This window comes from Panicum virgatum, chromosome 3N (genome assembly GCF_016808335.1).
Source record: "Panicum virgatum strain AP13 chromosome 3N, P.virgatum_v5, whole genome shotgun sequence".
Lineage (NCBI taxonomy): Eukaryota > Viridiplantae > Streptophyta > Magnoliopsida > Poales > Poaceae > Panicum > Panicum virgatum.
The window spans coordinates 51,253,910-51,386,780 of record NC_053147.1 but is presented as its reverse complement, the minus strand read 5'-3'; the positions used below and the strand labels follow the sequence as shown (position 1 = coordinate 51,386,780).

The 132,871-nt window shown below is 45.0% G+C and overlaps 4 protein-coding genes and 1 pseudogene across 6 annotated transcripts; all 5 read right to left on the bottom strand.

Annotated features, from left to right (window-relative positions):
• Window positions 1-5,404: 5,404 nt before the first annotated feature.
• Window positions 5,405-6,174, bottom strand: LOC120663337. Its single transcript, XM_039942142.1, has one exon. The coding sequence runs from the start codon at window positions 6,049-6,051 to the stop codon at window positions 5,737-5,739; it is 315 nt and encodes a 104-aa protein (XP_039798076.1). The 5' UTR covers window positions 6,052-6,174; the 3' UTR covers window positions 5,405-5,736.
• A 7,103-nt stretch (window positions 6,175-13,277) lies between these two features.
• LOC120667868 lies at window positions 13,278-41,726 on the bottom strand (annotated as a pseudogene).
• Window positions 41,727-44,880: 3,154 nt separating this feature from the next.
• On the bottom strand, window positions 44,881-46,218 carry LOC120667867 (putative cyclin-dependent kinase F-2). Its single transcript, XM_039947857.1, has one exon. The coding sequence runs from the start codon at window positions 46,216-46,218 to the stop codon at window positions 44,881-44,883; it is 1,338 nt and encodes a 445-aa protein (XP_039803791.1).
• A 2,961-nt stretch (window positions 46,219-49,179) lies between these two features.
• Window positions 49,180-60,552, bottom strand: LOC120666134 (nuclear pore complex protein NUP1-like). 3 transcript variants are annotated; one of them, XM_039945922.1, is made up of 8 exons: window positions 60,085-60,552; window positions 59,665-59,738; window positions 59,120-59,238; window positions 58,132-58,300; window positions 57,571-57,840; window positions 53,994-54,077; window positions 51,544-52,292; window positions 49,180-51,149 (listed from the first exon to the last, which is right to left on the bottom strand). In XM_039945922.1, exons 1-8 carry the CDS (start codon window positions 60,464-60,466, stop codon window positions 49,661-49,663), a joined length of 3,336 nt encoding a protein of 1,111 aa, XP_039801856.1. In that variant the 5' UTR covers window positions 60,467-60,552; the 3' UTR covers window positions 49,180-49,660. The 3 variants fall into 3 exon arrangements, with proteins under 3 accessions (XP_039801856.1, XP_039801857.1, XP_039801858.1); XM_039945923.1 differs by having other exon boundaries at window positions 59,665-59,714; window positions 60,085-60,551; XM_039945924.1 differs by lacking the exon at window positions 53,994-54,077.
• Window positions 60,553-91,184: 30,632 nt separating this feature from the next.
• LOC120667866 lies at window positions 91,185-92,255 on the bottom strand. The gene is made up of 2 exons (XM_039947856.1): window positions 91,829-92,255; window positions 91,185-91,357 (listed from the first exon to the last, which is right to left on the bottom strand). The coding sequence occupies exons 1-2, from the start codon at window positions 92,253-92,255 to the stop codon at window positions 91,185-91,187; spliced, it is 600 nt and encodes a 199-aa protein (XP_039803790.1).
• Between the last annotated feature and the right edge of the window lie 40,616 nt (window positions 92,256-132,871).

Here is a 132,871-nt window from a genome sequence, read left to right as displayed (position 1 = left end):
ACACCATCGATCAAGCTATGTTTCCAATCCGTAACTTATATCACGCACTTTGGCTCACTCCTCTCTGTAGTAGAAATATCGCATATAAGTATCTCCCTCATAACCAACAATTCTTAGTTTACATTAGGGGCCCGCTTGGATTATTTCTATGGGTCGGATCGATGATCCAATGGATCGAACCGCACCACCCCCGTCCTTAAATCTTTTAGAAGTGCAAAAGGTACTTTAGGAAATTAGAATAGAACCACGAATCAATATTGTTTAGTTTTTGGAGCCGATACAAAAATTGGATTTGTTTGACATCTTCACTTAACCAAATTCAGTTCCACTCTAATAACTTCACAATAGAGCAGCTTATGATGGCAGTAGGTCAAGTAAGGCGCAGGTAAAGAAATGTCTACCGCGACAATACCCAAAACTCCAAACCTTACTAGTGAAGCCTATAGCTGGTAGAATTTGTACCCGTACCTGTACCGACCTGGTGCCCGTGAGTTTCGGTATCTGATAAATTTCATGCACCGACTCAATTCATGATAGTACAAAGAACATCTCATCCTGGATAAACAAGTATAGATCGAATATTTTTTTAGCAAAGTATAGATTTAATCTAACACTCGTACAAGTCAATGCAAATCATTTGTGAAATGGAGATGCTTTATGTTAAAAAAGAAATTAAATTTTTTATGGTTGTTTTCATATGTTAGAAAAAAATTAGTACAAATTTGATCATAGAAATGGAATTCTGCATAAAAGCTAATCCTAAAAAATTCATAATGTATCTTTATAGCATATGGCATCATATTATAAATCATCTTGAAAAATTTTATGTTAAAAATCCACTTGTACGCGGAGAAATAAAATAGAGAAATCTCAGTTGGGATAGATTGGACCAATTGAAATACTTTGAGGAAGTGAATTGAGCCTAAATTTTGTCCAGGAGTTAAGCGGACAAAGTGAACTCCTGGGGGGTGAGTAAAATAGGCATTTTCCTTTTAGAGCCTATTTGGAACAGAGGAACGCAAAACACAAAAATGGGGAAAATGTAGAAAAGGAATAGAATTGTGATTGTAAAACGGAGGATAGTAAAAATAAGGAAGAGAAGGTGTTTGGAATGCAGGGATTGATGATAACAAACTTCACTCTTTGGTGGGTCCCATAAGAGGTAAAGGCTGATTTTGGATGGTAAAAAAACCAGCTGATTTTGGCTGTTTCAATAGTGTTTTGTAAGAGAAAATAAATTAGAATAAGCTAAAATAAACAGAAAGTAAACAAACCTGAACAGTTGAAACTTTTTCTAGCCATGACGCATTGGTGATGAATATCCCAACCAGTCTCGTTGACCCGCTATGAAAGACCCATTATCAGTCCAATACGTGAATACAAACAGGTCAACTCTTGATTTCATTCCTTTTTTTTGTGTGCTCCAAATGGCGAGGCCACCGATTGCGCATTCAAGCTCCACTCGGCACGTGATTTCCCACCGGGTGCTAAGACGGGCGTGTGGTTGGGTGTGTGCGTGCGTATGATGTGAGTGCCTCAGTATGGTGCGTTTTGAGACCACTACCGGAAACTTTCAAATTGCCGTGGAAGACTTTGCTGTGAGTTTCCTCTTGGGCACACGACAAAAGAGCCATTTGCCGAGTGCAGGAAAACAAACACTCGGCAAAATATGAGCACACGGCAAAGAATGTATTTGTCGTCTGCCACAAGGGAAAGCACACGGCAAAACAAAAATTTTACCAAGTGTTTTTTTGTTTGCCGTGTGTCTGAGCCCTAGCACACGGCAAAGTTTTTTTTAAAAAAAGTGGTTCCACACTCCCAACTTTTTTAGACATACACATATTGTATATGGTACTTTATATTAATATCTGGTATTTTTTAGTCTATTTGCTATATTTAGTCATTTAATTTCATTAAACAATTTGAACTGCAAATGATTTGAATAACAGAGTAAAATCCATCGAAAAATCATATTTATGTTATTGAGTCCAATCTGAAGCCGTATCCATGAAATGGGAGGCAATATCGAACATCTTTTTCCCGAACCATGACCGAGAACATGAATCTGAATCATTTTAAAATTCTATAAATAACATGTGAAGTCTAAAAATCATAAAATTTGTCATGGTATCATAATTTCATGTGCTGAGTCTATTGTAAAAAATTGGAAAGGTTTCACACAAGTTTGATGTATGCTCTTTATAGATTGAAACATATTCGGAGAAGATCCATAGAGTCGAGAAGGAATCGTTCAGATTTTGAGTCAAAGTGACGGCCGAATTAGGTTTTCAGTTTACAACTTTTTGTTTATGCAATACACAACTTAGATTACTTAATGCCAAATTTTGATAATTTTTCGGATCCGTTTCTTAATTTTATTTTTTTTTGCAGTTAAACCATATCATTTGATATACATTTAAATTGAGCTATAACTACATGAAATAATAGTTTTTTTCAAAGAATCATAAAACATGAATTGTTTAGTGTCTTTTGCAAAGTATTTTTAATGTTCATTCAATCAATTTTTATAATAATTTTTTTTGAAATCGAATTAGTTCATAAAATAGTTTTTTTTTAAATATGTGTTTGCCGTGTGCCTCTAGAGGGACACGACAAAAAAAACTCTTCGCCGTGTGTGCTGGATCTAGACACACGGCAAAAATTCTCCATTTGTTCGGATAAGACCGGCACCTTATCTCTCTCCCTCCCTCATCTCTCTCTCGCACTCTCTCCCTCCCTCATCTCTCCCGCACACACTCTCTCTCTCCCTCCCGGTGGTGGCCACCAGCACCGGCCGGCCCCGGCAACGGCACGACCTCAAGCGCCAGCTGGCGGCGGCCACCAGCGACATCGGCGGCGCTCGACAGGTATCACCTTACCTGGAAAAAGAAATACTGGAAAAAATACTGTTAATGGTGTTTGAGAAAAAAACACACTCCTCCTGCGTCATTTGAGAAAAAAAATACTGGAAAAAGAAAGAGGAACCATTAAATTAATCAAGGCAACTATTCTTTCCAGTGTGTCCGAAGAATGGAATGGTGTTCAGTAATAAATACTATTCACAAGCCTTGGACTGATATAAGGTGAATGATTTACTAAGGAACTAATCAAGAACCATACCTCTCTGTTTAACAAGAGCTGCTTGAATACTTGAGTAATGCAACTGTTGTTTTCCAAAAAAGAAATTCCAAACACCTGGACTCAAAAACAATGTTTCAGGTGGTGCTAGGTGCATTGGTGCAAGACGGTTGGTACGGCTCTACCTAGCTACAAGCAAGTCTATGCTGCTGTACTTTCAGCACATTAGTGTGAAAATAGAAGGAAATAGGGAAAAACACATATGAAAACAAAATAATAGAAAAAACTAGGGAAACACCTAGAGAAAGATAAGCGATCCTACTTTGCCTAACATCGTAACTCCAGTTTGTTTTAACACTGCTCCAGAATGCATTTCACACTGATTTGTCGCAGCCTTGTTATTACATTGAATGCTAACAGAAACTCTATTGTTAAGTTTATTAAATTTCTCACAGGCATGAATGCATGACCACAAGAAAAAGAAACACCTATCACATTTCATTATTGCAATCTTCCTATTTTTTTTGGTTTATCCACTAGCAAAGTTGGTGTTTTTGCCAATTTCATCAACCTAACAAAAACCTCCGAAGCAACCAACCCTACATCAAATCTACTCCAGCTTCCAAGCAGTCGATTGATACCTGCAAATGTTCTGTTCGGGAATTTTCATCAATACCCCCACTCGAAATAGAATAATGTTCCAATCTTCGGTTACGCAGATCACAGAAATAGAAATGGAACCCTGTTTCCGTTGTTTAAAGTAGAATCAGCACATTAAAATTTCTTAATTGTATGGATCATTGAAAACAGGCTAATGAAGTTCAGATAACAAGATGGAGATGCTATGACTAGATCAAATCAAAGAATCTAAAAAGCTGACCTAATTGAACCAAGGATACATTTATTTTAAATTTAACATATATTTCAGCAGTTATGATTTTTTCAGTTCTTTTATGAAAGACATTAACAACAAATTAGGGTAAACTTAAGAAAAGTATCTCAAGAATGGAAAACTATCATAAAAACTACTTCAATATATCGCAAAGCTGCACATTGAAAAACAAAAACAATAGGGCCCAAAACTACACTTGCATTGTTATACTGTATTGCAAATTATCCATCCGGCATGGATGCTATGGAAGCATAGAAATGATTGTGTTTTTGACAGGGCTTCACCTAGTGTTACATCTAGTGTTGCAATTAGCCAGAGAGGAAGCAGATCTCTGGGGTCTAGCTGGTACTGGAGGTTTCACTTAACTAGAGATAGGTTCAGTATAACAGTTTATGAGTTGTGTTGTATGTCTAAAACTATCTTCTTCATAATGCAATGATGTGCTGATCTCTTGAGGATTCAAGAAAAAAAAACACCTTATTGCAAAAATTCACATTTTTGTCATTTCATATCCCCATACTACATATTTAAGGGCATGTACAATGGTTCAGAAAACTGCCGTCTGTAAGTGCATAGAATGTCGCACATAGACAACTAAATAGACAATTCGTACAATGCACGGTCTATTAGTCCATCTATAAACTATTGAATTCATGCATGAACATATAAATCATGGTGATCAACCATAAAATTGATCTCTGTACACCACTGTGTTGCATCTATGACCATATTGTAAAGTGGCAAAAATTTTAAAAATATCTATCCTATTCTCGTCTCTCTCTCGAACTCTCCTGTTCTCTATCGAGTGCAAGCCTCCATGGCAGATCTGGCCCAGGGGCTGACGGCTGGCATTACGACCTGCTGTTGGGCAAGCGGGTGAGCTGCTAATGGTGCGGCAGGGCAGCGGCGGCAAGCGGCCGTGCTACAGGGCTGTGTGATGCAACGGCCAGTCGTCGGCGGGCGGTGCGGCACGACGCGGGGGCCGGAGAGGGAGACACATTGCAAGTATTTTGATTCCTTCCAAATTGCTAGTTTGTTTTTTTGCACCAAACATCTGCTGCCGCACTGGATCGAGAGAAGCCGTCGCTCCATGAAGACGAGGCGTACAACAGGGCTCTCACCGGCGATATGGCTTCGTGCCACGAGCCCGAGCCGTCGTCTCACCAGGCGACGGCATCACCCGTTTCCTCATTTAATCAGCTTTGATAAACGTGATTAACCGCATATAGACGACTCATTTATTAGCATTGTACATGCCCTAAGCAGTTGAATGACAATAAACGTTTAGTTTTCCAATATGACGCAAAAACGGGAAACTCTATGAAGCGTAGCTTTGTGAGATTAATGTCAATAAAAGTGTAATCCGGCAGCAGTTTTCTAAAATGTAGCGTGGTTTTGTGAAATTTACTGAAGCTTGTATATGAAAATAAATAATAGATGAAGTGTAATCCAACTTATATTGGACCAATCATTGAAGAATCACCACAAAAGCATTGAAAAACAAGGCTACATATTTGTCTATTACTTCCCCTTCGTGTTTTCTTCACTACATTCTCAGATTCTCAGGCACCTTTCCTTTCTTAAACAGATCCTAAGAAAAGATAACAAATATTTGTTCCTCTCGCATTAACCAATCGACAAGCGCAATCAAACGAGAACAAAATCACCCAAACACCATACGTTCCCCCAAAATCATCCATCACCTGCTCTCCTACCAGCCAAATCCGCGCATATCCTGAAACAACCTCACCCCCGAAAGCAAGCACTCACCAGGCCTCGACGATGACGCGCTTCCCTTCCGCCGCCGCATCGCCTCCATCCTCCTCCGCCGGCGCCGGCGCCGCCTCCTCTGCCACCTTCTTGCCCCTCTTCCTCCCCTTCGGCTCGGCGGCCGCCGTCACCGCCTCGTCCTTCTTGGCCCTCTTCCTCCCCTTCTGCTCGGCAACCGCTGCCTCCTCTTCCTTCTTCCTGGCCGGCACCGCCTTCGCCGGAGCAGCCTCCGCGCCCCGCTTCCCAGCGGCCGCCATGCTCCGCGTCTTCCGCGGGGAACCCACCGCCGGGGACTTGCGTTTGGGAGGCATCAATCCGCTGGGGTGGGTGGGTCGGCCCTGGCTCGACTCCCCGTGGATTCGCACTCGTTGTCGCTGGGGAATCGCGCTGCGGTAGTGGGAGGGGAGCGACGAGAGGAACACAAAGATATTATAGCGGCGGAATGGGAGGAGGCGCGAGAGCCGAGCAGTTTCCCGCCAATTGGAGGTTATGGGCCTTCTCCCGTCGGTCCAACACACACACCTCATGGGATGGCTTCTCCGTCGCATGGCCTGTAACAAACAGTTGATGAGAAGGCCGGCATTGCTAATCCAGCCCACTTCATGGTGGTTGTCCCTGGCCATCAAGTAGTTCATCGTGATAGAATGACATTTGAAGCTATTATTGAAGTATTTGCTCAGACTAGTGGCTATGCACACGTGTTTAAAACTAGTTCTATATCAACTCTATGGAGGTAGATAATATACTCCATGGTGTAAGAGTTCCGCCAAGTAGATAGATAAGAATATATATCACGTATTAGTCAGCACCCAATGGACAAATCACAAAAATAAAGTTAACAATAACAATAGTTCAACAAAAATATTATATTAGATCCACCATAAGAATATATCTTAATTTATTATTAATTGATACAGGAATTTAAAATATGGCCTAATTGATGCAACACCACCATGCAAGACTCGAAAAAATGTGGAAAGCTCCTCCATCCATATTTCTCCCTCAACCTCTAGGTACACCAAAACCGTCTATGTTAGCCCACCTGAACATGTATCAATATTCACAAATAAGACATCATCAGAAACAAATATTTATAGTTGCATGATGCTTATAGCAAAAAAGATATTTTATCAGTGAACATGGAGGGGTAAATACCTGTTGTCTCTAGCAATTTTATAAGATTGTCTGCAAATGAATTCATGTGGTGGGTCATAAGACATAGCTAGCAGCACGCCTCTGATATACTTGTCCCTTTCACTGATGATCCCATCGTACTTTGCAGCCAGCTCGTGAATTTCATGAAGAGCGTCTCTTGAAAATTTTTGAAACCAGCACACACTCTTGGGAGATAAAGTTCCACCCATTCAGCAACAATAGTTGCTGATGCACGAACTCACTACTGGCAGCACACTATGCTGAGACACCAATTTCACTGAATCTGTGGAGATCAGCCTACCAAACTAAATAGAAAAAAAATTGAGATTTATAATTAAAAGAGCAGATTCAGGAGGTAAATAGGGAAAAAACTACCAGGTATATAGAAACTACCAGAGCTGATACCTTTATTATGAGTTCAAAAATGTATAGCTACAAACGTAAAAGAATGAAACACAACCTTGTATGTTGTACACAACTTTTGCTTTATTCATCAGTGTAGAAAGGTAGAGATTGGGGAAACACTGCACACTCTATGTGGGGGGGTGACCTTTCATATATATAGCCGAGATGGTTTGATGTACAAGTAAGAGTCTACAAGACTTGGAGTACGAGACAAGTCAGCTAGTCTACAAGACTTGAAGTACAAGACAAGTCAGCTATACATATCTCTAATACCCTCCCGTAGTCGAAGCGGGAGGATCCCGGACGCAAAGACTGGACCTAAAATCAGTGAACAACTGTACAGGCAAGCCTTTCATCATGATGTATGCGAACTGATGTGAAGATGGAACATGGAGCACCCGAACCTGTCCCAAAGACACCTTGTCGCGGACAAAGTGGATATCAATCTCTATATGTTTCGTTCAACAATGATGAACAGGATTAGCCATCATATACACAGCACTGGCGTTGTCGCAGTAAACGATCGTCGCTGAAGACAAGGGCGCATGGAGCTCCTGAAGGAGCTGACGGAGCCAACAAGACTCAGCCACAGCATGTGCAACAGCACGGTACTCAGCCTCTACGCTAGAGCGGGAAACTGTGGTTTGGCGTTTGGATGACCAAGACACCAGATTGTCGCCGAGGAAGATGCAGTACTCTGAAGTAGACCGTCGGGAATCAGCACAGCCAGCCCAATCCACATCAGAGTAAGCTGTGAGGCGATCAACTGGTCCAGTGCTGATGTGAAGACTAGTAGATAGTGTACCCTTCACGTAGCATAAGATCCGCTTGATCATCGCAAGATGAGACTCGCGGGGATCATGCATGAAGAGGCACACCTGCTGGACAACGTAGGCGATGTCGGGGCGAGTCAGTGTGAGATACTGAAGGGCACCGGTGAGACTCCGGTACTGCGAAGCATCCTCAACAGGATCGCCGTCTGTGGCAGATAGCTTGGCTCGAGTGTCAACAGGTGTCGCTGTAGAGTGACACTCAGCCATGCCAGCACGCTGAAGAAGATCCACTGCATACTGTCGCTGAGACAAAAAGAGGCCATAAGTAGAACGAGTGAAAGAGATCCCGAGGAAGTGATGAAGGTCCCCTAGATCTATCATGGCGAACTCCGAGTGCAAGCGCTCGGTGATGCGGTGAAGTAGATCAGCCGAGGATGCCGTGAGGATGATGTCATCAACGTAGAGTAGCAGGTAGGCGACGTGACCGCCCTCTTTGTAGACAAAGAGAGAGGTGTCCGTGACTGAGGCGACGAAGCCCAGGGTGCGGATGTAGCTGGCGAAGTGCTGGTACCATGCCCGAGGGGCCTGCTTGAGTCCATACAAGGACTTCTGCAGCAAGCAGACGTGATCTGGCGTAGTTGGGTCGACAAAACCAGGCGGCTGCTGGCAGTAGACCGTCTCCTCCAGATGGCCATGAAGAAAAGAATTCTTCACGTCGAGCTGATGGATGGGCCAGGAGTGAGAGACGGCGAGGCTGAGGACGACCCGCATCATGGCCGGTTTGACAACCGGACTAAAGGTCTCGTCGTAGTCGATGCCGTGCTACTGCCAGAACCCGTGAACAACCCACCGGCCTTGTGTCGAGCGAGGGAGCCGTCGGAGTGGTACTTGTGCTTGAAGATCCACTTGTCGGAGATGACATTAGTGCGAGGCGGTCGAGGAACAAGCTGCCAGGTGCCATTGTCGATGAGCTCCTTGTACTCGTCAACCATCACAGCGTGCCAATTTGGGTCGGCTAGGGCGCTGCGATAGTTAGCCGGGAGGGGGGAGGCGGTAGTCGATGAAGTCGCCGAGAAACTCAGCCGGTCCGGTGGTGGCGGAAGTGAGCCCGTCTGAGCTCGAGTCACCGGACGGGACGAAGCTGGCGGCACCGTGACCTGTGGCGGCCCTGTGGAGGGTTGCGCATGGGGTATCGGAGACGGAGCCGGAGACGTAATGAGCCGGGGCGGAGTCGGCGGTACCGGCCCATGGAAGTGCGCTGGAGGATGCCGAACGTAGACGCGAAGGGGGCAGCAAAGACCGCCTGCAGTAGCCGGCTGGTGGCCGGCCGTGGAGCGCGGTGCTTCGGTCGGTGCCGATGGGGAACCGACAGGGGCCGGCTGAGGCGCCCCGAGGGCCGCAGCGGACCGAGGGGGCGCCGGTGGAGCACCAGCAGGTGCCATCGGGGCGTGACGGAGCAGACCATGCCAAATAATGGCGGGGTCCAGGTCGGTCAGGTCCGGCTGGCTCGTGGAAGCAGACCGCGTTCGCTCAACGTCCGAGGACGGAGCTGGCACGGGAGGACGACCCTGCACAAGGAAGTCAAGTGATTCCGGAGGCAGCTTCGCAGCCGCAAACGGAAAATTAGTTTCATCAAACATGACGTGCCGAGAGATGATCACCCTACGAGTGGAGAGATCGAGACACCGGTAACCCTTCTGGGAAGAGGGGTAACCGATGAGCACGCAGGCTGATGAACGAGGAGCCAATTTGTGGGATGTCGTGGCACTTAGGTTAGGATAGCACAGACAGCCGAAGACACGAAGTGTGGAGTAATCTGGCATCTTGTGATATAGCCGATGATAGGGAATGTCATTGTTGATGGACGTGGAGAGGCGCCGGTTGAGCAGAACGACGGCGGTTGTCAAAGCTTCTGCCCAATAGGTGGGAGGCATGTTGGCATGGATCAGGAGGGTGCCAACTGTATTGTTCAAGGTGCGCAGCATGCGTTTGGCCTTGCCATTCTGAGTGGAGGTGTAAGGACACGAGGTGCGGAGTAGGATGCCACGTGCAGCGAGGAACGTAGCAGTGGCATTGTTGACGAACTCTGTGCCGTTATCTGCCGAAAGCATCGAATAGGTAGGCTAAACTGAGTGTGAGCGTAAGCAACAAAATTGGTAATATGAGTATGAACCTCTGATTTCTGCCTAAGAGGGAACGTCCAACAGTAGTGACTGAAATCATCGACTATCACAAGATAATATTTAAAGCCAGAAATACTAAGCACTGGAGATGTCCAAACATCACAATGAACGAGTTCAAAAGGGGCTGAAGTGCTAGACGATGAACTGGTAAAAGGCAATCTAAAGTGTTTGCCAAGCTGGCAAGCATGACAAAGACCACGAGTAGTATGTTTACATGAAATAGCTGATATCTTATTAAGCGAAGCTATGGCGGCGGGCGCAGGGTGACCGAGACGTGAGTGTGCTAGACGATGAACTGGTAAAAGGCAATCTAAAGTGTTTGCCAAGCTGGCAAGCATGACAAAGACCACGAGTAGTATGTTTACATGAAATAGCTGATATCTTATTAAGCGAAGCTATGGCGGCGGGCGCAGGGTGACCGAGACGTGAGTGCCACAGGGAGGCGGAGGCAGCGGCGAGATGACAGGCTGCTGGGGGTGAAGCGGAGGGGATGGTGTAGAGATCCCCATCACTATTGCAGTGAAGAATCACGGTCCTGGTCTTCGGGTCCTTGACAGAAAAGCCAAAAGCATCAAACTCAATAGAACATTTATTGTCGCGGGTGAGTTGACGAATAGATAGCAAGTTACGAACAAGATGCGGAGCGACAAGAACATTATTGAGTTGAAAAGTATGATCAGCTATGGATAGGGTAGAAGTGCCACGACTACAAATTGGTATGGAAGAACCATTGCCGACAGTAATGTAGGACGGCGAATGGGGAAGGCAGGAGAGAAGGATACCGTCATTGGAGGACACGTGCGATGTCGCTCCGGTGTCGAGCACCCATGGGTTGGCACCCTGAAGATCCATCTGGTTTAGGGCGGCGATTAGACCCGCCTGGTCCCAGCCACCTGGCGCAGGGTAGCTAGTGGGCGCAGGCCTAGGGGACGAGACTTGCGGCGGCACGAAGGCAGTATGTGCCTGTGGAAGGGGCGCCGTGGGAGGGCGCCACTACTGCTGTGGGCCCTAGGCCCACGGGTTGAAGCAAACCCATGGGCCAGTGGGCTGGACTCTAGGGCGCAGTCCCCCCTGGGAACCCTAGCCCGACTGCTGCTGCTGTTTGCGACCGCCGCCACCATTGTTGCCGCCGCCACCGTTGTTGCCATTGCCGCCTCTGCCCTTGCCCTTGCCCTTGCCACCGCCGCGGGGATGAGAAGTCGGCGAAGATGATGAGCGGCAGGATGTAGAGGTACAGGCCGCCGTCGTGGAGGCAGTGAGGACGGTGTTGGAGGAGACCTTTCTGTCGTTGGCGAGGCGGAGTTCCTTCAGGCGGAGCATGTTGACCGCCTCGGTGAAGGATGGCAGGGGCCTCGTGTTGGCGATGATGTCGGCGGTGTTGGTGAGGCGCGAGTTGAGGCCGTTCAGTAGATTGAGCACCAGCTGGCGATCGAGGATGGCGTGGCCGACGTCGCGAAGGCCATCGGCAGTCTACTTCAGCTGCAAAACGTAGACCTCAATGGTGAGGTCACCTTGGGCCAAGGAGGCGAACTCCTGGTTCAGGATGACGGCGCGTGGCTCCTGGTTTGCCTGGAACAGATCGCGGATGGCCGTGTAGAGGGCATGAGTGGTCTGATCCGGCGCCATGGCAAGGTCAAGGACGCGTTCGGAGATGGAGCCGTACATCCAGCTACGCACACAAGCATCCGGCTGATTCCAGGTAGGATTAGTCGGATGGGACGCGATGGTGCCGTCGATGTGACGTAGAAGGCCAAACTTGACGCACATGGCGGTGAAGAAGGCGTTCCACTTGTTGTATTTCGGCAGCCGAAGGTCGAGCTCGATGGGGACGTGGGTCTTGACGTTGACGGTGGCGTACGGGTTGATGAAGACCGGGTAGACGGAGTCAAAGGTGCCGGGCATCATGCCGATGCCGGAGCTAGGGCTGGACGCCGATGAGGTGGAGGAGTCCGTCAACATGGCGCTGGATCAAAAGATCGGCGCCGAGGGGGAGGCGGCGGCGCGGCCTGGGGGCGGTGCGGCCAGAGGGTAGAACGGCTAGAGAAGTGGCGTGACCTGGGGCGGCGCGGCCAGAAGGGCGGCGCGACTAGGGGCGGCACAACCAGGGAGGGCTGCGCGACCGGGTGTGGCGGTGGATGTGCGGGCCGAGTGGTGGCGCACGGGAATTAGGTCAGCGGAAGGTTTGGGAGCCAGGAAGTTAGGGCCCGGACTCGTGATACCATGTAGAAAGGTAAAGATTGGGGAAACACCGCACACCCTATGTGGGGGGTGACCTTTCATATATATAGCCGAGACGGCTTGATGTACAAGTAAGAGTCTACAAGACTTGGAGTACAAGACAAGTCAGCTAGTCTACAATACTTGGAGTACAAGACAAGTCAGCTATACATATCTCTAATAATCAGAGCTGCTATCACTGGCAAAAGGCACAAAAATGATGAAAATTCTGCAATCATAAGCACACCCTCTCTGTTTTGTTTAGCTCAGCTTCCATAGCCTGGAGCTCTTTCCCCTTTTTCTTCAGATCCTAGACGTAGATATTGATGGATGTATAAGGTGAGGAATCATCAGCATATAAAATAATCAGATAAACAATCAAAGCTAACTTGGCATACAAACAGTACAGTGTTGACTTGCTTAAGCTATCTTGACAAGAAATTCAAAACAAAATCATAATGAAGAGTGCATGTACCCACATAGAGCAACTGTACAATGGGTTCTCAAAACTTCCATTTAGTGCAACTGTACAAGGGTCCAGATTCAAGGAGATTGAAGTACCTTTGTTGAATCAAGAGGAATATCTACATTGTAGAAATCAGCTGGTTCATGCCATAGAGGTGAGCCGAGAATTGGTGGCTGGTGGAACACTTCCTCCCTGCAGAATCGGGGAGATATAGAGTTACAAAAAATGACTCCAAATTAGAAGTCTCTGAGCAAGTGAACTCAGTAACCATATTATTTTCCTAGTACATATAACTAACCTGCTACTAAGCATTAAGTAGAACAATCAACGTATCTATACTATAAAGGATGAAAAGCATGTGAAATTTCCAAACAAAGAAGCACAAAGAAAGTGACCTCTCCAGCACCCAGGAAGAGGAAAGTATGCTCTGCCAATATTCCACCAAGTAACTTTTGCGCTACAATAAGCCCAGCAAGAACCACGGAAGCAGTTCCCTGCAATTTATAAACAATATAAATTGAAGATGGTACTTTAGAATAATCCAGCTTGCATTTAATCATATTGTGCCGACATTACACAGTAAAATACATTGCAAGCATCAAATAACAACCTGAATATCATCAATGAATACAAGGTGAGTTGTGCCATATCTTGCAAGGCGCTCAAAGGCATTATGATTGGCAAAATCCTCAAACTGTGTGATAGAAAAAAACATGTAATAGGTTTCAGCTTTCAAACTTTAGGCCATTTGCCAAATGATTTAGATACAAATGTACATGTAAAGTGTACACAAAAAGGCTTAGTTTTACACTAAAACTGGGTACACGCAATGATCTATGAGGTGCATTATCTCTCCTTCAAATATCATATGCCTTCCTCTTGGCCTTTTCTCAAAGTTTAATTTGCCATTTGGTGCAACATGCTTTTAATTTGAGCAGCATATATTCAGACTACATATGGAGTAACAAGACTTCACAATCTACCATCACAACTCAGTTTCCCTCACTGCTTGATGATTGAATAATTCAGATAAAGGAATAAAAAAATCTTTTCCATATTGCAATGAACCCTAAATTGGTTTTTTACAAGATGATATCCCGCAAAATATTTCTTTCGCCCAGAATTAAAGCAAAGAAAAAATTCTTCAAGCACAGGAATTAGTAGTACCGCTACATCAATTTTTTGCCTAAAACATCTTGAGCACGATAGTAACCTGAAGGATAAGAGTAATATAGGTGTCAGCAGATGCATCTTCTGACAGCCAGCTCAACATCCTATTTCATAAGTTAAAAACCCCACCCATTAGCATAGACAGCTTCTAACATTGTTATGGCAGCTAGTTTGACATTCAAAATTATGCACCTCATAAAATTAAATAGAGACTCTAGATGGCCAGGCAAATGACGACAGCAAAAAAAATCCTCTTTAAAAAAATCAGAAGAGCTTTCTTCTACAAGTGTGCATTGTGTTCCTTTTGCAGCAACCTTATCTTTACCTGGTTAGCCAGCAAAACTACTGCACTCAAAATCCTATTTCATAAGTTAAAAGCCAAGAGAATGTCCTGCTTAATTTCATAAAGTCAAGAATCAGAGGGTACCAAATGAAATGAGTTAAACTAACAAGAGAATATCTTGGTCAACAAATTTCAAGAAAAGAAACTCAGAATGACAATATTTCAAAATATTAATAAGCACTATGCGGCCTGAGCAAACAAATCCTACAATTGTAGGCATAATTCCAAGGCAAGCCATGGCAGTGAAGTTTAAGGTCACGAATGGAGTCCAAGGCAAGCTAGCTTCTTACAAACCAAACAAATCTCATCACAGACATTAGTACCCATGGCTGGAACACCCTGTCGAAAAGATGTGAGTAAAGTAGTACCAAGCATCAAGGGAAACTGAATTGCGTGCATTATGCAACATGGATACAATGTTTTTTTAAATGCCTAACTCACGTATGAGTACATAAGCCTTAGTTACTTCAAATGCCTAAGCAAATTTGTAACCGGTTCTATGCTCTAAGTAGGTACCACATGTTATCATCTAAACTGAATACAAATTAAATTGATTCTTTTGCCAACTGACCTATCAGAGAATAAATGCATGATGAATGTAAAACAAGTTATCATCAATTAGCAGGGAACAAGCATGAAACGATAAACTCAATGCAACCTCTTTAGTGATCAACTTAAATAGCTTACCTTTTGAATCAATCAGGGTGCCAGACTCGCAAGGCCTCTTCAGTTGCATATGTTGGTAACTTTGGTTGGGATAAAAAATATATGTGCCATCCAGGATGATGGCGATGAATGCCTCTGCAATGTAGGGCCTAAGAGAAGTGGAGCACAATGAATGCCTATGCAATGTAGGGCCTAAGAGAAGTGGAGCACTTGAACACTAAACAGACCACAACAACATAATGAAAGAGGCATCAGCAATAATTGCCTCAGTCCACCACCACCACAAAAGATCAACACAATTATTTGAAAATAAAAATGTACTATAAACACTGCAGCATTGCCAGGAGCATTACCAAAACAAAGGGAAATCAGTCTACATAATCCTTTTCAAAAAATCAGAAAGCAGTACCTGGTAGTTCTTTGGAGCCGTTCGGATGAGAGTTGCGGAGGCATTGGCAGATTCATCTTCTTCAACCTCGCCTTCAGCTGCAAATATGCCACATTATTCAGCTCCTTCATATTTCGGAGGTGCTACTGGATATGATTGTCGTGTTATGTTAGGATACTATTCATACAACTCAATGAGAAGATAATCTACCAGACAGACTACTCCACTTTTTGAAAAACAAAATGACTCCAATAACTTATCAGATGAGTGTATAAAAGACCTGAAACAATGTCTTAGACTGACAAACAAGAGATAAGATGCCTCAAGCAGCTCGCGCTTAACACTCAAGTCAGGAAATCTCAGGTTTATCATTGGATAAACAATTGCTCCTAGATCTGGCTATAATTGCCATCACCAATCAAAACCAAAGGAACAATGACTGTACCTGACAGGAGAGAACAAGATGGAAATCGAGATAACATTTGCCATTAAAAAACCTATTTGGGTCTCTCTAATCTTTGGTGGAAAGGTAGCACCACCAATATATTATTGACCATGTTAATGGTGTTCTACAGTTGTCTTATAGCAGTCATCCTTAAACAGAGAAGACTTGCAATCAATCAAGGAATTGGCATAACATCGACATAATCAAGGCTGTAGGCTGTTCGTAAATTGCAGAGAAAGTAAAGACATCACAAACAATATACCTCTTGAAGTGCACGATGGCGAGCTTGATAGTCTCCTAGCCAGAGGTCTCCTTGTAGTTCTTCTCGAGGAATTCTCTCATGGAGTTGGAGTTCCTCCCCGTGGCGTTGGCCTTCCAGATAGAAAAGGTACCGGATGGGTCGGTCTGGTACAGGGCCGGCTTGTCGGTGTAGGGGTCAAAGCCGACGATGAGGGTGGAGAGGCTGAAGGGGCGGACTGCACCACTCTGTGTGTACTTCTGCTGCAGGCCGGCGATGTAGCGGGTGATGTATTGGACGGTGATCGGGTCCTCGACGGTGAGTCGGTGGTTCTGGCACTCGACCCGCGCATGGTTGATGAGCACGCCTGGGGAGGTGAAGCGATTCGGGCGGGGGAGGATTGCGTTTGAGTGTGGGGATCGCGAGATCTAGTGGGAGGATCGATCTGAGAGGGAGGGAGGGTAAGCTACCTGGAGTCCTGGAGCTTGGGGGTGGACTTCTTCTCGACGCTGAGGACGACGGTGTCGGTGCCGCGGACGCCGACGGCGGCGCTACCCTTGCGGACGGCCTCGAGGGCCGGGCGTACTCGACCTGGAAGAGGTGGCCGTCGGGGGAGAAGACGGTGATCGCGCGGTCGTATAGACGAAATTCCTTGCTAGCAAGGCGCTAACCAGCGATGCTTGTGCCGCACTCACCCTGTCTGGATCGCCGGTGGTGAGTCGGCGTCGCAGGGTGCCACGTCGGGGGAGGCAGCGTCGCGGGTGGGGGAGCACGTCGTGACGGACAGAGGAAAGATCGAGGGGAGGCGGCGTCGCGGGTGCGGTCAGGGGGGAGGCGGCGTCGCGCCTGGGTCACCGGTGGTGAGTCGGCGTCGGATCGGGGGAGGCGACATCGCGTGTGCGGCAGAGGAGGCGACGTCGCGTGTGCGACGGAGGAAAGAAATCACAAATATGGAAAGATAATTGCTGGGCGCGCTAATCACCAAATTTATACCGTGGGTATAGGCGGGCGGGTATGGAAGAGGGCGCTGTGACAAAAAATTGAAGTTTTTGACAGAAACATTTTGGTTAGTGCTGTTTTTTGGTTTTGTCAAGCAGCTAGCCCTTACATGTGGGCCTTAAAGAGATGTTTTGTGAGAGGTATGGATAGGTTAACTCTGGTGAGAATTGTTCTCAATTCTTTTATCCTTTATAGTATAGAATACATTGCCAATTTCATCAACCTAACAAAAACCTCCTAAGCAATCAACCCTACATCAAATCTATTCCAGCTTCCAAGCAGTCGATTGATCCCTGCAAATGTTCTGTTCGGGAATTTTCATCAATACCCCCACTCGAAATAGAATAATGTTCCAATCTTCTGTTACACAGATCACAGAAATAGAAATGGAACCCTGTTTCCGTTGTTTAAAATAGAATCAACACATTAAAATTTCTGAATCGTATGGATCATGGAAAACAGGCTAATGAAGTTCATATAACTAGATGGAGATGCTATGACTAGATCAAATCAAAGAATCTAAAAAGCTGACCTAATTGAACCAAGGATACATTTATTTAAATTTAACATATATTTCAGCAGTTATGATTTTTTCAGATCTTTTTTGAAAGACATTAACAACAAATTAGGGTAAACTTTAGAAAAGTATCTCAAGAATGGAAAACTATTATAAAAACTACTTCAATATATCGCAAAGCTGCACATTGAAAAACAAAAACTGTAGGGCCTAAAACTACACTTGCATTGTTATACTGTATTGCAAATTATCCATCCCGCATGGATGCTATGAAAGCATAGAAATGATTGTGTTTTTGACAGGGCTTCACCTAGTGTTACATCTTGTGTTGCAATTAGTCAGAACGGAAGCAGATCTCTGGGGTCTAGCTGCTACTGGAGGTTTCACTTAACTAGAGATAGGTTCAGTATAACAGTTTATGAGGTGTGTTGTATGTCTAAATCTATCTTCTCCATAATGATGTGCTGATCTCTTGAGGATTCAAGAAAAAAATAATACCTTACTGCAAAAGTTCACATTTTTGTCATTTCATATCCCCATACTGCATATTTAAGCAGTTGAATGAAAATAATCATTTAGTTTTCCAATATGATGCAAAAATGGGAAACTCTATGAAGCGTAGCTTTGTGAGATTAATGTCAATATAAGTGTAATCCGGCAGCAGTTTTCTATAATGTGTCACTACTACAGAATAGGCCATTGTTCCAGGCCATTTGTCCCGGCAGTCTTTGGGCTCGGGACAATAGGTGGCTTTTGTCCCGGGTCCAACGGCTAGCCGGGCCAGCGGGGGGGGGGGGACAGGGGCCTTTTGTCCCGGTTGGATCCAACCGGGACAAAAGGCCCGCGTACCCTTTTGTCCCGGTTGGAACCACCAACCAGGACAAAAGGCCCCCCTTTTGTCCCGGTTGGTGTCTCCAACCGGGACAAAAGGCCTTGGCCCCCTTATCCCCTTCCCTCTCCCCCCGCCCGAGCCATTCAACTCACTTGTTTCTTGCTGTTCTCGGCTCGGGAGAGAGGAGTTCTTGCTCATTTCTTCACTACATTTGTGAAGATCTTTGATTCCCCGTCCATCCATCGGTGCTAAAGGTTTGGGGCTTGTTTTTCTCTTCTTCCTTGGCTTGTATAGCTCATTTCATGCTTTAGAAATAGAGAAAATGTGTAGCTAGCTCCTTTCTTGGATATTTAGCTAGATTGAATATGTAGGTGTGATTTTCTTTTAGATTTAGGTGAGTATGTGGATAGTAGAAATTTTTAGATTGAATGTAGACACTTCATGTGATGTACTTGTATACATGACCATATTGTGGATAGTTGATTTTTGTATTCATGAATGAATTAATGAAATGAGTATATTAGAATTTTTTGTATTATGAATGGATTATTTTGACACTCTAGTGATGTATTTATTCAGGCTCACATTGAAACCATCTAGAAGCTAAAAAAATATTTATTTCGAAACAAGTATACGTTGTTAATCTCCATCCAACGGTGATGGCACTACCTTTCGGGAATACACGATGCGCTATAAGCACGTCGCGAATCGGTTGGTCGCATCACCAGCACTTCCGATTGATAAGAAGACAGCATTTGACGCAGTCAGCATGGCCGTTGTTGTACTGAGAGCATATCAACGAGCATGCTGCCTGTGCCAAGTGCTGTGCCTATTAATCGTAAATGTTGGTGCTGCGACTGGCCGATTGGTGACATCCTTGTACCGCACCGTGTCCCCCGAAAGGCAGTGTCATCACCGCAGGGTTGAGGTTACTGACATATACATTTTCAGAAATAAAGGTTTATTTTTCTTCTAGAGGGTTTCTGGATATTGAAAAGAGTGTACTCCTGGAACTGAAGGGTGTCAAAATAATTAGAAGTTATAGAGATTTCTTTTAATTAATTAGAGATTTCTTGAGGATTAATGATACATTTCGTCTTTTTTTTGATTTCATTGTTATTTGCAAGAGTTATTAATCTGATCATTGTAATTGTAATAGTAAATAATTTTTACATTGTAATGGTAAGAATTTATAATTTTGTGGAAAATAAAGGTATTTTTCAGTAAAATATAGCTTCAGCAGCTGGAGAGAGTGGCGCCGGTGGGGGTGATCGTTGTCCTTCTTGAGAGAAGGGCATAACTCGAGTAGGTCGTCGGTCCAAAAAACCTAGTGCTTTTCATAGGGCAGTGCTCCGTTATTTGGAAAAAGAATATAGAGAATGCATGGCAAGGGGCGAGGAACCTCCGTTTGATCTTGAGGATTTATTGCGGCATTACGGTTCGTCACCACCAAACTCGGAGGTTTCAGCTCCGCCATCTTCTTCTGCGCCAGCAAGAAATCCGTTAGAGCATTCTGCGTTCCAATGCAAGGACGGTTGAAAACCTATGTGTTGTTGACCGAATTTTTAAGTTTCATGTATAGTACTCCTTGTTAAGTTCTGTAATGGATTAAGTACTCCTTTTAATTAATCAAGATGTATGATGGATATTGCATATCTTTTAATTATTTATGTTATGTTACATTTAGTTTAATTTAGGCTTGATATATTTTATTTATTCGATACGTGTAAAGAATTCAAATCGATTTATTTAAAATGCAGATGGACCAGCAATGGATGTACAATGCTGACCGACGTTCGAAAGAATTCATTGATGGCCTGCATTATTTTTTGTCTGTGGCTGAGGCAAACAAGCAGAATGGTTTTATGTGCTGCCCGTGTGTTCATTGCAACAATAACAAGGATTACTCATCTTCAAGAATCCTACACAGCCACATTTTCGCAAATGGTTTCATGGAGAAGTATGTTTGTTGGACGAAGCACGGAGAACAGGGGGTTACCATGGAAGACAATGAAGAAGAAGATTTTGACGACCACTTTCCCGGGAATGCTGGAATCGGTGCATTCGATGACGATATTCCCATGGAAGAGCCCGAAGTAGATGTAGCAAAAAATGATCCCAGCGATGATCTGGGACAGGCATTGCACAATGTGCAGGCAGACTGTGAGAGTGAAACGAAGAGATTGAAGTTCCAGAAGTTGTTAGAGGACCACCATAAGTTGTTGTACCCAGATTGTCAAAATGGATTGAAGAAACTTGGCACCACCTTGGAGTTGCTGCAATGGAAGGCGACAAATGGTGTATCCGACAAGGGATTTGGTGAATTACTCAAACTTGTTAAAATAATGCTTCCTAAGGACAATGAATTGCCTGCCACAACGTATGAAGCCAAACAACTTGTTTGCCCTTTAGGACTGGAAGTGCAAAAGATACATGCATGCCCCAATGACTGCATCCTCTACCGAGGCGAGTACGAGAATTTGAATGCATGTCCCGTATGCAGTCCATTGCGTTACAAGATTAGAAAAGATGATCCTGGAGATGTCGAGGGGGAGCCTCCCCGGAAGAGAGTTCCTGCGAAGGTCATGTGGTATTCGCCTATAATACCACGTTTGAAGCGTCTGTTTAGAAATAAAGATAATGCTAAGTTGATGCGATGGCACAAAGAGGAACGCAAGAAAGACTCGATGTTGAGACACCCCGCTGATGGGTCGCAGTGGAGAAAAATAGATAGAACGTACCCTGAATTTGATTTGGATGCGAGAAACATAAGGTTCGATTTGAGTACGGATGGCATGAATCCTTTTGGTGAGATGAGCAGTGGTCATAGCACTTGGCCTGTGACTCTTTGTCTGTACAATCTTCCACCATGGCTCTGCATGAAACGAAAGTTCATCATGATGCCAGTGCTTATCCCGGGTCCAAAGCAGCCCGGAAATGACATTGATGTGTACCTAAGACCATTGGTCGAAGAACTCTTATTGCTCTGGGGCGATGAAGGTGTACGGATGTGGGATGAATACAAACAGGAAAACTTCAACCTACGAGCATTGCTGTTCGTAACGATCAATGACTGGTCTACTCTTAGTAACTTGTCAGGACATTCGAACAAGGGATACGAAGCTTGCACACACTGTTTATATGATACCGATAATATATGGTTGACTCACTGTAAGAAGGTTGTATACATGGGTCATCGTCGGTTTCTTCCCATCAGGCATGCGGTACGAAAGAAGGGCAAGCATTTCAAAGGCCAAGCGGACCACCGAACAAAACCGATGCACCGTAGTGGTAAAGACGTCTTTAACATGGTAAAAGATCTAGAAGTTATTTTTGGAAAGGGATCTGGTAGCCAACCTATTCCGAACGAAAACGGAATGGCGCCCATGTGGAAGAAGAAATCTATATTTTGGGAGCTACCATATTGGGAAGTCTTAGATGTTCGTCATGCAATTGATGTGATGCACCTCACGAAGAATTTTTGCGTCAACCTGATAGCATTCTTGGGAGTGTACGGAAAGACAAAAGATACAGTAGAAGCACGTCAAGAATTGTAATGTATGGAAGAACGAGATGCCTTACATCCACAACAGCGAGATAATGGACGACAATACTTAAGTCCTGCCAGCTATACTCTTAGCAAGGAAGAGAAAGAAACCATGTGTTGACTGCTTGAGCAGTATAAAGGTTCCATCTGGATACTCATCCAATATAAAAGGAATCTTAATGGCAGAGAAGAAATTTACAAATCTCAAGTCCCATGACAGCCATGTGCTTATGACCGAACTTCTTCCGGTTGTGCTGCGGGGGATTCTGCCTGATAACGTCCGGTTAACCATCGTGAAGATATGTGCCTTCCTCAACGCAGTTTCTCAGAAGATAATTGACCCGGAGAATTTGATAAAGCTGCAAAACGATGTGGTGCAATGTCTTGTTGGCTTTGAGCTGATATTTCCACCATCTTTCTTCAACATCATGACACATCTTCTAGTGCACCTTGTCAAAGAGATTGATATCCTTGGACCAGTATTTCTACACAACATGTTCCCATTCGAAAGGTTCATGGGCATACTCAATAAATGTGTTCGTAATAGAGCTCGTCCAGAAGGAAGCATCGCCAGTGTCTACGGAACTGAGGAGGTCATTGACTTTTGTGTTGACTTTATTGATGACCTTAAACCGATTGGAGTCCCCGAATCACGATATGAGGGGAGACTAACTGGAAAGGGTACATTAGGAAAGAAATCTTATGTTTGCACAGATGATTTCTCATTCAAGAAAGTGCATTATACGGTTCTTCAACAATCATCCTTGGTTGACCCATTTATCAAGGAACACAAGAAAATTCTGCTCTCCAATTTCTCGGAAAAGTCTGAGGCATGGATTACACGTGAGCACATGAACACTTTCTGCAGCTGGTTGCGGAAGCATCTAATGCATAACATGGATATAAGTGAACAACTATTTTTATTGGCTAGGGGACCATCTTGGAATATCTTAACATACCAAGGGTACGAGATAAATGGAAACACATTTTATACGATAGCCCAAGATAAAAAGAGTACCAACCAAAACAGTGGTGTTTGTATGGATGCCACGGACAATAATGGAAAAAAAGATACATATTACGGCTACATTGAAGAGATATGGGAGCTGGATTACGGTCTCAATTTCAAGGTGCCTCTATTTCGTTGCCAATGGGTTAAGCTATCTGGAGGAGGGGTAACAAAAGATGAGTATGGGATGACAATAGTTGATCTCAACAATCTTGGGTATAGAGACGAGCCATTTGTCCTAGCCCAGGATGTCGCTCAAGTTTTCTACATTGAGGACATGTCCAGCAAGCCAAAGAAGGGGATAAATAAGCAAAAGGATCAGCCTAAGCGACACATAGTTCTATCAGAAAAGAGAAACATCGTTGGAGTGGAGGACAAGACAGACTTGTCCGAAGAATATAATAATTTTGTTGCCATTCCACCTTTTGAAGTAAATGCTGATCCATGCATCCTGCTAGCCAATCATGATGCTCCATACTTGCGCCGTGATCTTAATCAAGGGACATTTGTGAAGAGAAAGTCTGTTACCGCTAATCCTTCATGTACTTGAATCATTTTATATTATTGTATAAAAACATAATCACAATTCGAATACTTTTATTATATATGTACTGTACAATTATACTTTATGTGTTATATATATTATTTTATATATTTTTCACTTAATTACCAGACTCAATTATAATTTTCATTCAACAATGGATTACTCAACTAATTTTATTTATTTCATGAAATTACATTCACATTAACACACTATACTCTCTCACTAACACACACAATCTCACTAACACAAACTATCTCTCAAACTCACACACTACTCATTAATATCATGAAATTGCTTAATTTTATCTAAAATTCACTTTTTAAACGTTAATATCAAGATAGAATCCACTTTCTGTCGAAAAGCAACAGTTTGAAAAAAATTGTTCACCTAATATATTTTTGCATGGTCAAAATAACAAATATGATTTCAAAAAAGTTAGATATTTCATTGACCCAATCAATTGAATGAAAATTAATTATTTTTGTTGCATGTATCAAGTTTATATAGAGATAAGAAATTTTGTTCCATAATTTTTGGAATGATAATTTTATTAATTGAATTAACAAATGAAAGCCAATTTTAAAAGAGAAGTAAAAAGAAACAAAAATAAACATAAGATTAGGCGGGAACGAGGGAAAACGGGCAACTTTTGTCCCGGGTGATAGATCCACCCGGGACTAAAGGTGGGCCGCGGGCCGGCAATTTTCCCGGCCCGCCCAAAAACACCTTTTGTCCCGGGTGAAGCCACGACCCGGGACAAAAGGGGGGGGCCTTTTGTCCCGGGTGATGCCACGACCCGGGACAAAAGGCCCCCCATATATTTCCTTTCTCCTTCGCCCTTCCCCCTAACACTTGGTTTCTCATCTGCGCCTGGTGCCGCCGCCGTCCCCTGCTCCCCCCACCGCGCGAGCCCAACGTCCCCGAGCACCGCCGCCGTCGACGTCGCCGCCCAGAGCCCTGCCGCGCGAGCCCAACGTCCCCGAGTGCCATTGTCCCTGCGAGCGCCGCCGCCGTCGACGTCTGGCATCCCGGCCTGGACCCCGCCGCGCGAGCCCAATGTCCCTGAGCGCCGCCGACCTCACGCCGCCGCCCAGAGCCCCGCGTCCTCCGGCTCGCCCCGCCGTCGCCTGGGCGCGCCCTCACCGTACGTGCGCCACGCGCTGCCCTGGCCCTGCCACTGCAGCGCCCAGCCGGCGCCGCTGGCCGGCGCCGCCCTAACCCTTATGTGTTTTATTTGTTTAAATTTGAAAATATGGATTATTTGTTTAGAAATTATGTTGTAAAATATATATTATTTGTTAATTTGTTTAATTTTGATGACAAATAGGGTGTTAATTACTTTTGAAATTATATTATTTAGAGTTCATGTTATTTAGAGTGAAATCATAATTTGTTGTTTAGAGTGAAATCATAATTTGTTGTGTAAATAAAGGTATATTTACAAATTTTTAAATGTATGAATGTGTATGTATGTATGTGTAAAGTGAGTTTAAATTTCTTTTAAATATTTCATGTATATTTCTTGAATTACTTAGAGAATATTTATTGACTTCATCCATGGATCGTTACTTAGTGAAAAAAACCGTCTAGAATATTTCATATATAGATGATTTCAAGTTTATTTCTTGAATTACTTAGAGAATATTACTCGACCTCGTCCATCGATCGGTACTTAGTGAAAAAACCATCTAGAATATTTCACAGTTGATACTTAGTGAAATTATAGATAGAATATTTCGTGTATATTTTTTGAATTACTTAGAGAATATTTCTCGACCTCATCCATCAATCGATACTTAGTGAAATTATCGATAGAATATTTCTTTTATATTTCTTGAATTACTTAGAGAATATTTCTCGACCTCATCCATCGATCGGTACTTAGTGAAAAAACCGTCTAGGATATTTCATATATAGAATATTTCAAGTTTATTTCTTGAATTACTTAGAGAATATTACTCGACCTCGTCCATCGATCGGTACTTAGTCAAATGCTCGCAAATATGTGGATTATTTAGAGAATTTTTTTAAGAGTTTTATTTGTATTAATATTTTAGTTACGATGGACCCGCGACACACAGACGCGGAAGACGAACAGTTCCTGTTGAATATGATTGGCGAAGGTCAAGGAGATGTCCCTGAACAAGCTGATGATGGCAGCAATACCGACATATATTTGAATATGTCCGGTGATGGAATTGAGCCACCATCTATTCAGGATGACGCTGCTGCTGAACAAAGTGCTAATGTACATATCACAACTATACTTATTTGTAGTGACAATCATATTTTCATCTGAATCTATATGAATACTATGAATGTTTTTTTATAGCCGTCTGGGTCATCATCGTAGCAGAAAAAGACAAAGCGAGGCCCAACAAAAAAACTGGAAGGGCGGTTCATTATAACGGAAGTTGATCTAGATGGCGAACCGATCGCTCCAGAAGCTACCACCAAAAAATTCATAAGACAATCCGGATGTATTGTCAGGGACCACATCCCGATCAGCTTCAGGCTCTGGAAAGCTTCCAATCTAAGCGAGGAACGGGGTGCGGTACCTGAAAGAGAAAAAGAATGGTGCTGGCGGGAGCTTAAGAAAAACTTCACGGTTCCAGCTGAATCCGAAGAGATATGCAAGCGCTGGACCCTGAGTAAGATGGCCGAACAGCTGCAATCATTCAAGAAAATTTTGACGAAGAAATATATCAAGACCGGGACCACACCCGTATTTACCGGCGAGCTCGAAAAGCTCAGGGGTCACTGGGATGCATTTGTGGAATACAAGTCTTCAGAGCTTGGGCTTCAGAAGGTGCAGAAGGCCAAAGACAACGCTTCGAAGAAAGTGTACCATCACACTCTAGGCCAAGGAGGCTACAAGCTTGCAATACCCAAATGGGAGAAGATGGAGCAGGATCTGCTTGACAGAGGCATCCAACCTGCGACCATGAACTGGCCTGAAAGGTCAAGGACCTAGTTTTATGGTCACGGGGGAAGCTTGGACCCTTTGACTGGTGACTGCATCTATGGGCTAAACATCCAGCGAGCAGCCCAGAGACTACAGGAGGCCATACAAGCAGTGGCCGAGGGAACATTCCAGCCGGATAGAGAGAGGGACGAGCTGACTTACGCCCTTGGGAATCCAGAGCATCCGGGACGCACAAGAGGCAAAGGCGTGGTTCCGTGGAAGTATGGGTTTAGGGATTACATTGAATCATATAGAAGCCGGCAAAGAAGAAAGAATGATGAGCGGGAGCACTTGCGAAGGCTAGAGGAACGGCTCATGTCACACAATCAAAGACTGGAGGAAGAGGTTCAACGCCAAGTGGCCATAGAAATGAGCCAGCAACAGCAAGCGCAAACGGTGCCTCCAGAGCCTAATGTCGCAGCCGATCACCTGTCTCAGCGGAAAAGCAGCTGCGCTTCCACAGACGTCGCAGTCGCCGAGCCAACGAGGATCCAGGCCGCAGTTGAAGCGTCGGCCCCGCAGCAATTTCCAATGGATGAGATCAACCAGCGGATACCTTGTGACCTGCAGACTGCCGTTAAGAACTTAATGTTCACTGTTGCATACGGTACCGCCATGCCAACCCAACCAGGCGACGTGTACCACGGGCAGCAAATTCCGCCTGGATACACAAGAGTTGGCGTGGAGCAGGTGTGCCAGGGTTGGGAGACGCTCGAGCTTGATATTCCTGGTGGCGATGGGGAGAGGACACTAGCAGAAGCCATTCATGGCTACATCCTATGGGATAACCGCTACATTGTCCTAAAGTCGGATGATCAAACACCAAGATCGGCATCTCAGCATGCCTCTCCAAGACCGGCATCTCCGCAAAACTCCCCAAGGGCAGCACTGTCTCGGCAAGGTTCACCGGCACATTCTCCATCACCATCATCTCATGCGCCGATGAACACTCAAGCGTCACCATCGCCTCCATGGTCACCCCCTCCGCCGCCGGCAAAGAAGCAGAAACGGCCGCCGGCAAAGAAGGTAGCTGCACCGGCTAAGGAGCCTCCAAAGAAGAAGAAAAAGGAGAAAAAAACCAAGGAGGCTCCTATTAAACCCTAGGACATGAGCCTTGAAGAATGCGATCGGATAACTCAAGAAAGAGTTAAAGAGCACTTCAAGCCGAAGCCGAAGCCGGAGCCCGAGAAAGTGATAAATCCGATAGATTTGAAATTTTTTAAGGGAATGTGCGAAGCAAATAAGAGAAAATTCATTCCGAGAGACCCCCCCTTCAGACTATGAACGCACAATTATCAAAACTACTGAGAAAAAGAAGAGACAATCAAAGTCGTCGTCGTCCGACGTTCCACAGCTCGGAGCCCAAAAGAAACAATCAATAGAGCCTCTCGTAGTGGGACAGATGACGCAAGAACAAGACTTTGTTACATTTTTGAAAGAATCAAACCTGACGGCGGCTCAGATTGCAGGGGGAGAAGATATTCCAAAGGCCGATGTGGTCGTCAAATGGACGTTTGAGATCGGCAAAACTCTTGTACCCCCCGAAGTAGTGTCTGTGCTTCCAACGCAAATATATAAGCTGCACCAGCACTACGTGCGTGCGATGGCCGATTGCATCTTCATGCAGGGCGCAAAGATTAAAGATGACAATTTCTTACGGGGGAAGACCATTATATGGATAAACTGGGAAGAAATTTACCAACTATTCCATTAGGAGGCCCTCGACATCTCTATGGTCGGCTTGTGGGTTCTGTAAGTATTTTACTCTCCTTACGTATTGTTTTGCATGATCTCAACATACTGATCTCTTGATTTATTCGATATCATGTAGAATGGAGATACAAACTTGCAGGAGAAAGGGATACTCTCACCTCGGCTTCATCGACCCAATTACTTGTAATTGGAGGATTCTACGCGACAATGCCGATGAGCTATTCCAAAACTTGTTCAAGTACATAAGCGTTCATCACAACAAGCAAATGATATTGTTTCCTTACAACTTTGCGTGAGTGATTCCTTCCGTCTAACTCTTTCTATTCTGTAATCGAATTGTTTAAACCTTAACTACCAAGAACTACCTCCGTATAATCTTGCAGTGAACACTGGGTCCTAATTGTCATAATTCCCGAGAAGAGCCTACTCGTTGTTATGGACTCATTGAGGAGACCTCCAGAACAATACGAAAATCTTCTTAACATGATGAAAAAGTAATTCTACCACTACTCCGTCGGTGACCGATAATTTGAATCACTTTGTTACTTGACTATAATTGTTCTAATCATGCACAGGATTTGGAAAGAATTCGCTAAAAATCATCCAGGCAAATTTGACAAGGAATTGAAGATCAAGACAGATTTTGCGGTACGCACTTGGATGATTCGTTGCACGATTCATTAGTTTTATTGTATATTCATGTAAATACCTGATAATTTCTTCTCTCTTAAAGTGTATGAGGCAGAAACAAGGCACTAATTTATGCGCATATTATGTATGAGAGAACATCCATGGTCTGGTAGGTCATCCAAAGGGCTGGATAGATTGGGAGGAGGAAGTAAGTAAAAAACTTGTTAATATTTGAACTCGTATTTTAATTAGTCGAAATTAATTATCCCCTTTTCCATAGGTCGAGGAGATGCGTGATAAACTCATACCGGAGGAAAAGATTATGACGATTCAAGAACAATTCTCCGGATTTATTGTTGAGCAAGTCCTCGATCCAAAAGACGAATTCTACTATGATGAAATATCTAATATTGACAATCGCAGCAAATATGACAATATATGCGTATATATGTAATTAAGAATGAATATACCTATGTAATTAAGAACGAATATACCTATGCAAATATGATGGAGTATGTATGTATTATATATATATGTGTATATATATATTTATATAATATTGGTCCTAGACATTTTCATATGTAAAGGAATTCACATGTATAGATATGTGTATACATATATATATAAGTGAATTAATTTATATATGAAAACTATCTAGGATAAATATTATATAAGTAACTATATATATATGTATAAATTAGTGGAGATCATACACACTGAATTCCAATACATAAGTTTAATTGAAATGCAAAAGTATAACTGAAATAGAAAAAGTATTGAGAAAAGGAAAACATGAAAAAAATACCTTTTGTCCCGGTTGGTAACACCAACCGGGACAAAAGGGTGCGCCAGCCATGTGGACGCTGGCAGCACCTTTTGTCCCGGTTGGTGTTACCAACCAGGACAAAAGGTCCTCTTTTGTCCCGGTTGCCAGACCCGGGACAAAAGGGCACCCCCTTTTGTCCTGGACTGGCGTTCCCGGTTGGGAAACCGGGACAACAGGGGTTTCCCAACCGGGACAAATCACGTTTTTGTAGTAGTGTGTCGTGGTTTTGTTAAAGTTAGTAAAGCTTGTATATGAAAATAAATAATAGATGAAGTGTAATCCAACTTATATTGGACCAATCATTGAAGAATCACCACAAAAGCAATGAAAAATAAGGCCACATATTTTTGGCTATAGCCATTTCATTCAGCGGTAATAGTATATATCTGTAAATTTTTCGGTTGGGTGTACATCATTGAAAATTCGTAAAACAATAAAAAAAATCCACACATGGTGGCTTCTCCATCGCATGGGCATGGCCTGTAACAAACAGTTGATGAGAAGGCCGGCATTGCTAATCCAGCCCACTAGAAGGTAAGTTTGACTTTTTTTTTCCTTCACTCTCGAGAAAACGAGATCAAAATTTCAATGTGGAAATAAATAATATACATTTGAAATGTTTAAGTTTAAAATAGTAAAAATAAAAAGCATAGCTCATGAAAAGGAGAAAAGCCAATGTTACATGCTCAATTATCCATCTAGAAAGGGAAAGGCGTAGGTAGGCCTGATTTCATTGTATATATTTTAAATATAATAGTGGTAGTTGATATAGAGAAAGATATATAGAGTATGAATAAGTGCGGGAGAACTTGATATAGAGGAGAGAATCTCGATGACCAGGACGAAATATTTTTTTAGAGGATGAATTTAGAGTATGATGAGTGCGGCCAGCCTTAGGCAGGGAGAAAGGTAGAAGAGAACTAGCAGAGTTCGATCGAATGAGATCTCACAACTCATCTTGTGCACACATACATATACATATATTTGGTAACCAGATCTAGGTTCCTAGCCACTACAGAGAGAAACCACACTTAACTAGCAAATGAGCCACCAGCCAACTTGACTGCTTTATGGATCTTTTATTGTTGTACTCAAACATGAAGAATTACGAAGGATAGGCAAGGATATCACCATCTGCCGCCTACATCTCTAAACCATGAGGTATCACCGCATCCAGCAATACTTGACTAATATACACTACTAGAATCTCAATAATACCCGACCAGTTTTAATACAGTTGGCCATTAACATGTACAGTCGGGAAAGCAAATAGCCAAGAGTATACCGTCGGCTATTTCCTCTCGGCCATCCTTGGTCGGGCATTCGACCAATGGCTGACGGGATGTCGGCCACTGAGTTCCCAACGGGGAAAAACCCAACGGTATACTGTTGGCTATTTTATGACAAGACAAATAGGTATACCAACAATCATTTCATTTCATGATGGTTTCAATACTCTCGGCCATTTCGTCCACATTTTTTAAAAAAAATTCTGAACCTTTTAATTTCATATATTACTTATTTTATTTGTTTTGAAGTTTGATTTGAGACATTCTGTCGTGGCATTCAATTGTTGAGGAATGTTGAGTACTCTATCCTGCTTGTGATGAGTGAATTGTCAACCGTGCGCTTGGTCTTTGGATTGCAGGTACACGGGCGTCAAGTGTCGACGGAGAGCTGCCGTGGAGGTGATGTGGCCGATGGACCGTGTGGTGGACGGCGGTGAAGTGCAACCGGGACCGGAGCTCGGGTCGGGTGGCAGCTGTGGAGTCCACTCCTGGATAGAGGGCGCAAGCGGCGACGGAAGGCGGGTTTCTTGGTTTGCACCACAAAACCAAGGAGGCGGACGGCGGTTGAAGACGCAAAGTCGTGGAGGCACGGGCGTCGGTCTCGGGACTGACGGAGGCGACGCGCGTCGACGGCGTCTGGGGCCTCGCTGCGGGCGAGGAGGTGACGGGCGTCAGGCGGCGTCTAGGGCTGTCAGAAGGCCGAGGCGGGAACGACGTCTAGGGCCACAGCGTGGAGGCGGGAATCTTCCCGCGCGTGGAATTTTGGCGGTTTTCTCAAAACCAGCCACCTATCCGGGTTTCGCGGACCCCCCCCCAAAACCGCGAACCGGATCTTCATCGACATGGCAGGCATCGCGGAGAAGGCTTCGAGTCAAAGAAAGAAACTCCGCCGTCGGATGAGATCGTGTACACATTTCCAGTTTTGCCCCTACGAGCGTTTTAGTGTCTAGTTTGAGTCGAGGGTATTTTGGACCCCTGCGTGGTCACCTTAAATACCCCTCACCCTCTCCTCTCTCTTTTTCGCGTCAGCCACAGAGAAACCGCACCTCCTCCCTTTCCCTGGCGCCCTCCTCCTTCTTCTCCTTCCTCTCTTCCTCCCTCTCCTCTCTAGGGATTAGAGGTATGGATTTTTGAGTTTTTGTACTGAGATTGATCGGGAAAGGAGGCCCAATCCTCCTTGTGCCCTCCGGGGTTTTGAATTCAATTCAATCTCGTACGTTTTGTGCTTTGTTTTGGATGAATTCGATTTTCCTTCGACGAGTCTTGAGCACGAGATGACGAGTGATTTTCTGATGATCGAGTGACTCTTTTGTAGTGATTCTAATACATCAAACCTAGTACTAATCCCCCTGGAATCACGAGTTCACTCGAATCGAAGTTCTTGGCGTTCTAAAGAAAACCCCCGTTTTTGCTCGAAATTCTTCGATTCCTCCCAAACCATGGAGTGATTCGTCGATTCCTTCTGTGGACATGTTAACAAGTCCATTGTGATCATGCCTGCAAAATTTGAGCTCCTTTGGACTTGATTTGACCCTCCAATCATCAAAGATTCCAAAGGTCGCGGTCTGAAAAGCGTTTCTGGACTCTGTTCTTCCTAGCATCGGATGAACCGACGCTTTGAAGTTGTCCGCGTCGGTTCAACCGGTGAGTAGGCTGTTCTGTGTTAGGGTTTTGGCGTTTTCACTCGTTACACTGACGTGTAGAAATTTCTGAGCATCGGTTTAACCGGTGTTTAGTGTGATTCATTTTGCAGTGTCTCTGGACAACTGTACCGGTGTTCGAATTTTCGTTACGTCGGTTTAACCGGTGCCTGGAATCTCAAGTTTGTGGTCTCTCTGGATAACTGCACCGGCGTTAGTGTTTGATTTTGCCGGATCACCCGGTGTGTAACACCGGTTGAACCGATGCAGTTCAAACCCATCCGTCAGATCTACCGGTGCTCACTTCTTGACTGCTGCCGGCTCTGTTCGTCGGTTGAACCGACGCCTTTCAAACTCAAGCGTCGGATTAATCGGTGAGTCATACCGTGCTATTTCTCACACTGCTTTTCGGTGATTGCTTCCGCGTTGGATCTTGTTTGTTCCTAGGGCTTTCTTGTGTTGGTGTAGCTCCTCCATAGCTACTTCACACTGTGCCTAGAACTCTAGGGTTGGGTGTGTACTTCGGGACTAAGCCGATCTTTCTGTTTGCAAGAATTTTTAATCGGCTCTCATTCACCCCCCTCTGGTCGCCCCTTCGGCCCCTCAATTGTCACGCTCCTGCGTACATTCTGGACATAGGGGAATAGAATGTTAAAATAATATAACACTGCAGGAATAAACTTCTCTGCTGCATTTGATAAGGTGTAACTTTCATACAATCAAACGTATTCTCTTGTTAAGTGAAAGAAACAGTACACAAGTCGGTAAGTACATTTGCCAGATAATAGTTATACAAAATCTACAGAGATAAACACAAATCTATAATTTAAGCTGCTCCTTCTATATATGAATTGTTGAATCCTTTGTGCTTTTATCCGATCTCCATTTGGGACAGACTAATCTGGATTCGTAGGGAAGTAACAATATCAGATTAGACCTCAAACTGATCTGCAGAGAGAATGAAGTAATTGGAATAAGAGATACTGGGAGAAGAGGTAGAAAAAATATTGAATTAGATTATAATAATATGCATACGAAAGGTGCTCTCACCATTCAAGATAAACATACCCATGTCCCATCTATATAACATGACGCAAGCACCTAGATCTCAAACGCCCTTGTCTCCCATATGTATCTATGCATGTCGCTCCTCTCGAACGAGACATCCGGCCGACCGGGCTGCATCAGCAGACTAGTAGTTAATGAGGAAAGTGATGCAGATCAGACTCCCGATTCCTGACGCAGTGAGTCTAGAATTGGACACCTGCAGTTGCAGTGAAAGCGGTGGACGTCGTCCTCCTTGCAACGATGGCGCCGGCCAGTGCCCACTACAACGATACTGCTGGGTCGATCTTCAACTTGCACGAGCGGCGGCGGCGGCAGCCAGATCTGTAATCGTAGCTCGGTTGTTTGTCTTGCGCGGTGGCTTTCAGATCTGTCGTGTGTTAATAACTGAGAGAGGGTCAGTGGTAACCACCACATTTTATCCTCGACGTGGACAGTGGGCTTATCCTGGAGTCTCGCTACCTAGTTACCAACGGGATACAGGGAACTGTCGGCCAATTCTAACCATTGTCGACCGTATTTATTATAACCGTTGGTTACCTATGGAAACAGTTGGCCATTTTATCAAATTTCCAAGGGTACTTTGTTGCACAGTCGGCCAATACCAAACTGTCGGCAAATAATAGTGTTCCCAAGGGGTGCTCGGCAAATTCATAGAACTCTCGCCTAAAGTTAGGATTCAGTAGTGATAGACCGCATGCTTACATTAATAAGCAATACTCTAGTATCCCACGGGCAGCCCCAACCCTTCGAATCATAGATATTGCGCTAGAACAAATATTCGGAACCGATGTTGTAGCACTAGATTTACTCATCTAATCATGCAAGGTATATGATACTAGCATAAACTAATTAATAGATATTGAAAGGACCGGTGGCGCGCTCTAGCCTAAGAGGGGGAGGGGGTGAATTAGCCAAACTAAAAACTTAGACCTATGGCTCCAACTATTTGCACAATATTAAACTAAAATATGCTATCTAGATGTGCAACTATGGTTGTTCTAATGTGAAACCCCTATCCCAAAAGAGTTTAGCAACCTATAGCCTTTCCTATCAAGAAACTACTCTATGAAAGTAAAGGCACACAAATTGCTAGTATGAAATGCGGAAGCTTAAAGAGCGGTATAGGAGAAAGCAAACTCTCGACGCGGGTGTTTATCCCGTGATTCGGTTAGCCACAAAGGCACACCTACATCCACGTTGTTGTAGCACTCACTAAGAGTATTTCTACTCGGCCACCAAGTCTCTTCCGTGAACACAATCACGGTCACCTTGGCCCCGGGTTCCACTAAGGAGCTTCTCCACAAAGGATGGGGGTCTCCACGTCCGCCGCACAAAGTTGTCGTCGACGCTTCACACCAAGTCGGAGGGTCGATGACGTGCCGGCGAGCCTTCAAAGCTCCAAGGTGCCGGCGCACCGAAATCTTCTTTTAGGTTCACTTAAGAACCACAGCACAAAGGCTCAAGGCCTTGCATTCTCACTCACTAAGAGCTAATCCTTTACACAACACTCTCAAAGTGTGCTAAGGGCTAAGGATATGATCACTATGCTCTTGTATGGCCTCACAACACTCAACTAGCCGTTGGCCTCTTTCTCTCCTGCTGACGTCATTACACCGGTGCCTTGCTCCGATGCATCACCGGTTCAACCGGTGCTAAAGGATCTCCTGGGCGCTTGACATCGTCTCTGGAACATAGTATGCCCAATGCACCGATGCCTATCGTGATGCCGTCGGTTCAACCGGTGCCTTACATGACCTTCACTTGAGCTTCAGAGACGCTCAGACTTGCATCAAACACCAGGGCGTCGGATCTTCCGACAACCATCGGATGCACCGATGCTTAGGCATCGGTTCTTCCGGTGCTACTGATTCCTGCAGAACTCGTCCAATTCAGCGTTTCTTTGAGTTCTTTCTTCGTGTTTTGCTTTGCATGGCCTTTTTACTTTGTATCGGGGATCTAGAAATGTTCTCTTAACAAAACCATTAGTCTCATTGATTGCGTTGTCATTCGATCACCAAAATCACTTGAAATGGCATAAATGGTGCCATGTTCGTTACAATCTCCCCTTTTTTGGTGATTGATGACAACACAATCAAAGCAAGCATAATATTTGCAAAAATTGACAAATTTAACCGCTTGATACCAATTGAAACCACTTACACTTGCTTGGATGCTTGCCATCATCCAATGATGACTTGGCCTCCCCCTAAAACCATGATTCCCCCTTTGATTCTCCCCTTTTTCGCTACTTCTCCCTCATGACTTTGATTCACTTGGCATGTCTCCTTCTTTGGAATATACTTTTCCTTCTTAGGAAAACATCTCTCCCCCTTTGTTGGAAAACATGCCTTGCTTTGATCCATATTTCTCCCCCTTCGGAATCAAATCACCTAAAAGATCTTGCACCTAAAAGGTCTTGCAAAGCAATATAGCTCAAGAGAAGATTAGTAGCCTAGGGATGTTAGTTCCATGACTCATGATCCAATGATATGATATCAATGAAGATACCAATTTAAAAAATCACTACGATGGATCACAAAATCACGAAACTAGCATGACATGAGCTAAGCTCTCCATAAGTATGTGCACAAAATGATAATGTGAAAATCAAGTGCACAACTAGATATTATAACTAGAGAGCTTAGATCATATCCTGCACGGAGGTAGCTCTAAAATAAATAGAATATGACAAGAATACCAATTGAATGAATTTAGAACCTTGCATACCTCCGGGGGAAATTTGTTTACCTTGCATGTATCAATTTGAAAGTGACTTGCAAATGATACCAAATGAAGTTGAATACCAATTGAAAGTCTTTGAGGTCAAAGATACTTGATACACCAAGGTTAAGCAAATGTATGAGCACATAGCCTATGAACTTAGATATGAGCATATATGAGCATTTAAGTTCAATAGAGCATGGCTCAATATGCATGAAAGCACAATTTATCTAATCACTCTTATAGAGTTGTTTGTTCACATTGATCGTGAGAAACATTCTATTGGAGTGTTAACTCCATCGTGAGACTACAAAAGATAAACTTGGAAACATGTTAGTCTCAAAATCACAAACCATAGGATGAACTCCCCCTAAATGTGTGCATTTAGTGTTTGAATCACCAAGCAAATGTATGCACATTGATTTTGACACAATTAGGAAGTTTACCCTATAGCTTGTGTTCATGGGACACATATGAAATACATACCTCATGAGATGCATGTACCATGAAGGGTAACCTTGTGTAGCTTTCTACACACTTATCAAACCATGTAGATTGCTCATGGGTTAGAATCATGACACAAGCAACCCACCATATATAGCACTAGGAGATGCAATGTATGCAAACAACATAGCAAAAAAGCAATGGAGCTACATGATACTTGAATTGAAATCTAGCTACCATTACCTTATGGAGGACTTGGGCAACAAAACTCCAAGTTGTGAGCTTAGCTTCTTTGGCTTGAACCTTCACTTCAACTTGTAAGCTAAGCATCCAAATCCCCCGAAGCCATTCTTGGGCTTCAAGTCTCCTTTGGAACCCACACCACTTGAGACCGCTTCATATTGGTGATGATGTCCTTGGGCACCCAAATGGAGTGGTTCCAAATCCTTTCCTTCTTCCCAACCTTGTGAGCAACCACCTTGCCATTGGTCTTCTTTTTGATCACATAGGAGGTGATATTGCTCTTGTTCCTCCGGTTGGGCTTGGTGTAGATGAGAGAACTCTTGATTGTAAGCTTCTTCTTGTTCTTCTCATCCGAAAGCTTTTTCCTTGTTTGAGGACATTTGTTGGATTTGTGGCCTTCTTTGTGGCACTTTGAGCAAGTCACGGTGGACCCCTTCTCAAGCTTCTTCACCATGTTTTCACGGTTATCTTGAGAAGGTTGGACATTTCTCTCTATGTCTTTGCCTTTCAATCTATACAAGTCCTTCATGAGCCTTTCCACTTTTTGCTTGAGCTCATCATTCTCCTTGGCAATGAGATCATCACATGATTCTACAACAACATTCTCATTGCATTTCTCATTGCAAGGGTTAGAGCAAGAATCATTAATTAAATCAATGCAAGAAGTTGAAGCATCTACCCTAGAGATAGGAATTGCAAAAGGGATAGTTTGCTTCATTTCCAAAGAGTCATTAGTATCATTAATGCTCTCAAATTTTAATTTGAGCTCTTCATGCTCCTTGCTAAGCAATTTGAATTTGCACATTAAATCTTCAAAATTTGTAGCAAAAGAAGCATTTAGATCTTTGAGAGCACTAAGGTTTTTAATTTCTTTTGATTGTTTCTTAATGACTTTTTGGTGCTCATGAACAAGGACAAGAAGTTCATCAATTGAAGGAGAGTCGGAGTCATCATCACTTACATCGCTAACCATACCTTTGGTCATAAAGAAGTGTTGGATGATGATCCCATGCGGGTGGTGAATTTCATGTTTGATTCATCACTTGAACTTGCACTTGATTCTTCACCACCGCTAACCCATTCACCAAATATGGCAAATGATTCATGATTGGGCTTCTTCTCCTTCTGTTGCTTGTTCTTCTTGAACTTCTTCTCAAGCTTCATAAGTTGATGGTGAGGCTCACCTTTGAGGAAGACCACATACCCCATGGAGTTGATTTCCTTCAAGCATTTGTTCATCTTCTTTACTTGCTTGTAAAGTTAGGGGTTCATTGGCTCTTGATTATCACTTGAGGAGCTTTGGCATGCCTCCTCTTCTTCCTCTTCACTTGAGCTACCTTTGATGGTCATCTTCTTCAACTTTTTGACTTGCTTGCATTCAAGTGCACTATGTGTTGGTGAAGAAGGTGGCGCTCTTGGCTTGATATCATGACGTAGCTCACGGGCGATCACCTTGTTGAGGACTTGATTTGGTGTCATTGTGTTGATATCTTTCTCATATAGAATTGTGGTCACCAAATCATAGTCCGGCCTTCGGAGTGAGTGAAGAATCTTACGAATAAGTTCCAAATCTTCAATTTTCTTCACATCTAAAGAGTTAATCTCATTCACAAGAATATTCAACCGTGAGTACATAGTTTCGGCATTTTCATGATCAAGTTGGTTGAAGCTATTAAGTTTATCAATGAGAACATGATATCTTTCATTTGCAACATCTTTTGTGCCTTCATGGTTCTCACTAATAGTTTTCCATAAAACTTTAGTATTTTCGCAAGCAAACACACGGTTGAACACATTTTCTTTTGGTTCACTTAAGAACCACATCACAAAGGCTCAAGGCCTTGCAATCTCACTCACTAAGAGCTAATCCTTTACACAACACTCTCAAAGTATGCTAAGGGCTAAGGATATGATCACTATGCTCTTGTATGGCTTGGAGGTGTTCATGAGTATGTGTGGGAAGTCCAGTAACTCCAGCAATCTTCAAATGACCGGGGGATGCCATATATATAGGCCTCCAAGTCGTGGAGCCGTTGCTCCAACGGTCAGCAAAAATCTGCGTACCATCGGATGAACCGATGCCTCTGCCTGGGGTAGCGTCGGTTCATCCGGTCACTCTCAGACCCGAAGTAGCCGTTGAGCTTCTGACGCACTGTCTGCGACCCCACCGGTTTAACCGATGACATGGCGTCGGTTCAACTGGCCACTCACAGCACTCAACTAGCTGTTGGCCTCTTTCTCTCCTGCTGACGTCATTACACCGGTGCTTTGCTCCGATGCATCACCGGTTCAACCGGTGCTGAAGGCTCTTCTCCTGGGCACTTGACATCGTCTCTGGAACATAGTATACCCAATGCACCGATGACTGTCGTGATGCCGTCGGTTCAACCGGTGCCTCACATGATCTTCACTTGAGCTTCAGAGACGCTCAGACTTGCATCAAACACCAGGGCGTCAGATCTTCCGACAACCATCGGATGCACCGATGCTTAGGCATAGGTTCTTCCGGTGCTACTGATTTCTGTAGAACTCGTCCAATTCAGTGTTTCTTTGAGTTCTTTCTTCGTGTTTTGCTTTGCATGGCCTTTTTACTTTATCCCTGGGATCTAGAAATGTTCTCTTAACAAAACCATTAGTCCCATTGATTGCGTTGTCATTCGATCACCAAAATCACTCGAAATGGCATAAATGGTGCCATGTTCGTTACAGATATACGTCTGACTAAGGAGAATATGAGCCATGCATAAGTAAAGATAAAGAAGCTAACTCTATTGGAGATATTCCAGTGTTACAAAGAGAGAACAAAGTACTAAAGCAAGAGAGAAGTGAAAATGAGTAACTGTTGTGTGTCTCTAAATGGAGCCTCCCTCTCATATTTATAGCATTTTTGTAGGTTAGTTGTGGCCCGTAAATTAGCTTAGTGCCGGTGTAGTACTGCCTTTGACAGCAACCAGGAGTCGCTACGCGTCGGCCCGAGGTGAGCAGCCTCACCTCATATTCGGCCGACCAAAGTCAGTGTGGTTGGTAGTTGGACCATCTTGTCTACCGTGCCCAAACAACTTTATATCGGTGTGATTATCTTTGTGGGCCCTTTGATCCATGAAACTTGAGGTAGCGATGCATAATTTGTCGGGGTTTTTGCCTCTTGCCACCTTGAGCGTGTTTTCTGTATAAATCTGATCGATTCCCTATATGCCACTACTAAAATCTAGGGGATATCTGGAAAAATATTATTCTGAACTAAAATGTGCGCAAGAAATGTTAGCACTCCTTTAGAGTGTATTCTACTTTATTTTCTGATGATATTGATGGGTGATTTTGGTAATTAACGACAGTCTACAGGTGCACAACCAGTGCGAGGCAGAGAAGCTGTCCTGGAGCTTGACCCTATATATATAATTGTGGCTGGGGCAAGGAGGCTTTGCTAATTTTATGCATTTCAGCATGAGGGAATAATGGCTTCAGTAGAATGTATATATAATTTGAAAATGGCTAAGCTTCAACTACCCGTAGATATAGAAACTATAACTTGGATTTTGGTATATACCTACCAAGTTATAATTGCAGGTACATCCTAAAGTTCGTTTTGTGATGTACCACCCTCCAAAATAATGTGTAAACTGTCCAAGTTCAGTGAGCTTGCACATTTAGGCTTTGTTCGGTTGCAAGGGGATCGAAGAGGATTAGAGACGATTGAAGAGGATTAGATGGATTGTGTTGACACAGAATCGCGCCAACACACTCGAATGTGCTAGAACGCGCGAACGATTGTCAAAACGATCAACACTCGCGAAACCCTGGGCGGACCGGTCTGACCGGTACCGCCGACCGGTCTGACCGGTGCAAGCAGGGACTCGCTGTAAACCTAGAACAGCGAGCTCGGGAGGGACCCCGTCGGAGCTCGTGATCGTAGGGTTGTTCTGAGGTCGGCAGGCCACTCAGAACATCTTCAAACGCCGCCGGGACGAAGGAAGAAAGCAATCTAGGGTTGGAAAAGGCTAGGGTTTGAGAGATAAAATTAATGCGATTTTTGTATTGATTCGATTGGGAATCACCTCAATCGGCCTTAGCCTTTATATTTATAGGCCGGGGAAGACGTACCCCTTCACGAGTAGGATTACATGAGGACTCTTTACAAAAAACCTAATTCCACTCGGACTGTACAGACCTGACCGGTCCTAGACTGCCGGCCGACCGTAGACTGGCCGGCCCGACCGGTTAGACCGGTCGGCCTCAGTAGATGCCAAATTTGGCTGTCAACATATGCTCCCCCTGCTTTTTGGTGAGTTTCACAAGCCAAAAAGTAAGAACTATCCTGATGTACATGTTTTACACAGAGCATACAAGTCTAAAAACAAAACTAATGGGCGATATACAATATCGGCCGTCTTTGTCTTCATGCACTTTGCCATATGCTAGGATAAAATTTCTTCAAGTATCTCCCATTGATAGCTCTAGGTAGACGCTCACCTTGCACCGTCTCCATCATATATGAATTACCGGAGATAACCTTGAAAATCTTGTAGGGACCCTCCCAACTTGGCGACCATTTGCCGAACTTGCTGCTTTTCATCCCAAGAGGCAAAATTGTCTTCCAAACTAGATCTCCAACCTGAAAAGACTTAAGTTTTACCTTCTTGTTGTAGGCTCTAGCCACCCGAAGCTTGTCCTTCTCAATTTCCTTCAAAGCTTTCAAACGCTTGTCGGTCACCTCATCAATATTATCCATCATCATATCATGATAATCAACAGCGGAGAGGTCATTTTGTTTTGCTAATCTATATGCGTCCAGATTCACCTCAACGGGTAAAACGGCCTCTTGACCATACACAAGCTCAAAAGGAGTAACCTTAGTAGCACCATGTCTAAATATACGGTAAGCCCATAATGCTTCGGATAATACTTCATGCCACCTCCTAGGATTTTCTTCTATCTTCTTCTTGACAAGTTTGATCAAAGTTTTATTACTAGACTCGGCCTGCCCATTGGCCTGAGCATAGTATGGAGATGAATTGAGCAATTTAATCTTGTAAGATTTGGCAAAGGCACGCACCTCTTTTGATATAAATGAAGTACCTTGATCCATTGTCAAAGTTTGTGGAATGCCGTATCTATGAATAATATGATCAGTAATAAACTCAATTACCTCTTTATGCGTCATATTCTTCAAAGGAACCGCTTCAGTCGATTTAGTGAAATAATCCGTAGCAACCAATACGAAGCGATGCCCCTTTGAAGATGGAGGATTAATTTGTCCAATGAAATCCAACCCCCAACCTCGGAACGGCCATGGTTTGATAATAGGATGCATCAACGCAGCAGGCACCAATTGCAAATCACCAAACCGCTGACATTCTTCACATCCTTTATAATACTTGAAACAATCAGATAGCATGGTGGGCCAATAAAAATCAGCTCTTCTAAGTAACCACTTCATCTTAGGAGCCGATTGATGAGTACCACAAATACCTTCATGAACCTCACCCATAGCAACCCGGGCCTGATCCAAGTCTAAACATTTGAGAAGCAAATCTTCGGCAGTTCGACGATAAAGTTCATCGTCAATTAAAACATACTTGAAAGACAAACGCCGAATATTTCTCTCTGCGCCACGACCAGGATCTCTTAAAACATAATGGCTTCAGTAGAATGTATATATAATTTGAAAATGGCTAAGCTTCAACTACCCGTAGATATAGAAACTATAACTTGGATTTTGGTATATACCTACCAAGTTATAATTGCAGGTACATCCTAAAGTTCGTTTTGTGATGTACCACCCTCCAAAATAATGTGTAAACTGTCCAAGTTCAGTGAGCTTGCACATTTAGGCTTTGTTCGGTTGCAAGGGGATCGAAGAGGATTAGAGACGATTGAAGAGGATTAGATGGATTGAATCACCAACAAGTTGTAAGGAAAAGCAATTTTGTTTCCGGAGGACATCCCTCATTTTTGTAAGGAAAAGCATGGCAAACAGAAATTTAGCTTATCCCATTTCAAGAAAAATGTCCATTTTTTTGTAGGATTTAATTGTGTAGATAGAAACTCTTCCCTACTTCAGTTAAACATGCATTCTGCAGGACGAAATTTGCTGAAGGTGTAAAGATGGCTTAGTTTGGTACGTGTAAAGTTTGAAACCGAAGTAGGGCAACAGTGTCCAGCATTGAAGAAATAAAGGGGATCTTCAAAACGGCAATACATTTTTCTGCACTGCACAGTGCATATAAAGGCAGCATGTGAGCTTGTACAATTTGGTACGGCTATAGGAACGTTGGTGAAATTTGTGGCTGGAACTGGAAGAGTACCCTCAGTTTCATTTGAAAATCAATCTAGCGGGCAGCAACAATTTCGGCTGATATTCGATTCAAATGTGCAATGGAAAAGCCGGCCTTTTAAATTTCCACTGAAAATCAAACCAATAATGTTAGTTCAATTTTTTAGGTAAATTAAAAAATAATGTGGAAACTATTCAAGGCGTCGTCAGCTACCCTTCGTCGCCCTATATAGACAGGCCAAACCTCACTCTCGAGTCTCGTCTTCTTCACAACATCGATCAGGCTACCAATGCTATATCGCATTCAAACGCCATGGTGAGCTCCGACCACCAGATGAGCCTCCACATCCTCCTGCTGCCGTTCCCTGTCCAGGGCCACATCAACCCGCTGTTCCAGTTCGGCAAGCGCCTCGCCTCCCACAGGGGCGTCCGGTGCACCCTCGCGGCGATCCGCTTCGTGGCTAGCTCCACCACGCCGGCCCCCGGTGCGTAGCAGCTCCTCCGTCCACGTCGCGGTCTTCTCCGACGGCTGCGACGGCGGCGGCCCCGGCGGGCCCTACTTCGAGCGGCTCGCGTCCGCGGGTTCCGAGACGCTGGACGCGCTCCTCGTCTCGGAGGCGCGCGGCGGAGCACGGCCGCCCCGTGCACGTCGTGGTGTACGACGCGTACGTTCCTGCCGTGGGCGCAGCGCGTGGCGCGGCGTTCCTCACGCAGACTTGCGCGTGGCGCAGAAGCAGATAAGAGTGAGGTGTGGCCGGGCTCTATATAGTATATATAGACGAATATATATGTATAGATGAAGCCTTTGAAGAGTTTCCACTCTTTCAATTTTTTCGAAAGGGGCAGCACCCAAATTTCATTACCTTTTGGTAATGAAATTCCCAAGTGGTTCTGGTTCTTACTCCACGTGGAGTAAAAAGGACATCACAGACAGAGGTACTGACAACAACAAAGGGCTGCCGAAAGGGGTGCAAAACGTAAAGTAATAACAGCACAACAGGGCGAGAGGGGGTGAAACTAGTTGGGTTGAAAACGGTCGGGATAACCCCGTTATCGTTTTCACTTTTACATTTTAATACGAAAACGATATCAAAAACTGAATAGTCGAACACGGAAACGAATACGGATTTACGGAATATCGAAAACGAACCAATTCGAACGGATATGTGTCGAAAACGAATAGTCTACAGAAAGCAAATTGGAAACACACCGACCCGTACGATACACAATCATTCAACAAACCAGACATGAGTAAATGAAAACAATAGACAAATAACAATAACACAAGTAATTGTAAACTATGTTAATAATTCACAACCTCACAAACAAGTTCACAACCACACATAGTAGTTCAGGTCATAGTATTAGTATCACTTCACATGATAGCTGATCAGAGAGTATCAAAGGTCATGCTGTACGCTGTTTAGCATTTACATGATCAAGTTCAACAGAGCCTTCGGCCTAAGCAATCCTAGCGCCCGTCCGACACATGCCACGACATGCGACCACACCGTCGTGGCCATGGCAGCGCCGGCCTTCGAAACAGCGGGAGCAGCAGCAGGGATGAAGACAGGATCATCGTCAACGTTGTCGGTGAACCACCGGCACCGGAGTGCGGCCGCCGCAGTCAGTCGCTTCTTGGGATCACAGGTCAGGAGCCCTTGGAGCACCTCGAATCCGCCCTTGGAAAGAAGCTCCTCCGGGAACAGGCCGCGGAGCCTGTTGCGGTGCCCCACCCGTCGCTGCCGCGCCCTCCACCGCTGCACCTCGTCGGCCAGCTCCGGGCTGGGCTTCAGTGACTGCCACGCCCTCTTGCCCGGCAGGCCGAGCACTTCGAAGATCCGGCAGAGCTGGCCCTTCATGTCGTCGTCCTCTACCCCTGGGAACAGCAAGTCATCGGCGATGAGGTCCGCCATGACGCAGCCGAGTGACCACGAGTCCACGAGCGTGTCGTGGTCCGGGTTCTCCAGCAACGCCTCCGGCGCCATGTAAGCTATCGTCCCGATCACCTGGTACGGTGGGTCCTGCTCGCCCACGTACTTGGCTCCCCCGAAATTGCAGATCTTCAGGGCGCCGCCGTCACCGACGAGGATGTTCAGGGGCTTGATGTCCCGGTGCACGATCCCGTGCCTGTGCATCGCTTCGGCGCCGGCGAGCAGCTGCCGCATCATGCGGCGCACGTTGGCCTCCGGGAACGGCCCGTCCCGCCCCATGACGTCGCAGAGGGTCGTCGGCCCGACGAAGTCCATGACGAGGGAGTAGTCCCTCGTGCCCGGCGCGCGCGCCACGCCGTGGAGGCCGACGTGCGAGGGCTCGCCCTGGCAGGCCGCCATGAAGCAGGCCTCCCGCAGGAGGTCGCAGACGCCGTCGTCTTGGTCGTCGTCGTCGCTGCTCTTTATTAGAGACTTCACGGCGACGACCTGGCCCGTGGCGCGGTGGCGCGCCTTTGCGACGACGCCGAAGCCGCCCTCGCCGAGCCGGCAGACCTCCTCGTACCGGCAGGCGCTGCCCATGAGCCGCTTCCGCCGACCGGTCCTCGGCCTCCCCTCGGCGGCCGTCGCGGCGACGTCGTCGATCATGGCGGAGATGGCGGCAGCGCGCCTGGCGATGATGGGTGTCCCCGCGTCGCGAAGCTCCTCGATCATGTCGCAGACGGCCGCGAGCCGGTCGCCGACGGCGCTCGTCTCCCTCGCGGCGACAAGCTCGGCACCGGCGGAGCCGACTTCTTCCGCGGTGGCGGTGGACTTAGCGGGCGCAACGGCGTACATGTTGGCAGCAGATGCTGGAGAAACTGGAGCGTGTTTGGAGAAGATGGATCGATTAGAGAGGGATCTCTCTCGGACGTTTTATATCGAGGAAGATCGTCCATCCATGCTGCTGAGATCAACAGCATATACAGTTCGGATCGGAGTCGGAAAACCGTATCGGACTTGCGTCAATTTCCGACGCCCCTTTTTTTCTTTAAAAATATACTTCGAGTAGCAGGTTGACATCGTCCATCCATGTTGGCATGTTGCCACATGCCACTTCCTCCCTCGCTGTTCCTGTTTAAGCTCCCTTCCTAGGCTACACCAAAACGACGCTATTTTCAGGATCGCGTATAAACACTTGGGCGCTGTTTGGTTCCTTTCAATTTGAGAAACTGAAATCTACTAGGCTATTTGGTTTAGAATTTGAAATCCCACCACTTTCCATAGTTTAGATATAAGTCTATCCTAAATTTATAGGGTGAGACATGGAAATTAATTCTATACACCATCGATCAAGCTATGTTTCCATTCCGTAACTTATATCACACACTTTGGCTCACTCCTCTCTGTAGTAGAAATATCGCATATAAGTATCTCCCTCATAACCAACAATTCTTAGTTTACATTAGGGGCCCGCTTGGATTATTTCTATGGGTCGGATCGATGATCCAATGGATCGAACCGCACCACCCCCGTCCTTAAATCTTTTAGAAGTGCAAAAGGTACTTTAGGATTTTTTTTTTTGACGGTCACCGGGGGGGAGAGAATCCCCACCTGAATAATTTTACTTTAGGAAATTAGAATAGAACCACGAATCAATATTGTTTAGTTTTTGGAGCCGATACAAAAATTGGATTTGTTTGACATCTTCACTTAACCAAATTCAGTTCCACTCTAATAACTTCACAATAGAGCAGCTTATGATGGCAGTAGGTCAAGTAAGGCGCAGGTAAAGAAATGTCTACCGCGACAATACCCAAAACTCCAAACCTTACTAGTGAAGCCTATAGCTGGTAGAATTTGTACCCGTACCTGTACCGACCTGGTGCCCGTGAGTTTCGGTATCTGATAAATTTCATGCACCGACTCAATTCATGATAGTACAAAGAACATCTCATCCTGGATAAACAAGTATAGATCGAATATTTTTTTAGCAAAGTATAGATTGAATCTAACACTCGTACAAGTCAATGCAAATCATTTGTGAAATGGAGATGCTTTATGTTAAAAAAGAAATTAATTTTTTATGGTTGTTTTCATATGTTAGAAAAAATTAGTACAAATTGGATCATAGAAATGGAATTCTGCATAAAAGCTAATCCTAAAAAATTCATAATGTATCTTTATAGCATATGGCATCATATTATAAATCATCTTGAAATATTTTATGTTAAAAATCCACTTGTACGCGGAGAAATAAAATAGAGAAATCTCAGTTGGGATAGATTGGACCAATTGAAATACTTTGAGGAAGTGAATTGAGCCTAAATTTTGTCCAGGAGTTAAGCGGACAAAGTGAACTCCTGGGGGATGAGTAAAATAGGCATTTTCCTTTTAGAGCCTATTTGGAACAGAGGAACGCAAAACACAAAAATGGGGAAAATGTAGAAAAGGAATAGAATTGTGATTGTAAAACGGAGGATAGTAAAAATATGGAAGAGAAGGTGTTTGGAATGCAGGGATTGATGATAACAAACTTGCACTCTTTGGTGGGTCCCATAAGAGGTAAAGGCTGATTTTGGATGGTAAAAAAACCAGCTGATTTTGGCTGTTTCAATAGTGTTTTGTAAGAGAAAATAAATTAGAATAAGCTAAAATAAACATAAAGTAAACAAACCTGAACAGTTGAAACTTTTTCTAGCCATGACGCATTGGTGATGAATATCCCAACCAGTCTCGTTGACCCGCTATGAAATACCCATTATCAGTCCAATACGTGAATACAAACAGGTCAACTCTTGATTTCATTCCTTTTTTTTTTGTGCTCCAAATGGCGAGGCCACCGATTGCGCATTCAAGCTCCACTCGGCACGTGATTTCCCACCGGGTGCTAAGACGGGCGTGTGGTTGGGTGTGTGTGTGCGTATGGTGTTAGTGCCTCAGTATGGTGTGTTTTAAGACTACTTGAACAGCCTCATATATATTGTCCGGTTAGCGTGGGTGTCTGACCTCTTACATGATACATGATAGGCCAGCGCTCCTGGCTACTTTACAAAAACAAAAAAAAACTCTTACTCTAATCTTTAACCTCTCACCAGTTGCCCCGTCGTTCTTATCAGTTCTCTCTCCACCGTCGTTCCTCATCCAGCGAATCGAGCAGCAGCAGCGGACCATAGCAGCCGACCGGCCAAGGGCAGAACGGGGCTACAGGCAGATCAGTGGATGTGGTGGTCGAAACAAGCAAACACCGGAGCAACATATTCCAATGGTCCCGGGGGCGGTTCATATAATCAGATGGCATCGCCATCACACCACCATGGGTGAAGCGGCATAGGTGTCTGAACTGAACATGTTCTTGTGGTATTAATAAGTTCACCGTCTTTGTATAAGTCACGCAAGTTCCTCCGGCGCGCGAAGGAAAAAAGAAAACAAGAGACCGGTGTGGATTCTTATTTTTCGTGTGAAACGAGCATCTGGCTACAGAATTCCGGAGGAAAGGGGTCGGCATTTCCCTTGTTCCAAACACTTGCACTTCCTTTCCTCTGTTTTCCAATTCCTGTATTTTTACTTTGAAATTCCCCCGATCCAAACAGACCCTTAACTTACACCTCAATTTGTGCGTGGTGAAACAGAAATGATAAACCTTATGATGGGAACAAACAAATTGCCACAAGAAAAAAGTGCCGCAACACTGGCACATCATTTTGCGGAGAGATATGCCCTGAGGCGCACACGAGTATCTTCTCATCACACCATAGTAACAAATGAATGATGCAGATCACTGAATTTAACATCCTGAGCTGGCATGAGCAGTACGAATAATCTGGGAAACATTTTCTAATATCTCAATAATCTGGGAAACACAAAGCTATATTTGAACCACGAAATTCAGGACTATACCTAATCCACTGAGGTAGCGGAGCAAAAAAAAATAAAGAAAAAAGGAAAGGAAAGAAAACAAAACTATACACAGGTCAAATAGGGAAAGAGAATGAGAAGTTGAAAAGGAATGGCGTCCTTGCAGAGCATATGAATCATGTTCTGCAAAAAAAATATGGATGAATTGATAGCTGAACAGATCTAATACAGGTTTTACATGGACAAATGAATTTCATCATAGTGACCTCCACTGCTGCTACTGTGACAAAATTGTGATCAATCAAATGAAAGCTGGCTCTCATTGCATCTCAAAAAAACAAAGAGAAACAGAAAAGCCTTTCCTGCGTACTGGTTGCAATGCAGGGTGGGTGGCCACAGCTAAACTGGTTGCATGTTCTCACGACTTAGAAGTATTGGCATCTCATTTCCTTCTCTTAGCTCTGATAATTCTTCTGCCGGACTTGTCATTGCCACCACCACCAGTGCCCATTGAGAAACCACCTGTAGAAGCTTGACTCTGCTGACCAAACCCAAAAACTCCAGGTGAGGACGATGTATTGGAAGCAAACTGAGTTGCAGGAGTATTGAAAGTTGGAGTTGATGGCAAGCTGCTTGGCAAGCCAAACGATGTATTGGAAGCTAACTGAGTTGCAGGAGTACTGAAAGTTGGAGTTGATGGCGAGCTGCTTGGCAAGCCAAAAGGTGAAGTTGCCGGAAAAGTAGGGCCACCAAATGGTGTGGTGGGAGATGGATTTGGTATTGAAGGAGTCGATGAAGTGAATGAGAATACAGCGCTTGGGGTTGGACTGAAAAGTGAAGTAGCAGGGCCAGTATTTGGCATGCCAAATGAAGACGGAACAGATGTAGTCAATTGGCTGCCAAACATTGGTGATGTTGACGATGCTGAACTGGACCCAAAACCTGAGCTTGTAGCAGAAGATGGCAGAGCAGTCGCAGCCACAGAAGTAGAACCAGAACCAGTGGCCTGAGGAAATAGAGAGCTTGCGTTACTAGAACACAAAGGTGCCGAACCAACTTGTGAATCTGCAGAACTTTGCGAGCTACCATTATTTGACATCTGTGAAGACTTGAAGCTCAAATTATTCACTGAACTCTGCGTGAACAGTGAACTACTATTTGCCGAATGGCCATTCTGATTCCCAAAATGAACTGTGGGTTCAGCAGAGACAGACTTGGATATATCCTGAGCAGTTGAAGAACTTGCCATGCCATACTGCTGGGAGAAGCCAAATGGGGTACTGCTGCCTACTGCTTTGGATTTGTCCAGAGCTGCAGAACTTGCAATGCCAAACTGCTGGGAGGAACTAAAAGGGTTACTACTGCTCACTGTTTTGGATTTGTCCTGGGTTGCAGTTTCAAACTTCTGGGAGAAATTAAAAGGGGTACTGCTGCTTACTGCTTTAGATTTGTCCATAGCAGCTGATGAGCTAGCAATCCCAAAGGGTGGAGAGAATCCAAAAGGGGCACTGGAGTTTCCTGTACCAGATGATGCCAATGATGGTGACACAACAGATTGAGAAATGCTCACAAAAACATTTGAGGCCGCCGAACTACCCACACCAGTATTGGAGAAAGTAAAACTGCCTCCAGTTGAACTACTCTGTGTAGACTTTGAAGCTGTGGTGGAGATGGTAGATCCAGCAAATTGAAACGAAGCTGAGTTGGTTGATCCATTAGAAGGTTGTATAGCTGAGACATTAGAGTTTGACATACGCCTAGGGACATTGCTTAAGGATGTAGGCTTCGAATTGACAACATTAAATACAGGGTTACTTGTGAAAGATGCACCTTGCCCAGAATTCTTAGAAGGCACTGGTTTATTATCTGCATTTAATTTGTCGTCAACTTTATGCAACATTGACCCTTCTTCTTTAAGAGATTGCGAAATCCTGGAAAGACAGACAACAGTGTTAGAAATCTACTTTGCTTCATTATGCTTAAATATATTACTAGACAAGCAGCCAAAAGTAGCGTACTCCAACCTACTCCCTCTATCCCAAAAAACAAGTCATTCTAGGATTCAAAGTCCGTCCCAAAAAACAATTTGTTTTACCCCATTTAGTATGTGCATGCAACAATCAATCAGTGCCAAATATGGCTCATAAATAGGTGCAAGCAAGGTCATTTTACCTCCTTATAAATCTGTCATAGAATTCCTAGAATACAATTTTTTTTTTGGATGGAGGGAGTACATGATAGGGTCATCGCTAGAAAGTAATGCTGAGTGTGATATAAAGCTTTCCAACTGTAAATGCCATTGCACAAACCATGTGAGAATCTAACCTGATATGACTTTCCATGGAAGTAGTTGCAACCAATACTGCTGAAGATTGCTGCTTCTCAACAGGCAGTATAGGTGGAGATGCCAATGTAGGTGTTGGAGGGGCCACAGAGTGGGTACCAAGGCCAGCTTGGATGGGGAAGGTAAAACCATTTGATGGAATTGACATTTTGTTTCGGTTATTTTCACTCGGTAATACCAGATTAGGAGGATGGCTTCTCAATGAACATGTTGGAGCCTTTTCACTATCACACTTGTTTGTAGCATCAACAGTCTTTTCAGTCACTACAGCCGGTGTATCCTTAACAGATGGAGGTCCCAACTGGATATTCTGTTCTGATGCTTCTTTTTCTGGAGAAATAAGATTCCCGAAATCTACAGCATTTCCATGTTTCTGTTTGAGTTCTGACATGTTTTCCTTCTGTGCAGGAACTAATGTGTCAAGCTGCTTCAGTATATTAGCAGCCATCTCAGCTGACTGCACTGGAGCCTGACCGAAACTGTTCGCGTGAGCTTTGTCGTCTAAGCTGCCAAGAGTTGCATCACCAACTTTATCCAAACAACGACGCTTTTGAGTTCGTGCCAATTGCTTAGAACCTTCATCAAGTTGGCTTCCATGGCCTCCATGATATCTACGGTAACCTGGCCGTGTTTCCAACAGAGGTGATGTTCTGTTAAATCTTTGATGCACTCTGCACACAGGACCAGCAGATACCATCTCATTTTGGATAGCACTCTTTCTCTTCAAGACCTGTTAAGTAAAAATGCAAGACTGCTTCAGAAAAAAAGTAGGCAGGATTGCAGGACGTAAGATTCATCATTACTTCAAAAGGTCCCACAAAGTATAGTTGCATAACATTGGAAAAATCACAGGGAGGTTAAAAATTGTCCGTCTAGTTGCCCTGCTTAGGCCTCTAAAACTTAAGATTGCTTCAATTGAATGATCTCATCATTCGTGCCAGCCATGGCATGGTTCTTAAGGCGTCGCCTAGGCGTCGCCTAGGCGACGCCAAGGCGTCAAGGCGCTCAGGGAGGCCAAGGCGTCGCCGACGCCCAGCCAGAAGAGAGGAAGAGTAAGGGGAAGGAGCGACCGGGAGATGAAAGGAGGAGCAAGAAGGTTACCAGAACTAGCAAGCGACGACCTCCGCCTTCCTCATCCTCGACGGCACTGGCGCCGGCGAGATCTGGCCCCCAAGAAACTAGGGGGGTGCAAGGACTTGAAGGGGGAGCGGCTGCGGTGCTCCATTTGAGCAGCTGGAGGGGACGCCGGGGTTCGTTGCTGCACGGTTCTGCTGCGGCTGCAGTCGATGTGCAGGGGAGCGCCGGCGGAAGGGAGGAGAGGAATGCGGGGTGGGAGGGAGGAGCGGCGGCACGGCTGCGAGGGAGAAGCGGCGCTGCTGCGAGGCAGCGAGGGAGAAGCGGCGGCAGTTCTGGATGTAGGGTTACGGGGGGTGGTCATGGGTTTGTTAGTGGGCTGGGCCTTACATTCTTCTTGGGCCTTTTCTCTTTTCTTTCTTCTTTTCTCATTTCTTTTCCCCTTTATACTGCTAATATGCTGCTTTTACGTTGGTGTATGGCGTCGCCTCGCCTCGCCTAGGCGTCGCCTAGGCGTCCAGAGGAGGTAGGGCGCCACACCTCGCCTCAACGCCTTAAGAACTATGGTGCCAGCCATCTCGGAGTATCTGATTGGCAGTGCATATCTTTTTATATAGAAGTGCAGGATGTAAATATGGTAAACTTATTCAGTTCTGTTTCTTTTTACAGGAACTTTCTGCTAAAGTAATCCAAATGTAATTGTATGAATTCTACCATTTATACAAGTCAGAGTAAAGAGGAACCTACTACCATTTTAACCTACAACCATGAACACTTAATCATATAAATGAACCCTAAGCGCAATACCATCTAAGTAACCCTCCTAAAGAGCAGTATTAAACCATACGTGGTCATAAACTCTTACTACCATGGAGCAGTATTACAGTGGTTGTTTCAAAAACTATTTTAGAAGTGGAAAACAATTTTGTCCAAACACTAGCAATAATTAGCCACTATATCCGAAGTCTTCAACATGGAAGTTTGTGTCTGTTTATCCAAGCACTAAAAACTGAAAAATTAGTTGACAAAAAATCAGCTATAGGAGCATCAGATATAAATGCTCCTGAAAGTTGCTAGTGCTAGCACAGTGGTACCAAATAAAAGGGGTTGAGCATCCACACTGGATTTCAATGAATTAAAAACTTATTTTTCAAGTTTTCAAGAACAAAAAACAAATAGTATTTTGACTGAAGAACTGGTTCCAAGGTTCCATATGCAAATGATAGTGCATTACTACAACATAGAAAATTAGAAGTCTACATAAAAAAAAATTGCAAATCAACACTATAATCCTGAGACTTGTAAGAATCAACAATGAAAACGCTATAAATCAAGATTGTGCTTCAATAATAAGTACCTGCCTGCCAAAAGTATGAACACTACTCGGAGTATAATAAGGCGAAGATACAGTAGTAAATAAATCCTTCGATGAAACACCACTCTGAAACATATAATTTAAATAAGAAAAAACTGCCCACAAGCTGGTATAAAAGAAGAAAAAATAAGAAATTATTTATCTAAAGTGAAAATAGATACAATGATAAAAAGATTGAAAGTAACATAGAAGTTCTTCGTATAGTAGTTGCTATAATGCCCTCAAGCTGAGCAATTAAGGTACAATTAGGGGTGTTGACGCCTTTTACGGGCCAACACGCGCTAGGTCTCGCGGCGCGAGGTCGCGCGGCGCGAGGAGGAGCTCCTTGCAGCACCTCCTGCATGGAGCGGTCAGACCGGTCAGAGGGACCGGTCAGACCGGTCGCCGTGCAGAACGACGACGATTCGATGAACGCTCGCCCGGGAGGGACCCCGTTGGGGCAAGCACGCGTAGGGTTGCCCTAGGCTCGGCAGGCCAGCTAGGGCGTCCTCAAACGCCATGAAGACGAGAGAAGAACAGCATGTCGAGGTTGGAAAAGTAGGATAAAGAGGAAAGGTAAAGATGATAAAAGATAAATGTATTTGATTGGTTCGATTGGGTTGTATCTCAATCGGCCGTGACCCTTTATATTTATAGGGTGGGGTGGACTTATCCCGCAAGAAATCCTGTTTACAGCTCTAAATCTATTAAAAACTCTAATTATAGTCGGATTCCTCCTAAACCGGTCAGACCGGTCGGGCTCCTGCTGGATCAGCTACAGCACTTGACCGGTCAGACCGATTGATGCCAATTTTGGCTGTCAACATATGCCCCCCCCTGTTTTTTTGGGAAAGATTACTTGCCAAAAAACATTCTTCTGAACCAAAATTGTCTAAGGGCGACGATTGGCAATGCATCGCCCATATATTATTTTTCAACATGCTAAAATAGCCGAATTAAGAGAACTAGCAAATGTAACAATTTCTAGCTTAATATCAGCAAACTATTTCGGTTTTATATTCCTTAGCATGTTTAATAACAAAAGTCTTGAGACGGCCAATGCGGCAGATTATACAAATCATAGCTCCTTGGTAAAGCATAAAACTGGTAGTCATAATATGGCAGCCAAGGATTATGATCAAACCACGGATTAAACACACCTGAATATGCAGTCCATGGTGCGTGCATCGATGGGATAAATGATGAAGTCCAATAAGATGACCGATGATGCTTTCTTGATCTTGGTGGTGAACTCATTCTTCGTTTGCCTTCCAATTAATTGCTTTGTTTTTGCGCAGACATCTTCTTGTATTTATCCAGAAGCTCCTCAAAGGTCGGCTTGGTACTATTTTTTGCACCACCAAACTTTCTAGGTTCAGACCGGTCTGACGAATCGGTCAGACCGGTCCTGTCAGAACCGATATTGTTGCTCTTATCTTGCCCCCCAGCCGAACTTGAACATTGTTCGACTACATTGTTTGAATCATGATTATCATTGGGGACAATTTTACTAATTGAGCTATCCGATTGTTCTTCGACAACCGGCTTTTCTTTATCTAGTGTCAAATCTGAAATTTTATTCAATCGTCCATCTTTTTTGACATGATAGACTTGCTTGATTACCTTGTGTTTCCTTTTCTGCACAAGCCGATTTTTAGGATCAAAACAGTCATTATTTGTAGGTGATGACTTACTAATTACCGGCTCCCTATAGGTAATATAATTTGGGCACAAATATGTAGAAAGAGACAACATATATGAAATATGAAACCATGGTGCACAAGAATAAGGCAAACTGAAATCAGCACCCCATGGTATATTCATGGGAGATCCATATGATGGAAACGGCATCGATGTAGAAAAATTATTCCATTGCCGATTTTTACTATGGAACTGGCGTTTTGGAGATGATCTTGGTTGTTTGGATTTATTAAGCCAACTAGCATCTTTTGCATCTCTTTGTTTTTGAGGTTTAGCCGGAAACTCTCCAATGGGCTTCGGCTTTGCCTTTTGATGCTTGCTATGATCTTTAGCTTGAACGGTTTTCCAAACACCGATCTCAGGTTTCTTTGACTTAATCATCTTAGGTTTTGGTTTATTTTGCAAAACCTTAAATGAGCCGGTTAGACCAATTTTAATACCGGTCAGACCGGTTGCAGTGCAACCAGAAGTTTTGCCTTTGTTTTGTTGCCCCCCGAGCGTTGAAGTACTAGATTTAGTCTCTGTACTCTTGCTAGGGGATTTTAGTTCGACAATTTCGGCTTGGGACGGCCAAATTGTATCTTTACAAGCAACATCACAAGTTGGCAAATCTTTGCAAGGATTATTAGTCGGCTTTTGAATAACCGATTTTTGAATAACAGGAATTGGATCTACACTCTTATTTCTATTGATCTGATCATCCACAAAATTAAGAAAACCACTTATGGCGCTAGCTGTGGACTTACTGTGCTTTGGTATATCGTACATCCACAACTCATTGATGACAGATATCTTCACCATGATGACGCCTTGTTCCGTTACCCGATAACAGTGAGGACGTAAAGTCTTCTTGAGTAACTCTTCAGGTAATTCTTCAAGTGCCATCATATCTCTGGAGTTTGATAGATCGGCCATGATAGCCAGATTCTCTTCTCCAGCAGAATCGCCAATTTGTGTTGACGCCTTTTACGGGCCAACACACGATCGCGCTAGGTCGCGCGGCGCGAGGAGCTCCTTGCAGCACCTCCTGCGTGGAGCGGTCAGACCGTTCAGAGGGACCGGTCAGACCGGTCGCCGTGCAGAACGACGACGATCCAACGAACGCTCGCCCGGGAGGTACTCCGTCGGGGCAAGCGCGCGTAGGATTGCCCTAGGCTCGGCAAGCCAGCTAGGGTGTCCTCAAACGCCATGGAGACGAGAGAAGAATAGCATGTCGAGGTTGGAAAAATAGGATAAAGAGGAAAGGTAAAGACGATAAAAGATAAATGTATTTGATTGGTTCGATTGGGTTGTATCTCAATCGGCCGTGACCATTTATATTTATAGGGTGGGGTGGACTTATCCCGCAAGAAATCCTGTTTACAGATCTAAATCTATTAAGAACTCTAATTACAGTCGGATTCCTCCCAGACCGGTCAGACCGGTATGCCCAACCGGTCAGACCGGTCGGGCTCCTGCCAGATCAGCTACAGCACCAGACCGGTCAGACCGCTTGGTCAGACCGGTTGATGCCAATTTTGGCTGTCAACAAGGGGTGGTAATGGATCATGGCCCTATTAGTCTCTTCACAATCCAACTTAACTCATACATATTTAGCTCAAAAATTATACAACCCCGCCCCTTTTAGGGCCTGGCCCTTAGATTATCTAGGCTAAAATTTGAGGTCCTTTACCACTCCTAGGTACAATGCAGTCGTTGGATGCTTCTTCCATTTTTGTATTTATATGAACAGGTCTATGGCAGCATATTCAAGTTGTTAAAGAAGTGAGTGAAAAGTGGATACTCTAGGGAATCGGTTGTCTGCATATGTTCACATGCTGATACTAAAAATAACTTGAGCTATCAACAATCTATTGAATAAAACAAGTAGGATAAATACCTTAAAATAAGGAGATGATGACATTTTGTAGATTGCCGATCTATTCGGAGTTGTATTGTTGCTTTCAAGACGATCAGAAATTTTGGATGTTTGCAATCTTGATCTTTGGAGAAGTGGGATTGTGGGAGGTTTAACTTTTTGTATCATACTACCTTCAATTGATGTGATAGTCATAGAGGGATCATGCAATCTAAGACGTAGAGGAGACCCTTTAGAAGATTTTGAACCCATATATGCTTTCGCAATTTCTGCTGGCGAGGCAACTTGGTCCTGTTGCAAGACATAACAGAAGTATATGAAGAACATAGTCACAGAGCAACATTATATGTACTCTATAGAAATGCTTGACCAAATTTATGATACATATAAAACAGGTGCAAGAACAGAACATTAGATCATACAAGTTATTATGTTCACTAAGATCATAAGTCTGAATTAAAAATGTTACATTCAAGATCAGATCAGAATAATAATAATAAATAAACATAATGTTTCATTAACAGAATCCAAATAATTTAATATTCAATTGAATTACTAGTTGCCACAGTTATATGTGCTTACAGAAACACTGTATGTTCTGATGGAGAAATCAACAGGTAAGCTGGGGCGTCTGGATCCATTTTCCTGCTCAGAAATAGGCATTTTCCTAATGCTACCATCTTCTGGCTTCAATGAACTTGATCCAACAGTTCTAGACCATAACAACTTGGACAAATGTTCAAATTCGCTCCTACATACATGCAGATAATCATTTGATCATTTGAGAGACAAACATACAGTTAAAATAAGGAAACCACATGCAATAGGTAAACCAAGGAACCAACATGCAAGAGTTGAAGTTAGCAGAGAGAGAAAAAAAGATCTTGAATATTATTCTATTTGAGTAAATTCTACAACAAACCAACCAATATCCTAGGTTAAGTTGCAAACCTACCACATTTTGTTCAAATTTCAGGTTGTCTACTCTTTTCACAAAACTACAACATTGTGAGTATTCCCCTTTCATGGCCAATCAGCCCCACATGTCAGAGACGGTTCATCAAATTTGACATGTGGGCTGCTGGACATGAACACGGTGCTTCTATGTGGTCCTGGCTGAAATCACAGAGTTGTAGTTTCATGAGAATGTAGCCCAAAATAGTGGTTGTGAAATGGGCACAGAATGTTTAGGTTTCTGATAACCAGCTCAAAATATTGGTAGGTTTCTAAAATTTCTTAAATATTAACGCAATCAGTTTACTAAGAGGTCGGATGCATATAGAGTAAAAAACGTAAGAGAAAAATCAGAGTAACAAAGAAGGCATGTGGTTCAGAAAAAAAAACATCTAGGACAACGTACCAACATGGTATAAATGGAAACACAAATTAGGATCTGGTAAGTGCTGAAACAGGTAAAAAGCGTTTGTCAATTTGTAACCTAAAGCAACTAGACAATTAGACTATAAGACTATATATACCATGTCCTGCTCCCATCAGCAACAATCAAGCAAAATGATAGAACCATGGTCTCTTAAGACTTAGATCCTGGACTGAAATACCAGATACTTGCCTTGTAAAAGTTTTCTGCTTCAATAATTCTTCAAGATCCATACCACGATGGTTTTCAGAATTTCTCAGCATGTCTTCTTTTTCCTTGGCAGGATTTTGAGGACCTTGAGTGCATAGATTCTGCATTCAAGCAAGCACAAAAATGGGAGTACGTTACAGAAGAAAGAAATTGAAACTAAAATAATCATCACTCAAACTAATTGAAACTAAAATAATCATCACTCAAACTAGTCAGGAAGTTACTAAAAAGAAGAACTTGAGAATTTTTTCCTTGTTTAGACAAGGAAATATCAGTTAAAAGTGCTAAACATCAATAAATTTTTCAAGAATCTCAAGAAATAAGTTATCCATGAAGCAAGGATAAAAATTTCTGGCCTGAAATAGATTCACGAGTTGATCCTGGATGAGATGTTTTGGATTGAATTAAATGAATGAAGTTAAGATTGTTTATGGCAAACTCAGCATCTAGTTGTGATAACATATAAAATGTTCCACTCAAATATACTAACATAACAAGTACAGGATGTATTTACTAAATCAGCTTACATCATTGGCGATGGCTTCAATGTTTTCTTCACCTTCTGGAAGATCATCCTCTGTACATTGCAGGGGGGAAACTTCTGTAAGTTTGTCAGCAATCAATCAAACGGAGGTACGGTAAACAATCCTCCTTAGAGAAAACTAGATTACAATAGCATCGCAAATCTACACCAATCAAACAGTACAAATTAATTCAGTTGGCACAAGAAACAGAAGTAAACACTCTAATTCCTAGTTTCCCACAGCCAGTAGCCCACATGCACAAGCGTGATTATGATCTAATGTTGATTAGAGCTAAACCAGCTATTCGTACAGTATATTATTATCTCCGGTACTAATTGCTAGGCTACAACGGCATGAAAACCGATTGAGCAGCAGAGCAAGAGCAATCGCAAGCAAGCAAAGGACGAAGATGAGGACACAAACCTAACGGTGGAGGCAGTGACGAGGGCAGCGCGTCCAGCGCCTCCCGGCGCGTCTCGGGCAACCAGACGCGCGACGGCGACTCCCCGACCAGCTCTGGCGGCGGCGAAGGGGCCGGCGCGGTGAGCTGAGGAGGAGGCGGCGGGGCCGGCGCGGTAAGCTGGGGCGGCGGCTTGCGGAATAAGGAAGGGAGAAGGCGAGAGGTGCCGGCGGCGATGATCCGGGATAACCACCCGCTGCCCGGCGAAGCCGCCGCCGCGACCGGCGAAGGAGCGGGGGCGGGGCGCGCGTAGGGAGAGGTGGCGGCAGTGCGAGAGGGAGGGCGGCGGCGGATCTTGCCGCCTGCGCCCGAGCTGCCGCCGTAGTCATAGCCCCGGGGCTCCATGTGACGGCGATGTGGGGCTAGGGTTCCGCCGGATCGCGGGACGGAGGCTTAGGGTTTAGGTGGGGAAAGAAGCGGCGAGGAAACCGCTGATTTAAATGAGGACGAGGACTCTAAAGTGGGGTTAAAGCGCAAACAATTTTCGTGGATACTTCGCCGGGAGGCGCGTGCACCCTGGGCCCCTGGCTATATTCGAATCCAAAATCAAACTTCAGCATAACTTTCCCAATTTTTTATTTTAATGGCATATAGTAGAGTGGTACATCATTATTATGGGTGTGTTTAGATTTTTTGCCGTAAATTTTTGAAAGAGAATTTTACTATTTTGAAGCACTAAATATAGTCTAATTACAAAACTTTTTTCACGGATGGATTGTAAATCGCAAGACGAATCTAATGAGCATAATTAATCTATGAGTAATTCATAATTAGCGGATAATTACTCTAGTATCACTGTTGCAAATCATGGATTAAGTAGCACTATATCCCTTAATTTGTGTAATAAAAAACAACTTAATTTGTGGTAGATTATATTTTTGGTTGACTCGTGGTAGCACTATATCCCTTAAGACAACTTAACAAACAACTTCTCTATAACTCTCTCCGTTCCAAATTATAAGTCATTCCAAGAACATTGGAGAGTCAAACCATTTTAAAGTTTGACCAAAATTATAGAGAGAAACACAAAGATTTATGACATCAAATAGGTATACTATAAAAATACAACAACAACGTAGCCTTTTTTCACAAGCAAGTTGGGGTAGGCTAGAGATGAAACCCGAAAGAAATAAGTTCAAGGTTCAGGCACATTGATAGCTAGTCTCTAAACGCTCCTATCCAAAGCTATCTCTTTAGAGATATTCCAATCCTTAAGGTCTCTCTTAACCGACTCATCCCACGTCAGTTTAGGTCTACCTCTACCCCTCTTTACATTATCGACCCGCTCAAGAACCTCATTACGTACCGGCGCCTCAGGAGGCCTTCGTTGGACATGTCCAAACCATCTCAGCCGATGCTAGGTAAGTTTCTCCTCAATTGGTGCCACTCCGACCCTATCCCGAATAACTTCGTTCCGGACTCTATCCCTCCTTGTGTGCCCGCAAAACCACCGCAACATCCGCATCTCTGCTACACTCAGTTGCTGGACATGTCGCCTTTTTGTAGGCCAACATTCAGCACCGTATAGCATCGCCGGACGAATTGCTGTCCTATAGAATTTGTCTTTTAGCTTTTGTGGCACCCTCTTGTCACAAAGGATGCCAGAAGCTTGCCGCCATTTCAACCAGCCAGCTGAAATTCTATGCCTAACATCTTCATCAATGTCGCCATCCTTTTGTAGCACTGATCCTAAATACCGAAAAGTATCCTTCTGGACCACCACTTGTCCATCATGCCTAGTCGCGCTGAAATCGCACATCATGTACTCAGTCGTGGTCCTACTAAGTCTGAACCCTTTCGACTCTAACGTGCGTCTCCACAGCTCTAACTTCCTATTAACCCCTGCTCTACTCTCGTCAACTAGCACCACATCATCAACAAAGAGCATACACCAAGGGATCTCACCTTGTATATCCCTTGTGACCTCATCCATCACTAAAGCAAATAAATAAGGGCTCAATGCTGACCCCTGGTGTAGGCCTATGTTAATAGGAAAGTCAGTGATGTTGCCATCACATGTCCGGACAAACGTCGTCGCATCCTTGTACATATCCTTAATGAGGGTAATGTACTTAGTTGGGACTTTGTGCTTCTCCAATGCCCACCACATGACATTTCTCGGTACTTTGTCATATGCCTTCTCAAGGTCAATGAAGACCATGTGCAAGTCCTTCTTCTGTTCCCTATATCTCTCCATCAATTGTCGTATTAAGAAAATCGCCTCCATGGTTGACCTTCCAGGCATGAACCCAAATTAGTTTTGGGTCACACTTGTCACTCTTCTTAGGCAATGCTCGATAACCCTCTCCCAAAGCTTCATCGTATGGCTCATCAGCTTAATCCCACGGTAGTTAGTACAACTTTGAACATCACCCTTGTTTTTGAAGATAGGTACTAATATACTTCTCCTCCATTCTTCCGGCATCTTGTTTGACCGAAAAATAAGATTAAAAAGCTTAGTTAACCATACTATTGCTCTATCTCCTAGGCATCTCCACACCTCAAAGGGGATACCATCAGGGCCCATCGATTTACCTCCCTTCGTCCTCTTCAAAGCCTCCACGATCTCTACCTCCTGAATTCTCCTCACAAAACGTCTGTTGGTATCGTCAAAAGAGTCATCTAACTCAAGGGTAGGGCCCTCACTCTCCCCATTAAACAACTTGTCGAAGTACTCTCTCCATCTATCCATGATCTCCTCATCCTTCACTAGTAGTCGATCTGTCCCATCCTTAATGCATTTGATTTGGTTGATATCCCTTGTCTTCCGCTCGCAGATCCTAGTCATCCTATAAATGTCCTTCTCCCCTTCTTTCGTGCCTAGCCGCTGATACAGGTCATCATACGCCTTACCCTTTGCTACATTCACAGCTTGCTTTGCAACCCTCTTCGCTAATTTATAGCCCTCGATGTTGGCTGCACTCTTGTCAAGGTGGAGGCGCTTGAAACACTCCTTCTTCTCCTTAATAGCCCTTTGCACCTCGTCATTCCACCACCAGGTGTCTTTCCCCTCCTGTTTGCCTCCCCTACTCACGCCAAACACCTTTGATGCCACCTTCCGAACACATGTTGCCATCTTTAGCCACATGTCATCTGCGTCTTCTCCTTCTTCCCAAGGCCCCTCACCTAGCATCCTTTCCTTAAACGCTTGTACCGCTTCCCCTCTAAGCTTCCACCACTTTGTTCTCGCAATCTTGGCACGTTTGTCCCGGTGGACACGTACCCGAAGACGAAAGTCTGCGACCACAAGCTTGTGTTGAGGGACAACACACTCCCCATGTATCACCTTACAATCTAAGCAATCACGTCTATCCTCCCTCCTAGCAAGGATAAAGTCGATCTGGCTCGAGTGTTGTCCACTACGAAACGTCACAAGATGGGATTCCCTCTTCTTAAACACGGTATTCGCTATCAACAAGTTGTAGGCTAACGCGAAGTTCAACACATCCTCCCCCTCTTGACTCCTGCTACCGTACCCAAAACCCCCGTGCACTCCCCTCGAACCCTACATTAGTCGCACTCCTTAACCTAACAAAAAAATCTAATTATACTTAATTGGTATCGTAAATGTTATTATTTTGTTGTATAAATTTGGTCAAACTTGAAAATTTTTGACTCTCTAATATTCTTGGAATGACTTATAATTTGGAACGGAGGGAGTAGATTATATTTTTGGTTGACTCGTGGTAGCACTATATCCCTTAATTTGTGTAATAAAAAAAGAAAGAAAGTACCACGATGACAACACCTCTTATAATGTTCTTAGTTCTTATGAGCTGGTCTCATAGTTCTTGCTTTTAGCTTATGAGTTGGTTGCTTCGTGAAACAATTACTTTATTCTCTCTCCATACCCTTCCTCCTTCACATCATCAAAAATCCTCTTGGAACTGTATGAGATAACTTATAAGACTGCTAATGTAATGATCGTATGTATGTGTTAATACATTGTGTACTATAAATCTTGTTGATGCATGTGATGTATGTACAAGTGAATACTATATGCAATCGTTGTAGGATGTGGGGATCCTTGATTAACAGCTGAGCTTTGAGTTAGATAGTACTTGTGCATGGGGATGCAATGTACTAAGTTGTCATTGGCTTGATGCCATAGATCTATTTGAATTCCTTTTACTCTCTATGCGAACGAAGGATTCGAAGTAGTGGATAGGTAGATATCCCAGTCAGGCATAGCTGCCTTAAGTGAACTCGATTGATTGCATGTTTATATCTTTGCGAGGCAAAGAAAACTATGCGCTCGAGTAAAGGATTCTTTGCAAGAATTTTCGCAATTTTTTGCAAATAGGCGTGATGGCCTATAACTACTCGATTTATCCTATTTCTTTCGTTTGAAAGGTTGGATATGCGAAGTAGTTAAGGGGAGATCATCCCAGTAGGCATAGTAGCCTACCTCTACTTGACTTTTTCTTTGTACCTTTTACTTTGCGTTGCAAAGAAAAGGTTAAAGCATTGAGTAGAAGGTCCTTTACAAGGATAAGAGTTAATCCTGTAGGATTACCTAGATAGGCGCGGTAGCCTACAACTATTTGGATTTACCCCAGACCTTTCCTTTGAAAGATTGGGTACTCAAAGTGGTTAGTGGGGATACACCCCAGTAGATGTGGTAGCCTACATCTATTCGACTTTCCTCGTGCCTTTTACCTTGCGGTGCAAGGAAAGGTTAAGCCATCAAGTAGAAGGTCTTTTACAAGGACAAGGGTATCCGGTAGGATTATCCTTGTAAGCGTGGTAGCCTACAACTATTCGGATTTACCCCAGACCTTTCCTTTGAAAGAATGAGTACTCGAAGTACCTCATGCCTTTTACCTTGTGGTGCACGGAAAGGTTAAGCCATCGAGTAGAAGGTTCGTTAAAAGGACAAGGGTTACCTTGGTAGACGTGGTAGCCTACAACTACTCGGATTTACCCCAAACCTTTTCTTTGAAAGATTGGATACTCGAAGTAGTTATAGAAAAAGTGTAGGTCAGATTAAGATAGTATTCGGGATAGATAATCCAGACAAAACATTTCTAGAAAAACTGCCTTTAGTACCGGGCCGGAACCCCCATTAGTACCGGGTAGCTGACCGGTACCGCTTGGCCGGTACTAAATGACACGTCATTTAGTAACTGTCATTTAGTACCGGTCAAGCTGCCCGGTACTAAAGGGTTTCTTTAGTAAATCCTTTGTGTCCAAACGTAGCTTTTCCTTTCCCGCCTCTTTTTTCATTTTCATTATCATTTTCATTCTTTTCTCATTTTCTTTCTTTTCCCTTTCCCACAACACCGGTCATCACAATCAAAAAATCACATCACAATTACAAATTTTACAATTATTCTTTTCTCATTTTCTTTCTTTTCCCTTTCCCACAACACCGGTCATCACAATAAAAAAATCACATCACAATCACAAATATTACAATCACAATCACAAATTTCAGAAGAATACATCTCACAATCACAAATTTCAGAAGATGAATACTAGAGCCAGAGCAGCTCTTATCCCCGTGCGCCGCCGGGAGGGCCGGCCGAGCCCCCGAGCACCGCCAGGAGGGCCAAGCCTCCGCATGCCGCCAGGAGGGTCGGCTTGGCCTCGCGCGCCTGCCAGCGGCCGGCCTCGCCCCGCGCGCTGCCGGGAGGCGGGCCTGGCCCCCCACGCCCTGTGCGCCTCCGGAGAGGGCCGCCGCACCCTGCGGACTGCCTGAGGAGAGGGAGGGAGGGAGGGAGAGAGAGAGAGGGTGAGAGGACTTAGCAGGAGAAAAGAGATAGAGATAAGAAGATAAGGCATGAGTGGGGGTGGATATTTAAGGACGATGGTGGCGGCGGAGAAATTTAGTACCAGCCGGTGTCTCTCACCAATACTAAATGGCGATAATATTATTTAGTACCAGTCAAAGCTACCAGCCGGTATTAAATGGCTTCTAGGGGATCTCCATGCCACCATTTAGTACCAGCTGAGGCTACAAACCGGTATTAAATGAGCTCTAATGGCACTGTGCTTCATGACCAGTACTAATGTAGCACGTTAGTACCGGCCAAAAATGCGACCGGTACTAGCGTGTTGGACCAATAATCGTTTTTCCAGTAGTGAAGGGCAGTCGACTTGCGCTGGAAATCAACTTTTATTATAATTACTTTACAAGTACAAGATATAGAGGTAACAAACTCTGTTCTTGTAACTTCGATAGAAATACTCTTAGCTAAGACCTACCACTTGTCTAGAGTGATATGCCCTGAACAATGGTTACTTTGCATAGTAAATGGGAAAATACTTGGTAAAGTTTCACCGCTTGTGAAGGTCACTAAGCTTGCGGTGAAGTGTTGGGCGCTAATGGTGAGCCAAGAGCATTACATAGTGGTCGGCACTCGAAGGTTGAGTCCTTGCCCTTTGGATGCCATCTGCATCGCTCGTGGAGGACTCGATTGAAACGCTCCTCGGTGGAAGCTGCTTTCTCTCATTGCTGGTCATGGGAAGTTTCTGTCAGTGTTTACCGCCAAGCCTGCTCAGGGATACCCTTGGCAGTAAGGTTTGTAGGTAGAGATCGACTGCTCTGGAACTCGATGGTGCAAGGATCACAAAGATTTAGACAGGTTCGGGCCGTGAGTTGTGTAATACCCTACGTCCTGTGTGGTTGTTTGTATTGCCTTAGCTGTTGATGATGTTTCGAGGGGGGCCCTGCCCGCCCTTATATATCCGGGGGGCAGGGTTACATGGAAAGTCCTAGCCGAGTACAATTATAGTCCTACTACAACACAATCGGGTAGTTTCCTTCGTACTGCAGCTAGTCCTACACCTATTCGGGTAGTTATAAGAGAGGTAAGGTACATCCATGAGCTATCCCTTATTCTAGAACATTCTATGCCTATAAGCAGTCCCGCTGCCCCAGGTCTGACAAGCCCCCGAGCTCTTCGTAGCCGAGTCCTGAACTCGTGACACAAAGATGGCTCCCAAAAAGAACAAGTCCAAGATCGAGGATGAAGCAATTGCAAATCTCTCGACGGGCTGGCGCAAAAGTAAAATGTCTCAAGCAGCTGTACAAGAATTGGAGAATATGGGTCTTCTCCAAAGTCAAACTGTAATTCAATGGCGCGCAGGCGAAGGAGAAGATTATCCCTTCGAAGGTACCCTTGAAACCGTTATCTTCCGTGATTTCGTGGAACGTGGTCTTGCCTTTCCCGTGTCTGAATTTTTCCATGCTCTTTTGCAATTTTGGGGAATCCAATTGCATCATCTGACTCCCCAATCCGTCTTGCATCTTTCTATATTCACTCATTTCTGCGAAGCTTTCCTTGGAATCCTTCCCCACTTCCATTTTTTTCAACATTTCTTCACCCTTGTACCCATTCCAAATGCTGCCAAACCCGCCGTCGTTGGGGGGTGTGAATTAGTGCTCCGTCCAGAGAGCCGAGATGAGTACTTAGCTTATGATCCAGCGGGTAAAGGAACCGAGTGGAAAAGTTTCTGGTTTCATGTCGGGAACTTTGAATCTCCGCTTCCAGAAAGAGTTGCTGGCGCCCCCCAAGACCAAGTAAACTGGTCAAGTGCTGGACCTGGTGGCAAGCAAGTCGAATGTATCCTTAGAGCCATTACGAATTTCAAAAACAAAGGAGTCACTGGTGACGATGTGGTCTTTTCCTTTGTGAGCCGTCGGGTTCAATCTCTTCAATGTCGGAAGCATCATGCCTAATGCAGACACTGCTGGGACATCAAATGAGCCGAATCTTGAAGCACCCAAGCTTAATCCTTCTGCGGCTACTAAAGGTACCCCAAGTGCTGCTGGGATTAGCAGTGGTGGAGCTGAAGGATCAAGAAATCCCGCTGTTCGAGTAGTACCCTTTCAGTCCATGCCACAGTCTACCCAAGAGGAATTGGGTAAGGAGCTCTTTGATGATCCATTGTTATCTATAGACAATGTAAAGAAGCTCACATATTGTATGTAGTGGAGCTTTAAATATACCAAGGTAAACCTTCTTCTACTGCTGTTTGCTTATGTCGAGTAGTTGGTGACATCTGATCCATCTTGCATTGCATTTATAGGAAGTTGCCAATCGGTCCTTCTTGAAATCACAGGCATTGTATAAGACTGTTGATAATCAGAATACCTTGGCTCAACAAAATGCATTAATTGTCAAATGCCTTGATGAATCCCTTGCTGCATGGAACAAGCTTTATGAAGCGAATCGAAAGCATCATCTAGAACTTTGTGACATGAAGTGGCAGATCAAGCATCAGGAGGAAGAGAAAGCCAAACTCCAGGAACAACTGCAGTCTGCTCAAGCTTGTATGTACTTGATCCTTATCTTGACAGTACTTAGTCGATGATCGGATAATCATTGAGATGTCCTTTTATCAGGTTCTTCAAGTGACCATACTCGACTAGTAGCAGCAGCTCAGGTCATTGTGGATATGGTAGATTCTGAAGAGGAGTCGTCGAGTAGTAAGTCTTTGGTAGAGCGTCTGGAAGAAGCTCCCAAGAAATTTTTCGACGTCATGATGGCCACCTCAAAGAACTATCTGTCGGTGTTTACTGCCAAGCCTGCTCAGGGATACCCTTAGCAGTAAGGTTTGTAGGTAGTGATGGACTGCTTTGGAACTCGATGTTGCAAGGAACACAAAGATTTAAACAGGTTCAGGCCGCGAGTTGCGTAATACCCTACATCTTGTGTGGTTGTTTGTATTGCCTTAGGTGTTGATGATTGTTTGGAGGGGGTCCCTGCCCGCCCTTATATATCCGGGGGGACATGATTACATGGAAAGTACTAGCCGAGTACAGTTGGAGTCCTACTACAACACAGTCGGGTAGTTTTTTTGTACTGCAACTAGTTCTATGCCTATTCAGGTAGTTACAAGAGAGGTAAGGTACATCCATAAGCTATCCCTTACTCTAGAACATTCTATGCCTATAAGCAGTCTCGCTGCCCCGGGTCTGACAAGCCCCCGAGCTCTTCGTAGCCGAGTCCTGCAGGCGTCGAGTACTTGGCTGGGCGCCTTCGAGTACTTTAAATAGTCTGCACATCCTTCAGGTTGCTTCTAGTCCTTCCTTCGGGTACGTCGAGTAGTCCTTCAAGTACTTCTGGTTGCTTCAAGGCTGTGAGGTGTTCAAGCCCTGAAATCTTGATCATATATGGTGCGTGAAGTACTCGCGCTCCATATGAAGTAGCCCCTGAGCCTTAGTTTGAATCGTAGAATTAGGCTGAGGGTCACTTCAGTCTTTTTCCTTCTTTATTTTCCAAAAAATTTGAAAAATAAATCTCTGATGCACATATCCCGCAGCCCCCGAGCCTTAAATCAAAATCCCTTATGCTGCGGGTAGCCCCCGAGCTAGTATTTGGAATTAAGGATTTAAGACATGGCATCAAATTTTATCCTTCAGATTATTTGCAGGATTCATCAGATCCGGTATCCGAAAAGACCTCTTTTTCAGGTAAAATCCCAGAAAAATGATACAATTGGATACGCCACACTGATTGCACCTGAAATAACTTCAGGAATAAAACCCGAGATGTACGGCTCTTTACTGTGTGCTCATGTGGGACGTCACTGTATGGAGAATCTGCATTATTGCATCCTTGAATGCGTCCGTGAATGCTGCAACTGTAGCGTCACGGGTTGTCCTCCAGTAGTGTCCCTTGTGGCTATAAAAGGCGGGAGAGAAACCCTTGCCAGAAACACCAACATGTAGCAGCCATGGCATATCCTTGGTGTTCTTGCTCTCGCCCTCCTAAAGTTTGTGGAGTCCTTTCCAGCAAAAGATGCTAGAAGAGAACTTGCGAGTGACAAGAAAAGTGCTCTCATTGGATCCATTCTGGACATCATGTCCTTGCACCTTCCAATGAGACAAGTTCTCTGTGGACTGGTTGCAGATATGTGTGTCGTGCTCTTGTGGTTGCCTGTTTCTGGGTGCCAGAACTGACATCTCTAGTAAGAAGACTTAATCTTGTCACAACATATTCAGGGAGAAGGAGAACTTTCTCCTCAAGATGCTACAAGAGGACTTGCGAGGCGATTACTGTAATCTGCCTCCATACTCTTGAAACTTTTCTCCCAGAATGCGAGTATCATTATTCCCTTAATGGGAATAACAAGTTTGTACTTTGTCATGGCCTCGAGCCGATCTAGCTGCAGCAGGCTTCTCAGGAAGCCAAGAAGTGTGCATGAAGACCCGAGTCACTGTAAAGTTAGTTAGGAAAAAGTACTCGAGTTGTAATATTGAGTAGTTGTACTGTGTCGAGAGCTTTTCCTTATTCTGGAATGTAATCCCAGTCGAGGGAAGAAGAGTCGAGTAGTTGACTAGGGAAGTGAGTGTTTTCTTTTTCCAGAATGTAATCATTGAAAAAAGGAATGTCTCAGAAAATCCCAATTGTACCTGATACGTTTTCTGCTGTGAGTCCTCCGAAGCAGGTACTTGATAAAGAGTAGTTGTAAGCATCTAGGCCCTCAAGGTATGTTTCGGTGATTAATGACAACCATTATTGTGACTAATGAGTTTGTGCTTAATAGATCATTATCGCTCATTTGGTCATATGTCAAAAGAGGCCCCTCAATTTCATTATCCAAAAAGGCAATCTTGGTATTCAACTCATATATATGTCAAGACTAAGGATCTTTCTAGTCCTAAGTGTCATAAGGTTGAGAAGGACACTTAGGTTAGTATAGGTTTTATAGTTTTGTAGTGATCGCACTATTAAGAGGGGTTAAGGCCAAGTTATTTGAGCATGGACATGGTCAATCAAAAATGGATGCACACTATGGTCACTCAGGTTCCTAGAAGTTCAAATAAGTGGTTCTCAACTTATATGTCAAGAATATTTGGATTTCATTCAAGACTCAAATCAGAAAAGACAAAATCAGAAAAAGTCTTTAACACCGGTTTAACCGACGCTTACAAATTTCTATACGTCGGTTAAACGAAGTCAGCAGAGTCTGGACAAGTCAATACACCGGTTAAACCGACGTGTTTGAATTTAACGTCGGTGCATTAGTCCAGAGTTGGTTTTTCCAGGGATTTCAGAAGTTGTACTCACCGGTTAAACCGACGATAGGTTTGAGTTAAACGTCGGTGCAGTTGTCCAGAGACTTGGTTTTTCAGTTGATCAGTGGACAACTACACTCACCGGTTAAACCGATGATACGTCGGTTAATCTGCCCAAGTTGTAACGGCTAGTTTTTAGAATGGGCAGTTTACATTCATCGGTTAAACCGACGCTGACTATTGGAGGTACGTCGGATTAACCGGCGCTCCGCAGTTTTCTGGCAGCTTTTCTCCAACGGCTCTATTCGTGTGAGCTGCCTATATATACCCCTCTAATGGGTCATTTTGCTACTTCTTGACACCAGGCAACATCCATACACTTATACAATAGTCAAGGGCCACCTTGAGCTTCATCTTCCATCAAATTGATCATTCAATCATTCAAGAAGCAAGGCTAAGGACTTGAGTAGAGAGAAGCTTGTGTGCATCCGTTCTTGGTGATCGGTTCTTGCTCAAGTGAAGGCCCTAGCTTGTTACTCTTGGTGATTGGCATCACCTAGGCGATCTTGGTGATCGAGGTGTTTCTCGCGGAGCTTGCCAAGGATTGTGGGAGCCCGGAGAAGAAGATTGTACGTGGCTTGATCTCCACCACGCCGGGATGGTGAACGGAGACTCTTAGTGAGCGCCCTCGTCTCGGTGACTTGGGAGGTGACAAGACTCTTTGTGAGTGTCACAACGTGGATTAGGGGTGTGTGCCAACACATCGATACCACAGGAAAAAATCCGGTCGTCTCTTGTCCACTCTCTTTATTCAAGCATTTTCTTTCATGCAATTTATTCATGTGCTTGACTTAGAGATCATAACTTAGCTCTACCTTGCTAGGCTTTACTTCTCTTTATATCTCTCTTAGCTTGTGTAGGTAGCTTAGTTATCCGGTTGGTGAATTGGTGCCTTACTAGCATTGCATAGGTTAAGGTTGCTTTATTGTGTTTTAGAAATTGAAAAAGGCCCAATTCACCCCCCTCTTGGTCCATCGATCCTTTCAGTAGTCGATACGTAGTGATCGAGTACTTTACCTTAGTGTAATTCTGATAGGATTTGCTTTCTGTAGGAGGACGTGGAACGCTTTAAGAATAGTCCTTCACCGCCAGGCATTTATTCGCCCTTTTATTCTTCCATACTTTTCGATCTTATTAACCAAGTCTTAGTATGCTTATATGAGATTTCATATAAACAGTACTGATGTCTAGGCTTTGTTGTGCAGATAAGGAAGTAGTTGGAGAAAGGAGTGACAGGGAGCTCAGCCCCACTCCAAGTACTGATACCCCAACTGGGCATCCCAAAGGTACTCGATTGGTGGCGAGGAAGCGTCGCAGCTCCTCCCAAACTACTAGTGACAGGTAACTGGCTAGTTATTTTGCAATCTAGTACTTCTCATTGTCGAATTGCAAGTTTTAATTTGTTTTTTGCTTTTTCAAGTCCGGCGGCTAAAATGCCACGGACGTCAGCATCTGGGGATGATACTGTGGTGGGACAGTTCGTCCCTTCCACCACATTGAACTCTTCTAAGGGGACCGGGACTACTCTTTCAGCGAGTAGTTCCAATGTAAATAAAGCCAGCGATGCGAGTAAGCAGGCCATAGTTGTGAAGCCTGCCCGCAAATTTGGCATCAAGGGGCTTGCCTTGAAAAGAGCTCCTACGTAAGTTCCTTGAAACTTATAATTGTAGGATTTCCCTTGACATCGAATAGTTGATAACTATTTTGTCTTTTCAGTGACACAGTTGATACCAAATCGGCGATGGAGAAGCCTCCGAGTACTCCTGATATGAGTGCTCGTGAGACAGAAGACATGGTGAATTCCATGTTTCGGGATTCTCTGTTGCCGGATACCGAGAGGAGTGAAGAGAAGCTCCCAAAGGATGATGGAAGCTGTAAGCTTCCAGAGGAAGAGGATGATGGCGAGAAGCTTCCCGAGGGAGGCAATGATAAGCTGCCAGAAGAGACCCCTGCAGGTAAACTTGTGCCATATTGTAAGAAAAACTATCTTTTCTCTGCTCTTAATTTGATTAAGTAGCATGTTGTTCCTTTAGATTCCCAAAATACGGGGAATACTGTAGGGAAGATTGTAGATGTGCCCAAGAGAGCTGTATCTGAAGTGCAGGAGAGTACTTCCCAGGTCTCATCGGGAAGTGACTTGCTGCGAGAGAAGGTGGAGCTTGCTTTCAAGCTGCTAGAGGTAAGTAGTCGAATACTCCGAATACTTTAGTATGGATCGAGTAGTATACTCATCTTTTTATTTTTGCAGGAAGCACTAGGGCGGGAGGCTGGCCAAGCTTGGGATGATACAGAGCTAAATGCTCTGAGAGAGAGAGGGTGAAGACACTCTCGTCCGAGAAAGCTGCTCTCGAGGGGAAGCTTAAGAAGCTATCCCAATCCAAGAAAGGTTAGTCTTTAGCATATACTATGCGTTCGACTAGTTAATCTGCTTGGTGTTTATAAGGTCTTCTCTTTAATTCGAGTACACATCTTGTACAAAATCCTTAGAGATTCAGGAAAGCTTGGTATTGGATCTAAAGGTTCTTATGTACCGTAATGCAGATGAAATTGAAAAGCTCAAGAAGATCAAGGCGGATTCAGACCAGGAGATGGTAGGAGCCATGAAGCAGCTGAAGGAGCTATCTGAGTCCCGAGACTCGATGCAGCGAGAGCTTGTCGCACTGCAGGAAGTCAGGGATGCTGCTCAGGAAATAGCCGAGGCTATGGATATCCCAGGAGGGAACGAAGACGAACTGCTCTCGCTGGCGGGGAAACTTCATAAAGTACCCGAGGCCTTTGAAAGGTATGTCTCCACAACCACCCGTCAGTACGTGGGTCACGTGCTCGGGTTGGTGAAACTTACTGGCTGACCACTCGTTTGGACACACTGGGGAAGGGAGCCAAAGCTGATTGTACGGATGAACAATTCCATCAATATATAGAAGAAACTTCCGTGGTGGCCAACCAAATAGTGGAATCCCTGAACAAGCCTGATTCTCCTTGAACTTTTGGATGTAATATTTGTATTGGCGTGAGGGCCACAAGTACTTTGGAACAAATGTTGAATATTTGTGTAATGTCAAGTACTTTGTTTAATTGTATGATCCTTTGATGTGTCGAGTAGTTATACTCGAAGGTCCTGAGTGTTGGCAGCATCGCGCCTACTCAGTTATAATAGTAGATACACGAAGTTGTATCCGTAGGTGCTTTAGGAGGCAAAGTATTCTCGAATGGGATCGAGTTTTATGTGGTTCTGAATTAGAACTCTAGTGCTGACCGGTTAGGATTGAATCCCGCAGGATTAACCAAGTGGGAAAAGCACTATAAAAATGTTTGAAAAGCCGTAGCTTAGAGCAGATTTTCCTTTATAAAGGAAATGCTTTGTTGGAGCGGAGCTCATATGGACTTTGTTGTCCAATCGGGGGGAGACCTCTTATAGAGTATTTGGATAGTAAGGAGCTTTAAGATGTTCCTTGATAGATAGGTGATCAGGAGGCTCTTGTCAACCTATTTTAGAGTATCAAGAATTTATTCATACTCCTTGAGGGATTTTCGTAGTTGACCAGTTAGGATGGACCTTGCTTGGTCACCCAGATAGTATACAACTGTTGTGAAAATATCCTGGGCTACTCGATCTTATCAAGTAGAATGTCCTATACATGGACTGGATTGATTTCTAGAATAGAACTGTTAGGATTGAACTCCGTCGAGTTAACCAAGACGTATATATTCTAGAAATATCCCAAACTTACTCGAGCGGGGTGAGTAAGGTGTCCTACCAGAGGACTCGGAGTAACTCTTAGGGCAAGTCAACCCCGTCGAGTTGCCTAAGACGAAAATGCCAAAAGAGTATCCAGAACCTACTCGAGCCAGCGAGTAGGGTGTCCTTTTAACCAAGGACTGGAGCAATCCTTAAGACAGAACTGTTTGGTACGAACCCCGTCTGGTTGCCCAAGACGTAAATGTCGAAAAGATATCCCAAAAACTACTCGAGCCAGCGAGTAGGGTGTCCTTTTAACCAAGGACTGGAGTAATCCTTAAGACAGAACTGTTAGATATGAACCCCATCGTGTTGCCCAAGACGTAAATGTCGAGAGGATATCCAAAACCTACTCGAGCCAGCGAGTAGGGTGTCCCCTAACCAAGGATAGGAGTAAATCTTCGGACAAGTCTGTGAGGTACGTATCCCGTTGGGTTGCCCAAGACGAAAATGTCAGAAGAGCACTCAAGGGTAAACCATAAAAACTACTCGATAGCTGCTCTAGTGCTGAGCATAACTTTCGAGGTGGAGTATTGGTCGTATGAGCGAAAGCCAAGTAGTCAATTTTCGTCCTCAGGTTCCTGAACTTCGGAGATGCGAACCATGAGGATTTCACGGCAAAGATCTTGAATCTTTTGGTCTTGTTTGCTTGAGGACGGGTCTAAAGGGGTGCTCTACTGGAAGGTTGGATCCGTTGGTTGTGAGCCAGAAGTATTGAGATCTTGTGTCTTCCTTAGGTGCTGTCAGACCCGGGACAGCGGGACTGCTCACAGGCGTAGAATGTTCTAGAGTACGGGATAGCTCATGGATGTACCTTACCTCTTTTGTAACTACCCGAATAGGCGTAGTACTAGCTGCAGTACAAGGAAACTACCCGGTCGTGTTGTAGAAGGACTCCAACTGTACTCGGCTAGGATTTTCCATGTAATTCTGTCCCCCCGGATATATAAGGGCGGGCAGGGACCTCCTCAAAATACATCTACATCTAAGGCAATACAAACCACCACACATGACGTAGGGTATTACGCAACTCGCGGCCCGAACCTATCTAAATCTTTGTGTTCCTTGCACCATTCTTTTGCGAGTAATTGTTATTTTGTTCCTAGTTTGAGTCAAAACATTCTGTCTCCTTCATGTTTGATGAAGGATGGTTATTCTTTTGCGAGTGAAAACAATGGTCGTGCTATCTCTAAGAATAATATGTTTGTGGCTTTTGCGTCCATTGTGAATGGGCTATTTGTTTTAAATCTTGATGATTCACCTATCTGTAATATTAATGCTAAAAGGCCTCGGCTTGCTGATTTGAATCCTACCTACATGTGGCATTGTCATCTCGGTCATATAAGCGAGAATCTCATGAAGAATCTCCATTCGGATGGATTTCTAACTTCGTTTGATTTTGAGTCATACGAGACATGTGAAGCTTGTTTGCTAGGTAAGATGACCAAGACGCCATTCACAGGTTTTCCAGAGAGAGCATCGGACTTACTGAAACTCATACATACTGATGCATGTGGACCAATGAGCTCGATTGCTAGAGGTGGATTCCAATACTTCATAACTTTCACTGATGACTTGAGTAGATATGGCTATGTCTACTTGATGAAGCATAAGTATGAAACTTTTGAAAAATTCAAAGAATTTCAGAGTGAAGTTGAAAATCAGTGTGGCAAGAAAATTAAAGCTTTACGATCTGATCGTGGAGGTGAATATCTGAGCCATGAGTTTAGCAATCATCTAAAGAGTTGCGGAATTGTTCCACAACTTACGCCGCCTGGAACACCTCAGAGAAACGGTGTGTCTGAGTGACGTAATCAAACTCTGTTGGACATGGTTCGATCAATGATGAGCCAGTCGAACCTACCGTTATCGTTTTGGGGTTATGCTCTAGAAACAGCAGCTTTCACATTAAATAGGGTGCCATCAAAATCCGTAGATAAGACACCATATGAGATATGGACTGGCAAGACTCCCAGTTTGTCTTTTCTAAAGATTTGGGGTTGTGAAGCATATGTCAAACGACTCCAGTCTGACAAGCTGCACCCAAATCGGATAAGTGCATATTCGTGGGATACCCAAAGGAGACCTTAGGGTATTACTTGTACAATCGATCTGAGGGCAAAGTGTTTGTTGCTCGGAAGGGAGTTTTCCTAGAGAAAGAGTCTCTCAAAGGAGAGAAAAGTGGAAGAACGGTGCAACTCAAAGAAGTTCGAGATGAGCCAATAGGACAAGACTCTACAAGTGACACTAATTAGCTGAACAAGTTAAGATGTCTATGGCAACAGAAGCACCTCCGCAACCACGAAGGTCAGCAAGGCTCCGCACAGCGCGGGAATTATTATTGTTAGACAATGATGAGCCTGCAACATATGCAGAGGTGATGGCAGACCCTGACTCTGAGAAATGGCAAGATGCCATGAAATCTGAAATAGAATCCATGAAGGAAAATCAAGTTTGGAACTCGATAGACCCGCCTGATGGTGTGAGAACAATCGAGTGCAAATGGATCTATAAGAAGAAGAAAGATATAGATGGAAATGTTCACATCTATAAAGCTTGACTTGTCGCAAATGGTTTTCGACAAGTTCAAGGAGTTGACTACGACGAGACTTTCTAGCCCGTGGCGATGCTTAAATCTGTTCGGATTATTCTAGCTATTGCTGCATATTTCGATTATGAAATATGGTAGATGGATGTCAAAACAGCTTTCCTTAATGGAAATCTGACTGAGGACGTGTATATGATGCACCCCGAGGGTTTTGTCGATCCGACCAATGCTGGAAAGATATGCAAGCTTCAAAAATCCATTTATGGATTAAAGCAAGCATCTCGAAATTGGAATATTCATTTTGATGAAGTAGTCAAAGGGTTTGGCTTCATTAAAAACGAAGAAGAAGATTGATTTCTAATCCTGTATGTAGATGACATACTGCTGATTGGAAATAATATTCCTATGCTTGAATCCGTAAAGACTTCACTAAAAATTGTTTTTCGATGAAGGATTTAGGAGAAGCAGCATACATACTGGGCATCAAGATCTATAGAGATAGATCAAAGAGGCTTATAGGATTAAGCCAAGATACTTACATTGACAAAGTGTTGAAGCGGTTCAACATGGAAGAGGCAAAGAAAGGGTTATTGCCTATGTCACATGGCATACATCTTAGCGAGACTCAGTGTCCTATGACGCCTGATGAGCGAGAGCGCATGAACAAAGTTCCATATGCCTCGGCAATTGGATCTATCATGCATGCAATGATAAGTACACGCCCAGATGTTTCTTATGCTCTAAGTGTTACGAGCAGGTACCAGTCAGATCCAGGTGAGAGACACTGGACAGCTGTGAAAAACATCCTCAAGTACTTGAGAAGAACTAAGGATGTGTTCCTAGTCTATGGAGGTGCGGAAGAGCTCGTTGTAACGGGTTACACCGACGCTAGCTTCCAAACTGACAAAGATGATTCAAAGTCCCAATCAGGTTACGTGTTCACAATAAATGGTGTGAAATCAAGATATGCAAAATATACACGGACCTGAACATTTTAGATCCGTTGACAAAACCCCTTCCACAGCCCAAGCATGAGAGGCACACAAGATCAATGGGTATTAGATACATTCTATATTGACTCTAGTGCAAGTGGGAGACTGTTGGAAATATGCCCTAGAGGCAATCATATTTCCTTGTATTCATGGTTAATAAAGTGTACCTTGAATATTCATGGATGACAACTTGTATTGATTAATGCTTATGTGAAGTATTTGTGAAACTCTATACTTGTATGAATATTCTAAAATGTTCCTAGTCGGAGTTCATGTGAGGACACACATGAATATTAGACTAGCACATGTATTAGTTGATTGACTACGTTTCACAAGTCATGGACATGGGGATGTCAAACTAATAATGTGGGCTCATGTGAGACATGAGACTGAACTGACCCAACACGAGATGATGACTTCTCATTACACAATTGTTGTCGGTCGAAACCCACCAGCGAGCAGCGACAGGCAACACGAAGAGCCGGGAGGTCGCCGGGGCGCTGGCAGGCACTGCTCCCTCATCGACGGCCCACAATTCCAGCAACGCGCCGCGGCTTGTGAAGACGCAGGGCGTGCCACCTGACCTATACCTGATCAGGAAGGTGCGGACGTGCTTGCGATGATTGACCTGCACACACAAACACGTGGAAATATAAGTGCGAGCCGTGGTCGGCTCCCCGGGACGACTATTGCATCGTCTTTAAAGAGCCGATCGAGTCCCGGTGTCAGATGGGATCTGTATTTATCCGAATATTGATGAATAAAGAAAATAACTGTAAAACTGCTTCAATTAAATCTAATTGATCTAATCCACAACGGTAAAGGCTTCACTGCTAGATCGGAACATCCTACACGTGACTGGGCTTAATAAACGTAACAGATAACTAAACCATAACCAAAACAGAGGCCTAAGAACTAGCAAGAGCCGATTCCCAGATCAATTCCCTGTTAAGACTAAAGCAAAGCATCTAAGACGCCACTGGATCGTCCAACCCGTTTGCAAGGCCTAACCTAGTAGATATTACGCCAACTCTTAAGAACAAGAGCAAACCGTAACAGATCAGATCTACTAAACATGAAAGAAGCAGGGTGTCGTCTCTGTGCAACTAATTCTATATGACAAGAACTAGCATAAGATTGAAACGTGACTGCACAGAGACAACATGATATTCATAGATGATAAACAACAAGGCACGATAGATCTACTAAAAGCCATGCAACGAATATCAAGATAACTAGCATTACTCGCCATCAAAAACGCTTCAGTACGAGTAATACCAAGGTAAAAGCAAGAACAACGCTGCCCTGATCGCGAGAAGCAATCAGGGCAACATGGCGCTTACTTGGATGAAACCCTAGGATTAGGGGTGGCGATGCGCCAAGATTGTTGTTTGCGAGACGTGATGACGCTCTTCCTTTACAAATGCCATAGAGTACATATTTATAGTCTGGAGACTTCTTGCCGTGCAAGGCAACCTCTAAACTCTTTCCTAAACGAAGACTAGAGATAGATTACAACTCAATAAAGACTCGAAGATTAGATAACATGATCTGGACTCTTCCCTCCACCGGTCCAGATCTTCATGAAGCTTCCAAATATCAGCCGAAACATGACATATAATTGTGGCAGATTCTGGTCGTCCTATTGTTTCGGCAGTTCCCGTCAACTCCGAGCGAATCTGGACGTGATTCCAGTTGTATTGGAAAGCTTATCTCCTTAGCTTTCCATGCATATCTAGACGTCCAAAATGGAGTCCATATGTGGCCTGGGCGTCCATTTTTGTGCGGCCTCTTCCTGCAGTCCGAACCAGCCTCGCGAATAGACTGGGCTTCATCATGGATTAGGCCCGTAACCCCATCTCAGCTTGACCCTTGAGTGCCCAATTATCATTGTATTTGGCCAAACTTATGATATAAGCCTGGCTAAGTGGACTCCTTTACCGTGGGCTTCTTCTGATATTTGGCCAACCAATCCAGGTCAAATTCTGGCGATAATACATGCCCCCCAAGTTTGGCCAAATATGACAGAATCTTCTAAGCGCCAGCCGTAAACCAAATAAAAACATCATCTCCTCAAATTGTCTTCTCATGCCACTGATGGTGTTGCCCCCCGAGCCGATAGATCGGCTATTAGCCAACTGACTTTGTGACCGATTGCTTGAACCGGCCTCACGCTTTCCTCGACCAATCTCAATGTTGTTGCAGACCGGTCCTAGTTTTCATATTCCATAGATGGCACTGACTTTTGTGATCATCCTCGTGCTTCATCAGCTTGACATCAGCACATACGGCTCTCCTGCAAAACAATCACTTGCCGAACCGACGCTACAAAGATCATTGTGAATCGGTTAAAAGCTGATGAATCATATTCGGTTAGCCAAACAGTCCACATAAACCAAACCATCATCATTGATAAAAATTTCTTCCCCCCACAAAAAATATGCTATGTCATGCAAAGAGTGAGTGTGAGCTTCCAGGTATGTCTCAAAGCATTTACAAGTGCTAGCATGTATATACAGTGAAGGTATAGCATAAAGACACCGCATAGAAAAGCTCAAAAGAATATATCTATATTAGAACATGAGCAAGCAATTTTTAGGATTTTCAAAATAAAAAGCATCACCACTTAGCCCAACCAACTAGTACATTAAAGCATGACAAGCAAAAACCAGCAAGTACCTACACCAGTGAGCTTTTTCCAATACAAGGATCTTTTAACAAGCTTGATTACTCATGCCCTCAGGTCTTGCAAGTTAAGACATATTGCATTTGAAACTCAAACAAGCCTTTTGTTCTGTGCCAGGGGTTATTTGCTTATCAGGCCACTTCTTACCAACCAATGCTAAGCCTAGGTCTGTTGAACCATCAGAAGCTTAAAGCAAGGTTTTGGTCATTCACAGCCTAGTCCAAGTTCATGCTAAAGTGCAATAGCAAGCAGTCCCGAACTAGATCAGTGAGACAAAACAAACCCACCTGGATCTTTTCATTATAGCACAACATAGACATCATTCAGATTTTAATGTAATTTAGCACAAGATTATCATATAAGCATTGAGACTCGAGCTGCATAAATGATTCCAAGAAAAGGATATAGCTACCAGGCATGTACAAGATAGTAAAAGCAAAGTCAGCCTACACATACTAGTAGCCAAGTAAAGCGGTGACCATATTTCAGATTTACAAAAGAATAAAAGCCATGCTCGGTATCAGATATTCAACATATTCGAATGAGCCTAACCACACATGGTCACCAGCATCCACACCTCAAAATATATACACGAAACACAAGTAGAAGCTACTAAGCATACAAGGAAGCTAGTGCAAGTGATAAACACATATAGTGTATGATGATGCAATGGTTGGTTTGAATATTACCAATCGAATTGGCTGTTGACGAGCCGGTGGTTAAAATCCCGTCTGGTCCGTACTTGCCATAATGCATTCTCATCACAACTATCGGCTGTTAGAAAGACGAACATCTGTAGCCTAAAGTCCAATCAGCACATCTGTTGTCGTAGAGAGCTCTTCAAATGCTTTGTCGGCATGGATAAAGTAACCGATGTTGATCGCATCGAAGGAGCACAGAGGCTGAATCAGCCGGCTGATGTGACGAATGCCCTGACCCTCTATCCGCGGGGGTCGGGCGAGATGGACCCCGTCCGCAGGGGTCAGGCGAGGTGGACCCGTCCGTAGGCGATGAATGCCCTGACCCCGTAGGAGCCGAATTCGCCGATGTCGATGGTGTCGCAGGAACGGGAATAGCCGATGACGATGACGATGCAGAAGTACTGTTGGCCGGATCAATCGGCTAATGTATCAGACACTCCCACTCCCACATGGGAGCAGAAGTAGCTGATGTCGATGGCCGGAACTACGAAGGAGCGGAAGTAGCCGATGGCGAAGAAGCTGTAGGAGCACCGGCGGTAGTTCTTCATCCGGACGAAAATTTTTGTATGGTTCTCCATATTTCATCACCAAATCTCCGCTTATGCCCCCTGAGCCGGATCCTTCATGTATTGGAGCGTGCCAGAATGTGTCTACTCTGTGAGGCTAGTGGATAAGACCAGCCTCAGCCCGTTTTTTGTCGTTTCAATCCGATCACAGTCTTCCAGCGCAATTCTTGAGATCGGCTCTTGCCCCTCCGCATCCCAGGCATTCATGTCTGCAAGCGAAACCTCGTTGGAATCATCTGCACGGACCACCTCCACTTCATCGCCATCCCACTAGACCAAGCACTGGTGCATCGTGGAAGGAACACAACAATTTGCGTGAATCCAATCTCTCCCAAGCAGCAATGTGTATGTACTCTTTCTGTTGACGATGAAGAATGATGTTGGAACAGTCTTGCGGCCAACTGTCAACTCCACATTCAGGACACCCTGTGCCGCCGATGGCTGACCGTTGAAATCATTGAGCATCACATTGGTCTTGATAAGATCAGCAGTGGAACGACCTAACCGGCGCAGCACTGAGTACGGCATCAGATTGACTGCGGCGCCAGTGTCGACCAACATCCTATTCATAGGTTTGCCATCGATGAGGCCCTTGAGATATAATCCCTTCAGATGCTTGTAGCTTTTCTCCTTGGGCTTCTCGAAGATGATCGGCTGTGGGCCGAGATCCAGCTGCGTGATGGCCAATTCCTTCGGTTGGGGCGCCCGGAACTCTGACGGGAGCACGAACACCATATTCACATTAGCCGATGGCTTCTCATTGGCTTTCGTCTGCTTGGGGCGCCACTCTTTTCTCGGAGGGCGCCTTTCCTCCCTTCGCGGTTGCCTGACTTGCTCCGCGAGATCCGGACGCACTTTCCTCAGCACGTCGAGGTACTTTGCTTCTGCCTCTTCCAGATTGCACAAGCGCTGCACTCTACGCTTTTGCGAGCGATTAAGCCCATCAGGACACCACCGTGGATGATGGTACCTGTCTTCTTCTTCTAGCTCGGAATCACCCCTGGTTGGCCGTCTCACACGGTCGTCACGGCGTGTTCTGGGCCCCAAGCGCCGGAACACCGATGTCTCGTCCTGCTGGTGTCCTCGAGGCCTGCACTCCAAGCAATCATCTATAGTAGGCAATCGGCTCATGCCGGAATTCCAACAATACCTGAAGAATGGGCAATGCCAGTGGTCACGTATAGCCTGGCGTCTCCCCAGTGTCCTCCCTGAGCGGTGCTCGTACTCATCCTATTCTGATTCATATCGGCGGCGCAACTTGTACTGGTACTGGTACTTTTCCAGAAGCCGGTTAGAGGCTGGAAGCTGATTGTGGATGTGATGCACCTGCTCTTCAGTCACATGCCGCTGTTCCAGCTCGCGTTCATCCTGCGGCCGTTTGCCAGAAGCGGCCTCTCTCCTCTGCTTGTCATGGCGGCGCATGGGTCCCACCATATTGATCTGGAATGCCAAATCCTGGCCCTCGGATCCGAAATCTAACAGCTCCACCATGTTAGCTTGTGGGAAGGGCTTTGTGTCAACCTTCATCGTGTGTTGAGCCAGGATTAATCGGCCTTGCTCGATAGCCGATTGTATCTGACGACGTAGCTCCTTGCATTCACCCGTGGAATGAGTGAACGAGTGGTGCCATTTGCAGTACAGTCTTCCCTGCAACTCTTGTGGTGTTGGTAGCTTGTGATTTTCTGGGAGCTTCAGCTGTTTTTCTTTGAGGAGCAGGTCAAATATCTGCTCTGCCTTGGTCACGTCGAAGTCGAAGCCCTTTACAAGCCCCTGCTGTTTGACCCACTTGCACGGGACAGGGATTGCCCCCCCCCCCGAGTCCACTCTGCCACGGCTACTTCTTGCTCCCCGCCAGAGTCATCAGATTCTTTCGCCTGGGCCATGTTTACATGGCGCTTGAACTTGTCCTGGTACAGCTCAGGATGGTAATGTTCGTATGCTGTAAGCTTCTGCACCAGGTGCGCCAGAGATGTGAACTCCAACTGAAAAGCCGCATCCTTGATAGGCTTAGCGAGTCCCAGGACAGCCAAATCGACTGCCTCCTTCTCTGTGATGCGCGACGAGTAGCATTGGTTCTTGACCTCCCTGAAGCGTTGTATGTATTCTGACACAGTCTCTCCTCGCTTCTGCCTGACTTGGGCGAGGTCGGCAATTCCAGCTTCAGCAGCCTCCGAGTGGTACTGGGTATGGAATTGATCTTCAAGCTGCCTCCAAGTTTGAATCGAATCCGGAGCCAGTGATGCATACCATCCAAAAGCTGGGCCTGTAAGAGATTGGCCGAAGAACCGGACCCTCAACGGATCCGACACTGAGATCATCCCAAGCTACGTTAAGTATCGGCTCACGTGCTCGATGGAGCTGGCTCCTTCTGACCCGTTGAACTTGGTGAACTCAGGAAGCCGATACTTGGGTGGCAGTGGGATCAAGTCATAGTCACTTGGATACGGCTTGGAATAGCCGATCGCTTTCCTCTTGGGCAGGATGCCAAACTGGTCTCTCAGTATTGCACTGACCTGCTCCACACTAAGAACTCCTGGGGCCGATGGCTCAGCACTCGGCCCAGTAACGTACTTTGCCAGCCACGCTTGTTTCTCCGCGTTTGCTCTAGAAGCTCCTGGGTTTACCATCTGTACTGAGCGTGTTGGATTGACGCTGCCAGGGATGTAGGCGCACGTGTAGCCGTGAGGAATCTCCTTGGGTGGCTCGGTGAGGAATTGGCCTTCTCCAGTCATTGTTGTAGTGGACGTTATTGCCGAGAAATTTCCCACCGGGCGTGCCAGAATGTGTTGTCGGTCGAAACCCACCGGCGAGCAGCGACGGGCAACACGAAAAGCCGGGAGGTCGCCGGGGCGCTGGCAGGCACTGATCCCTCGTCGACGGCCCGTAATTCCAGCAACGCGCCACGGCTTGTGAAGACGCAGGGCGTGCCACCTGACCTATACCCGATCAGGAAGGTGTGGACGTGCTTGCGATGATTGACCTGCACACACAAACACGTGGAAATATAAGTCCGAGTCGTGGTCGGCTCCCCGGGACGACTCTTGCATCGTCTTTAAAGAGCCGATCGAGTCCCGGTGTCAGATGAGATCTGTATTTATCCGGATATTGATGAATAAAGCAAATAACTGTAAAGCTGCTTCAATTAAATCTAATTGATCTAATCCACAACGGTAAAGGCTTCACTGCTAGATCGAAACATCCTACACGTGACTGGGCCTAATAAACGTAACAGATAACTAAACCATAACCAAAACAGAGGCCTAAGAACTAGCAAGAGCCGATTCCCGGATCAATTCCCTGTTAAGACTAAAGCAAAGCATCTAAGACGCCACCGGATCGTCCAACCCGTTTGCAAGGCCTAACCTAGTAGATATTACGCCAACTCTTAAGAACAAGAGCAAACCGTAACAGATCAGATCTACTAAACATGAAAGAAGCAGGGTGTCGTCTCTGTGCAACTAATCCTATATGACAAGAACTAGCATAAGATTGAAACGTGACTGCACAGAGACAACATGATATTCATAGATGATAAATAACAAGGCACAATAGATCTACTAAAAGCCATGCTACGAACATCAAGATAACTAGCATTACTCGCCATCAAAAACGCTTCAGTACGAGTAATACCAAGGTAAAAGCAAGAACAACGCTGCCCTGATTGCGAGAAGCGATCAGGGCAGCATGGCGCTTACTTGGATGAAACCCTAGGATTAGGGGTGGCGATGCGCCGAGATTGTTGTTTGCGAGACGTGATGACGCTCTTCCTTTACAAATGCCATAGAGTACATATTTATAGTCCGGAGACTTCTTGCCGTGCAATACAATCTAAACTCTTTCCTAAACGAAGACTAGAGATAGATTACAACTCAATAAAGACTCGAAGATTAGATAACATGATCTGGACTCTTCCCTCCACCGGTCCAGATCTTCATGAAGCTTCCAAATATCAGCTGAAACATGACGTATAATTGTGGCAGATTCTGGTCGTCCTATTGTTTCGGCAATTCCTGTCAACTCCGAGCGAATCTGGACGTGATTCCAGTTGTATTGGAAAGCTTATCTCCTTAGCTTTCCATGCATATCTAGAACGTCCAAAACGGAGTCCATATGTGGCCTGGGCGTCCATTTTTGTGCGGCCTCTTCTTGCAGTCCGAACTAGCCTCGCGAATAGACTGGGCTTCATCATGGATTAGGCCCGTAACCCCATCTCAGCTTGACCCTTGAGTGCCCAATTATCATTGTATTTGGCCAAACTTATGATATAAGCCTGGCTAAGTAGACACCTTTACCGTGGGCTTCTTCTGATATTTGGCCTACCAATCCTGGTCAAATTCTGGCGATAACACATGCCACCCAAGTTTGGTCAAATATGACAGAATCTTCTAAGCGCCAGCCGTAAACCAAATAAAAACATCATCTCCTCAAATTGTCTTCTCATGCCACTGATGGTCTTGCCCCCCGAGCCGATAGATCGGTTATTAGCCAACTGACTTTGTGACCGATTGCTTGAACCGGCGTCACGCTTTCCTCGACCAATCTCAATGTTGTTGCAGACCGGTCCTAGTTTTCATATTCCATAGATGGCACTGACTTATGTGATCATCCTCGTGCTTCATCAGCTTAACTTCAACACATACGGCTCTCCTGCAAAACAATCACTTGCCGAACCGACGCTACAAAGATCATTGTGAATCGGCTAAAAGCTGATGAATCATATTCGGTTAGCCAAACAGTCCACATAAACCAAACCATCATCATTGATAAAAATTTCTTCCCCCCACAAAAAATATGCTATGTCATGCAAAGAGTGAGTGTGAGCTTCCAGGTATGTCTCAAAGCATTTACAAGTGCTAGCATGTATATACAGTGAAGGTATAGCATAAAGACACCGCATATTAAAACTCAAAAGAATATATCTATATTAGAACATGAGCAAGCAATTTTTAGGATTTTCAAAATAAAAAGCATCACCACTTAGCCCAACCAACTAGTACATTAAAGCATGACAAGCAAAAACCAGCAAGTACCTACACCAGTGAGGTTTTTCCAATACAAGAATCTTTTAACAAGCTTGATTACTCATGCGCTCAGGTCTTGCAAGTTAAGACATATTGCATTTGAAACTCAAACAAGCCTTTTGTGAACAGTACCACCGCGTGCTATAGTACCACGCGTGAAATGTAGCGCTCCCTCCCTGTTTCTCCTCCTCGTGCATTGGCCCTAGGTCATTCTCGCGGATCTAGCAATCTGGAGTGCGATGTTTCTTCCCATACATGTGGACTTCGTGGAGGTGCCGCGCCTGCTGCACAAGGACGAGCCGTTTGTGAGGTGGTTCGCGCAACTGCACTGCCGGCTTCCATCTCCACTACACAGACGCGCTACAGAAGTTCCGCAACCGCGCGTCTAGTGGTAATCCCGTGATCTATAACAGTAGTAATCCTGGTTTATGCAGTAGAAAAATTTTGTTTTTGCTACCCCATATTCCTACAAATACAAACCACCACACAGGACGTAGGGTATTACGCAACTCGCGGCCCGAACCTGTCTAAATCTTTGTGTTCTTTGCACCATCGAGTTCCAGAGCTGTCGATCCCTACCTACAAACCCTACTGCTAAGGGTATCCCTGAGCAAGCTTGGCGGTAAACACCGACAGGTGCACTGTTCGTCCTTGCGACATTGCATATATGACCAAGTTAGGGAGGGAGTCCTTGTCGGACTTAGAGTTCTTAGCCGAGTTGGACTCGACTTGCTTGCTGTACTGGATTAGGTCATCCAGCTCATCCTCCGAGCTGGAAGAGTACTCGGATTCGGAATTGGTTAGTCCACCGATTTTAGAGTATGTGTGCTTTGGGTGAGCGAGAAGCGGGATGCCCATCTCTACATGGAGGGCGTTCTCGTTCATCCAGTGTAGCCATGATTGAGTGGGAGTCAGCCCTTCAGGCTCCTTGATCCAAGGTTTGTTGAAAATAGACTCACTGGATTGTTCTGTAGCTTTGGCTTTTCCCTTTTTAAGTTTGGCCAGTTCCCAAAGAGCGTCAGCGTGTTCGGGTGGATTGGCCATAACGTCCATGAACAAGTCGACGTTGTCAGACCAATCTTCGAGATCGTCGAATGGTTCGGAGTTGTCAAGACTGTTCATGAATTAATCAAAGTCTTGATCGAACGAGGACTCGACTGGTTTAGGAGTCCGAATGTGAGCAGGTTTCGGTGAAGGGCTCTGAGGTATCCTAGAGATAGACGGTCCCATCCGAACAAGCCGGGGGTTTGTGTCACCAAATCCCCCGCAGATTCCTTCTTCCGGTTTCAGCTCCTTGTATTGCAGGGTGCTTTCAGCTATCTTATTGCAGTCGGCGAGCTTGGAATCCACTCGATCGATCCCTGAGAGTATATCACCCGACCTTTTATGAGGCGGGTTCAACACTTTTGGGTTCTGCTGTGATGTAGATGAGCCCAGAGTAGCTTCTGCAAGTTTGATGCAGCCCTCGATTGATCGTGAAACTTGTCCTACTCCAAAGAGTAGTTCTAAGTTGTTGATCTTCAGGCGTTTTATTGTCTTGATATGACTCAAGTATTTTCCGAGGGTTTCGGAAAAGTGGAGTTTTTTGGAATCAGAGTTTGTGTCAAACTCGACTGAATCGAGAGTTCGAGTTGGAGTTGATGCGTTTTCTGGGTTCTCCGAGTCGAGTTCGAATAGGACTCTTTTTTCGTCGAGATCCGCGGACTCGCGGGTGTCGGCGATTTGGAGAGTGGTTTTCGGTTTAGGCGAGTCAGGCGTGACAAGGTGGCTGGAAAAGCTACCCGATCCGTCAGCCATGCATGCCCAGGAACTAAAAACGAGAGTTGTGCCCTTAGGCACGTTGTTGGCGTCGCTTGATCCGGCCATCGAATTCGCCGATGAACTCGCCGAACCCCCTACCTGGCGCGCCAGCTGTCAGTGTTTACCGCCAAGCCTGCTCAGGGATACCCTTAGCAGTAAGGTTTGTAGGTAGGGATCGACTGCTCTGGAACTCGATGGTGCAAGGAACACAAAGATTTAGACAGGTTTGGACCACGAGTTGCGTAATACCCTACGTCCTGTGTGGTTGTTTGTATTGCCTTAGGTGTTGATGATTGTTTGGAGGGGGTCCCTGCCAGCCCTTATATATCCGGGAGGACAGGGTTACATGGAAAGTCCTAGCCGTGTACAGTTGGAGTCATACTACAACACAATCGGGTAGTTTCCTTTGTACTGCAGCTAGTTCTACGCCTATTCAGGTAGTTACAAGAGAGGTAAGGTACATCCATAAGCTATCCCTTACTCTAGAATATTCTATGCCTATAAGCAGTCCTGCTGCCCCGGGTCTGACACTATCTGACCCATATGATTGGAATTGTTAAGTCGTACTGGCCTCAACATAACTTAGCTCCCATAGCTAAAGGAATAGCTCCTGATTGCTCTGATGAGAAATTCCAGAGCTACTGTAAAGAGTCAGAAGTAATTACTAAGGAGATTTTGAAGAACTTGGTAGAATAATCTGCTTGTAATAGCTCTTGTCATCTTCTGTAAAAACTTGTCTTTGTATGTATTGCTTTTATCCTGTTGGTGTGTCTTCAAAAGCATGATCTAATACCGTAGGATAAATACAAACTACTCAAGTAGTCGAGTAGAAAGCTCACATGGAGTAATCTCCATAGTTGATCAGTTAGGATGAATCCTGTCGGACTACCCAGATAGAAAATTTTTGTAGAGATATCCATAAACTACTCGAGCAAGCGAGTAGAGTGTCCTGGTCAAGGACTGGAGTAACTTCTAAGATAGATCTATTAGGATGAACCCCGTCGGATTATCCAAGATGAAACCATCTTAAAAATATCCAAAACCTACTCGAGCTAGCGAGTAGGGTGTCTATCATGTAGACTGGAGTAACTACTAAGATTGACTAGTTACGGTGAACCCCGTCGAGTTACCCCAGTAGGACTAATTTTAGTAGTATCCAAAACTTACTCGAGCAAGCGAGTAGTTTTGCCTTGAACACAAGGCTGGAGTCCCTTATAGTTGACCTGTTATGATGAACTCCGTCGAGTTGCCCAAGTTGGACAAACTAGTGAAGGTATCCATATATCTTCTCGAGCCAGCGAGTAGGTTGTGTCTTTATATTGAGGACAAAGATGTGGCTTGTATAGTTATCCCCATGGAAACCTGTTTAAGCTATCCTGATTAGGTTAGCCAGGTCGGTATGAATCTGTCACGATTACCCTGGTTGGAAAAACCCATTAGAAAATGGTCCAATATGATGCTGCCATGTTGAAAACTGCCTTTAATATAGTCGAACGGTTAATGGAAACCCTTGTTTTATTAAAGAGATCAACTGACATCACCATGTTACTTGGATCAAGGGTAAAATCTGCGCAAGTGCTCGATGTTCCAGGAATTGGGTACCTTGTTACCATCTGCATCAGTAATTCTGTATGATCCGGGTCTTGTAACCTTGGATATGATGAAAGGTCCCTCCCATCTGGAATTTAACTTGTGCAGTCCCGTTTCATCTTGGATCCTTCGTAGAACTAAATCTCCTATACTAAAAGATCTTTGCTGGACATTGCGATCATGATAGCGTCTAACTCCTTGAAGGTATCTAGCCAATTGGGTCAAAGCATTGATCCTAGTTTCTTTGACTGAATCCAACTCAAGTTGTCGAGTTTCGTCTGCTTCTCATTCTTGATAGGCTTCTACTCTTGGAGATTTCCACATGATATCTGCGGGTAGTATAGCCTCTGACCCATAGGTGAGGAAGAAGGGAGACTATCCAGTTGCTTTGCTAGGCTGTGTTTGCAGCCCCCATAACACATGGGGGTAGTTCCTGAATCCACTTGCCGCCTTTCTTGGAGTTGGCATCATAGAGTCTTTTCTTCAAGCCGTCGAGTACCAAGCCATTGATACGCTCTACTTGACCATTTGCTCGAGGATGAGCAACTGAAGTATATTTGACGTCTATGCAAGAATTATCACAGAAATCCCAGAAAGACTGTGATGTAAAGTTAGAGCCAAGATCTATGATGATGGTGTGAGGAAATCCAAACCGGTGTATGATGTCGGAGATGAAGTCCACTGCTCTATCTGATGAGATCTTGACAATGGGCTTGTACTCGATCCACTTGGTAAACTTGTTGACTACTACCAGCACATGATTAAATCCTCCTGGAGCTACGGTTAGAGGTCCGATCATGTCCAGACTCCAACAGGCGAACGACCATGACAGAGGGATTGTTATCAGATTGTGTGCTGGGACGTGAGTCTTTTTGCCGAAGAATTGGCAACCAGGGCACCGTCTCACAAGGTCTTCTGCATTTGATACAGCCGTTGGCCAGAAGAATCCTAACCTGTAGGCCTTGCCAACTAGTGTCCTTGATGCGGCATGGTTGCCGCAAACTCCTTCGTGTATCTCTCTGAGGATGTCTTTGCCTTCTTCAAGGGTAACGCATTTCATGAAGATGCTAGAGGCAGAGCATTTGTACAGGTTGTTGCCGATGAGAACGAAACCCTTGCTATGCCTGATAATGCGAGTAGCTTCAGCGCTCTTGGCATCAACATGTGGTGGAAGCTTGAACTCCTTGATGAAGTCGATGAACTGAATCCGCCAGTCTTCTTCGATCATTAGCACTTCTCGGACTGTGGCCTGGGCCTCCGCATCAGTGGCTTGTTGACTTTGTGCCTTAACTGATGGATGGTGTAGTTCATGAACAAAGACTCTCGGTGGGATAGCTGCTCGAGTAGATTCAAGTTTGGAGAGGACATCAGCTCCCACATTATTGTCATGGTCTACGTGGTGGATTTCCAATCCTGAAAACTTGTTCTCAAGCTTTCTGATTTCTTCAACGTATGTGTCCATTGTGTCCTTATTGATGTCACATTCTTTATTTACTTGTTGGACGACGAGTAAGGAATCGTCGTAGACAAGTAGTCGCTTGATGTCGAGATAAACTGCTAGACGGAGTCCGTGTAGTAGTGCCTCGTATTTTGCCTCATTGTTGGAGACTTTAAACAGGATTTGGAACACGTACTTCAACTGTTCTCCCTTGGGGGAGATAAACAGGACTCCCGCACCGCCTCCGTCGAGCTTGAGTGATCCATCAAAGTACATTACCCAATGCTCTGGAACGTTGAGAGGTGCTAGGATTTGATTTTCCCGCCACTCAGCTAGGAAGTTGACTAATGCTTGTGACTTAATTGCTGTTCTTGGCTTGAAGTTGATTTCCAAAGCTCCCAGTTCAACTGCCCACTTTGAGATCCGTCCGGTAACATCCCGATTGTGGAGTATATCCGCCAATGGGAAGTCAGTTATTACTGAGACCTTGTACTCGTCGAAATAGTGTCGAAGCTTCCTAGAGGTGATTAGAATTCCGTATAGAACTTTCTAGATTGAGGGATATCTAACCTTTGATTCAGAGAGTACTTCACTGATGAAGTTGTTGACACCGGATTTTGGTAAATCCGATGTAATAGGAATTATGAAGCAATCGGCTATTTGTGTCGATATGTAATAGGAATTATGAAGCAATCGGCTATTTGTGTCGATATGAAAGCTAGTAATCAAATGTTGTTGTCGAGGAAGCCAGAAGGTTGCTTGTTGGAAATTCATACGTGAAGGCAAGGGAAGCAAGAAGCTAGCAGGAGCTTACATGCAAGTATGTGAGGTTTACATGTGAAGGCAAGAAGCTAATAAGATTTGCATGCACATGTGTGGTCACGTAAAGGGTATTCCTTAATCAAATATGGTTAGCACCTGGCCGGATTATTTTATTATTGATTATGGAGGCAAATCATGGCAAAGGAAGTTTCGCATACAAGAAGGCCAGAAGCAGCACGTGCATGGCAAAGTAATTGAATAAAGAAAGCATGTTGCCGCACGGGAGAAGGTCCGAGCTGATCTTGCATGCAAATTTACCTGTTTGCGGATGGATCGGAAGGAAGGAAGCTTAATCGAGAAGGACTTTAAAAAAGGAAATTAGAGTCCATGTATCTTAGTATTTTCTTTTGTTTAAATATTTCTTCTTTAGCAAGTCTGATGTGCCGCCGTAACTGGCTAGGTTGTTTAGGCTATAAATATGTACATCCGTCCATTGTAAAAGTTTTGTTACACAACCAATACAAACACATTTATTTTTTTCAAGTACCTTTACCTTTCTGCTCTAGGAGTAGTAGTAACTAGTTGAATACCCCGCACGTTGCTGCGGAATTTTAGAGCAAAAATATTGAAGTTCAGTGTGGTGAAAAGATAGAGTTATGAAATTGCAGCTAATTTTAGTATTGGAGATATATGGCATGGTTGTATATAAGAAATGCTGAAGTTGATGTATATATAAGAAGTTCTAGTTGCTGAAACTGATAAAAGAGGAACCATAATAGTTACGATAAGGACGTTTTAATGTTGAAATGGAAATGTCTGCATTATTTTGTGAAGCAAGAGATTGGACTTTGCAATTATTCTCTTGGATAAGTGAAGTTTCTACAAATTTTTTCTTAAAAAATAAGTGTGGGCAACACAGTTCTTTAAAATGTTGATAATTTGAAAGAATATATTTTGTTTAATGGTTTCATTGGACGAACGTAGATATTTGAATTGGTTATGGATTCTCCACCATCTTGATCCACATTACTGTAGTATAATAGAATGTTAGGAATGGGTGTGATAAAAATGAATGAGGGATGTTAGCACATACATTATTTTTTTGACATTTTGTTGCTAATTCCATCATATGACAATAATAAAATCAAGTAAAAAGGTAAGAACTCTTAGTGGGTTGTGGAAGTCCAGGATATAGGGTTTCATTCAAATCCAATGGTGGAAATAAAATGATGATGTGGCTTCACCACATGTGAGAGAAATAGCTATTAATGACTCTTAGTGGGTTGCACTTATATAAGATATATAGATGTAGATTTCTGATGAGTTCTTCGGCAAGCTGGGCTGCATCGCTTCGATCTCCAGTTCACCGCGGTCTTCGTCTACCAGGAGTTCTAGGCTTTAACCACTAGGCGCATCGATGTGGTTTCGTCTAGATTCACCTACAAGCTACCGGGTATCCCAGATCTTAACTTCCGGGCGCATCGCTGTCGTTGAATCTGGTTCTTATCCACGAGTACCTTAGATCTTCGGCCGACGGCACATTCGCTTCTGTCTGGATCTATGGTATTCACCAGTTATCGATTTTGCCCTATCTTGTGAGCATTATCTCTTGCTAGATGTGGTAGAATCACAACTATTCTAGCCTTGAGTAAGATTGCATCGGCTGATTTATCGTTAATCTATCGTCTTGTTGTTCAAATTGATTTAATTAGCTTTATCTTGATAAAATGTATGATAGATTGTTCAACAGCCTGTTGCATCTTAATCTTGGCTGTTTCTCAAGTGTTGTCGGGAACAAGTTCTATTGTGGATAGATCTATTGGCTGGGGAGATTAGATTACTCTTTTCCTAGTAGTATTTCTAGACTGCAACTTCCGGGCGCATCGCTGTCGTTTCATCTAGAAATACTGGTGGTAATGTTAGTCGAAGTATTATTGGCTTATGGTCCTGTTCATGGTGGATTCAAAGCCCAATGGCACTCTGTTTTCTATCGGCTTCTTAGCCAGTAGCTCCTGAACTTTATTATCATCAATCGCATAAATGAAGTTCGGAGAATCGATGAGTTGCTTATACTCATCAGGATGTTGGAAATCGGCCCCATGGCGAACTGTGCTGTTATTCATTTATCATGGCCGATTATTCATTTATCATGTTTTATTCTGCTGCGCTGTTATCACTACTGGTGCCAGAATGAAATCAGCCTAATTGGCCGATCCCCTTTGATCTTAGAAGAATTATCTTCACCTTGTCAGTTGAATGGTCAAACTGACTGGCACGCTTGGTTTGTATTCTAAAGCTTGGCGAACAGTGCCTTCAGATTCTAGTGTGTTGATTTTTGCGTCAACACATCTTTTGGCACGCCCAGTGGGACCAGATTAAATTGAATATCGTTGTGGATCCAGCTGGTGGTATTTGAGCCCACATATCTTAGAAAAAGGCATAATGGAGATTTCAACCGAAGAAGTTTATGTCCATGCTAATTGCCCCTGATGGTCAGTTCTACGTGTCTTGAAGAGAAGAGAATGGCCAAGTCAGATCGTTGATTCCATCATCATGCCGTCTTGGTGATCAATATATTCTGTGATGGATTCATTGACTTAAGGATGCAAGGGCAAGATAAGCCGATTTTGTTCTATTGTTCGGCTAGTTGGAGGAGGTGTGTATGTGATTGCCGACCTGAAGATTGGAATATAATAAAGAGTAAAATATTGTTGCGTCTGCCAAAAAGACATTCAGAAGAGGTGTGGCTATAGCTTCAGAATAGTCTATACATCTATCGGCTCCGTGGTGGGATATGATCAAATTACTATATATATATATATATATATATATATATATATATATATATTGGCATTGAAAGCTGATAATATATGTCTATCGGCTGTGTGTTATTTGGATGGATTTGGTGCTAGGCTGATTACGAAGGAATTGCATGCAAATTCATTTGTTTAATTAAATCGGCCGCATGCGCTTCAGATTGTTGGCATCTGTAGCCGATAGTTGTCCAGGAGTGGAGGCAATATCTCGGGAAGCCAATGGATTAAATATTGGACCTAATTCATGTGGAGCAATATCTGACGGGTCGATGGCGTCTTGATCAATTCGGGTAAATGATGTTCAGAGGCAAAGAGCCTATGTATTTCTCTGATGGTACTTACACCAGGCGCAGGACCTGTCTCGAATCATCGGCTTATTGGTTTTGGTTTCTGATATTAATATGGCCGATGGGAAGATTGGTCCTACGTAGTATACCTCACGTTCGCCAGCGCATCGTGCTTGAGACCGGCACAGTACTGACCATCCTATTCACACTAATGGTTGCCGATGCGCTGGGGAGCTATGATTTCAAGCTGTTCATTGGCTCCAAGACCTGGTCTATAAACATCAAAAGCCAATGAAGTTTACAGTCGATCGGCCATAAGAAGCTGAAGGAATGAATATTATTTTCAGCACATGGAAGATGAAAGGAGACCACCGGATGGAAATTATTGGAGTATATATATTTGCTGTATCGACATGGTGGTCGATCAGTAAAAGAAAGAAAATCTTATACGCCTGGTACCTTAAGCATTATTGGTTTATGACGGTCAATCTCAAAGCAGAAAGAAATTTCAAATGGAAGCACAAGCATCAGGCCTGGAGGCCGATTGCGTTTGTGTGCTCAACGAGGTTATAGTCTTCGTCTATTGCTGTTTCGTTCCATCGGCTGTGATCATAAGGCCGATTGTGTCAGCTATACTTGCCGCAAGTACTTGGCTGCTGTTGGCTGCCGTCATGCTCTGCGTGTGCTACTGTACAGAAATCAGAGTGTGATGTTTCACGTGCCACAAAAAGCCAGAGTCTCGACGCGGGGAAGGAATCAGCGGCGTGCGCCAATTTTTCTACAAGATGTTGCATGATCATTTAATTTATACCAAATAAGAAGCGTCAACCTGTTATCGGCTTGTCACATGCTGATAGCTGATAGCTGATCACCAGGAAATCAACTGTCAGTTCGCCGTCTCTTCTCTGACACTATGCTCATGGACCTTGCCGATAAGTACATCTTGATATACGGCCAGTTACTGCTGGTGGAGAATCCAGACTTCCGCTTCATCGTCAATGCGATATGTCGTCGAGCGTGGTCACAGAGATGGTGGCGGAACTGAACATCGCCGAGTTGACCGACGATTAAGTCGGCGCATTTGCTCCAAGCATGACGGGAATAGTGATGGCATCGATGACAACGTTGCGGATACACCGATGCCGGGGAAAACTGCCGATCAGCGAGCATCGGCTCCGGTGGAATAAACTTCTTCAACAAAAATGGATATGGAGTGTCCTAGCCGACAGCAGGAATAAGAAAGAAGCAATACAAGCTAGCAGAATGTTTGTGTGTGTCTTGCATATATACACACTTGCGCCTCCACGAGCTCAAGGGGGCACTAATTGGACACGAACGATAATATAATGCTTTCAAGGAACTACAAGACAGCATGCCGCCGATGAAGAAAAACTAGCAAAAGTATGCAACGACTGGAAGGTTGGTCCTGTGCAAGGCGTGGGCCGATTAGAGCTAATTTCTTCGGCAGCAGTATAGAAGGTGATGCCAGATGTCTCCATCGGCTACTGGTGCTGGAGTTGAGCCGATAGGAGGGCGCAAGTGATGTGTCCACTAGTCCCCGTTTTTGGAACTTTTTAACACAACGAAGATATGTTGGCCGATCCTTTGCTTATGATGAGGAAGCATCGGCCTGAGGAATGAGCAGTACTCACTCCTGACTGTGATGAGTGAATTGTCAACCGTGCGGTGTGATCGTGTGCTTGGTCTTTGGTTGCAGGTACACGGGCGTCGAGTGTCGACGGTGAGCTGCCGTGGAGGCGCTATGGCCGATGGACCGTGCGGTGGACGGCGGTGAAGGACAGCCGGGACCGGAGCTCGGGCCGGGCGGCAGCTGTGGCGTCCACTCCTAGATCGAGGGTGCAAGCACCGGTGGATGGCGGGTTTCATGGTTTGCGCCACAAAACCAAGCTGGCGGACGGCGGTTGAAGACGCCAAGTCGTGGAGGCACGGGCGTCGGTCTCGGGACTGGCGGAGGTGACGGGCGTCGACAGCGTCTAGGGCCTCGCTGCGGGCAAGGAGGTGACGGGCGTCGGGCGGCGTTTAGGGCCGTCAGAAGGCCGAGGCGGGAAGGGCGTCCAGGGCCACGGCGTGGAGGCAGGAATCTTCCCGCGCGTGGAGTTTTGGCGGTTTTCTCAAAACCGGCCACCTCACCGGGTTTCGCGGACCCCTCAAAACCGCGGATCAGATCTGCATCAACGTGGCGGCATCGCGGAGAAGGCTTCGAGTCGAAGAAAGAAACTCCGACGTCGGATGAGATCTTGTACCCTTTCCGGTTTTGCCCCTACGGGCGTTTTAGTGTTCGAGTCAGGGTGGAGGACATTTTTGGGAAGGGACCGGTCTGACCGGTCGGCCCCGAGATGGTATAAATACCTCTCACCTGCCCCCTTGGACAGGTGAGCCTCCAAGCCACGAGTCCTTTTCTATTATTCCTTGCTCCTCTCTCTGTTCTAGGGTTAGGCCGAGGTCTCCATGGCAAACTGGTCTAGATTATAGCTAGGTCCACAAATTTGAGAGGGTGGATGAATGGGTGGAGGTCTAGCTCTTGTATAGGTGAATTCCTCTGTAAATCACGATGAATTTGAATGAAATCGAGGGCCCTTTTGAGCAGCTCTCTTGTGTTCTCGTTCATCTTTTGTTCTTGGATTGATTTCCTCTCTTTTGGTGGTTTTTGGGATCAAAGCTTTCTCTTGGTGGGTTTAGGGACTCCGTGATTTGCATCTCGACCATCTAGCCTAGAGCTAAACCCCCGAGAATCACGAGTCCCTCTGATTGAGGTTTTTGTAGTTTTTGGAAAACCCTCTTTTGCCTCTTTCCCCCTCGAAATTCTAGCGATCCTTTGCGTTTTGGGTTAATTCTTTTTGTGGAGGGGTTCGTCTCTATCCCAGGAACCTCCCTGCAAATTTTGAGACCATTTGGTGATGATTTGAACGAGTAATCTTGAAATCACCTTGAGTTCGCGGGCTGGAATTCTGTTCTGGGCAGAAGCGGTCTGACCGGTCGCAGAAACCGGTCTGACCGGTCGTAGAAACCGGTCTGACCGGTCGGAGCAACCGGTCTGGAATTTCAAATCCAGCCCGACTGGTCTGACCGCCCAGAGCGAGCGGTCTGACCGGTCCCTGACTACTAGATCAATAGTTTTTCTCGATCGCTTCCATGCTTTCTCTCGCTCGTTCCTAGGGGTGATTTGTGTTGGTTTAGCTCTTCTATAGCTACTCCACACCTCATCTAGGATTTGAGGGTTTGTGGTGATTTTCGGGATATTGTCCGACGGATCGATTTCGAAAGAAATTTTGATCGGCTCCCATTCACCCCCCTTTGGTCGTCAGTTTCGGTCCCTCAATTGGTATCAGAGCTTGGTTAAGGTTTTTATTACCCTAGCCGGTTCGAAAACTATTTGGCGACCATGGCGAGTCTTGGTAAGATCCCTGTGTTTACCGGTGAGGACTATTCCTATTGGAAGGTTTGCATGCAGGCCTTCTTGCAGAGCTTAGGAGCCGAGGTTTGGGATATAACCAAGAATCAGGCTTACGAGGTGCTTGCCATTCGGACCACTCCTCTGCAAGTGACCGAACACGAGGCTAACACCAAGGCTGTCAATGCCTTGTTCGCTGGCGTTTCTCGTGCGGAGTTCTCACGCGTCCAGGGTTTTCAGGAAGCCCACAAGGTTTGGACGTGCCTTGAGAACTACCACGAGGGCACACCTCAAGTTAAGGCCAGGCTTTTTGAAACTCACCGGCGTGAATATGAGAACATCACACAGGGGCCGGGTGAGAGCATTGGCGATATGTTCAGTCGGTTTCAATCGATTGTGAACCAAGTCAATGCTAACAGATCTGCTGATACCCTTGACTACACAGAGCATGAGAAGGCTCTCAAGTTGCTCTACGCACTTGACCGCTCTGTGTGGGATCTCAAGGTGAACACAATCATCGAGTCTGCAGGCTATGAGACTCTGACCATGAATGAGCTCTTCAGCAAGCTCAAGGCCACTGAGGTGGATAACCAGACACGAGCCAAGCTCAATGGTGCCCCTCCTTCCAAGAGCATCGCTCTTCTGACTGGCCCAGGTGGATCGAGCTCTAACGCTAACTCTGCTCATGGCTTTTCTCTTGCCTCTTTGCCTTCTGTTACAGATGAGCAGCTAGAGACGCTGGGCGACGATGACTTATGCCTTCTCATCAACAAGTTCCAGCGTGTCTACCACAATAGGCAGAAGAGGAAGAACCCCGGGTGCTACCACTGCGGCGATCCGAACCACTTCGTCGTCGACTGCCCCAAGAAGTCCGGCGGTGGCTAGAACAACAACCTCGACTACTATCGCCACCGCGACCGCGACGAGGGAGGCTCCAACAAGGAGCGTCGGCGCCACAAGCACCGCAGTCGTGACCGGGGAGGGCGCTTCGACAAGGAGTCGCTCAAAAAGCGCTTCCAGTACAAGGCCAAGAAGCGGGAGAAGGCTTTCCTGGCGTAGCTCAGCGACCTCGACAAGAGCTCCGACACCGACCGCTCTTCTTCACCGACCTCCGACGACGATGACAAGAAGAAGAAGAAGCGGGACAAGGAAGCCACCGGCTTCATCGGCCTTTGCTTGGCGGCCAGTCGGCGCAAGGGTTTTTGCACCATGGCGGGTGAGGCCAATGGTACTCGTGCGTCTCCAGGTGGACATGCTACACCGACGCACGACGGCTCTTCTCCTGGATCCGAGAGTGATTCATAGGTAAACTCCACTATTGACCTGCTTGATACTGAGGTTAGGGAGTTGTATGCCGCTCTCGACAACTAGAAGAGGCTGCTTAAGGAAGCAGCTAGAGAGAGTAGAAAGCTTAGGGCTGAGCTGGCTTGTGCTAGAGGGAAATCTGGTGAGGATGAGTGCGCTGGCTGCATATCTCACATGAATGATTTTGTTGCTCTCCGTGCGAAGCATGATGAGAACATCGCGAACTTAGATGTTGCTAAGACTTCGCTTGCTGACGTGTCTCACGAGCTAGCCAAGGCCAAGCATGAGCTTGAACTGGTCATGGACGCTCCCATAGTTAGTGATATGCTTGAATGTGATGAGTGTCCCATCTTTAAGTCTGATCTAGCCGCTTTGCAATCTAAATTTGCTATTGTTGTGTGCGAGCTAGAGGAGATAAAGTCTAGGCCAGTTTTGCTTGGTGCGTGTAAGCTTTGTCCCACACTTAGGTCGGAGCTAGATGAGAAGAACGCCTTGATTAAGTCTTTGTGGAAGACTAAGGTCGTGGAGTCTAGCCCACCTATTGATTGTCATGTTTGCCCTGGTCTGATTTCTGATTTGGATAATCTTGCGGTAGCGAAAGCCAACTTGGAGAATGAGAACACATATCTTAGGGCGATTCTGAGTTGGGTTTCTAGCAGTGAGCCGCAGTTGGGCATGATGATCAAGCAGTTTAAGCGTGGTGATGATTTTGGGGTCGGTTACACATACACGAAGTCAGACTTTGACAAGTTGTATGGTAAGATCGGCAAGGCTGCTGTAGTTTCAAGTGCTCTAAACACTGCTAGCATGAGCACGTAGCCTTCGCTTGTTGACCCCGTGGATGGTGTGCTGAAAGAACCACAAAAAGCACCTCCATAGAAGCAGGTTTGGGTTCCAAAGCCCAATGAGCTGAGGAATCCCCTCGATACGCTCCCTGCTGCCACAGCCCAGGTTGCCCAGAAGAAGGGGGCTGCTCCTCCCCATCCGCAGGTGAGGCCTCCACCTCCCAAGAGAGAGGTGAGGTACCACTGCGAGTACTGTGACAGAGAAGGTCACCTGGAGGAGTTTTGCTTCAGGAGGAAGCGGGCTGTGAGGTGTGAGCAGGAGAGACATAACTCGGACATGTACTCTGCTCGGGTGCATGGTCCTCCTTGGTGTGGTGGTAGGCAAGATGCTAGGGCGCGCCGTGTAGGTAGAGGACAGGGAGACGGTGGAGGTTACCGTGCTCCAGCGGGTGGTCGCTTTGCCGGTCGTGCTCCTGGTCATCCTCAGTACGGCTATGGACCACGGGACCGAGGCTTTGGAGGAGGTTACGATGCACTACGCTTTCCTCGCGGTGGTGGTCGTCAGCCTCGCGGTAGACGGGACGGGGGATATGCTTTTCCTATTTTTGCTAACCCTTCTGTAGAGCAAATGACTCGACACTGGTTTGCTTCACACGTTGATAACCCCAGTGTTGAGACATTTGCTCACCCTTTGTCTCACTACTGATGTGCAGGTTGGAGGCTTGGAGAACAGGTGGATCATGGACTCCGGTTGTTCGCGCCATATGAGCGGGAATGACAAATGGTTCTCCAGCCTCACCCCGATGCGCTCAAAGGAGTACATTGTGTTCGGGGACAATGGTAGAGGAAAGGTTCGTGGAATTGGCGATGTTCATGTTTCTGATCACTTTACCATGAGAGAAGTGGATTTGGTTTCGAACCTTGGGTTCAATTTGCTATCTGTTTCGCAACTTCTTGATGAGGGGTTTGAAGTTTGCTTCAAGGAGGGTTGTTCTCGTGTGTTAGATTCCAGAGGAGATTTGGTTTGCCGTATTTTACCTCGCGATCGGGTTTTCTTGGTTGATTTCTCTGGAACTTCTCTTGGTCCTCCTTGTTGCTTGTTGGCTGCTCCTTCTTCTGATCTGTGGAAGTGGCATAGGAGACTTGGACATTTGAGCTTTGACTTGTTGTCGAGACTTAGCTCAGTTGGTCTGATCCGAGGATTGCCCAAATTGAAGTTTGAAAAGGACCTTATTTGCCACCCATGTCGCCATGGGAAGATGGTTGCCACCTCCCATCCACCTGTTAATCAAGTAATGACCACTCAACCTAGAGAGTTGCTACACAAGGACACAGTCGGTCCTTCTCGGGTGATGTCGGTTGGTGGGAAGTGGTACGTTCTTGTGATCGTGGATGACTTTTCTCGCTATTCTTGGGTCTTTTTTCATGAGAACCAAGGATGAGGCTTTCGAGTTTGTTCGAGACTTGATCTTGAGGTTGAAAAACGAGCTACCCCAGGCCATGAGAGTGATTCGCAGTGACAATGGCACAGAATTCAAAAATGCTTGTTTTGACACCTTTTGCAGTGATCAAGGTCTTGAACACCAGTATTCTTCCCCTTACACTCCACAGCAGAATGGGGTTGTAGAGCAGAAGAATCGGATGTTGGTTGAGATGGCTAGGACGATGCTCGATGAGTATAGGACTCCTAGAAAGTACTGGGCTGAGGCGGTTAACACCGCTTGTTATGTGTCCAACCGTATTTTTTTGCGTGCTTTCATGCACAAGACTTCTTATGAGTTGCGATTTGGATGCCAGCCCCGTGTTGACCATCTCAGAGTTTTCGGTTGCCGGTGCTTTGTTCTGAAGGAAGAAAATCTTGATAAGTTTGAGTCTCGATCGTCTGATGGTATTTTTATCGGTTATGCTTCTCACTCTAGAGCTTACCGTGTGCTGATTATTGATACTAACATCGTCAGAGAGACTTGTGAAGTCACTTTCGACGAGACTGTACAGTGCAATTCTTTTGTCTTTGAGGTTGCAGGAGATGATGAGCCCGGCACCCCCATCTTTGAAGATGAGGAGGAAGAAGCAGCGGAGGGTGATGCTGAGGCTACCACGCGTGCTGTGGACCCAGCCGCCTCTGCCACTAGCTCGGACGATGATGATGGCCCCGATTCGACTACATCCACTTCCCGGGGGCCGATCGAGTAGGTGACTCAGCCTTCCCCAGCTCCACATGAGGAGACACCAGCTTTGGTTGAGGAGGAGGCGACTTTGACAAGGGAAGCACCGCGACACATTCAGCGTCGTCACCCACCTCAACAGATGCTAGGTGACCTCAATGAGCGAGTCACACGGTCCAAGGTAATAAGTATCGCTGGCTTTGCTCATTCAGCATTTGTTGCCTCTTTTGAGCCCAAAGATGTTGGACACGCTCTTTCTTACTCCAATTGGGTCAATGTCATGCATGAGGTACATGAAAATTTTGAAAGGAATCAGGTTTGGGTTTTGGTGGAGCCTCCGCCTGCTTGTAATCCCATTGGAACCAAATGGGTTTTCAAGAACAAGCAAGGTGAAGATGGGTTGGTAGTGCGGACCAAGGCTCGGTTTGTAGCCCAGGGTTTTTGCCAAAAGAGGGTATTGATTATGAGGAAAATTTTGCCCCGGTAGCACGCTTAGATGCGATTCGAATCTTTCTTCCATTTGCTGCTTCCAAGGGTTTTAAAGGTTTCCAAATGGATGTGAAATCTGCCTTCTTGAATGGTTTTATTGAAGAGGAAGTTTATGTGAAACAACCCCCTGGTTTTGAAAATGCCAAGTTTCCAAACCGAGTTTACAAACTCCAGAAAGCTCTTTATGGTTTGAAACAGGCGCCTAGAGGTTGGTACGATTGGCTTAAAAACTTCTTGCTTTCTCAAGGTTTTAAAATAGGATGTGTTGATAAAACTTTGTTCCTCATGCGCTCTGGCTCTGAGTTTTTGTTGGTTCAGATATACGTGGATGATATCATCTTTGGTGGCTCTTCTCATGCTCTTGTTTCCAAGTTTTCTGAGCAGATGTCCAGGGAGTTCGAGATGAGCATGATGGGTGAGCTGCAGTTCTTCCTCGGGCTGCAGATCAAGCAAACTTCCCTAGGGCACGTTCATCCATCAAGCCAAGTACACGAGGGACTTGCTGCGGAAGTTCGACATGAGTGACTTGTCTCCTCAGGCGACTCCGATCAGCACATCGATGGCGCTTGATGAGGACTTGGACGGTGAGGCGGTGGACTAGAAGGAGTACAGGAGCATGATCGGCTCTCTCCTGTACCTGACGGCGACCCGGCCGGACATTCAGTTCGGTGTCGGCCTCTGTGCGCGGTATCAGGCTTCGCTGCGCACCTCCCATAGGCAGGTGGTGAAACGCATCTTCAGGTATCTGAAATTCGCCCCTGAGTTTGGTCTCTGGTACTCCGCAGATTCTTCTCTGGTTTTGGTTGGCTGTTCTGATGACGATTTCGGTGGGTGTCGGTTGGATCGCAAGTCGACATCCGGCACTTGTCAATTTCTCGGTACATCTTTGGTGTCTTGGTCCTCTCGCAAGCAGGCTAGCGTTGCGCTTTCTTCCACAGAAGCTAAGTATGTTGCCGCTGCAAGCTGTTGCTCCCAGATCCTTTGGATGAAACAGACCTTGCAGGAATATGGATTGAGTTTTGGTAGGATTCCCATCTTTGTAGACAACATGTCCGCCATTAGCATTGAAAAGAACCATGTCCTACACTCCAGAACTAAACACATCGATATCTGGTTCCACTTCCTGCGAGATAACCCTGAGAGAGGCCACATAGACTTGAACCATGTCCCTTTAGAGAAGCAAACTGCAGATATCCTCACCAAACCACTTGAGCAGGACACCTTTGCTCGCTTGCGAGGGGAGCTTGGGGTTTGTTACCCCTTTTGATCGCTGACTTCTCTTTGGTTAGCTTTTTGTAGGTCTTTGTTTTTGTTTCTCTTCGCTTTCTAGCTTCTGATAGATGCATTTGCATTGTACATGTTTGCATTTTGCATTGCTTCACTACACTGGCATTCTTGTATACACTGTTATGATCCTCTAGTGCTTGCCAGTGTAGTTTCTTAGACTTGATCATGTATAGCTTGCTCTTCAGTATATGTCATATCGTCTGAGTTAAGCTATTTTGATTTGAAAATCTGAAAACTGATCACCATGTCTGGCTACTAGCATGTTAGGTTGTATTGATACGCCTTGCTATCTTATTCATGCTAGTGTGGTTTTTAATCTTTGACATGAGCTAAAATTGTTAAATATATGTCTGAAATGGATTGAAAAGATCCAGGTGGGATTGCTTGTCGCACTGATCGAGATTTCGGGACGGCTCATATAGCACTAGTGAGAACCCGGGCAAGGCTGTGCATGACTGAAGCGAGTGCCTTAAGCTTCTGACTGCCCTTGGCATAGGCTTGGCCTCGCTGGTATGTAAAGCATGACAAGTTTTCAACCCCTGGCAGAATCACTTGCTTGATATAACCTGTTAACTTTTCATTCAAATGCAAGTTTTGAGATGCAAAATTGGTTCATGATAAAATATATGCTTTGGATCACCTTGTATGAGTTTGGCTAGCATTGCTTTCTTTCTCCTACTTGCTGTTGCTAGATCATGGGTGATGCTTTTATTTTTGCTGAACTGAACTTGCTAGCTTTGGACTTGATTGATATACCCTGTTGAGCTAGATTCAGTTCCTGTTTATGAAGCACACTTGCCTGTCACTAGATGATCATATCTTTGTATGCCTGAATGGTTCACTTACACCATCTGCACGACATTCATTGCATAGCATGATTTCAGGGGGAGGTTTAGGCATTTTTTAGGCTTGATGTGTGCATGTGCCAACAAGGGGGAGAATTTTTGGGAGAGAAGTGATCGAACAAGGGGGAGACTTGTTTGATTTTTGAAACACTTGTTGCACACAGGGCTTTGAGAGTGCATCATTTTGGGAGAGTTGCACTTGTGAGAGGGAAAGGCTCTGCATGGGGGGTGTCTGCTTTGTTTTGGCTCCTGATCTTTCCTCGCCTTCCCTCTGCTTCTTGCATAACTGCATCGAGCATTACCTCTGTCTTTGAGGAGTCATGTTTTCTCTTTTGATCGATTGCGTCGAGCCATTGCCCTTGTCTTAGGGAATCGATTTTTGCTTGAGTAAGTGACTGTTCTTGCCTTTCTGAGCTTTTTGTCACTTGCTTGAGTTCTTCACTTTCTTCGTGCCATTTTTTTACTTTTCACTTCTTTGGTTACAGGTGGTGTGTTGACAATGCACTCATCAAGGGGGAGATTGAGGAATGAACAGTACTCACTCTTGGCTGTGATGAGTGAATTGTCAACCGTGCAGTGTGATCGTGTGCTTAGTCTTTGGTTGTAGGTACACGGGCGTCTCAAAACCGGCCACCTCACCGGGTTTCGCGGACCCCTCAAAACCGCGGATCAGATTTGCATCGACGTGGCGGCATCGCGGAGAAGGCTTCGAGTCGAAGAAAGAAACTCCGACGTCGGATGAGATCTTGTACCCTTTCCGATTTTGCCCCTACGGGCGTTTTAGTGTTCGAGTCTGGGTGGACATTTTTGGGAAGGGACCGGTCTGACCGGTCGGCCCCGAGATGGTATAAATATCTCTCACCAGCCCCCTTGGATAGGTGAGCCTCCAAGCCACGAGTCCTTTTCTGTTTTTCCTTGCTCCTCTCTTTGTTCTAGGGTTAGGCCGAGGTCTCCATGGCAAAGTGGTCTAGATTATAGCTAGGTCCACAAATTTGAGAGGGTGGATGAATGGGTGGAGGTCTAGCTCTTGTATAGGTGAATTCCTCTGTAAATCACGATGAATTTGAATGAAATTGAGGACCCTTTTTAGCAGCTCTCTTGTGTTCCCGTTCATCTTTTGTTCTTGGATTGATTTCCTCTCTTTTGGTGGTTTTTGGGATCAAAGCTTTCTCTTGGTGGGTTTAGGGACTCCGTGATATGCATCTCGACCATCTAGCCAAGAGCTAAACCCCCGAGAATCACGAGTCACTCTGATTGAGGTTTTTGTAGTTTTTGGAAAACCCTCTTTTGCCTCTTTCCCCCTCGAAATTCTAGCGATCCTTTGCGTTTTGGGTTAATTCTTTTTGTGGAGGGGTTCGTCTCTATCCCAGGAACCTCCCTGCAAATTTTGAGACCATTTGGTGATGATTTGAACGAGTAATCTTGAAATCACCTTGAGTTCGCGGGCTGGAATTCTGTTCTGGGCAGAAGCGGTCTGACCGGTCGCAGAAACCGGTCTGACCGGTCGCAGAAACCGGTCTGACCGGTCGCAGAAACCGGTCTGACCGGTCGGAGCAACCGGTCTGGAATTTCAAATCTAGCCCGACCGGTCTGACCGCCCAGAGCGAGCGGTCTGACTGGTCCCTGACTGCTAGATCAATAGTTTTTCTCGATTGCTTCCGTGCTTTCTCTCGCTCATTCCTAGGGGTGATTTGTGTTGGTTTAGCTCTTCTGTAGCTACTCCACACCTCATCTAGGATTTGAGGGTTTGTGGTGATTTTCAGGATATAGGCCGACGGATAAATTTCGAAAGAAATTTTGATCGGCTCCCATTCACCCCCCTCTGGTCGCCAGTTTCGGTCCCTCATGGCCGAAATGACATCGAGCCGGGAGTTTGCTGCGGGGCCGCATCATTTTAGTCTTGCATATTCGCCGGCAACAAGGGTGGCAAATGCGGCTCTTTACCATCATCTGCCGAGGTTCCATCAATGCCAACATCGAGCGCGTGCTGGCCGAACCGAACACCGTCGCCGCCGATCATCTCCTCATGCTCTGTGGCATCGACGCCAACGCCAAGCTCGGCCACCATGACAAACGCGAAGAGCCTTGACGATGGCCTCATACTGAGCGGGTGCTGGACAGGCGAGATATCGGCAACCGTGGAAGAAGACAACGATTCCATGTTCATCGGCTGGAGAAAAGTGATGTGCTCCTCGACGCACAAAAAAAAATGCTGGCCATGTGGAATCCTCTACTGCGGAGAGCTGGTAGCCGATTTATTTTGCATCAATGGCAACTATGACGGCTCGCCAATGGTTAGTTCATTCAGTGAGTTCCGAATCTTTCACCGACCATGATCGGCGGAGAGTCAAGGGACTGCAATAGGTGTACCCATCGGCTAATCAGCAGCCGATGTGGCACGTTGCTCAGCTTATGGGGCAACGGAGAAGGATACAAGAATCCAGGAGATGTGCGCTTTGAAGAGAGGTGTTATATATGATCATATGAAGTGCATCTAGGCCCATAGATGTTAATGGTAAGTTTCGGTGATTAATGACAACCGTATGCGACTAACGTGTGTTTTGAAGGAAAAATTAATGATTGATTTAGTCCCATATGAAATGTGAAAAGAGACCCCTCAATTCGTTACAATCACGCGTGCCAAGGACTCAATTTCAAAGATTAAGGACCTTTCTAGTCTCAAGTGTCACAAGGAGATGAAGGACACTTGATTTAGATATGGTTTATAGTGTCTAGTTCTTGACCGTACTATTAAGAGGGGTTCATGAGTTAGTAGCTTGAACAAACTTGAGTTGGCCTTAGAAATCTTGCACACTCGCTCAAAAACAGCTCAAGATAGTCAATAGAAGTTAACACAACACTTGGAAGAAGAAACAATCGAAGTAACATTGAAATCCAAGTCAATTCAGCTGAAAACCAGGAAAAACAGCAGCACCGGTTGAACCGGTGCCCTAGCATCGGAGCATCCGATGCTTGCCGGAAGGACCGATGCCCTGTCGGTCTATCTTCTCTGGATGAAGGCTGGAATCAAGTATAGCACCGGTTGAACCGATGGTCAGAAAAGTAAGCACCGGTGCAATGAAAGTTCTTTGTTCCAGAGAGCATGTTTTGGTGGACTTCAACTTCTCTTCAGCACCGGTTGAACCGACGCTTTGGAATCAAAGCACCGGTGCATTGAGCGTCCTATGTTCCAGAGAGCTTGTTTGAATTGATCAGTGAACCTCTTCAGCACCGGTTGAACCGATGCCTCTACGGAGCATGCACCGGTGCATTGAAGCAAGCCTGGACACTGTGTCAGAACTCCAACGGCTACAATTGGGACACAGAGAGACCGGTTGAACCGACGGCTCAAAACAGACACCCATCGGTTCTTCCGGTGCTCACGGTTTTTCTGCAGTGGACTTCCAACGGCTATGTAACTCCTTCCACTCTATATAAGGGCACCCCATGGCTCATTTCAGTTGCCTTTGACACCCTGAATACTTGAGGCCACCCTTGAGAAGAAGAGAAAGTGCTTAAAGCAAACAAGAGAAGATCTAGCTTTTAGTTTGTGCTTCAACCTTGAAGAATCCATCCCTTGCAAGTGTAGCAAGTGTGCTTGAGCTAGGGCCAACTGAGTGTAGGTCAAGTGAAGGCTTAGGAGCTTGTTACTCTTGGTGTTTGACGGCACCTAGCCGGTCTTGGTGATCGGAAGGTTCTTGGTGAGCTCTTGGAGTTTGTGGGAGCCCCAAGACAAGAAGTTTGTGCACGGTGTGAAGCTCGCCGTTCCGGAGATGGAGAAAGAGCATTCTTAGTGATCACTTGCTTCTTGGTGGAGCAAGGGAGCAATACCCTTGTGTGGGTGCTCCAACGTGGATTAGGGGGGAGCGTCAACTCCTCGATACCACGAGAAAAAATCCGGTTGTCTCGTGTCTTTTACTTTTACTTCAAGCATTTAATTCCTTTTGTTGTTTTTCTTGCTTGTAATTTGACTAGGACAACTTGCTTGGTAGCGTGAGCTCTTACTCAGGATTTGATCTTGCTAGTGTGCATCCATCTAGGCAATATGATCATAATAGTGTGTTTACCGACCTAAGGACCCTTTGCTAGCATGCTCTAGTAACTAAGTTTCGACTTTATAGATTGGGCAATACTAGTTTAAGTTAAGGACTAGTTAGAAATTCGAAAAAGTCCCAATTCAACCCCCCTTCTTGGGCCACGATCCTTTCATCATATACATGCTGAACAAGGTGGCGTCGCTTCGGGCTCGGAAATTAATATGGCCAAAATCAACAGACATAATTAAGGATGCTCATCAGGCTCATAGTCAGAAGGTCAAGAGAGAAGCCGATGGGGCCTTTTTGTACTTATCGACTAGTCGCACGCAGATAATCATGGACTGGGAAGAGGTCGCTGCTGTGTGGTTACATGTATGCATGGTGCTGATTATGGCGTCTGACAATAGGTTGACACGCCAAGTGATAAAAGTCCAGAAAAGGCTATAATATGCGGGCGTGTGACGTATTTAAAAAGCAAGATGAAAGGTGTATTGGCCGATATGAATGAATAATTGGATTTTCCTAAGAGTGAGCTTAGAGAGAAATATCAGCTTGGAGGATATTGGTGGTAGAAGTTCGCAATAGTCATATGTGCAGAAGCTTCCTCTCAAATGTAACCTAGAGGAGTGCTAGTTAATACCAATGCATCGGCTATTTGCACTATGGGAATAAAAGTCCCATGAGGCCAGCTGGAAGAACGTCTCATGAATTCTTTAATCGGCTACTAGTGCTTTTCTGTGATGATAGCCGATAGAATAAGTTAAAGAGGATAGCTGATGGAAGAGTCTGGCATTCAATCAAATCGGCATGAACTCTTACACTTGGGATGCATCTTGCTGCGAGTTGAAGTGACACTGTGATGACAACAATGATGACAAGACTCTCAACGCAAGCAAAGTCACCTGGTGAGGTTATCTGCTGGATCGACATCTCTTACCCGGCCGAGGGATTATCATTCTGTTCGTGATCCAGATCAACGGGAACTACTGGAGAAGACATGCACTCATGGTGAATGTAAATATACAGCCGATGATTGTTGAGCAGCAAGAGCTGATGATCACAAGACTATGATGCGGCTGTCTGCTGCCGATGCTGGTATGATCAAGGAAAACCTCACTTCTTACTGTAAAATTACTTGGGAATTTTATCTTGTGAAAAAAGAAAATAGCTTAGCTCCTCAATGACATGAAATTCCTACCAGAGCCATATGTTAATATTTTTGAAAACCTAATACATATGCTACTTGTTCTTGCATTGAGCGTTGTCAAATTGTTTGTGACCCTTGTGAGATTCATTTCATGCTTTTAAGATCAAGATCACGTACACTCCACATATTGTTTCTATTGCTGAGTATTCTAGATATTAACTTCCGAGCGCATCGCTGTTGTTTTGTCTAGATTCACCTACTCAGCTACTCATATGCTGACTTCCGCACTAGAAGTTTCGCAAAAACATACCCCATCCACATAAAAATGCTCCATCCCTTTCACACGGCTCTTCATAATCATCATGCAAAAAAATATGGGCTGTGCAAAAGAAAAAAAACATATCTGTGCCCAGAAGCATAGGAAAAAAGAAAAACAAAATGAAAGATAGCCCATATCCCAAAAAAAAAGGAGAAGAGTCATGTGGAAGGGAGTGCGAGTTCCATCCAGAAAAATTCCACGCACATGCACATCTTGATCTGATTGTATGACCTGTTTTCTCTATTTGGGTCCGGTTTTTGACTTTGCGATATATGCGAAACATGTATACTTACTCTTCATCCTCTACCCTGAGCTCCACCATAAAGCCTTATTAGAAGTAGGGAGGAAAGAGGTGACTCAATGCTTTGGTGATGAATCCTATACACTGAGTGGTCCGAAAGAGTCATTTGAGGAGCAAATTTTTATTTTGATTTTAAAAAATCCTTCAAGACCCAAGTTATTTAGCGGGAAGAGTATGGTTTACTTGATTCTCCAAGTTGGTTTTGAAAGTTGATAAAGACATCAGCTATGGAAAAACAGTATCAGAACAGCCGAAGTGTTCAGTCCACGACGTGAGCATGTAAATGGATTTGCAAAGTTTCGAAGCATGAAGCTTTCATACTCCGAAGCTAGGGGGGCTTGTGTTGACACCGGATTTTGGTAAATCCAATGTAATAGGAATTATGAAGCAATGGGCTATTTGTGTCGATATGAAAGCCGGTAATAAAAGGTTGTTGTCGAGGAAGCCAGAAGCTGCTTGTTGGAAATTCATACGTGAAGTCAAGGGAAGCAAGAAGCTAGCAGGAGCTTACATGCAAGTATGTGAGGTTTACATGTGAAGGCAAGAAGCTAATAAGATTTGCATGCACATGTGTGGTCACCTAAAGGGTATTCCTTAATCAAATATGGTTAGCACCTGGCCGGATTATTTTATTATTGATTATGGAGGCAAATCATGGCAAAGGAAGCTTCGCATACAAGAAGGCCAGAAGCAGCACGTGCATGGCAAGGTAATTGAATAAAGAAAGCATGTTGCCGCACGGGAGAAGGTCCAAGCTGATCTTGCATGCAAATTTACCTGCTTGCAGATGGATCGGAAGGAAGGAAGCTTAATCGAGAAGGACTCTAAAAAAGGAAATTAGAGTCCATGTATCTTAGTATTTCCTTTTGTTTAGAATTTTAGATATTTCTTCTTTAGCAAGTCTGATGTGCCATAACTGGCTTGGTTGTTTAGACTATAAATATGTACCTCCGTCCATTGTAAAAGTTTTGTCACACGACCAATACAAACACATTTACTTTCTCAAGTACCTTTACCTTTCTGCCCTAGGAGTAGTAGTAATGTAGATTTCTGATGAGTTCTTCAGCAAACTGGGCTGCATCGCTTCGATCTCTAGTTCGCCGCGGTCTTCGTCTACCAGGAGTTCTAGGCTTTAACCACCGGGCGCATCGCTGTGGTTCCGTCTAGATTCACCTACAAGTTACTGGGTATCCCAGATCTCAACTTCCGGGCGCATCGCTGTCGTTGAATCTGGTTCTTATCCACGAGTACCTTGGACCTTCGGCCGACGGCACATTCGCTTCTGTCTGGATCTACGATATTCACCAGTTATCAATTTTGCCCTATCTTGTGAGCGTTATCTCTTGCTATACATGGTAGAATCACAACTATTCTAGCCTTGAGTAAGATTGCATCGGCTGATTTATCGTTAATCTATCATCTTGTTGTTCAGATTGATTTAATTAGCTTTATCTTGATAAAATAGACGATAGATTGTTCAACAGCCTATTGCATCTTAATCTTGGTTGTTTCTCAAGTGTTGTCGGGAACGAGTTCTATTGTGGATAGATCTATTGGTTGGTGAGATTAGATTTATCTTTTGGTAGTAGTATTTCTAGACTGCAACTTCCGGGCGCATCGCTGTCGTTTCATCTAGAAATACTGGTTGTAATGTTAGTCGAAGCATTATTGGCTTATGGTCCTGTTCATGGTGGATTCAAAGCCCAATGGCACTCTGTTTTCTATCGGCTTCCCAACCGATAGCTCCTGAACTTTATTATCATCAATCGCATAAATGTAGTTCGGAGAATCGATGAGTTGCTTATACTCATCATGCTGTTGGAAATCGGCCTCATGGCGAACTGTGCTGTTATTCATTTATCATGGCCGATTATTCATTTATCATGTTTTATTCTACTGCGCTGTTATCGCTTCTGGTGCCAGAATGAAATCAGCCTGATTGTCCGATCCCCATTGATCTTAGAAGAATTATCTTCACCTTGTCAGTTGAATGGTCAAACTGACTAGCACGCTTGGTTTGTATTCTGAAGCTTGGCGAACAATGCCTTCAGATTCCAGTGTGTTGATTTTTGCATCAACAGAAGTAGACTGGCCTCTGAACGCCGTAAGCGTGGCCTTCCTTTGGACATTCGGCTACTATTGCCGTACTGACCACATGAGTAGTCGCAGCGATGTAGAGGAATAGTTCCTCGCCTGGTAGTGGAGCTGTAAGGATTGGCGGTGACTGGAGGTGATGTTTAAGGTTCTCGAGTGCTTCCGCGGCTTCTGTGGTCCACTAGAATTTGTCTTGTTGTTTGAGGAGCTTGAAGAAGGGTAGGCCTCGTTCACCAAGCCTGGACAAGAACCGGTTCAAGGCTGCCATGCAGCTTGTAAGCTTCTAGACGTCCATGATAGTAGCTGGGGCATCCATGGCCATGATGGCATTGATCTTCTCTGGGTTAGCCTCAATTCCTCAGTTGCTGACGATGAATCCGAGTAGTTTTCCAGAGGGTATGCCGAAGACACACTTTGTCGGATTGAGTTTCCAACGAAACTTTCGGAGACTATTGAAGGTTTCTTCCAGGTCAGTGATGAATTGATCCTGGGTCTTGGTTTTGACGACGATGTCGTCGACGTAGGGTTCAACATTGCGATGTAGCTGATCAGCAAAGCACAGCTGTATCGCATGTTGGTAAGTGGCACCAGCATTCTTCAATCCAAAGGACATTGTCTTGTAGGCGTATGCCCTGTAAGGGGTGATGAATGCCGTCTTGATTTGGTCTTCTTCTTTCAAGGTGATCTGATGATATCCTGAATAGCAGTCGAGGAAGGACAACAGGACGCATCCTGTCGTGGAGTCGATTACTTGATCAATGCGGGGTAGCCCGAAAGGATCCTTTGGGCAATGCTTGTTTAGATCGGTGTAGTCGATGCACATCCTCCGCTTGTTGTTGTTTTTCTTCTGGACGAGTACAGGGTTGGCCAGCCATTCGGGATGGTAGACCTCTTTGATGAACCCTGCTGCGAGTAGTTTCGCCAGCTCCTTCTTGATGGCTTCTCGTTTGTCCGGGGAGAAACACCGTAGCCATTGCTTTTTTGGTGTAGCTTTGGGATCGACTTTTAGGGTATGCTCGAAGAACTCCTTGGGCACCCCTGGCATATCCGCTGGTTTCCACGTGAATACGTCTCAGTTGGCCCTAAGGAAGTTGATGAGCTCGAGTTCCTATTTGTCGCCCAAACCCGCTCTGATGATGGCGGTTTTAGAGTCATCTCCTTCTTGTAGCTGAATAGTCTTGGTGCCCACGTCACCGGTTCGCTTGACCGACGACTGGTTTGACTTCTTGGAAGGCATTGAGTCCTTGTCGAGAGAGAGTTCCATGGCGGCAGCGAGTATTTCACTGACAGAGCTAGGAACTCGAATTTTCAGCATGATCTATTGCTTCCTTGTCGCACTCGAAGGACTTGAGGAGGTCTCCACGCAGGGAAAGTACTCCAGTATTGCCCGGCATCTTGAGGAGCAGGTACACATAATGTGGTATTGCCATGAACTTGGCTAGCGCAGGTCTTCCCAGGATGGCGTGGTAGGAAGATTTGAAGTTGGCTACTTCGAACTTGATGTACTCAGTCCGGAAGTTTTGTTCTGTACCAAATGTGGCTGGAAGAGTAACCGAACCAATCGGTGTAGAAGAATTTCCGAGAATGATGCCGTAGAACGGGGCCTTGCTTGGAGTAAGTAGGCTTATGTAGTTGAGACCTATCTTAGCCAATATACTCGCAAAGATCAAATTGAGCCCGCTGCTGCCATCAATGAGTACTCGAGTGAGCATGGACCCTTGGACAACTGGGTCGAGTACTAGCGGGAACTTTCCAAGTTCAGAGAAGCTGGTCCATTGATCCTCCCTGGAGAAGGTGTCAGACCCGGGGCAGCAGAACTGCTTATAGGCATAGAATGTTCTAGAGTAAGGGATAGCTCATGGATGTACCTTACTACTCTTGTAACTACCCTGATAGGTGTAGAACTAGCCGCAGTATAAAGAAAACTACCCGATTATGCTGTAGTAGGACTCCAACTGTACTCGGTTAGGACTTTCCATGTAAACCTGTCCCCCGAATATATAAGGGCGAGCAGGTACCCCCTCGAAACACATCAACACCTAAGACAATACAAACCACCACACAGGACGTAGGGTATTACGCAACTCACGGCCCGAACCTGTCTAAATCTTTGTGTTCCTTGTACCATCGAGTTCCAGAGCCGTTGATCCCTACCTACAAACCTTACTGCTAAGGGTATCCCTGAGCAGGCTTGGCGGTAAACACCGATAGCTGGTGTGGCAGAACCGCCCAAATTAATTCGGCTCAAGTGCGCTAACCATCACCCTAAAGGTAATCCCGGCAAACACGCACTTCAAACGGAGTAATCCGGCAGTGCTGTCGGGTAAAGTCCCAAAGAATCCACCTGAGCATCGATCGAACCCAAAGCTTACATGCAACTCACATGAAGGAGAGTCCAGAGAGTACAACATTTTACAAATATATTACATTACAAAGTCTTAACTTAATTATTACAAACCAAGTTCGAAATCTCAGAAAGGTACTTGAAATTCAAAATAAAAGTAGTTCAGAGTTCAACTGCAGCGGAAATAAAGCGAGTTCTAAACAACGATATAAGATGTCATGATGAAGCCCATACATGACATCACTCGGCATTGTCATCGTTGGCCGGAGTCGTTTCCCACTCCACCGACCAACCAGGAGGTAAAGTACACGGCCAAGTCAAGCTAGCTATCAGATCTCCAAACATATCACCTGAAAACAAAGTTGTGCCACAAGCAAGGCTGTGTATACTAATACTCAGCAAGGCTTACCCGACTAGGATATACTTAGCCCTCTAACTAGACATGCAAGGCTTTCGGCTTGAGGGGTTTGTTTTGCCGAAAAGCAATAAAGAGTAGATCCTTAATTTTAGGTTTTAGCTTCCAAATTCTAGTTCAATTAACCAATCTAAGTGAGCATCTAACAAAAAGCATACATGGTGGAAAAAATTATTTTTCATCATTCAACCATATTCACCATCCTCATTGTTCCACTTCTTACTCTATGTGGCAAAAGGGTTAAGCAGTTCCAATATCCGTGAGAGGCGGACGATTCGAATCGAATTTGTTAACCTGGCCAGGCAGACCTAAACACACGCATGGGAACCGAGTCCCCACGCAACATTTCCCCTTTCTTTTTCGGCTCGTGGATTAGGGTCACCCCCTTCGACTACAAGAGCCCACGCCACGGTCGACGCCGGATCGTGACCACGCTTGCACCCGCATGTGGCTGCATGAGAAACAACGTTCAAAGAGGGTGAGGGAAAAGTCCACTCCCCGGGCCGATCAGGTACTTAAGCTTACCGATTACCATATTTCTCGGCATGTGGTTAGTACGTTCAAATCCTTAACCACCACTACCACACACCGCAGCCTTATCCATTTTCACTAAACAGACGGGGTATCACAAGTACAACAACCCCGCCCGTAAACCTTATATTGCAGTGTGTAGTAAACATCCAACTCCTATAATTCTTGCGAGTGACAGGACATCACTCGACTTCTACCGAACCATTAGCATAGCCAACTAGCGACCTACACATACTAGTGTTCAAGCATAGGTACCTAGGATCATGCAACTAAGATTCCAAACAATTCCTACAAACTTAAATGCACAAGTAGATAGGAATATAAGCAGTTGCACAAATTTAAAATAGATATGACATGCTCCGGGGCTTGCCTTCCTGAGCGGAGCTAGCCTTGGGCTCTTCTGAACTTTGGTTCAGGTCTTCAGTAATTTCAGTTAGATTAACTTGAGCTTCATGCTGCTCACTCTCGGACTCCGGCACCAGCTCGTACGTACCGTCGGCGAGAGTTGTTAAATCTAAATGAAATGCACATGCATGAGTTGTGGTGATAGTAACAAACTTAATTTAATTCACTATAGAGTTGTAAAATATTTTCTTTACATCTCCTAATGCAATCGTTTATAGAGTATTATCTAGATTAACTATTTCTCATTAAGTAAGTGAGAGTTTTGTTATTTTTTAAAAAGATTATTTTCAAGTGTAAGCATGGAATATTCAAAACTACTGATGGGTATAGTTTCTGAAGATGGAATTTTTATGGAGAGCCAATTACAAAATTACAAACCTGCCATAAAATTTTCAGCTATTTTCATTGAGCATATTAATTATTAAAAAATACATTAAATAGCTACTGCTAGGATTAAGATTCATTTATACAAAACAAACCCTACAAGTAAAGATGCTACAATTTTTTTCTGAGTGCTCCTAAACTTATGGTATGTCTACTGTAAAAATTTCAGATTCAACTAAGCATTACATAAGGCATGAAAAATAGCACAATGTATAGCTGCAGGGATCAAAACTAAACTCCACAGACTGTTATACCAAGATTATGAGCCTTAAAATTTATAATAATGGTTCCAAACTTAATTAAAGACTGTAGTAAAAATATTAGATTTTTCCAGGCACAGGAACTATTTTTCATGATTTAGTACATTTCTTCCTACCATAAATTATTTGGACCAGTTTTACTTTAACGAAAAATTGCCAAACTTTTTCTGAAGAATACATGCATCTCAATAGAGCAACTGTAAAAGTTTCAGATCATGAATCATATCAGAACAACTTGGATAAATAAAACTATTTAACCTAGGCATAAATCAAGATCTATTAAAACCTATAGCTAGATTTCTCCTATGGTCATCAAATTTTTACACAGAGCCATACTATTTGGTAGTACATCACTGTCCAAAACTCAGAACCAGAACATGCATATAACTTGAGATACCATAAAAACTACCTATTTTTTGTATTTTAAATAAAGCAAAAACTATTGAGAAAATGAAAAAGTGCATGTAACAAAAGTTGTAGATCTCTTTTCAAAGATTCCATAACAGTTGAGTTTGTATTTTTCTGATTTTTCTACGATTTTCAAACGAATTTACATGTTTGCTGTTTTTCAAAACAAAAGAAAAAGGAAACAGAACTTTGCAGCTGGGCCCTTGGAAGCTTAAAACAAATCGCAGGGAGGCCCCTGGCCGGAGCTGGAACAGAGGAGGCGACAACGGGTGTTTCCCGGCGAGGGAGCTCGCCAGCGGTGGGGGCTAGGTGGGGGAAGGCAAGAGGGAGGCGAGAGCTACTCGGAGGTGGTCTTGTCGAGGTCGGTGGCGGCGGGGAGCGGGATCGGCGGCGGAGCAGCGGCTCGCCGGCAGTGGCAAACGGCGGCGGTGCCGCTCCAGCAGCTTTGGGCGGCGGGGACCTTGCCGTGGAGGTTCAGAGGACCACGAGGAAGCAAGTTTGGGGGTCGATTTGAGTCGAGGAGGGGCAGAGCAGGGGGTTCCGCGGCGGGCGGCGGACGGTGGCGGCTCTGTCCGCGACGGCGGCGCGTCGGCATGGGAGGGAGGGCGAGGCCTGGCCGCAGAGCTTCACCGCGGCGAGGAGGACCTGTTCCGGGGTTCAGTTGGGACCGAGGAAGGGCGGAGAGTAGGGCTCCACGGTGAGCTCGAGCGGCGGGCGGCAATAGCGGGGCGGCGGCGCCGTTCTGGTATAGGGGCCGCTCGGCTCGGCTTGGTGAGGGAAGGAGAGGGGCGAGGGAGGGTAGAATGCCTCTTGGCGAAGCAAAAGGGGAGGGGGAGAGCTCGGCAGGGGAGGAACGCGGCCGGTCAGCGGACGGCGGCGAGCTCTGGCGCGCGTAGGGGTTCGGGGCCGTTTAAAACGAGCCAAGGGAGGAGAGGGAGGAGGGTTGGGGTGTCGGTGGCACACGGCATTGAAGGCCGGCCGCGGTCAGCGGCTCGAGCAGGTGCGTGGCCTTGCTAGCTTGGGGCTACGGCGGCGTCGCGGCGCGTTGCCGAGCGCTCGTCGTGTGTGGCGTGCTCGTCGACGGAGCAGACGGTCAGCAGCGTGGCAGGCTCGACGGGATGGGAGGGAAGGTCAGCGGGCGTGCACGCGAGGCACTCATGGCCGGGCAGTGAGCAAGCGTGCGCTACGCTGCGCTGCTCTGCTCGGCGCTCGAGTGCCGGAGTGAAGGAAGAGAGAGAAGACAGAGAGAGAAGAGATAGAGTCAACTGATGTTTGACTCAATTTAATTCAAATTTTGGTATTGAAACTCAAAAAAGTTTGAATACGAAAGTTGTTTAAAAAGTTGAAAGCTACAACTTTCATTTCAGGCATTTTCCCATTCGAGGTTTCGTTTGAAAGTTAAAAATTCGAATTCAAGTTTAAATGAAAACCCCCTAAACCCACTGTTTTTCGAGGTTTTCTCCAAATTTCATGTTGTAACTTGAAAAACTTTGAATACGAAAGTTGTTCGTCTTGTAAAACTCTACAACTTTTGTTTTGAGAAAAAGTTCATTTGAGCTAAGGTGTGAGAGTTGACTTTTCGGTCTATTTAAACGGATTTCTGGCTTTTTAAGTAATTGAAAATTTAGGGGTTTAACTTGTCATTTCACATTAATTGCATGTTTAAAACAGTGCTAAACACCAGAGGTGTTACAGCCTACTCCCATTAAAAAGAATCTCGTCCCTAGATTCAGATAAGCAAGCTAAGTGCCGAAAAAGGGGTGTACCTCTAGTTGAATTCAGAAAACCGGGGAAATTTTGATTTAGGTAGCTTTCAGTTTCCCAGGTAGCTTCCTCTTTGGTATGGTGACTCCATTGAATTTTGTACATTTTAACTGCTTTTCTTCAAGTGACCCTTTCCTTTTGATCAAGAACCTTGATAGGATACTCGACATAAGAGAGATCTGGTTCTACCAATATTTCTGTTTGTTCAATGATCTCGGTGGGAACTCGGACACATTTCTTGAGTTGAGAGACATGGAAAACATCATGTACTGCTGCAAGTCGAGGAGGAAGTCGCACTCTATAGGCTACGGGTCCACAAATCTCAGTGATTTCATAAGGGCCAACATATCGGGGAGCTAATTTGCCCTTCACTCCGAATCTCTGCACACCCTTGGTTGGCGAGACTCGAAGAGAGACATGATCACCCACCTCAAATTGCAAAGGGTCTCTCCTTTTATCAAAATAACTCTTTTGTCTAGACTGGGCGGCTTTTAGATTCTCTTGTATTACTCTTACTTTCTCTTCTACCTCTGTTACGAGATCGGGTCCGAATACCACTCGTTCTCCGACTTGCGACCAGCTCAAAGGGGTACGACACCGTTGACCATATAAGGCCTCAAATGGTGACATTTCCAAACTCTCTTGGTAACTATTGTTGTACGAGAACTCCGCTAGAGCTAAACATTTGTCCCAACTCTTGTCATAATGAATGACACAAGCTCTCAACATGTCTTCCAGGATTTGGTTCACCCTCTCAGTTTGTCCATCAGTTTGTGGGTGATAAGCTGAGCTTCGAATTAATTTGGTCCCAAGAGATGATTGCAACTGTTCCCAAAAGCGTGCAACGAACTGTGTACCACGATCGGAAATGATTGTCTTGGGTACCCCATGCAAGCAAACAATGCGATCGAGATAGATCTCAGCATACTTCTTGGCAGTGTAAGTAGTATGTATCGGAATGAAATATGCCGTCTTGGTGAGTCTATCCATGATAACCCAAATGGAATCATGCTTCTGGGATGTGTTTGGCAATCCCACAATGAAGTCCATACTTATGTCTTCCCATTTCCATGATGGGATAGGCAAAGGTTGAAGTAAACCAGCTACTTTCAAGTGGCTGGCTTTTACTCTTTGACAGGTGTCACATTCGGAGACATATTTAGCAATTTCTCTTTTCATCCTAGTCCACCAGAAATTTTGCCTAAGATCTTGGTACATCTTGGTACTGCCCGGGTGAATAGAAAATTTGGAAAGATGTGCCTCGTCGAGAATTTGCTTCCGAAGATCATGATTTTTCGGAACAACTAAATGACTTTCAAACCATAGGACTCCGTTATGGTCTTGACGAAAACACTTACATTTCCTTTCTCCTTGAGAGAGTTTTTGTTTAATGATCCCAACACCTTTATCATGTAATTGGGCCATAATGATTTGATCCGGAAGAGTTGGTTCAACTGAGATGTGATTTAAAGTGCCCTGGGGAATCATTTCCAACTGGAGCTTCCTCATCTCATGACAGAGGGTTTCAGAATAGGATTCCATGGATAGGCAATGGCAATGAGCTTTGCGACTTAGTGCATCTGCTACAACATTAGCCTTGCCTGGGTGATAGTGCACCTCAAGATCATAATCTTTGATTAATTCTAGCCACTGTCTTTGTCTCATATTTAGATCAGCTTGGGTGAAGATATATTTGAGACTTTTGTGATCGGTGTAGATATTGCAATGAGTACCCATAAGATAATGCCTCCATATCTTTAAGGCATGAATGATAGCTGCTAACTCATGGTCATGAGTAGGATAATTCTGCTCATGGGGTCGAAGAGCTCGTGACGCATAAGCAATAACTCTATTGTTTTGCATGAGCACACAACCAAGACCAGTACCCGACGCGTCACAATACATGTCAAAGGACTTGGTATTATTAGGTTGAGCTAAGACCGGTGCTGTAGTCAACTTCTCCCTTAGGGTGTGGAAAGCCTTTTCACATTTTTCATCCCACACAAATTTTACTCCTTTCTTCAACAGTTCAGTCATCGGCTTAGCAATTCTAGAGAAATCCAGAATGAATCGGAGATAATATCCAGCTAAACCAAGAAAACTGCGAATTTGATGAATGGAGGTAGGAGGTTTCTAGTCCATCACCTCTTGCACTTTGCTAGGATCCACAGCTATGCCTTCGCTAGAAATAGTGTGGCCCAAGAATTTCACACTACCTAGCCAAAATTCACACTTGGAAAATTTAGCATAGAGCTGATGGCCCCGAAGACGTTGGAGAACAATGCGCAGGTGCGTAGCATGGTCTTCCTCATTCCTGGAATAAATAAGGATGTCATCAATGAAAACCACGACAAACTTGTCAAGCTCAGGCATGAATACCGAGTTCATGAGGTACATGAAGTAGGCTGGTGCATTTGTGAGACCAAAAGACATGACTAAATATTCATAGAGTCCATATCGCATGGAGAAGGCAGTTTTAGGAATATCACATGGACGAATCTTGATCTGATGATAGTCAGAGCGAAGATCAATCTTTGAGAAAACTCGAGCTCCAGCTAGTTGATCAAAGAGAACATCAATGCGGGGAAGTGGATATTTGTTTTTAATTGTCACCGCATTGAGAGGTCGGTAGTCCACACACAACCTCAAACTATCATCCTTTTTCTTTACAAAGAGAGCTGGACATCCCCAAGGTGAGGCACTAGGGCGAATGAAACCTTTGTCTAGAAGTTCTTGAAATTGAATCTTTAACTCAGCCAACTCCTTAGGTGGCATTCTATATGGCCTCTTGGAGATAGGGGCAGTGCCTGGCTGCAACTCAATAATGAATTCAATGTCTCTATCTGGTGGCATTCCTGGCAAGTCATCCGGAAAAACATCGGCATACTCGCATACCACCGGGATTTCTTCTAATTTCAATTCACTCATGGCAAATGCACAAGAATTCATGCACTCTTGAAATGGCAAATAGAGAGTAGTGGTTCCATGGGTTGGGGAATTGATTTCAATGGCTCGGGAAGGAATGTCTAAGACCACTCCATGTCGAGTCATCCAATCCATTCCCAAAATCACATCTATGCCTCCCAGTGCCAAAAGGATCAGTTCAGTTTTGATAGTTTTGCTACCCAGTTTGATCGGAACGTTTCTCATGATTTGATTTGAAGCAACTTTTCCACCCGGTGTTGATATCATATAAGACCCTTTGGTGTGACAGAAATCCAAACCCACTTTTGCACCAAATTTTGCATTAATGAAGCTATGTGATGCACCAGAATCAAATAATATAACTACAGGCTTGTTGTGGATAGAAAATGTACCCGTCATCACTGGTGCGCCCTCAGGAAGTTCTGCAAGAGTGGTGAAATTGATGCGCCCTTGCCTGACATGAATAGTCTGCTTTCTTCCCTTGTTCTTGTTGTTCTGATTAGAGCCTTGGCCCTGGTTTTGTCGCTTGGGTTGCGGGCACTCACGGGCGAAATGAGTTAAGCTCCCACAATTGAAGCAACGATTTCCATCACTTGGACGGGCGGGCTGTGGAGCATTTGGCCTTGGGCCAGTTAACTGAGGAACAGGGAAACGTGCAACACTCTGCTGTAGTGGAGGTCTGATAACCCAACGCCCTTGCTGAGGGGCCTTCAGAGGAGCCTGGGGTGCAACATTCTACACTATGCGATACCTTTGTGGCGGAGCACTAGAGGGTCCAACTGGTGCTTTCCTCTTTTTGTCCGCACGGTGAGCCATGATACAGTCCTCTTGAGTGATTGCTAGATTAACCAGCTCATTGTATGTGTCAACCTTAACGGGGTTCAAATGTTCCTTGAGCTTGGTACTTAAGCCTCTACGAAAATGATCGCGCCTCTTAACATCCGTGTCAGCATGATAGCCCGCATACTGACAGAGATTGTTGAAAGCTTGGGCATATTGGAGAACTGTACGAGTCCCTTGAGTAAGAGCCAGGAACTCATTCAGCTTCCTTTCCATGAGTCCTTCTGGAATATGGTGACCCTTGAATGTAGTTGAATTCATCCCAAGTGACAATGTGATCAGCTGGGAGCATGCCAAGATAATTATCCCACCAAAGATGCGCTGAACTGCGAAGCTGTTGCACGGCAAAGTGAGCCTTGTTTTGCTTTGAGCATGGCACCAGAAGTAGTGAAAACTTGGACTTGATTGTGCGAATCCAAGCATCCGCATCCAGCGGCTCTTCTGTCTTGTTGAACAGAGGGGGCTGTGTGGTGAAGAATTCTGGGTAACCAGCAGCTTGAGGTTTATGAACATTGGGCCCACCCGTTGCTGTTGTTGTTGTTGTCCCTGGACGAGTTGGCGGAGTAACTCGGTTTGGGCGGCCAGATATTCCACGAAGTTGGGTGGCGGTGGTGGCGGTTGCTGCGATCCGCTACCATTCGCGTTTCCGAAACCCTCAGGGTTGCCACGTGTCGCTCCCACCATCTGGAACGGCAAATTCTTTCATTAGTATGGTGATATATGACTTCCCCAATGTACAGAAGGGTAAGCGCAGAAAAGTAGAACTGAAATAAGTATGATAACAACAGGGACAGCAACGCTATTTGTTACAAGACAATCCATAACTTGCACTCTGTTTATCGAAATGCACCCAAATTTTGACAGAAGATATATAATTTAGCATACTACAACTTTGGTATTCAACTTCAAAGCTAAATCGATAGTTAAGATGGTCGAAAAATGCAATTTTTGCCTCTCTGTCCAGTCTGCTTTTCAGCAAACCGAGGTACAATGTTCGGGCCATAACTATTGGCACACAAGTCTAATGAGGCTGAAATTTTGTGAGCACCTAGGTCATGAAATTCACAACAACTTTGGTATTCAACACACAGCCCAGAGATGCAAGAAATAATAGACAAAAATTCAGACAAGTTTCTGCAGTGATGGATTCAACTGCAAGCAAACCATTACAACCATCCATCAAGTTCTTAGCCAAGGCCTAAGCGATTAAAGTACTTTTACATCTGAGTGGCACTCATTACAAAAGCAAGGTACTCAGCTGTTAGTTAGCCTATTACATCACTGTCCAAAAGTTAGGCTACCCTATCGAGGAGTATGCGCGGAAGAGTTCTTAAGACATCATCTAAAAGTCGTCAAGGTTGTTGACTGATGACTCGCTCCTCACTGGTGAGTGAGCTCCCGGAAGTGGTGGCATGGGCACTCCAGACGTAGTATCAAGTCCTGAGATACCCTGAACCTCCTGGGGCTCCTCCTCCATGGCCTCGGGCTGGGCCTGCAGAGCCTCCAACATCTCGATGTGATCCAAGGCATTATTTAGCTGAACCTGTTGGGTGGTGAACTGCTGCTCCAGAAGTGCAAAGTCAGCATCCCTCTCATCCAAGAGAACATCACGCTCCTCAAATTGACCCTCAAGTTGGCCAATATGGGCATCAAGATCCGCGATCTGCTCATTCTTAGCAATCACTATCTCATGGCTGGTCCGTGCAGAACCAATGATCTGGGCCATGGCTTTGGCCTGTAAGGTCTGCAAGCGGTAGAGTGCATTCATGCACTTCACCGACATAGAGATAGTCTCTGCCGCTCTGTTCTGCTGAAGGTACCTAGTGTGCCCGACCCGACTAAGCCAGGTAGGGTCATTGGGCTGCTCTGCTGGGAAGAGGCCAATAGGGGCTAGTGTGACAGCTGCATAATTCTTTTCGCAAAACTTGTTGAGCGCTCTCATGGCTGCAATTTCCTAAGTGTCAACCAGACGGTGTCCAACTACCTCCAGCTCCAAGGAAGCCCAGTGAGCTGGAAAAGGGTGGGGAGCATGAGTCATGCGCACCTGACAGCGCACGACTCCCATCTCATGGAACTCCTCGCCCACATAGCGTGGGGGACTGGGATATCCGGCATCACGCATCACTTCCCAAAGAATAGAGGGAAAACCCTGCTAGTGTGTGCACTCGGAGTGTGCACACCCATCCTCATCAAACACCAGGAGAGCAGGGGCAGACATCAGTACAAAAGATGTGCACAAGTGAGTGATGATTAAAACAGATTTTGGGTAGTGCACGGAAACAAGTATAACTGAAAGCACATAGCTCTAAAAATTCTCAAAATTTTCAGGAACATTCCTAAGGTTCTTATGCACAACTTTTCTAGTCAACCCAAGAGCTAGATCAGAGCCTAATAAGGACTTATCCTTAGAGTTTGCCTTTGCTGTCTGCCCAGAATTTTCAGTGACCAGAGAGCTAGTATAATGAGTGCTGAGGATAAACTACTGAGCCTAAAATTATCAAATTCTGACAGAAGCTCGGTGAGTAAATTTGGCACAAGTTTTGTGTTGAACACATCCGCAGAAAACATCCCTAGGAAAGCCTAAAAATTCGTGCAACCAAAGTGCTCAAAACTGACAGAAAACATGGTGTCCAAGTTTCTAGTGGGCCCCTCTGTATACTAATCGAAAAATTCTCAAATTTAAACAAAAGTTAGAAAACAAGATTTGGATCAAAATCCTCCACAGGAAGAACTACAGACAAGGTTATTTTATAGGTCCAATAATTTCATCTCTTAGGATATAGCAGAAAGTGGCAGATTTCTAGATAGACCTTAATCGAGAGAAAATGAACCGTGCTCATGTGCAAACCTTAACATTCCCGACTAACCCACATCCATTTTCATTGGCTTTCAATTTATGATCATGATGCATACACGACCAATTCGTCCTCACAAGGAAAATAATTGCCAAATAGCTTTGGACTTACGGGGTTAGCACCGGTGGCATGGCACAATTTACGTCTCTCCCTATATATATATTTCTAGCCGAGTTCTAACCATTCTTAACTTACGTAATCGTGGTTAGTGTACCTGTAGAAAAATGGACAGATATATATATTCATTGAACCTTTCATGCCAGTACACATGAAAGCGTCTCCATACATTACCGCTCATTATAGAAGCGGCATCCATGCGTCCAACACTGCATGGACAACGCTCATAATCGACCGATGGTCGGTATATTGGCAGCAGCTCAAGTAGGCCACTGCTTGAGCGCAGCGTTCGGTTCGCATCACCGACGGGAAGGTCAGACTCCCTCAGCTGACTGAGTATACTTTACTCCCAATATAGCCAACTAATAGTTGGTATATTGGTAGCACCTCAAGTAAGCCACTGCTTGAGGGCAGCGTTCGGCTTGCATCACCGACGGGAAGGTCAAACTCTCTCAGTTGACTGAGGATCCTTACCATCTTACCTTAGCGTAGGTGCGTCGTTACATAATGTAAAGTAATGAATTTAAAGTACAGAAAGAAATATGCTGGAAGTCAGTCATAAATAAACCATAAGTTGGATAGCCACCTAGTATTCCCATAATTTTCCCTAGGGCATTACGTACTATGCACGATCCTTAGCGAACCAACGTATTTTCCAAATGCGATTGTGTGGTTAAGTTTTAAGGAAAACTTTTGAAATCTAGTCGCACTCTCGGGTGTGCGCTTTGTTCGGCTCTTATACCAGCTGTGGCAGAACCGCCCAAATTAATCCGGCTCAAGTGCGCTAACCATCACCCTAAAGGTAATCCCTGCTAACAGGCACTTCAAACGGAGTAATCCGGTAGTGCTGTCGGGTAAAGTCCCGAAGAATCCACCTGAACGTCGATCGAACCCAAAGCTTACATGCAACTCACATGAAGGTGAGTCCAGAGAGTACAACATTTCACAAATATATTACATTACAGAGTCTTAACTTAATTATTACAAACCAAGTTCGAAATCTCAGAAAGGTACTTGAAATTCAAAATGAAAGTAGTTCAGAGTTCAACTGTAGTGGAAATAAAGCGAGTTCTAAACGACGATACAAGATGTCATGATGAAGCTCGTACATAACATCACTCGGCATTGTCATCGTTGGCCAGAGTCGTATCCCACTCCACCGACCAACCAGGAGGTAAAGTACACGGCCAAGTCAAGCTAGCTATCTGATCTTCAAACATATCACCTGAAAACAAAGTTGAGCCACAAGCAAGGCTGAGTATACTAATACTCAGCAAGGCTTACCCGACTAGGATATACTTAGCCCTCTAACTAGACATGCAAGGCTTTTGGCTTGAGGGGTTTGTTTTGCCGAAAAGCAGTAAAGAGTAGATCCTTAATTTCAGGTTTTAGCTTCCAAATTCTAGTTCAATTAACCAATCTAAGTGAGCATCTAACCAAAAGCATACATGGTGGAAAACAATTATTTTTCATCATTCAACCATATTCACCATCCTCATTGTTCCACTTCTTACTCTATGTGGCAAAAGGGTTAAGCAGTCCCAATATCCGTGAGAGGCGGACGATTCGAATCGAATTTGTTAACCTGGCCAGGCAGACCTAAACACACACATGGGAACCGAGCCCCCACGCAACATTTCCCCTTTCTTTCCGGCTCGTGAATCAGGGTCACACCCTTCGACTACAAGAGCCCACGCCACGGTCGACACCGGGTCGTGACCACGCTTGCACCCGCATGTGGCCGCATGAGAAACAACGTTCAAAGAGGGTGAGGGAAAAGTCCACTCCCCGGGCCGATCAGGTACTTAAGCTTACCGATTACCATATTTCTCGGCATGTGGTTAGTACGTTCAAATGCTTAACCACCACTACCAGACACCGCGGCCTTATCCATTTTCACTAAACAGACGGGGTATCACAAGTACAACAACCCCGCCCGTAAACCTTATATTGCAGTGTGTAGTAAACATCCAACTCCTATAATTCTCACGAGTGACAGGACATCACTCGACTTCTACCGAACCATTAGCATAGCCAACTAGCAACCTACACATACTAGTGTTCAAGCATAGGTACCTAGGATCATGCAACTAAGGTTCCAAACAATTCCTACAAACTTAAATGCACAAGTAGATAGGAATATAAGCAGTTGCATAAATTTAAAATAGATAGGACATGCTCCGGGGCTTGGCTTCCTGAGCGGAGCTAGCCTTGGGCTCTTCTGAACTTTGGTTCAGGTCTTCAGTAATTTCAGTTAGATTAACTTGAGCTTCACGCTGCTCACTCTCGGACTCCGGCACCAGCTCGTACGTACCGTCGGTGAGTGTAGTAAAATCTATATGAAATGCACATGCATGAGTTGTGGTGATGGTAACAAACTTAATTTAATTCACTATAGAGTTGTAAAATATTTTCTTTACATCTCCTAGGGCAATCGTTTATAGAGTATTATCTAGATTAACTATTTCTCATTAAGTAAGTCAGGGTTTTGTTATTTTTTAAAAAGATTATTTTCAAGTGTAAGCATGGAATATTCAAAACAGCTGATGAGTATAGTTTCTGAAGATGGAATTTTTATGGAGAGCCAATTACATAAGTACAAACCTGCCATAAAATTTTCAGCTATTTTTATTGAGCATATTAATTATTAAAATATACATTAAACAGCTACTGCTAGGATTAAGATTCATTTATACAGAACAAACCCTACAAGTGAATATGCTACCATTTTTACTGAGTGCTCCTAAACTTATGGTAAGTCTACTGTAAAAATTTCAGATTTAACTAAGCATTACATAAGGCATGAAAAATAGCACAATGTATAGATGCAAGGATCAAAACTAAATTCCACACACTGTTATACCAATATTCTGAGCCTTAAAATTTATAATAATGGTTCCAAACTTAATTAAAGACTGTAGTAAAAATATTAGATTTTTCCAGGCACAGGAACTATTTTTCATGATTTAGTACATTTCTTCCTACCATAAATTATTTGGAATAGTTTTACTTTAACTAAAAATTGCCAAACTTTTTCTGAAGAATACATGCATCTCAATAGAGTAACTGAAAAAGTTTCAGCACATGAATCATATCAAAACAACTTGGATAAATAAAACTATTTAACCTAGGCATAAATAAAGATCTATTAAAACCTATAGCTAGATTTCTCCTATGGTCATGAAATTTTTACACAGGGCCATACTATTTGGTAATACAACGCTGTCCAAAACTCAGAACCAGAACATGCATATAACTTGAGATACCATAAAAGCTACCTATTCTTTGTATTTTAAATAAAGCAAAAACTATTGAGCAAATGAAAAAGTGCATGTAACAAAAGTTCTAGATCTCTTTGCAAAGATTCCAGAACAGTTAAGTTTGTATTTTTCTGTTTTTTCTAAGATTTTCAAACGAATTTACAAGTTTGCTGTTTTTCAAAACAAAAGAAAAAGGAAACAGAACTTTGCAGCTGGGCCCCTGGAAGCTTAAAACAAATCGCAGGGAGGCCCCTGGAAGCTTAAAAGAAATCGCGGTGGGTCTAGGTGGGGGAAAGGCAAGAGGGAGGCGAGAGCTACTCGGAGGTGGTCTTGTCGAGGTCGGGGGCGGCGGGGAGCAGGGTCGGCGGCGGAGCAGCGGCTCGCCGGCGGTGGCGAACGGCGGCGACGCCGCTCCAGCGGCTCTGGGCGGCGGGGACCTTGCCGTGGGGATTCAGAGGACCACGAGGAAGCAAGTTTGGGGGTCGATTTGAGTCGAGGAGGGGCGGAGCAGGGGGTTTCGCAGCGGGCAGCGGCCGGCGGCAGCTCTGTCCGCGACGGCGGCGCGCCGGCGTGGGAGGGATGGCGAGGCCTGGCCGTAGAGCTTCACTGTGGCGAGGAGGACCCGTTCCGGGGTTCAGTTTGGATCGAGGAAGGGCGGAGAGTAGGGCTCCACAGTGAGCTCGAGCGGCGGGCGGCAATGGCGGGGCGGCGGCACTGTTCTGGTACAGGGGCCGCTCGGCTCGGCTTGGTGAGGGAAGGAGAGGGGAGAGGGAGGGTAGAACGCCTCTTGGCGAAGCAAAAGCGGAGGGGGAGAGCTCGGCAGGGGAGGAACGCGGCCGGTCAGCGGACGGTGGCGAGCTCTAGCGCCCGCAGGGGTTTGGGGCCGTTTAAAACGAGCCAAGGGAGGAGAGGGAGGAGGGTTGGGGTGTCGGTGGCGCGCGGCATTGAAGGCCGGCCGCGGTCAGCAGCTCGAGCAGGTGCATGGCCGGGCTAGCTTGGGGCTACGGTGGCGTCGCGGCGCGTTGCCGAGCACTCGTCGTGTGTGGCGTGCTCGTCGACGGAGCAGACGGTCAGCAGCATGGCAGGCTCGACGTGATGGGAGGGAAGGTCAGCGGGCGTGCACGCGAGGCACTCATGGCCGGGCAGCGAGCAAGCGTGTGCTACGCTACGCTGCTCTGCTCGGTGCTGAGTGCCGGAGTGAAGGAAGAGAGAGAGAAGACAGAGAGAGAAGAGAGAGAGTCAGCTGATGTTTGACTCAACTTAATTCAAATTTTGGTATTGAAACTCGAAAAAGTTTGAATACGAAAGTTGTTTAAAAAGTCGAAAGCTACAACTTTCGTTTCAGGCATTTTCCCATTTGAGGTTTCGTTTGAAAGTTAAAAATTCGAATTCAAGTTTAAATGAAAACCCCCTAAACCCACTGTTTTTCAGGGTTTTCTCCAAATTTCATGTTGTAACATGAAAAGCTTTGAATACGAAAGTTGTTCGTCTTGTAAAACTCTACAACTTTTGTTTTGGCCAAAAGTTCATTTGAGCTAAGGTGTGAGAGTTGACTTTTCGGTCTATTTAAACAGATTTCCGGCTTTTTAAGTAATTGAAAATTTGGGGGTTTAACTTGTCATTTCACATTAATTGCTTGTTTAAAACAGTGCTAAACACCGGAGGTGTTACAGCTGGCGCGCTAAGTAGGGGACTCGGCGAGTTTATCGGCGAGTTCGATGGCCACTTTCGCTTTAAGCACCACGGCGCCTCCTCAAGGCGTCACCTTCATCTTCGGCTCGTGGGTCTGCATCGCCAATGGTTCGGGCAGCTTCGACAACCCCCTAACCAACTCGCCTGCACTGAAGATCACCACGTCGGAAAACTCCAATAGACTCGCCGGATCAGTCGATCATGGCATCATGTTGCTTCCCGACCTCGCTAAGGAGATCAAGGCGAAACTCGAGGACAACTCGAGTTCCACTCGGACTCAGATCAATCTCAAACCGAAACCTACTCGGGTTGGGACTCCTCTTGCTCAACCCATCTTCGGGTTGCGCAATTCATCATCTACTTACAAATATAAGATGATCATATCCATC

What these genes read in the sequence shown, in the direction of transcription:
- LOC120667866 (XM_039947856.1), bottom strand. Translation starts at nt 92,255, where the DNA reads ATGGACACATACGTTGAAGAAATCAGAAAGCTTGAGAACAAGTTTTCA. An exon ending in ATGCGTTACCCTTGAAGAAG is followed by an intron (nt 91,358 to 91,828) that starts GCAAAGACATCC and finishes ATTCTTGCATAG; the next exon opens with ACGTCAAATATACTTCAGTT.
- LOC120666134 (XM_039945922.1), bottom strand. Translation starts at nt 60,466, where the DNA reads ATGGAGCCCCGGGGCTATGACTACGGCGGCAGCTCGGGCGCAGGCGGC. An exon ending in TTGAAGCCATCGCCAATGAT is followed by an intron (nt 59,239 to 59,664) that starts GTAAGCTGATTT and finishes GCTTGAATGCAG; the next exon opens with AATCTATGCACTCAAGGTCC. An exon ending in AAGCAGAAAACTTTTACAAG is followed by an intron (nt 58,301 to 59,119) that starts GCAAGTATCTGG and finishes GCATGTATGTAG; the next exon opens with GAGCGAATTTGAACATTTGT.
- LOC120663337 (XM_039942142.1), bottom strand. Translation starts at nt 6,051, where the DNA reads ATGCCTCCCAAACGCAAGTCCCCGGCGGTGGGTTCCCCGCGGAAGACG.
- LOC120667867 (XM_039947857.1), bottom strand. Translation starts at nt 46,218, where the DNA reads ATGTACGCCGTTGCGCCCGCTAAGTCCACCGCCACCGCGGAAGAAGTC.